At 42.4% G+C, this 134852-nt stretch overlaps 7 protein-coding genes and 1 long non-coding RNA gene across 11 annotated transcripts in view; 3 read left to right on the top strand and 5 right to left on the bottom strand.

Annotated features, from left to right (window-relative positions):
* The window catches only part of shisa7a (shisa family member 7a), a gene marked incomplete at both ends in the record, with an annotated part of 13323 nt that extends 11115 nt beyond the window's left edge, over positions 1-2208 (bottom strand). The window contains 2 exons of the mRNA XM_084052188.1: positions 1076-1482; positions 1831-2208. Coding sequence (XP_083908314.1) covers positions 1076-1482; positions 1831-2208 — 785 coding nt within the window. The remainder of the gene's footprint in view (positions 1-1075; positions 1483-1830) is intronic.
* A 7940-nt stretch (positions 2209-10148) lies between these two features.
* On the bottom strand, positions 10149-17409 carry ube2s (ubiquitin-conjugating enzyme E2S). Its single transcript, XM_084052653.1, has 4 exons — positions 17247-17409; positions 15031-15178; positions 14122-14312; positions 10149-12097 (listed from the first exon to the last, which is right to left on the bottom strand). Exons 1-4 carry the CDS (start codon positions 17247-17249, stop codon positions 11738-11740), a joined length of 702 nt encoding a protein of 233 aa, XP_083908779.1. The 5' UTR covers positions 17250-17409; the 3' UTR covers positions 10149-11737.
* Positions 17410-21493: 4084 nt separating this feature from the next.
* Positions 21494-30958, top strand: josd2 (Josephin domain containing 2). Its single transcript, XM_084049216.1, has 5 exons — positions 21494-21706; positions 22396-22524; positions 23838-23963; positions 26081-26275; positions 28215-30958. The coding sequence occupies exons 2-5, from the start codon at positions 22403-22405 to the stop codon at positions 28324-28326; spliced, it is 555 nt and encodes a 184-aa protein (XP_083905342.1). The 5' UTR covers positions 21494-21706; positions 22396-22402; the 3' UTR covers positions 28327-30958.
* A 439-nt stretch (positions 30959-31397) lies between these two features.
* Positions 31398-77914, bottom strand: ttyh1 (tweety family member 1). 3 transcript variants are annotated; one of them, XM_084049068.1, is made up of 15 exons: positions 77834-77914; positions 63981-64140; positions 59557-59786; positions 53968-54079; positions 51965-52305; positions 49688-49783; positions 48679-48751; positions 41722-41797; positions 41131-41186; positions 40490-40582; positions 39691-39783; positions 37887-38026; positions 36032-36092; positions 33718-33796; positions 31398-32552 (listed from the first exon to the last, which is right to left on the bottom strand). In XM_084049068.1, exons 2-14 carry the CDS (start codon positions 64113-64115, stop codon positions 33758-33760), a joined length of 1545 nt encoding a protein of 514 aa, XP_083905194.1. In that variant the 5' UTR covers positions 64116-64140; positions 77834-77914; the 3' UTR covers positions 31398-32552; positions 33718-33757. The 3 variants fall into 3 exon arrangements, with proteins under 3 accessions (XP_083905194.1, XP_083905192.1, XP_083905193.1); XM_084049066.1 differs by having other exon boundaries at positions 35925-36092; XM_084049067.1 differs by lacking the exon at positions 33718-33796 and having other exon boundaries at positions 35925-36092.
* A 929-nt stretch (positions 77915-78843) lies between these two features.
* Positions 78844-97675, bottom strand: leng9 (leukocyte receptor cluster (LRC) member 9). Of its 2 annotated transcripts, none has more exons than XM_084049100.1 (9): positions 97627-97675; positions 96619-96775; positions 89435-89528; positions 88513-88649; positions 87422-87754; positions 86134-86323; positions 84210-84336; positions 81969-82609; positions 78844-78991 (listed from the first exon to the last, which is right to left on the bottom strand). In XM_084049100.1, exons 2-9 carry the CDS (start codon positions 96755-96757, stop codon positions 78916-78918), a joined length of 1737 nt encoding a protein of 578 aa, XP_083905226.1. In that variant the 5' UTR covers positions 96758-96775; positions 97627-97675; the 3' UTR covers positions 78844-78915. The 2 variants fall into 2 exon arrangements, 1 of the variants encoding a protein (XP_083905226.1); XR_014600157.1 differs by lacking the exon at positions 78844-78991 and adding an exon at positions 79961-80733 and having other exon boundaries at positions 80768-82609.
* A 509-nt stretch (positions 97676-98184) lies between these two features.
* Positions 98185-121646, top strand: flcn (folliculin). Its single transcript, XM_084049123.1, has 12 exons — positions 98185-98448; positions 99472-99681; positions 100873-101019; positions 101255-101476; positions 105423-105589; positions 112176-112267; positions 115553-115716; positions 116553-116666; positions 118241-118364; positions 118983-119111; positions 119660-119762; positions 120065-121646. The coding sequence occupies exons 2-12, from the start codon at positions 99472-99474 to the stop codon at positions 120270-120272; spliced, it is 1680 nt and encodes a 559-aa protein (XP_083905249.1). The 5' UTR covers positions 98185-98448; the 3' UTR covers positions 120273-121646.
* Positions 121647-123502: 1856 nt separating this feature from the next.
* LOC311042011 (uncharacterized protein) lies at positions 123503-127035 on the top strand. The gene is made up of 5 exons (XM_084052511.1): positions 123503-124092; positions 124496-124596; positions 124849-124917; positions 125592-125738; positions 126557-127035. Exons 1-5 carry the CDS (start codon positions 124080-124082, stop codon positions 126866-126868), a joined length of 642 nt encoding a protein of 213 aa, XP_083908637.1. The 5' UTR covers positions 123503-124079; the 3' UTR covers positions 126869-127035.
* A 5854-nt stretch (positions 127036-132889) lies between these two features.
* LOC311041555 overlaps positions 132890-134852 on the bottom strand; it is a 4391-nt gene continuing 2428 nt past the window's right edge. The window contains exon 2 of the long non-coding RNA XR_014600427.1: positions 132890-134852. This exon is cut by the window's right edge and continues 46 nt beyond it. This is a non-coding gene — a long non-coding RNA (uncharacterized lncRNA).

Below are 134852 nucleotides of genomic sequence, written 5' to 3' on the forward strand. Positions count from 1 at the left end.
GTCTTCCCTGCCTGCTTTACACCCTCAAACGCGGCCAATCGTGTTCATCAGAGCACCCGGCCCAGCCGGATGCTCTGCTTCCGGGAAATCGAACCCAGGTCTCTGCAGTGGTGGGCGAGTGCTTTTACCTCTTCGCCACCCGGATGCCAACTTAAACAATATTTTATTGAAGCTCCTGTGGATTTTAATTTGATGTCTCTAATATTTTTATTGTAATTCTATTTTATTACATCCCTTCTCCATGGAGAACCTTTTGAAATGCATTATGTGTTTTGAATTAAGTTGACCTCTGTTGTGATCGGAAGAGCTATTCTCATAGTGAGGTGGTGGCTGGTCATCCAGTTGATTTAGCCCTCTGCAAGCGAATGCATGCTCAGAGAACAAGATGTCAGCATGGTAGTGTCATTGTCAAACAGCATGTTCTGACGTTTATTCAAGCACATACAGAGAATATATACTGTATACATTTGCGGAGGTGGCCGGAAGATATGAGTCATGACTATTAGAGCTAAACAGGATGGGATATGAATAAGCATTCAAGAAAACACCTTGTTCTAGAAAGCAGATGAGTTGTACTTCAACAGTATCTACTTGAGCTGACAGTATCCTGGTAAAACTGTGCACATGGCGTCACACGCATATGCATGAGCATACATGCTCATGCAGCTCCTAAAGGGTGAATCAGTATAGTTCCGTGGCCGTACATATAATGGGGTTGCAGGTCAAACCGCCAATATAATACTGTAATATCAATGAGAATTGTTACACTTTTCCAAATGTAAATTTAAAAACATACAGTATATAGGGTATAATACTATATACACACAGCTACATAACTGAGCCCCAAATAAGCCATAGCCTCTGTCCTGTGGCCCCTCTATTACGAAATGGCAAAAAAAGAAAAGAAAACAGCCAATCTACTAGCTCTACTATTTTCAAACATTTTAAAAAGAAGTTCCTCCTCTCCTTCCCAACTGGCTGCTGTGGCATCCCCTGGCGGCCCCCCCTGGTGGCCATGGCCCCCACTTTGAAAACAACAGACATATTAACTGTAAGTCATTAGATTGTCACCCACCTGGGCATGTTGAGGTCTCTGTGGTTAGCTTCTTCCTGTACCTTGTTGAACACCACCTTGATGGCAACGGCAACCGCCACCATGAACACAATCACGCCGCCGATGATGAAGCCGGTGTGGTGACTCTGCTGCTTGAAGGGGTCCACGTCCGGATCGGCCGCCTCCTCCGGCGTCACCGTGTCGGGCGGCGGCGGCTTGGCCCACTCGGGGGAGTCGTAGTTCTTGCAGATGCCCTGCTCCAGGCGCCGGCTGCGCTCGGGGCAGCAGAAGCGGTAGTGACAGGTGCCGCAGCAGTAGACGAAGGTGTCCTTGGAGCAGTTGAAGGCGCTGTCGTATTGGCCCATGACGTCGTAGTAGCCCTGACACACGTCCACCGACGGCGGCGGGGCCACTTGGGCCGCCAACGCCTGGCCCAGAGCGTCGTCTGCCGTCGTCACGTTCTTAGTTTTGACCTGGGCCAAGGGCCTGGGCGGCGTCTCCAGGGTCCCCGCCTCCTCCTCCTCCTCCGAGAAATGTTCGGGACGTTTCTCGGGGGAATTGGGCCTGGCCTTAAGCGCGGCCGGCCTCACGTCGGGCGGCGGCGTGTCCCCCTCGGGGGAGTCGTGGTTCTTGCAGCCGCCCTGCTCCAGGCGATGGCTGCGCTCGGGGCAGCAGAAGCGGAAGTGACAGATGCCGCAGCAGTAGACGAAGGAGTCCTTGGAGCAGTTGAAGGCGCTGCCGTATTGGCCCATGACGTCGTAGTAGCCCTGACATACGTCCACCGCCAACGCCTGGCCCAGAGCGTCATCTGCGGTCGTCACGTTCTTCGGGAACATGACCTGGGGCAGGGGCCTGGGCGGCGGCGTATCTGGGGTCCCCGTCTCCACCTCCTCCGCGAAATTTTCGGGACGTTTCTCGGGGGATTTGGGCCCACCCCTGAGCGCGGCCGGGCTCATGCCGGCCTGCAGGGCCCGGAGAAGCAGAGGGGGGCGAGGGGGGGCAGACTGGCCGATGATCGGCGGCCCTGGGAGGTGTGAGTCCTGGGGAGGGGGCAGGGCGAGCGGAGAGGTCTCTGTGGCGGCGGTAATCTGGGCAGCGAGCAGGGCGAGTATGGAGACAGCAGCAAGGATTTGGAGATTGGTGGTGGGCGTCATCTTTACATGACTAAAAGCTCTATTTTCTGTCGTTGAGTCAACGCAGCTGCAACGCTGTATCCGCTTTTGCAGCTTAAGCCACTAAAATAGCATGTGGCATATTCAGCTGGCACGTACAGTTTACAATTTAGGCATTTAGCAGACAATCTTATCCATGTTCGCAGTCGTTTAAAAATGTCCTTATTCACTCATGTAGAAGTAATTTAATTAGTACCCTAAATTCACTCACAATGTTGTGTTTCTGTTGTGCCCAAGTAAAAAGTTAATCAACAATAGAAGTTGTCGGTGTCAGTCATTGGTCAAAGAGGTATTTTATATTGTTCTTATTTCCTGTTTGAACTTCGTAACGCAGAACAATTTGATAGTTTGCCTCCAAAACCCTTTCTTTCCTACGATGCTAACTTAGAGATCTTCTTGCTTTTTAGCTGTTGACTTAATCTCTTTCCCGTTTTTTGTTGTTTTTTTGCACACCTTGTTAGAATAACGCAACTCCTGCTGTGCTTCTGTGTGGGCTTTCAACACTAAAGGCCTACAATTACTAGAGGTAAGTATCATCAAAGGAATAGGACAATCCTATATAGCTCCTCATAGGCTGTGGCACTTGAACAACAATACTCTGTCCCCGAGATCTCTGAATAAAGTAAACAATTTTGTTTCTTCTCAGCCTGGTGAAATATTTAACTCTAACACAGGTTATTGGAAATTAGGGGTAAATGCTTAGTTTAAGCTGTAGGCAATTTTTAATCTTTAAATCTATATAGTTCTATATTTTTGTGTTTTGATGCATGGTAAAACTTATTATGGCACTGTGTCAAAATGGCACAAACATACATATGTTGTCACCTGTAGAGGAATGGAGTTGGACCAAAAGGTGCCTTGTAAACATTGACAAGTTATTCCAAACTGAGACAATGACGCATCCAAATGTTTACACAGATACAAAAGGTACTTCCCAGGCACCTGGAGTTTTCATTGTGATAGAATTGAGAAATAACATGGGGTCTTTATGACATATACTGTGAATTAGGGATGACTAACACAGCAATGACATGAATCTTGGCCTTTAGGAGAGACTGTAAAACAAGCACAGCCTGTATCGCCGGAACAAGAAAAGTGCATCGCATATCTTATTAGAACAAGGACTCGAAGGGCACTTTGCCTCCACACGTGACGCATCTCTGCGCAGGTGAAAGTACACGATACCTGACGCGCGGCAGAGGTTCAAAGGATATCTGTCTTGCTGAGAAATATGCAAATGTGCAAAAAGGTATTGTGTTCGAGGTTATCTGCAATAATAGACAGAGGCAGGTCTGTCTCCCACACAAATTATAATTACATGTAATTACCAAAACGTCCCTATCTGTTGCAGGGAGGGCGAGGGGGGGGGGGGGGGGGGGACGAGGGGGGGACGAGACGGAGGAGCTGAAAGCGCTGATGGCGCTGCTTGTTTCAGTCATGCATCCCTCTAACCTTCTGAGAGGAGTTCAGAGGAGCGGAACAATGGAATGTACAAAAGCAACAGCTCTGGCTCCTGCCTAACGCTCCAATCTTCTGCTGCCTGTCGAACGCTCTCACTCAATTCCCTGGTTTGTCGTCTTCACATTTCCTACGGTGTGGTTCAGAAGTGGATTCCGTTGGCTGAGTGGCAGCACACCTACTGGAACACAAATGACAGATTTTATTACAAAAGAGGCCTTCAAGAAACACTCTCCACCTTCCCTTTGCTATTTTCATTAGTCCTGAAACTCCATTCGAATTTCTACCCACATCTAAGTGCATATGCACACCTTGCACAATGCAAGTGTTTGTGTGAGTCTCTGTTTGTGTGCATGTGTGCGTGCATGCGTGCGTGCATGTGTGCGTGTGCGTGTGCGTGTGCGTGTGTGTGTGTGTGTGCGCGTGTGCATGCTATGGGAATTGATTGTCAGTGTGCTCTTACACCTTTTACAAGAACAGAAGCTCCTGCAAAAAGCTGACCAGAGAAGGGGAGGGGGATAAATGCAGGGTAGGGATTTAAATGAGCTAAGAGATTGTGTTGAGCGAGAAGAGCCAGAGGTATAGATGCGGAGACGACCGTGAGTGGGAGGGCAATGTGTGGGTGGCAGAGAATCAAGTACATTTCTCCCAGCACTTACCCACAATGCAACACAGCAACATCACACATCACACACAACACAACACAACACAACGGCGGCAGTGCCAAAGCACACAGACCCACAAACACACGTTTGAACAACACATTTCAGAAAAAACACTGACAGCCAGCGAGAGAAAAAGGAACAGCATTGACCTAAGATTGTACTAACACATTTACAGGTGAAATAGTTGAAGAAGGGGTAAAAATGTACTCTCCTAAAAGGCAGTGTAGGTGTATATGTATGTCTGTCTGCATTAGCTGTTTCAAAGCTCTCTCTGTATAGTCTCTGCCTCACTCCCTTATATCACTCCTCTCTCTATCTCCCTCAAGCATGATTTAATATACCTCATCCTGAAAATAGACGATCTACAAGGCCACACAACCAACGCGTCGCATCTGCGATACTTTGGGAGCTTGTAGATCTGCAATTTTCCCGCATGAGACACCGTGGTACGACGGAGCATGAATCAGGCATCGCTCTGCCTTTCTCTGTCTCTTTCTCAGATTGCGTGTGTGGGTTGAGGCCGCTAACTCTCTTGGAAATAGCAGCACTGCAGCTCTGAGGCTGTGTGTGTGTGGAGCGAAAGACAGGGAGACGGCATCCAATCTGCACCAATTAGGTCGGAAAGGATGTCACCAGCGAGTATAGGGTTGCTTGAAATACGGTATCATCCCTTGTTTGGAAACTTAAAGACTTGTCCCTTATTGCAATGGTTTTCAACCTATTTCATGCCAAGGACCCCTACATTGATACACATTTGGCTGCGGACTCCCATCTGAAAATGTTTTGTGCCATGGACCCCCAAAAGCAAAGATTTTAGTTAAAAATGTTCACTTTAAAATATGCATATATATTCAAAGATATGCACACATTTTAAAAATTGCTATTTTTGAATAGCCAAAGCTAAGTGGTGAAAATGATTGTGACGCTATGTTAACTAATTTCGCTGGGGACCCCCTGGTACCGCCCCAAGGACCACTGGTGGTCCCCGGACCACTGGTTGAGAACCACTGCCTTATTGAACTGATATGAGACACAATTGGTTACTTATTTTTTGAAAATCAATCAATGACACACATCTTACAAGTTCAAACAGCTCATATATACATACAGTATACTATAATACAGGTTGTTAATGTATAATATACAAAAACTGTACATATATATACAGTGAGATTATTATTATTTTTCGGCCGGATATCCCATGTCTGAATTTCAGGTAGTCGACACTGCTATGTACCTTTTGTACCACCACAGCATCAGGGTTATTGGGACCTGCATTTGCAGTCCCAACAGTCCACACAAGTCTGCCCGGTGCCACTATACGTAACCACAGCTACAGACTTGCAATTATAATACATAATGATAACAACATAATAGGTTTAAACCTCAGGTTTTCGGTCAAAAGGTAGTAAGATCATGCCCCCCAAGGATCCCTGACTGAAGATATGGTGTAATATTTGTTCTTTGCAGGTCTGCGTCTAATGCATTCATAAAAAAAAGTGGAGGAATGTTATCAATATTGTGCTGTTCTGCTGAATCAATGCAGTTAAGTGGGGGCAGGGGGCAGTGCCTATTTCCCATGTAGGAGTACTATGCAAAGCTGTGTGTACGCGTGTGTACGTATGTGTGTATACGTACGTGTGTGTGTGTGTGTGTGTGTGTGTGTGTGTGTGTGTGTGTGTGTGTGTGTGTGTGTGTGTGTGTGTGTGTGTGTGTGTGTGTGTGTGTGTGTGTGTGTGTGTGTGTGTGTGTGTGCGTGCGCGTGCGCGTGCATGCATGCAAGAGAGAAAAACTGTATTCTAGTGAGAGAGAGAGTGAGAATGAAATGGAACCAAAGGTGAAGGGCAAGCCACTCTGCATTGTGTGATCATGATGTTGTTGCATCTACTGTATAGCCACTGAGGGAACAACATGTTACATGTTACCTTGATTTCTAAACACAAATGCCATTCCTGTTAAGCCACAATATAATGGCTCCATCATCACTTCTGTGGATGGGTGGGTATGTGTGCAGATGGTTATGAAATAGAACCATTTCAACAGGTGTTTGGTCGAAATAAGAAATTATGTCCTCATTCTCATCATGAACATACAGTGAGTGCATATTTACATTCAAGCTACAGAAAATGGATTTCAACATCAGCTACAGGCCACAGGTTGCTATACCCTATAGGGCTTTATTCTCCTCAGGCAGTTGCCAATATACTGCGCAATGCTAATCTGAATAAATGGAGATGTTTTGCCCATGCATCCAATATAATTTTTTACAAAGAACAAGCATGCGGGTTATGGTTATATGGACATGACTTGCATATCAGTAGCCTAAACTAAGAGTGCGTGGGTGTTCAGCGCCTCAGTGTGTGTGTGTGTGTGTGTGTGTGTGTGTGTGTGTGTGTGTGTGTGTGTGTGTGTGTGTGTGTGTGTGTGTGTGTGTGTGTGTGTGTGTGTGTGTGTGTAGTTCGGCTAGCTGTCCTTTTCCAGCAGTTTAATTATAAGTGTAGCCTACTATAGGATTAGGTATATTCCAATGTGAAAGCAGTTTCTGATCCATGAATGACGAACATGTCTTCCTTCGCATAATTATGTGGATTTTCTATGGCGCAGCTTTTCATACAAATGTTTCATTTGATCGCCGTGGCTTTATCTATAGCGATGCATTCAAACTGATGCGAAACTCGTTCATATATGACAATAAAGTATAAAACTATGTTGCGTGTTGTTTGCTTAAGAAATAAATACATGTATAATAATGTCATCATGCCTTACCTGTGCGTCGTTTGATGCTGGAGTGCGCACTGGATCTCTAACGGTTTTCAACTGTACCTCAATGGTTTTCAGATGATCGAAGACGTTATTGTCGCTCAGAGAAGAGATCAGATGATAAAGATGTATAGCTCATATTTCACGGATCTATGTTAAATGCCTGTGTTCACGCGGTTTTACCAGAATGCCGCAGACATGAATTGAACAATGTTTCTCCAATGTGCATTTTTGCGCTCCAGCGGATCCCATTAACAGGCTACCACATCACAGACGAGCAGTTATAGTCAATCACCACCAACGACACATTCTGCGGGTTTCCTACACTTTTGACATGGCAATTCAGACACGATCGGTGGGTTTTACATTCCATCCATGTGTTGCACATTCAACTCTTATAGCCTGATCTAGTGCATGGACTGAAAAATCACCAGTAATTCAGGAATCTACTGTCTACTAAACACGCGATTTCGCAAAGTCTAGGCTACTGCATGTCATTTTATCTCCCGATTTAACTTTTTTATCCGTCTGAAAGCGATCGTCACTGATCCCCCTTCATAATTTCCAGGAGATCAGGTTTCTCTACACCGCCTATAACTGCGACTGGTCTCGTGAAGGTCCGCTGGTACAGACAGCGCTCCTCCTCATTGGTCAGTGAGCCTGGTGCTGATGAGAGTTTTTCACCGCAGACATTTTGACGGGTAAACGCAGCTCTGGAGGTAATAACGTTAATTACGTGTGTTTTTTTCCCCCGTTAGGTGTTCTGTTATAGCCAACTGTTGTTTACCCATCAAAATGTCCTAACCCCTTCGCAGAACATAGCAGATCTACAAGCTCTCAACAAAATATTCATAGAGCTAAAACAGAAAATACACTAGCATGGTGCCCTGAGGGACCCCGCTCAACTATATGGGGTTTAAGTGGTTAATAGGGGTCAATCGATTTTGGCCGTGATAAACCTTGCTGCTGAACCAAAATAAAGACCTAAACTGTTGCTAAATCACCTTTTAATCGTCCAATGTACACCAGGTCTTATGTATCCCAGCACTAAAAAGGGAAATAGTAAGATACTAGATAGATATATTTTAACACAAACTTTACGGTATCGATCTGCAAAATCATATAGTCCAAGTTATTTCCCTGCCTCTTGGTAAATAGACTGTATAGAATTAGAATTGTACTAGTGTGAGCGAGAGATATACTGGGGAAGAGAGACGGAGATGGTTGCCACAGCAACTGTGTCATTATGTTGGTGGCAATTATGAAAGCGATGGGAACGGGTGGGGGAGAGGTTTGGTGCAGCAGCCAGGAATACTGGAGCATGAACCAAACTGTGAAATAGATCCACATTTGCTATTAACTTGGGTTTGTTGAAGTATAGTCTCTAGCATAATTCGACAAACCGCTATTTGAGGAATAGGCTATAGCCCTACTTAATAACCAGTGCAACAATGAAGAAAAGTTGTATGCACACAAGAGATGAACGACGCACTTCTTCTGACTGTGCAGCCTATATCTTTCCTATATTCATATGATGATTTTGTTACGTAATAATCGGATGCTCGTGTTAAATTGTGGCAAAGGGAGGGGGGTGAATTTTCTTTTACCTAATGACCCGAGGTTTCTCTTATGGGCCTGAAAGAATAGACAAGAACCGGATGGAGCAAGAGGTATAATAGCCTGGTTTTCATGCATCTGCAGGAAATGTATAGCTAAATTAATAGGATGCTTATACTTACAGACCACCCACCTGATTAACAACGTAATTCTGTTTATGCTTAATGGGGTTAGGTTCCCCCGAATTTCACGTTTGTTAGGGTTGTGCCTTAAATTGCATTTCATTTAGTATTCAACGTAAAAACTATTTGGTGATTTGGTGACGGATGATTTGAAATGGACTGCATTTATACACCTTTCTCCGAAGGACTTCACAATGTAATTCACTTTCACATGCGGTGGAAATGATGCATGCGAGCAAATATAGCATATATCAATTCATATATACATATATCACAAAGGTTTGGTTATAACCTGTATTACACCATGGCTCTAATTAAATTCAAACCAAAGACATGCACATATGACAAAACAAAAGTGGAACTGACTGCAAGGTTTCTGTATTTAGGCAGAACAGATTACTATTCAAGCATTCTCTAGAGAGGCCTGATAATTACCTGTGTGACAGGTTGCTATTTCTACACAGGTGGGTGGGTGGCAGGCATGTATGACTGCAGCAGGCCAGACGGGCCTTTCATTAAAGCAATGCAAGTGACATTCTACTGGGTTTGTTAGCTGTGAGAGAACTGCAAGGCGGGAGTACTATATGAACTGAGAATCAAACATCATCAGAGGTCAGATACACCAGGATTAAAATGTACATACCAGTACCATGCCTTCAATCTTTTGAGCTCTGGGAACCCAATCGACATTCAAATCTTCAACGTTTAATTACCTCTAAAATGCAGGTCCATTTGTACATTCTTTGGGTTACAGACACGTAAGGATCCCCATGCATTTGGTTTGTCATTTAGCTGGGGACAATTATCCAATTAAGACCTGGAACTGTGTCATTTTTAGATTTGAGCTAAACAGCATTATTTTACACTTTGGGCCATTCAAAAATAGCATAGATCTACAAGCTCATAGCTACGAGCTTGTAGATTTGCTATTTTTGAAAATTCGTGAAAATGTGCGCAAATCTTTGAATATATATATTTTTAAAGCGAACATTTTTAACTCAAATCTTTGCTTCTGGGGGGTCCCTGGAACAAAATATTTTGATGGGGGTCCGAGGCCAAATACATATCATTTTGGGGGTCCTTGAAATGAAAAAAATTGAGCACCACTGATATAGAAACATATGTTTTTCAGAATACTGTTGGGATTTAAGAGACATGTAGAATCGGCTTCAGGTCTCAATGGGTTATTTAGGACTCATCAGGACTCATTCGTCAAATCAATAAATTATATCATAAAAGACAATTTATTATGTATAATGGCTAGCCTGGGGTAAAAAAAAAAAAAATCAAAGGCAAATCATTTTGCATTTATCTTCCAATATTTCCTTTATTAATTTAAATAACTTAGAATGGACACAAAAATACCCATCCGCCCATCTGCACCATGACATGAGTTTCAGAGGCGCCTTTTCCATCCAAGTAAAAGACAGCGCTTGAGTGTGTTTCCTTGGGAAATGTAGGCCCCAATATGCATTTACAACGAAAACGGAAAACCCGCCTCAGAAACCATGCCAGAACAAGTGCCATTAGGTGTGGGGAGATAAACTTCTATCAAATATGCAGAGGTCTTCCTATGGAGATATTCTCTGTTCTGTGGCAGCCACAAAGCTGGTAGGAGAACTGGGCATTTTGGACCGGGACATACCACTTTGGAGGGAAGCAGAGAAACGTGTAAACTACTCAAGGTAGCTTCGACAGATAATTTGAGACATGTTTACTCCTTATAAAGGATGCACAATCTCGCAGGCTACCCTGTTCCCCTACAGCCACTCAATCTAGATCTTCAATTACACACACACCGAAAACAGCTGAATATAGACGTGTCAATTTAAAACCACTTTTGAAAATACTGGACAATGAGACAGACAATTTTATAAAAATGAAAAAGAAAAAAAAAAAGAAAAAGGGAAGAAAAGAAATCCAGGTAAGTACGTCGCACCCGAAGGGTGGACAAGAGACGTTTTACACTCCACTGCCATGGCTTTCCGTACCCTCTCCTTCAGTCAGTCGACAGTCATATGAAAACCTATTTAAAAAAAGGATCCCTTGTGTGCCGTGAAATGATTCTCATCTCTTGCACTCCCAACGAAACAGTTCAGTTGCATAATCCTACGATAAAAACTTTCCTCCGAGCATTATTCCCTTGCTGCTAAACTTGCAAAACCTGATTTTCAGTCGAGGCAACTTGAACCCAAAACAAGATATTATATTATGGCTAAGTGTGGATTTCCCACCGTGGTCAAAGCTGAGCAGTACACAGTACCATCCCAGAAACACGAGGCTGTGTTGTCGATTAAAGATTTGACATTAAAAAGGGTGACTTATATTTTGTTGCGCACCAGTGTTGTACACTGGAAAATAGCAGATATACAAGCTCTCAATGCCTCGTGACGTTTTGTGAGCTCGTAGATCTGCCATTTTCAGTGCGAGACACGGCACGCAGCGTAGTATAACTCAGGCTTAAGCCCACAGCTTAGCGGAGACGGTAATACAGTTATGTCTCTGATAAATGGAAGGAGACAACGGACACTTTGTTTAGGGTAGAGATGCCAAAAAACAGCTACAACTCATAATGAGGACATCAAATACATTTGGTGGTAGTGTGTCATTTGTATGTTGGGGAGAAACAAAGTCTTCATTAAAAAAAAAAAAAAAGGAACAAATATCTTTGATCGTGACTTGAGGTGTGGCAGCAATTGAGTGCCAAAGGGGATAGCTTAAACTGGTGATGAAAAGGGGGGGCGACGATGCAATGAGTACAAAAATGGAGCCTGGAGGGGATAGAAAGAGTCAGAAAAAGGGACCAAAAACATTGTGAACACACTTCAATATTTATATTTACACACGCTCATACACACTCGCGCACGCACTGAGAATTGAGTTGAGGTATTAGAGTCGCCTCAATGCCCTCTTTTTATCCGTTTTCTTTTTCCCCACTACATTACTATTACTGCTACTGCTGGAGGTTGTGGTGCTGGCTGCGTTCGCTCCGTTACCCAGAGCCGCCACGGGGCCCACGCCGGCTCCCGCCGCCCTCTTGGTGGGATCGCCCGCGTGCTTCTTGGGTTGTGGGCCGTCATTAGGGTCCTGGTGGGCCCCAGAGGTTCCGCCGGGCCCTCCCATGGCATGGATCTCAGTCAAGAGACGAGCGCGGGAGGCGTATTCAGCATAGTCCTCTAGTAGCAATCGCCCTGCCTCCTCGTTCAAAGCGGACTCGGGGTTCGGGTGAATGAGGAGACACTTGATTGTCTGTAGGGGGGGGGGGGGATGGTAAAGATAGAAGACAAGGTGAAGTTCAATGAAAAATATACAAAGCTCAGTCAGTACTCTTGGTTAAGTATATAGCTTGAGGAACCGAATAGAACATGGCACCACTTCTCCATTGAACTCAATGGATGCGGCCGGCCTGTTTTTTTTCTGTCGCCCATTACTTTTAATGGTGCCCTCAAGCTCGATAAGTTGCATCTTTCACTGAGTGTTCATAAAGGATATTGACTGAGAACTATCTATATATACACACACTCTGATAGGTGACAAATTAAAAGGGAAAACCAACATAGTGTCTTAGTAACGATACTGGCCACCACGTGCCGCCAGAACAACTTGAATGTGCCTTGGCATAGATCGGCAAAATCTCTGGTACTCTACTGGAAGGACGGAACAACACCATTCTAACAGAAGATATTTCCTCATTTGGCATTATGAGGATGGTGGTGGGGAGCTCTGCAAGTTGTCGGTTCAAAATCAAAGGTATTGAATTGAGATCGGTGAAGGCCATTATATATATGAATATGATTGACATAATTTTCATACATCAAACCATTCAGTGACACCTGGTGCCCTGTGGATGGGGCACTGTCATCCTGGATAGAAATGTTTCATCATATACAAGATGATTTTCAGTGACCCTGACCTCTAAAGTGGACTCAAACGATGACCCCCACCCACAGCACAACAGAGCCGAGCCAGACGCTCACTTAAGGGGTCAGGCTTTCAGACCTGTACCCTTCTCTCACCCACTTGCGGAAAATATAATGAAGGGTGACTCATCTGACTGTATCATTTTTCCCCCCCACATCTCCATAGACCAGTGGCTTTGGTTTTACAACACTGAACTCTCAAATGTATGTATGCGTCTTTGTAATGACGGGTTTATGCAATGCAACCCTACTAGAACATCCCTCTCTATGCACTGGATTTATCAACAGACTGTTCTTGCTGACAGGCAGGTCACGTTTTGCACCATCTACTCGTTTTTAGCGGCGCTAGCCGGATCCTGCTCTATACCTGACTTTATCCGTGTTCACCGTCAACGTTCTGATTGGTCAGACCCGTCAACGTTCTGATTGGTCAGACCCGTCAACAAAGTGATTGGTCAAGCTTCCCGTGACACATGGCTATAAACACATTATAAACACATATCGATGACATAATGTATCAAAGGCGCCGCTACCTTCACACAGGGTGTGATTTTTTCCTTAAACGTCGCTCTGTAATCCACAAGCATCACGGTCATCGAATGTGAACTTCCGACACCATTTGCTGATGTCTTTCTATCGGTCAAAATGCAGGTGTCACTTTGGTCATTGTACAATACCCAGTTGAGCAGTCTTTGTGACTGAAGCTCCTGCCATCGATGCACAAAAAAAAACTACAACTCAGCATTTTATACATTCCACAGTAAACCTGTATGGAATAATCTTCATGTGTTATGCAGTGTTGATTTCGTCGACTAAAACTATGACGAAAAATGTCGACTACCTTTTTTCACTGACTAAAACTAAGACTAAATATATTGACAATTTCATCAACAAATAAAACTAGCCTAAAATGTTAGTGAGGGACGAGTGGAGAATATATCCAGTAGAACTAAAAGACAAGTCATTTTATGTTTGGCTGCGCTCGGGTGTTGCGCTCTGAAAATAGCAGATCTACAAGCTCACAACGCGTCGCAGCGCGACGCGTTGTGAGCTTGTAGTTCTGCTATTTTCAGCATGCAACCAAGTGTAAAATCTGCCATTACGACGCCATCAAGGCACCACCAACATACATTTTGGTCGACTAAATCAACTGCAGATTTAGTCGACTATAATCTTATGATATTTAGTCGACTAAAACTAGACTAAAACTAAAACATTTCAGATGACTAAAATATGACTAAAACTAAATGGAATTTTATTCAAAAGACTGACTAAAACTAAATCAAAATTTGCTGTCAAAATCAACACTGGTGTTATGTTTCTCTCTTGGCCTCTGTGTAAAAAATATTTTACCAGTAAAACATGTCGGAGGCCGAGCTCTGCCTTCCAGTCCCTCTTCAGCACATTGACGCAGATCTCTCCCTTGTGTCCCACGTTGGGGTGAAAGATCTTGGTCAAGAAATACCCCTTGGGTGGTACAGCAGGAAAGTCCTTTCCCAGGACCAGACGCATTCGGAAAATGCCACCAGCGAAAGGAGTTCCCTCTGTCAAAGCATAAACAATTCATGGCATCAACAGTATGTCGCACTTTAGCCAATAGTGTTCTGTAGCGAACAAAGAGGCTTGCACAGGGAGTGAGACAAACCCACTCTCTAACCAGTTAAATACATTTCTATCACATTAAGACCTATTTTGAGCATGACAGTATAGGCAGACATTTTCAAAAGTAGATCTAGTTTGAGATCGGCTATCTTTGCGCAAGACTGTTGTACGACTGAGTATAATTCTAAAACGGGGCTTAAGTGGTTAAGGAGTATGTCGTACTGCGTTCGTCCCACAGCTATGCCAGGGGCATCAGATGGCAAATTCAGGTCAGGCAGTCTTTCACTGCATCTTTAACAGAGCTTGAAAATGCATCAAAATGGGTACATTTAAAAAGGAATATAGCTCACTCACTGGGCAAAGGATATTGGGAAATATGGGGGACCAATAATTAATTATTTTTACCAAGCATGTCCACGGACAGATAACGCATACGTAGCTCTGTGTACTACAAGTTGATGTCTGCAGACATGCACTTTTCACAGAAGCACACTCACTACACTAGTAGTGCGATACTTTCACTTATCCCTGCACACACACACACACACTATCTCTTCCGACAGTAACAGCAATTTCTTTGTAAGAATTTAAGCACATTGGGTTGTCTTATACTTATAGGCATCATTTTACGACGAGCAAAATAACATCTACAACGCTTACCTGGTCCCTCAATGGCTGTGTGTAGCTCAGTGATGTCTTCTTCACTGGGGTATATCTTGATGCCCTCAGGCGGGTCTGCTGCTAGGGCTGACACCTCTTTGTACACCAAGCGCAGGACCTGAGGGGGCAAGTTCTCCACATTGGAGTTCTGGAAGGAAATGAGGAGAAAGAGATGGATTTAGTCTCACATTGTCACATACTGCCCAACCTGATGCCTAATACAGTTTACAGGGGGAGGGATACATAAATAAATACTGTTGACAACAATGGGTTTAATACATGTCCAACAACACAAACCAATTTACTGATATATTGGTTTCGATATAGTCTTTTTTGGTTCCACTACACCTTATTGACTGACCAGAACATGGATATTCAAGTCTGTGAGTAGCAAAACTTTTGAATCAAGTTATCATGTTGAAACTATGGAACATAACCTTTCATTCATTTAAAAACACAAAAGCTCAAAGTAATAATCCATTCTTGACAACATGAGGAAGACTACAGACGTAGTTATTTGGAGTCTAACTAAAGTCAGCTTTAAGTTCACAATTTTAATAACTGTCAAAATACACATTTAACTTGCGTTTCCTTTTTGAGGTAGAAGCAATTTTAGCATAAGAAAGCATATAGACTTACGTTGTTGTAACACATTTTTAACAGATGTTTTAAGACCCAATTAATACTGGTTAGACCAATTTCACCAGTTTGTCTAATATAAACACCTTTCTGTGTGACCAAACTTGGCATCAGCCTGGTGCATGACAAAATGTTTTAGTTTGTTGACCCCTTAAAAAAGGTAGGGTAAGTGATTTATTTTTGTTAAAATAAGTGTTAAATAGCTCTATATTCTGATAGTACTCATTGCTATAGTTTTTGTTCAGTAAAAAGGAGTCTCCCATGTCTCTCCAGAAAGTGCATTTTCAGTGCTCTCTCCTGATTGGCTTAAAATGTGTCACTTACCTGAAAATGTACTATATTCTGTTTACTAAAGAGCTGGAGAGACCCGTGTGACCGAACAAACGCTCTGTAGCAATGATTACTATCAGAATATAGTACTTTACCCTTTGTGTTAACCAAAAAATATCACTTACCCTACCTTTAATGCAAAACTTGATCCCTAAATTCAAACGTATTTAAAGACTCTGTAATGCCAGGCAGTGGCAGTTACAGTTATTGCCAGACAGTAACAAATCAGAGTTAAATGTATCCATTTGTAACATTGAGCGTGATCGGTTAGAAATGTAACCAAATCTAACCGTAAAGGAGCATTTGGCCACATAGTTAGATTTTTGTTGTGCATAAGCCTTTTTTCAGGCCAGTTTGGACTAGCACTAGCTCTGTGGCTAGCGTCGTCAATTAACATCAGAGAGCCTATTGTAGGCTAACGTTAACGCCACCATCGATCGTACGCAACGAACAACAGACAGTCGTGATGAGTTTCTGACTATTAAACATCCCCATCTCCTTTCACACACACTTGTCATCCAACATCAGAACATGATCAGAGATTCATTCAACATCCCAGATAATAGACAGACCCCCCCCCCCACCCCGATCAACCACAGCTAACGGTCAACGTTAGGTCTATTTATACATTTATACAAGACTTCTGGACAATACATCAAAACACATCCCACGGGTAAAAGTGTCGACGCGAGCTACGTCGACACCCGTTCCATTGATACATGCGTTATTTGTGTCGATTCATTGTATTGATCAAACAATAATTAGCCCCACAAACATAATAAGAACAGGATAGCCAGCTATGCTAGCAACCAGTATTGCCAGGTTTTGCGAGAGAAATAAGCAAACGGGTCTAGGAAAACAAGCCCAAAAGCATTGACTATAATGGGCCACATCACGAGCACTTTGCATCAGCTATTTGAAAATAGCAGATATACAAGCTCACAATTGTGAGCTTGTAGATCTGCTATTTTCAAACTCTTGCAAATAAAATGTGGAATAGTTGTGAAAATATTTGAGAACCACTGGTTTAAATAATACTTAATACAATTTGAAACAAGCCTAAATAAGCAGCTGTACTTCAGAAACAAGCCAAAATAAAACGCAACCCGCATCTACCAGTATGTACAAGTGAATATTTACTGTGACTTACCGAAAAATAAGCCCAAAGTCACTTGTAATAAGCCGACATGGCAACATAGCTAGCAACGTTAGCCGTCACCTGAGAACACCCTAACGTACACACTTACCATGTCTTCTACCGGCGTGGAGCTGTCTGTTGTCTGTTAGCTTTGATCTTAATATCGCAGTGAATGTTGTGTTTAAAGAGGTTTATAATATACTTATAAACTATTTTCCGTTGTGAAGTGTTAGCGAAGCTGAGGCTAGCAGCTAACTGTTCCTTTCTTCTCTTCGTTGACTTGACACAGGAACAAAAATAACATCCTCGATTTAACCCAGGGGCCGGGGACCAATCGGCGTCTCGGCAATACGATACGTCACGACGGGCGGACCAACGGGAGGGGAGGATTCTCCGTCTTCTCGTAGTTGACAGGTTCGTCGGCCAATCGCGACGGGAGATGTGAGCGATGCTGCCCGGCCATTGGTGCGTTTGAATAACTCACGTCCACCCTGTATGTACGAATTATATATATAATTAAAAACTAAACAAAAGCATTTTTTTTCACATTATTTTGTTGAACGTTCGTGTATAATTTTATATTCAATTACTATTAAAAAAAAGTTAGTACAAGCATTATTTGGCTGTTGTATGTGATTGTATACACTCTTTACAGAGCAGTGATTTTTAAAGGACCCCAGTTAGATTATGCATCTATTATGGTGTAGATAACTCATAGGCCTTATCCTTAGATAGCCTCTCTGTTGAGTTACTAATTACTGGTATGGTTCACCGTTTGCCTCACCTGGCATGTATGCTATTGCTACAGTAGTACAGGTGAAGGGGAAGTTCTGTTTTGCTTAGGGGCAAGAAGGTAGTCTTGCAAACCAGATTGTTGACAACCACAATTTTCAAATGCTTTCGGAGATTGTAGAATAGTTGTCTGGCTAGTGGCTACACAAGACTAGCTACCAGGTGACAACAGAGCTGCCAGGGTCCTTAGACGGTAGACAGAAAGGGTAGTTTACTCGTCAAGCGTTTATTCCTTATTTCCTATTTCTGCTTGCAGCTTGCACTGTTAATCTTTTGTGAGGTAAATAAAATACCCGAAAACTGTATTTGTGGACCTGTCTACTTTTTGGTGCCTTGAGCCATTGGCCAACCTTTCACATGTGGTGTCAGAGGTAAAAAGGGACAGTCCACAGTGCATCCACAGAAAACATCAGCAGCAGCAAGCAGAGCCTCGGAGGAAGAGGGTGCCACAGGGGGACTGACCGGTAGAGAAAGGTGCCCAGCCCACAGTGAACACCACCTCTTCCCAGTAGACAACGTTTTCCAACCTGGCCAGGAGGTTCCAGATGGAGGGAGCAGCAGGAGCTGAAGCTTGGCTTCCTCAGCCACCAGATCACCCAGCTCCAGGGGTCATTGACACAACCAGGGCATGGCCTGTCGTGGGCGAGGACTGTCTGTGGCAGTGACAGATCGGCAGCAGGATCCTCAGCAGCACCGGTGCCAGGGGAGATCCAAAGATGGTGGGTGGGTGGGTGGAAGGATGCTATGGCCAGAATGATGTGGTTCCATGCCAGGTGACCTTTCCACTCTGTGACCCTCCACATAAAGGGGTCTGAGCTGTACAGCAGACTTCTGTCTTCAGAAGGGGGGCATGGGTCAGCCTGTGCCCTATTCACACACACACACACACACACACACACACGCGCGCGTGCGCGCCCAATCAAGGACCTTGCACACACACCACTCAGCTGAGTCAAATGACCAATTGACATCACCAGTTGGATTGGTAGTGACTGTTCAATTGCGTTGAGTTGCATGTTTCCTCTATGTGTACAAATGACATTTTTAAGTATCTGGCACTAGTAATCTAATTATATAGACGTATATAATTGACTGACTGACTGACTGCATACCTTATTGACAGTTTGTAATTTGTACAGATGTATGGTTTACAATGACTGTTAAAAGGATAACAAAAAAAATCCATTTCCAAATCCAAATCCAAATCCTTGTTTCCATTGTGGTCCTGTGTATTCAAGACATTGAAAGACATACAATAATAAACACTAATCAACACTAGGAGCAAATGTTTTTTTGTGTCATTTCAGGTGTTAAGCTTAGAGGGCTTTTCTAGGACCATTTACAAATTACAGACAGGTGCTCTTTTATGGCGCTTTAGAAGGAGGGTAAGGAGTTACAGGTTTGGTGGCCTGACTGACTGACTGACTGACATATTACTCACAAGGTGCAATCTGGCTTTGCTTTGTCTGAGACGGAATACGAAAAAATAATGATATTTTCACACTCATTTCCTTCATAGGAATTTTGCAGTAACAATCCATGAGGTGGCACTAGCGCTGTATTAGGCCACCTTCACCGGGCTCTGCAGTACAGCAGCCGTGTCTTCTATTGTACTTAAAACTCAGTGAGAAACAAGGGGGTCAAAGTATGTTCCCAGGGGCCCCCCTGGGCTCCCTAGCACTATATCGCACTACTAGCAGCACATAATAGTTATATTTGTAGACTCTGTTATGAGATAAATAGATAGATAGATAGATAGAGGATTTTACTTAATGATCATTTTTACCACTTTAACCCTATTTCATACTTCAGCTAGCTTGAAGATCTGCTATTTTAGAACATTTGAGGACATTTTTTTTATGATTGTGAAAATATTTAACACCACAAATCTTCTCTTATGGGTTCCCTGGCACCGGATATTTTCAGATGTGGGTCTGAGACTAAACATAAGTCACATCATTTTGACATGAAAATGCCCTGCCCTGCTGTACAACCCCCCTCCAACACTTCACTCACCTGCCCTGATACCCCTCCTCTCTGCCTGGGCTGTGCTCAGGGGGTCAGACCCACCCCTCCAGGATCCAGTGCACCAAAAACGTGTGTTAGTAAGAGAATCTACAGTAATTGCAACCAAATCATGCACTAACACAATTACAGATATTATTAACGTATATCAGAAAACCATAAAGGGAATGTATACAGCATGAGTTTTGCCATGGCCCTGGCTATGAGTCCCTGCAGGACAATATAACATATTTTGAAAGTTTTACCTAATGCTTTATGCTGCACTGTGTAAACTTTCCTGTTCTGCCTCGGATTTTAACCCGGGTGTGCTGTGCAAGTGCTGACATTTTACCACTGCCTGCTTGCTCTGGGGAGAAATTGTATTATGACCTTCAGGTCAAAATTTGTGTCCAACTATAGAAACAGGATGGCGTCTAAGGTTAATTATCTAACCTAGACACATGATCTTAATGTCTCAATAGAAGAGCAGGGAGACCAAATGCAACCACCCCAATTGTATAAGCTATTTTGTATTAACCTACTCTATCATACAGATAGATTGGACAAATAATTATTTCTGTTGCTATGTTATTTAGCTCACTTAGTTTATCAGAGATGCTCTCTTGCAACAATAATACCCAGGCTCAACAGTAGAGGGCGCTGCAAGACACTACATTTGTATAACAAGGGGCATATAACAGGGGCATTGTTGACCGCCCAAGCGTGGGACAGTGTTTATGATTCACTTTGCGTAACTCAGCAAGACAAACTACTTTTGTGATTTTTAAATCCAATCACATTAATTAATTAATATGTTAATTTACATTGTAGATAGATCATTGTTGTACCACTGAACTGAGGATAAAACATCTTGTGGCCAGAGGTGCTGGCATGAAAAATGACATGAGGGGACATTAATGTGGGCGTTGTGGCAAGTAGGTCATAGATCCCATCACCCGTAGATGGTCGTGCTGCAATTGGCTGATTGATTGATTGAGTACTTTATTAACAGTTTTACAAAAAAAAAAAGCACCGAAGGAACAGTTCTATACAAAGGATGCTATTAGGATTAAACCCAAAAAGCACTATGGTTTGTTTCCATTATGGTCCTGTATATTCAATTCATCTAAACATTTAGTGACAGATAAATATACAATACTTGTGCAGTGCCGCACTATGAGCGTGTAGATCTGCTATTTATGACATTTTTTGAAAATGTGTACATATCTATGAATATGTATATTTTTTAAAGCAAACATTTTTAGCTCAAATCTTTGCTTTTGGGGGTCCATGGCACAAAACATTTTCAAATGGGGGTCCGCAGCCAAATGTATATCAATTTAGGGGTCCGGGGCATGAAAAAGGTTGAAAAAACATTGTTTTACAGAATTTACACCAAAATATAATTGCCTGCCAACCAACTGGCCAATCACAACGTGACACGTCCGCCCGGGCTATGGGATGCGTACTCTGTGACCGTGGCATGGGCGTGGCCGGCAGCACACAACAACAACAACAGCTCTACTTCCGGGTTGTCAGGCTGCCTGTCAGAGAGAAAGAGTCAGAGTGCAGCTGTATCTTTTCTAAACACATCGCTCTGTCAGCAGCTTTAAATACACTAGATTCATCTGTTTAAATACACTAGATTCATCTGGCTGCTGCCAGCGGTTGATTTTTCCACGTTGTTTTGGATTTGGAAGCGTGAGATTAGCCGTTATTATAATAATAAACACAGTTATATATTCATTCACCCCCGGGATAGCTTCCATAACGGTAAGCAAACAGCTAGTTAACTTTTAGTGAAAGCAACGCAGCTGTGTGTGAATTCACCAGTGATGGAAGAAGTACTCACGTGTTTTACTTATGTAAAAGTATCAATACTGCATGCAGATGTACTCTGGTTCAAGTAAAAGTCCGGAATTCAACATTTACTTGAGTAAAAGTACAACAGTATTGGTATCTTAAAGTACCAAAAGTGTTGTTATGCAGAATGTCCCATTTCACAAGTGTTCAAAATGTATACAAATCTTGTATCAACGCGCAGCAAAGCAATGCATTGTGAGCTTGTAGATCTGATATTTTTAAATAGCTGAAGTATATAGGATAAAGTGGTTAATGCATGTTTTGTAATAATACAAGTCTACAAAGTAACTAACTAGTAATTCATGTTTTCAAATAATTGTAGTGGAGTAAAAAGTACAATATTTGCCTCTGAGATGTAATGGAGTAGAAGTAAAAGTACTGGAGATTTAAAATAAACCAGGAAAGTAAAACATCAGATCAAAACCTCAGATTTGTACTTAAGTACAGTACTTGAGTAAATGTACTTAGTTACTTTACACCACTGCAGCTAACAACCTTTAGTGAAAGCAATGCAGCTGTGAATTCACATCACGTTTTTGTGTTTTTTGTGCAACTGAGCGACACAATGTTTACTTGTGGTTGTTGTGGTGTCCATGTAGGTTTAGTATGAGCGAAGGGGAAGTGTTTCATGAGAAACAGAGACTGGAGCTGTGTGCCATCCATGCCTTGAACAACGTGCTGCAGGAGAGAGTGTTCACCAAAGAGACAGCCGATGACATCTGTAAACGGTGAGCTGACTGACTGACTGACTGAACATATGTATATACATGTCTGTCAAAAGGATAACACACGATAAAGCTTGAGAGCTTTATTGCATTGGTCCTTTGCGGGGACCAACAGTGGTCCTTGGGGCGGTACCAGGGGGTCCCCAGCGAAATTAGTTAACATAGCGTCACAGTCATTTTCACCACTTAGCTTTGGCTATTCAAAAATAGCAGATATACAAGCTCACAGCGCGGCACCGAGTGCCGCGCTGTGAGCTTGTAGATCTGCTATTTATGAAAAATCTTGAAAATGTGTGCATATCTTTTAATATATATATATTTTTAAAGCTAACATTTTTAACTCAAATCTTTGCTTTTGGGGGTCCATGGCATAAAATATTTTCAGATGGGGGTCCGCAGCCAAATGTATATCAATTTAGGGGTGCTTGGCATGAAAAAGGTTGAAAATCACTGCTTTACACATACACACACTCACACACATACACACACACACACACACACACACACACACACACACACACACACACACACACACGCACACGGTGGGATTTGTCTTGGTGACATTATCGTGGTGACCCATTCTGATAATGCACGATGACCAACATTTAGGACATACAGCAATTTCACATTTACTAGAATGGGTCAACGCAGGACCATACAATAGACAATACACTCTGACTATATCAGTCATCTAAATGCTTTCAACAGAGACCGAGTCATTTGCTTACATACACAGTTGAGAAGAAGAGAGAATCTGTGCATTTCTAGATGAGTAATAGTGCACAAGGTTTTTGTTGTTGTAGTTGTTGTCGATTTGTGATCCACATATTCCCTGCTGGTTTAGCCAATTAAGACCTGAGGACGATTCTACGTGTCTCCTAAATCTCAACAGTATTCTGAAAAACGTACGTTTCTATATCAGTGGTGCTCAATCTTTTTCAAGTCAAGGACCCCCGAAATTATATGTATTTGGCCACGGACTCCCATCTCAAAATATTTTGTTCCAGGGACCCCCCAGATGCAAAGATTTGAGTTAAAAATGTTCGCTTTAAAAAATATACATGTTCAAAGATTTTCAAAGATTTTCACACATTTTCACGATTTTTCAAAAAATAGCAGATCTACAAGCTCATAGCGCGGCACTCGGTGCCGCGCTATGAGCTTGTATATCTGCTATTTTTGAATAGCCAAAGTGTAAAATAATGCTTTTTAGCTCAAATCAAAAAATGACACAGATGCGTTCCAGGTGGGTTGATGATATTTAGGTTAAGATTGCTCCATCTTAGCATTGCTTTCCTGTGGTTCTGATCCTGCAGGCTAGCTCCACAGTGTGTGGTGAACCCACACCGCTCCGTACTAGGAACAGGGAACTATGACGTGAACGTCATCATGGCGGCGTTGCAGAGCAGAGACCTGGCAGCAGTATGGTGGGACAAGCGCAGGTGAGCCTAACTAACACATGACGGGCTGACGACGATAGTTTCACAACCTTGCGGTCAAGACCCAAAAAGTGGGCGGTGAGAAATCGCTGACAGGACTCGCCGCCAAAGACCACTTTCAACAACATTTCAACAGAATATTGAGTTCATATTTCTTGGTCAATATAACATTTGGGTCCCGACCTACTGTAATTGGCCAGCAGTGGTGGAAAAAGCACTCGCATTCTTTACTTAAGTAAAAGTATCAATACTGCAATGTAGAAGTCACAAGCTTTCAAATGTATAATAAAATGTATATAAATCTTTTGAAAATAGCAGATCTACAAGCTCACAATGCGTCGCGCCGCATTGTGAGCTTAAGTTGTAGATCGTCTATTTTCAAATGGCCGAAATGTATATAGGGCTGAAGTAGTTTTATAATAATAATCAAAATCTAAAAAGTAATTAGTAACGTAAAAGTTTTCAAATAATTGTAGTGGAGTAAAAGTACAGTATTTGCCTCTGAGATGTAGTGGAGTAGAAGTAAAAGTACTGAAAATTGGAAATACTCCAGTTAAGTAAAAATTAAAAATACCTCAAAATTGTACTTAAGTACGGTACTTGAGTACATGTACTTAGTTACTTTACACCACTGTTAGCCAGTTGAGACGCTTACAGGCCTACACATTAGATATCTGGGTTTGTGAGTCCTAACCAGAAAGTCCCGAGTTTGAGTCTCTGGACCGGTTGGGTGAAACTCTGCATGTGGAAAGCAAAGGAGAGACACTTGACTTTATCTTCAAATGAGCTGCATGTGACAGCTTTCGTTTCCAGTGGAGCTGTAAATAAACTATAGAAGACTGAGGTTGGACTGGGGGAAACTCATAGATGTGACCATGTTATACAACTCAATCTATACAATAGTTTGCCATACAATCATGCAGAGACCATCCTTTTTCTAGGCAGACTGATCATGTGAGATCTCAAACGCATCCCACGATATCAGTGTGGACTTTGGCCCATAGGAGACCAGTATAGTGTGGGGGGGGGAGTATTTACAGGGGTTGACACTAACGGTTGCCCGACTACCCGTGGCAAGTAAATAAAACGTTCGGGCAGGTGGACTTTTCTTTCAGGCTGCCCGACGGGCAAGTTCGTTTGAGCGGGGAGTTCTGTCTTTATTTCGCACAACACAAGATGTCTGTGGAATTTAAAATAAGTCATATTGTATAGCTATTGAGAAATTTGGCATAAATATTGTAAGTATAGTAAAAAAAAAAAAACTGTTAAAATGAACGGTAATTCAAATTTTACCTATCACAATTTACTTTTCGGGCAAGTGGGCATGACCTTTGGGCAAGTAGAACATGACCTGTACTTGCCCGACGGGCAAGTGCCTCTTAGACCTTAGTGTCAACCCCTGTATTTACCTTGACAGACAAACTCATTCAGCTAATCAGCAGCGAAAAATCTTATCTGCCAAGGAACTCCGCTAGTGCATGCTCTGGTTCTTGTTGAATTGTTGTGATTGTGTCTTATTTCTGCAATAACAAGCACTTCTAGCTGTATTTATCCTTCCGGTGTTAACGTTACTACTTGTTGCTTTGGGGGCCGCAAATTTGCTTTGTTGTTTTGCAAGCTCCGCAGTCTGTATTCACGTCACCAACCACATGGACCAATCCTGCAGCTTTCCACTGTGGTAACGGAACAGTACGTTATAACAATGTCCCTGATAGGCCAGTCATTTTGTGGTTTCTCACACTGTTCTCCTCTAAGCTGAAGTCCAGACTGATTTCGTGGCGTACGTTTGTGGTCCTACGTAATAAGTCTGGCAGTGCCAGGCTATTCCTTTTTAGATTTGCGAGGTTGGAAACCGAACATTCATGTTAATTTCACAATATGGCAATTGGCCTATAGAAGAACATAGGTAGAATTAAAGGCTAGAGTTTATAAGTGATGTGTTCGATCATGTTTCAAGAAATAAATAATTTAGCTTGGAAGAAAGTATAAATAAAAGAATCGGCTTACAAAGTCTTGGATGGATTATTTGACTGAGGAGACAGCGCCTCAGTAGTTGGATGTTGGTAGTAGTGTTTGATGTTAACCCCCAGACTGTCTCTCTGCCTTGTGTTGTCATCCAGGACTGTACAGAGTCTGTGCATGTCGAAGGTTCATGGCTTCATACTCAACGTTCCGTCACGCGTGTCGCTGGGGATCGTGTCCCTCCCGCTGAGACGACGCCACTGGCTGGCAGTGCGACAGGTCAATGGGCAGTACTACAACCTAGACTCCAAACTAAAGAATCCCGTCAATATCGGAGGAGAAGCAGAGCTACGGTAAGAACTCTCTACCAACATAATATTGAAAAAGATTCAACAAAGTTATTCACCTAAATCAGTGGTTTTCAACCTTTTTCATGCCAAGGACCCCTAAATTGATATATATTTGGCTGCGGACCTCCGTCTGAAAATGGACCATGGACCCCCAAAAGCAAAGATTTGAGTTAAAAATGTTCACTTTAAAAAATATATATATCAAAGATATGCACACAGCTTGTATATCTGCTATAGCCAATAGCAGCCGATAGCCAAAGCTTAGTGGTGAAAATGATTGTGACGCTATGTTAACTAATTTTCGCTGGGGACCCCCTGGTACCGCCCCAAGGACCACTGGTGGTCCCCGGACCACTGGTTGAGAATCACCGACCTAAATCAACTCTATCAACCTATTTAATCAACCTATTTAACTAGTGTTATTCAGAAGTAAGAGAAACAGCGACATGCAATGACATGTTTCATGTCATCGTATTGTGACGATTTATAGAATAGTCAGTTAAACTCTATTATACTTAGTTGACCGGGGTCCCCTCAGGGCTCTGTACTAGGTTCGCTTCTTTTTTGCCCCACACCAAAACGTTTCCAAAAAGAGCCGATCTACAAGCTCACAACGCATCGCATCGCATCGCAATGCGCTGTGACCTAGTAGATTGGACATTTTTGCAGAATGTTCACCCCTTAATAGGGATGCTAGGGCTGACTGAAGTGAGCAAATAAAATGCCCTAGAACCAGTGTGTTCAAACTGATGGTAGAGCTGGAGTAGGCTGTGGTGTGATGTATGGTCTGTGTCTCGTAGTGAGTCATCCCTTATGGGTCATCCATCACATGAGGCTTACCTCACACACTGTCGTTGTTTGCTGCTACTGCTGTAGTAGTACACTGTGTTAATGGAGGCCAGTGGTTCTCAACCTGTGGGCTACGAGGGTATTGCAAGTGGGCCCCCAGATAAGTGGAAAATAACTAAGATTTTAATGATGATGAAAAAAAAAATTTACATGTTTTTTTTTTTATATCTTTAAAACTTAAAACAATTTTAATTGTGATACTTTACCGATGAAAAGGAACTTAAAAGTATACTATTGTTGGTTCCATTGATCCAAGCCGGAACACAATCGATTGATTGACAATTAAAATAAACATGCTCGGAAAATGCACCCATCTCACCACTTAAGTTTCGGTAAGCGAACTCTTTCGAGATTTTCCAAGCGGGCCCTGATCCAGAGACGGTTGAGAACCACTGATGTAGGCCATCCTCGGACGAGCCCTCCAGTCATCTCCATCCTCCACACATCCTTCGTACACTGCAGTCTCATAATCCCCCCTCTCCCCATCTCCAGCTTGACACTCACTCTCTTCTCTCTCTCATCTTTCCCCTCTCTCTCTCTCTCTCTCTGTTTCTCTCGCATTCAAATTTCAATGAGCTTTATTGGTGTTCAATTCTTCAGTATCAGTTAACCCATTAAGACCGGGAACGCATCTGTGTAACTTGTAAAGACTGTGTAAAGATTTGAGATACAAATGTTCGCTTTAAAAAAAACATTTTTTTTAATCCAAAAAATAGCAGATCTACAAGCTCATAGCACGGCACTCGGTGCCGCGCTATGAGCTTGTATATCTGCTATTTTTGAATAGCTAAAAATGACGTGTGTTCCCGGTTTGAATGGGTTAATAATAAAACAATACAGAAACTATTCAAAGTAACAATTAGTACGTATAGCATCAACACATTTCAAGTATTCTATCTCACAAGAATGATTAGCTTGATTACAAATGCAAGGAGATCATGTGGCATATAGTATACCACAGCTAGCAGCTACAAACACACATTCACTTCCTTTCTCCCAGTTTACACAGCAGTTCGTCAAAATTACATATTTTGTGGAATTTGGATAAGTATGTGTTTCAGATTCTCTCTCTCTCTCTCTCTCTCTCTCTCAGTGCGTTCCTCAGTGAGCAGCTTTCTCAGGACGTAGCAGAGATGCTTCTAGTGGTTCCACGTGACGTAGAAGAGGACGGTTCATGGCTGAACTCGGATGACACCCAGAAGTGATTTTTCTTTTTTTTTTCCTCTTTTGGTTTGGAACAATGACACTACCGGTACATGACATGGGGACGTAACCTCCTGCTCTGAGAGACAAAACAAAACAAACAAAAAAAACACAAGACAAAACCATGCTTTTCTTGTTTCGTTTTTTTTTTAAACAAAATGCTTCTTGACAAATTCTTCAGGGAATGCACTACAACTACAATATTGATACGCTACACTCACCAGTGAACACGCACACACACACACACAAAAGTCCCAAAGAGAATTGAAGACAGGGTTTTTTTTTCCTGCCGAAATGAAGGATTGCTTTGATTGTACCATGGTAGCATTATTAACTTTTTTCTTGCTCTGAGATGACATTGGAGCCACATGTCTCTCTGTGCATTTTGTTTGACACTAGGAAGGTGCACAGGCACCGAACAGAGTTGTAAAAGTATGCGGTACAACTTGAGTTGTTGTGACATACGACTGACCTTCTTTGGAGAAATTGCAAACTTTGTTCATGCATGAAACCTGATCCATTTGGTGCCAGCCTGCTCTTAACGTTACTGAAACACAAAGTCCCAAACGTGAAGTGCAACCCGCCTCAGCCAAGTTTTGAGTAGAAGGGTTTAGATACTCAACAGTACAGTATATAAGCAAAAACACTTCACAAATCCGATAAATAATAAACAGGCCAGCCTACAGGGTCTTTGCGAGGGTGGAGCTTTGCCTGGACGATAAGTGTGTTTTGGGGGTGTTTTTCTTTAAAGCGGATTTACTTAAAATAGCCTACCCAAATTAAGTCAGTGGAGAACTCATTAAATCTGCACCTTCACTGCAGTTGTGGCAGACTTGACTTATTGACAGGCGTCTTACTCAGTGTCAAGCTGCTTGTCAAAGCCTCGACACTTGTCTAAAGGTCAGTCAGTGACAGACTTAAACCACTTATACACTTCAGTGACCAGTGTCCCCCAGGGGTCTATATACTTGGTCCCCTCCTTTTCCCCCCTCTTCATCAAATCTCTTTGCCGGATATGGGCAATTTTGTAGATATGCTATTTTTGGTAAATGTTTGCCTATCATGAGACGCTAGTGCTCCAGTGTCACATTTAGGTAGTCTATAGCAGTGGTTCTCAAACTTTTTCATGTCAAGGACCCCCAAATGGACACCCATCTGAAAAGATATGCCAGGGAGTGGGACCCCCATAAGAGAAGATTTGTATGGCTCTAGCAGTGATTCTCAACCATTTTAATGTCAAGGACATTAATTGGCATTTCTATATCTGGGACCCCAATTTATATTGTAAAATCAATGTTAATTTAACTCTGAGAGTGTACAATTGAGTTATGCGTTGAGTTAAGGGTCCATTTGGTTCCTAACTATCCATTTAGCTGGGGACCCCCTGGAACTCCCTCAAGGACCCCTGGGGTTCCCTAGACAGAACCAATGGTCTATATTATAGGAAGTGCCCTTGTAAAAGGTTTTTGCTTAGCTACTAAAACACAGTCGGCCCATCATGTGCTTCAAGAGAAAATGGTTGAATTATCTTATCAGGCTTTCCATTTAGGAATTCATTGGGTCTGACTTATGCGCCAAACGCCCTAATTCTATCACCATGTACAGTACATACGAGTTGATTAGGTTTTTAGTTTGAGTAGCACCTGAATACACACTCTTTACCCTTTTTTCTGTTTTACTCATCTATGCACTACAGAGGTTAGACTGTTTTAGGACTGGTTGTCTTCCTGGTGGTCTATGCACACACAGGTACTATAGAAGCACTGGCTGCTGGATATGTTCATTGTATGTTAATCCATTAAGACCGGGAACGCATCTGTGTCATTTTAAGATTTCTTTGGCTTTTTCAAAAATCGTGAAAATGTGTGAAAATCTTCGAATATATATATTTTTAAAGCGAACATTTAAAACATTTTGTCCCAGGGACCCCCAGAAGCAAAGATTTGAGTTACACATGTTTGCTTAAAAAATATCTAGATCTACAAGCTCATAGCTTATGAGCTTGTAGATCTGCTATTGAATAGCCAAAGAAATCTAAAATGACAGATGCGCTCCCGGATTGAATGGTTAATTCCTGTTGTAATTTGTCCTTTCCCCCCTCTCCTATTAATCTATGCATATCTAATTGAATGGGAGCATTGTCTTATCGTCACTGTCGGGTGGAAACCTTGTATGTCTAAAACCCTCGTTCCAATGGATCCAATGTACTTAGCATTTAGCAACAAGCTCTTGTTAATACTTTTCACCGGTTAAATACTTATAAAAAACAGACACACTGAACCACTTTCACTTTAAACAATTTTTTAAAAGTAGCAAAAACATCTATAAGCTCGCAACCCGTCGCGATACAGCACATTGTGAGCTTGTCGATCGTCAAATATTTGCACGACCTTGTCATACGATGATGGGGCATTCATTTATGAAAAAAAACTCAAGGTTTCTGCCCGACTGGGATGTTATGTTGCAGACTGTGCAGACTGACGGAAACACACCCAACCAAACTCACGAGGTTCATCATGATACTGAAAACATATTTATATTAAAAGGTTTGATCTGTTTTAAATGGGTTATTACATTGATTAAGGTTCTCTGTCATTTGGATTCCATAGAATATAGTCATCTATGGAAGCTTGTCGCGCACCGAAAATAACAGATCTATAAGCTCACAACACCTTGCGCTGCGACGTGTTGTGAGCTTGTAGATAGTCTGTTTTCGGTTAGTAGTTAGCTATTTTAAGATGAAAGGGTATTTGGAGTGGTTATAATCCATGTTCAGAAGCATCTTCCATAAACATGAATGGTTTCAGATATTTCTTAAAATCTGTGATTTCTTCAACTGTGTAAAACAGCAAGAACATGTGTTTTGAATGGTTAATACCTAAACATTTGACATACTGTTAATTGTTTAGGACACACAGTGATAGTGTGTGTGCTCCTTTTTTGAAAAATCACAGATTGGGCCTAACAAAATGGTTCAGTCATGAGATTTTATTTTGCTTTTTTCCCTGGGTTATTACATTGGAGTGTTGGTAGAGTGCAGGCATGAAGAGGACCAGTCGATCGTTGAGGTTATCGTAGTTATTTTTATTTATATTAGACTCTTGAAGTGTAAAAGGATGCCATTCAAAAGGAGCATTGATATAATACCTTACAAACTCAATTTCAGGGTTACCAAGGTCAGTAGGCAAGGAGGGGGATTCAATGAAATCTCCGACATATCATTACCATATATACACAAAAAACAGCCTATAGAGATCTCAGAAACCCACTGCTATACATAGTTATTATTGCTAGTTACGGCAGGGCTACTGCAGCACCAGTAGCAGGAAGTCGTATTGCTATGTACCTGCTGTCAGTCGCATGGGAATTGTAGTTCTCCACTCTCAAGACCCATCGGGAAATTGTAGTCCCTCTGTTTGGCCTTCATTAAAGGGGCTTGATGGCCCTCGAGTATTTTTATTTTAAGAGCACAGGTTTATTCAGGTATTATATAGACAGTGAAATGTACAGTAGAATAATATCAGAAGATATAATATCAGAAGGTAATACAAGGGAAATACAGAATTGCCACCTATAAAAAGTAAAAAAACAAAACATTTGAATACCAAGTGAGGGAGCTGCATATCCATTCACAGAGAAAAAAAAAGTGTCTTGTTGCTACGTGCCAGTGTTTTTTTCTACAACAATAGGTTTTTTTCTTTTTTTAATATAAAAACTCGAAAATAAATTGGTGATACCGATACATTTAAGAATATAAAACTACAACGCAGTAACGTCAATACCATTTTTGGCTCGCCTCACAGTTAACACAGACTTTGGACAGATAAAAGTGGAACAAAGGGGGTACTTTGACTGACTGATACTTGGTGCATACCTTTTTGCATAACCACACACGACCCTATGTGCCATGATAGTCGAACGTGAGTCCCCTTAAACGCTGCTTCTTAGCTTCTTTTTAAGTGCTTCTAATCACAATTGTCAATGGTACTGACGTTACACGTCTTGATTTCACACCTAGCATTCAGTTTTTTATTTATATTAGTTCTTTTTTTTCCTTTCCATCTCAGTAAAGTGTCCATTCATAAGAAAATTTAACTCTTTGTCTTTTTTTCCCACTACGTTTTTTTTTCCTAACAAAAAATATTCAACGTGAATACAGGTTCCTTGAATGGGAGGGGTTGGGGTGCGATTGACTTCCCCCGTAACCAGTCAGCATGCTGGGAGAGTACTGTACTTTCACAAAACCATGTGATTCAGCCAGATGGGACATTGATGAAGGTCCGAAGGTGTGGTGTAGACAGAAAAGAACGGGGAAAAAATAAGACAAGAAAATACAGTTATTCATCCAAGTCACGAAGATCAACATAAAAGTGGAATGTACATGCTGGTCACTATCTGGCCAGCATCCAAAATGTTATTATAAACTAGTCATTACTACTGTGACACTTCAGGGCAAAGAAGGTTTTGGATTTGAATCACTTAAAACCCTATATACAGTATGTTGTTGTTAACTGGGGTCCCCCAGGGGTCTACAATTGGTCCCCTCCATTATTGCCTCTACAACCAAATCTCTTCAGTGAAAATAGCCAATCTACAAGCTCACAACGCATCGCAAAGTGACACGTTGTGAGTTTGTAGATCCACAAGGCACTTAGAGATAACTGAGGATATACGCTTGTGTTAATGACAGAGTTAATGGTGCGTTCATGCCAAGTGGGAAATGCTTCCCACATCAGAGTGCTCAAGTATTTGAGGTTGGAAACAAACCAGACACCTGTAAGTCTGTTTTGAAAGTCTGTTATTTCTTGTTCAAACCTTTCACTACTAACATCGGCATGTTGCTACTGGAGTTTACATGATGCCAGAGAAGTCTCTGACATCATGAGAAAGCCCTGAGAGTTACCGACTAGGAATCCAGAGTTGGAGGAACATTCACGTACATTTTTCCTACCGGGAAGCCGGGGCATTTCCCAGTTCCTACTTGGCATGAAAATGTACCCTCAACCACTTAAACCCTTATATCCTTTGTCGACTGGGATCTGTACTTGGTCCCCACCTGTTTTCCCTCTACGCCGAATCTCTTAGCCGAAAATATATCTACAAGCTCACAATGCGTCGCGACGTGTTGCTTGTAGATATGCTTTAGATATTTTCACAGAATGTTTTTTGGGATGCTAGGGTTTAAGTGGTTAAACCGTGAGCAGATGAAGAAATAGTGATGCCACCAGAAAGAAAAAAAAACAAAACAGGCCAGCTTACAGGGTCTTTGCGAGGTTGGAGCTTTGCCTCCGCGTTAAGTTTTGTTTTGCGGTCATGTTTTTACGGAGTTAAAATGGGCATTGTACACTAACAGTAATGATAGATGGTTATGTGACAAGTACAGAGGAACTCACAGAAGGGGGTGGGGACTGTCTTTCAGTCAAGGGCAGGCTCTCATAGCCAGGGTTGCCATTGGAGGAAACGTTTGGAGTCCTGCATAGAGACAGAGAGAGATAAAGGACAGAGAGAGGGAAGAGGAGGAATGGAGGAATGAACGAGAAAAAAAGGGGGGGAAAACGGGTGAGACACGTCGAGAAAGACATAGGGTTGAGGGGGGGCCGGACAAGTGGACAGGAGGCCGAAGGAAAGGTAAGAAGAGAAAGAAAGGAAGAGTGATTAGAAAAATGATGCGGAGTGATATAAATGTATATACAGAGCTGAATGAATATACAGTCATCTGCAGATGCACTTTAAAGTCAGGACTGCAACTCACCAAATTCCATTTTGGAATCATACTTTTTTTCTCAATTAGTCTAACACCTGCATGCAAAAGCACAGCAAGCACACAACGCCAAGCCATTCCATTTAAGAGGAGCTGACTGTAATTGTAGTGTTGGTTTTGGTTGGTTTGATTTAAAAGACTTTGGCCGTTAGCTTTAGGTCAGTATCTCTGTAAAGGCGGTCTTAATGATGGATGTGGGAGCAGTCAGAGGGTGTTAAATGTTATGGAGTTAGGCTTCCCAGAGCAGGGGTTCTCAAACGTCTTTATTTCAAGGACCCCCCCGTAACTCTGAGGGCGTACAAATGGAACCAAATGGACCCGTAAGGGTCCATTTGGTTCCATTTGTACGCTCTCAGAGTTGCAGACCTGTAACGGCCCATTTGGAACCCCCTTAATGAACCCCCGAGGGTCCCTGGATCCCACTTTGAGAACCACTGTTCTAGAGTATGAGCTAACCTCGGAAAGTCCAAGGAGAGACAGGGGGAAAGAGTTGCAGAAGAGTGGACGGTGAGAGAATGGAGAAGCCAATGTGAGGACAATGAAATGGGGGGGGAGAAAAAGCCAAGCGAGCAGAGAAACAAGGCATGACTAAGGAAAGAGTAGAGACCGAACAAGACAGGAGAGGAGGACAAGTCCAGAGGAACAACTGTGGAGAGATCTTGATCACGTATGACGACAAGGACTTTGGACGCCACGGTGGTGCAGATGACGAGATGAGAGTGATGATGGAGGTGGCCGGGCGGGCGGAGAGAGAGGTCGGGGGGGCGACAACCTGAGCCCTCACATCACCGAGAGGGGGAGGAGGGGGTTTAACGAGCGCGACCTCGCTGTCACTGACACCTTCCCCACAACCCCATAGTAGAAGTAGCAGTAGGAGTGGTGGTCGCAGTGGTCTACTACTGGTTGAGGTCATTCGAAACATGAACCAGATCTGTTGGGCAAACGTTTCGAGCGGAAGGAAGGGATTGGGGGGAGGGGGGGGGGGCTACGTCGTCTGTCTTGGAAATCGCTCGACAGACGGACCCATAGACAGACACACAGACAGACAGACCTCGGGTAATTGTGTCTGTTCTCCCCCTGCCTATACGCTGTTGCAGTCCACATTGACCTGTCTGTGTGTCTGTCTGCGTTTGCATGTGCTTGACCCTGGCAGCTTGCTGGCTTTTGGTCTGTCCCTGCCATGTGTCTAAATAAAAGTAAGAGTACAGTATGTAATCCTATAGTTACCTCTTAGACCACCCTCGCCTCTTCTCTATATCCACAGTAATTCTCTAACCTTGCCTACACTGAGCTCTCTGTACTTAGGTAGGGGTGGATGTGTGAGGCTATGTTCAAAATCTTGTCGTTATTTGTCTTCAATGCTAATACGTGTGTTAAGTGCTGTCAAGCTAACATGTTTGCAACTATTATCTATTATGTCACTTATTTCTTTAATGGCTAAAGCTCAGCAGCCAAGCCAAAGTGTCTCTCCATTACTGTTATCCGTACTGTGTGTTGCCAAACTGCATCCTAACCATAATCTCTGCTCAGCTGGGGGGGGGTCTATATAGATATTTTACCTTAGCTAACTGATCTAGAATCAGCCGTTCATCTCCCAGCATTAACATGAGACACAGGGAGACCGAAACACAGAACTGATGTCAGTGTCTTAAAAAGCATCATTTATACGTCATCGTACGACCAGTATCGGCAATGGTGTTATTTCCGCCGTACGACAACGTATAAATTAGGCTTCAGGACCGTTCTTAGTCCTTCTATCTGAAACTTCTATGGGGGTGGGGTTCGGGGTGCACTCTGCCTGTCTGTCTGTCTGCGTGTCTGTGTGTCGGTGTTACTCACGGGAGCGGCGGCGCGCTAGAAAAGGGGGGTGTCCAGCCGGCCCCCGGGTAATTATAGAAGGGGGGCAAGGCCCCTCGCTGAGACCCCGTGGCCGTCTGTCTACGTGCCTGATGGGTGGTGAAGGGGTCCTCGCTCTCGCTGTCCGAGTCTTCGTACTCCTCCGAATCACTGTCGCCGCCGACAACAAGTAGAGAGAGAGAGAGACAGATGTGTGAGCAGAGGAATAATAGTCCCCATGTTTACATGTACTGCAGTGAAGCACTGCTGTTTACTCCCTGCTGCAAAGTAACTTTATATCATAGAACACGTTTGTTTTAATCCCTTGTTTGCAGTTTATGTTGTAGTCACACAGTGTAAAAAATGGACCCTCACACTGCTAGGAAAACGGCAGCCTACGTCCCTATTTTGGCCATGTCATTATAAGCAAAGCGTTTCCAAATCTTTCACAATTTGTTAAATTTTGTTAATTTTATAAGTGGAAAATAGCCTATGTACAAGCTCACAACGCAACATGTTGTGAGCTTGTACATATTTTCGAATAGCATAATAAAATAGGGCGTAAGTAGTTAATTAACTCTTCAGGGAAGCCTACTTCCCTGAAGAGTTTGCTACCGTTTGCTAACAAACAACAAACAAGCAAACAAACACACTCACACACACAATAGAGATTACAATACCCGCAGGCCATCCTGCTGACCCATCCACGGCACGCATACCACATAGATTAGACACACAAACGCACTTGTAATGTCATAGGTTTGTGTTCATACTATGGCCCAACTTAATTGTGACATATCTCTCCACCTGATTGCAGTCTTCTCCAATGGGCTGTATGCCTTTAACCACTTATATGTCATGTACTGTAAGTAACTGATATGTCTTTGTTAAAGTAAGAGTTAAAAATCTCTATAGTGTATACTGATAGTAATCATTGCTATGAGTGTTTGGTCTCCCCCTCTCTCCAGCTCTTTAGTAAACAGAAAATAGATTTTCAGGTCGGGATACCAATTTGATCCAATCAGGAGAGAGAACTAACACCAATCAGGAGAGAGAACTCAAATAAGATACTGTATAGTGAAATTGGAAGATTCCTGACCTGAATATTTTCTGTTTACTAAAGCACTGAAGAGATAGGGAGACCCTTATTAAAGAACTAACTTTTTAACAAAACCAAAACATCACTTACATATCATTTACACCAATATACTTTGTTGTATGACGAATAGCAAAAATAGCCGATCTAAATTTTGTATTATTATTATTTATGGACAATTAATCGCCTCGTAGGGACGCCAGGGTCTTCAAGTGATTGACACCTTGAAAAAATATATATGCAATAATAATAATTGTATGTATAACAGTGTATGGATCTTTTCCCCCCCCATGTTTGACCAACAGTTGACATGATGTGTGTCTTCATACTGTAGCTAGTTTCTGTTTTAGTGCTACTATGAATGCAGATTCACTGCAATGGGATGACGCTATTCACAGACAGATCAAAACAAATTAAATCCCCTTCTTGATCTCTCTTAAGCTTTTGCTGCCTTTAAGCAGCTGTCTGTGAGACAGTGGAAAAATATCAACTGCAGGGAAGAAAAAAAAACCTGTAATAAACCTGCGGGTTGAAGGCTGCACATTGGAAATAATAAGCCGAATATTTTTACTTCAAAGCGTCATTCCTGCAAAATATACAATAACTCAAAAATCACCCCATATTTACACTAGCAACACATGCATGGCTTTCTCATCAGTTTCACGTTTTCATTGAATGCTGACTGCAGCAGTACTGACACACACACCCACCCACCCACCCACCCACCCACCCACCCACCCACACACACACACACACACACACACACACACACACACACACACACACACACACACACACACACACACACACACACACACACACACACACAACCAACCCCCACCCCCACACACACACACGCACACACACACCTTGGGAAGCTCCTCCAGGCACCAGGTAGGGAGCAGAGGAGGGCAGTGAACGCCAGAGCAGACAGGAAGGAGTAGAGGGAGAGGTACAGCAGCCCCTCCATTCCATCGTAGCACAGGCCTTTCAACGAATCTATGTAGTCCTGAGAGCAAGAGGTGGGAAGCACTACTTAAACCAATGGTTCTCAAACAAACTTTATTTATTTATAAGGGTCCATTTGGTTCCATTTGTACATTCTCAGGGTTGCAAACTTGAAAGGGTCCATTTGGTTCCTAACTAGTTGCTAGGGACCCCCTGGAACCCCCTCAAGGACGCCTGGGGGTCCCCGGACCCCACTTTGAGAACCACTGACTGAAATAAAGGGACACCATCACACTTCTGATGTGCATTTCAGGCAAATGTTGGTGGTGATGACCATAGTCTGCCGGTGTCTGTCTGTCTGGCATGCAGATATGCCCAAATATGGGCGTATTTGCCGATTAGCGCTGATGTCAGGCTTGTCCGACGTCAGCGGAAATCGCCGTTGTTAAGCAACAGTGTTTTGTGTGATGTCAGACACATGAGAGAGAGGAGAGAGAGAGATGAAGATAGATAGACACAGAGTGAGGGATGGAGAGGGGGAGGGAGGGATGGAGAGGGGGAGGGAGGGAGGGAGGGAATGTGAGAGAGAGCCTGTTTCACACGCACAATGACCCAGCCAATGCAGGGTACCAAAACCTGTGATTTTTTTTGGTGTTGATTTGCAGGTACTTCTTCACACTGCATGTCTTGAAACACACTACTGTATATATATATAGTCATTATTGATCCACTGTTGACATAGTCTGTTCACTCATTCAGAGTCCTTGTGCAGATATATAGCCAGAATATAAACTCATTGTTTTTATTGTCTCCGCCAGGAGACTATGTTTTCACTTTCCGTCCCCCCCCCCTCGGCCAAGCTAACATTGGTCAAGCCTCGCGTGACACGTGACAATACGTTGAAAGAGTGTGCTCTGATTGGCTAGTGAGACGCATGACGTATAGCGGCCTATAAATAGATGTGTCACTTTGAAAGAGTCTGTGTCTCTTTCAAAGTGAGGTAAGACAGGAATAATCACGAAATGGCTGAGAAATAGCTTAGACAGGATTAATCAATATTTGCTGGCGGAGACTTGTGCTCCGAGGAGCACATTTTCTAGTTTATCTTTGGTTTGGTTCTTGATTCTTACTCTTCTCTTACCTGTGCCTCTCCTGTGTTTCATTCTTACTGCTGTTGCTGCTATGATGACACCTGAATTTGACTATGGGGATCAATAAAGTTTTATCTTGTTTATCTATGTAAAGCAGTATGTTTTCTTCTCCTGTATAATCTGTCATGTGTTGCTGGAAGTCATGGACAACATGAGGTTGGCAGTTAGTGACACGGTCATTGATACACATAAATGTGTTAATATATGAATTAGTTAAAGATGTATACGGTTGAGGAGGAGGAGGTGGTAACTGTAAGTAGGATCACTTATTAAAATACTGCATATTACTTACAGTAATTTATCCTAAAGAATAGCACAGTGCGATTATAGTTTACACAATTAAGAAATGCAGAATATTCACTTATGAGCCAAACCACAGTAGAACTGAAGTTGGAGAAAATACATTTATTTCCTAAATAATTGAGGCTAGTAATGATGAAGTAATCATTAACACAATATCTATATAAAATAATCAGAATGATTGCCTATGTCATCATAATTTATTCATAATCATACATTATAATATCAGTCCAGTACAGTGTAAGCCTGCCCTACAACAGTAGCCTAGAGTTACCTTGTTGAGACCTCGGCAGTTCAGTAGCGCCACCAGCTGGTGGAAGTTGCTCTCTGTGGAGTTGAGTATCTGCTGGACCTCCCTGAGAGATTTCTACATTGACAAACATCATGTCATTTGCACAGTGAAATGAGTGAATAAACTCAGAATGTAATAAATCAGTGTTGATTTCGTCGACTAAAACTATGACGAAAAATGTTCGTCGACTACCTTTTTTCACTGACCAAAACAAAAAAATAAAACTACGATGACTAAAACTAAGACTAAATATATTGACAATTTCGTCAACAAATAAAAACTAGACTAAAATGTTATGGAGGGACTAGTGGAGAAGGGATTCAGTATAACTAAAAGTCAAGTAATTTTATTTTTGATTGTGCTCGGGTGTTGTGCTCTGAAAATAGCAGATCTACAAGCTCACAACGCGTCGCGCTGCGACGCGTTGTGAGCTTGTAGATCTGGCTATTAACGGCTATTTTCAGCATGCAACCAAGTGTAAAATCAGCCATTACGGTGCCATCACGGCGTGCCAAAATACATTTTAGTCGACTAAATCAACTGTAGATTTAGTCGACTATAATCTTATGATATTTAGTCGACTAAAACTAGACAAAAACTAAAACATTTCATATGACTGAAATATGACTAAAACTAAATGGAATTTTATTCAAAAGACTATGACTACAACTAAATGGAATTTTATTCAAAAGACTATGACTAAAACTAAATAAAAATGTGCTGTCAAAATCAACACTGTAATAAATTGAGCAGAGTGACGCATGCTGACAGTGTACTGTACCTCAGCTTTGGGAAACTGTGGGAGAGCGTTTCTGTCCAGACTTGAGAGTTGTGTGTGCATGTTGGACAGAGCCCTCTGTGACTGGGTCAGCAGCTGGACACAACAGAGGGGTCGCTGGGATTAGAGTTTCTATTACACTTTGTAAAAGAAACCTTTCTTAAAAATAGATTTCTCTGACGCGTTTCAAAGAAATTGGGGCCTCGGTATTAGGTCTATCTTAACTCCCCTATACGAGAGTGTACGTTTTGGTATAAGTATATGTGCCATGCTAATGTTTTGCTATATTTCTGTGTATTTTGATATGTCCTTTTTTCAGTTAAAAACGTATTTTTTTTAATGCTGATGCAGATCTAAGAGCTTGTAGTGGGGCTATTTTTGAATAGCCGAAGTACAACATAGCAGTGGTTAAACTCAACTGATGCCAACAACCAGATACAGATATATTGTATATAGCAAACATAAATAAAGAAAAAGACAAAACTGCAAAACATTATGATAATACAGTTGTGTCTCCTTGTGTTTTTCTTGTTATGGTTGAGAGATCAATTTTAGATGATATTCTAATTTAAAAATAATAATGAATTAAGCTCATACATCTCAGATTAAAGCACAAATTGTCGTCCTACTGTAGGCTACTGTACCTGTTGGAAGGGACTGTTCATACGGCTGTTGCAGGTCAAGTAGTAGTCCAACACATCTGTATGTACACAAACAAAGAGACGACCAGAGATCTACTTGGATACATGTGGAATAAAAGAAAGGGTAACTAAAGGTACAATTTGGAAGTGAGGTTATCAAAGGAATAACACAGAAAATGTAAGGTGGTTTGTTCAGTAACAGGGTTCTCCTCATCTCTCCAGCTCAGGTTGGGATACCAATTTTCAGGAGAGAGAACTCAATTGGAACATTTCTTAACAACTTAATTCCCACAATAAATAAATAAATAAATAAATAAAATATGGAAGCCAGGGTTAAAGTGGGTAACAAATGTTTTATTAAATTGTTCAATTGTGATATTATCAAACCAATCTCAAACATATCAGACAGTCGTGTGTTTACTTCAGTGTGACCAGAAGCAGGGATAAAACATCCCCACCGGCCATAAAAATGTATGAAATGTCAAAAGCAGAGGCAAGGATCCCCCTCCCTAGCAAATCCAACCCTGACTTCATGGCTGGACTAAAACGACAGTTCACTCTCATAATTTTGTACAGATGAGTATGCTACTGTACCTGCACTGGTCCCAGAGTTGAAGTGGGTGGAATTGAGAACGAACGAGTTAGGATCCGAGCAGAAGTCACTTAGAGCCTGATGATGAAGAGAGTGCGGGGGGGGGGGGGGGGGGAGACAGAGACAGAGAGACACACAGAGAGAGACAAAGACAGAGACAGAGAGAGAGAGAGGGGCGGGGCAGAGGAAATCAGAAGAAAAATAGTTAGACCAGGTGGTACGGAGAAAGACGCATCAAAATCACAACATGGAACATTTAGTTTTACATTGGGGACTGCTCTCTTTTTCAATAATAAAGAAATTAAAGAAATTCAGAAAGAAAATTCTTACATTTTCCAGAAAAATACCAAATTTCTATTTTGTCTCTCGAGCTGAAAATGTTTAGGAACCCCTACTGGAGATCGCCGATTCGAGATGGAGATTTATTACAAAATGATGAATAAAAAACACAGATTAAAGGTCAGCTTTGTCGATTGTTTCTTAACGGAATCCTAACGTTCTATTGTGAGGATGTAAAATCTGTTCACAAGAGCTCGCTCTCTCTGCACTGGAAAATCACCGCCGGCCTACCGACGTAAAACAATAAATTCCACTCAATGAATAGAGATCAATTTAAATGCACTCATTCGGGTCAGGAGCGTGGAAAAGGAAAGCGATCGCATTGGGAGAAGTTACTGGTGGCACACTGACCAGCTGACACACTTCCACTGTACTACATGTGTACTGCCGGTGGCTGAGCTGCTATTGATCATCTACTGACTGACGCATGGAGCTCTAGCCCAGATTAATAGACACCTCTCTGAGCTCAGAACATCACCGCTCCTGAACCTTCTCCATGTTTACAGTGTTGTCGTTTAGGATGTATATAGGGCGGACATAGCTTAGTGGGTAGAGAGGCTGTCTGGTAATCACAAGGTCACCGGTTTGCCCCCCTGCAGGCCTCCCCCAGTATACGTGTCAAAGGTTTCCTGAGCCACCAGCTGGGTTAAGCTGAAACTTTATTAATGCCCTGCTGGATTAATAAAGGTCTACCTTCATCAGCCGCAGTGGTGGTAAAAGTACTAACATTCTTTACTTAAGTAAAAGTATTAATACTATGAAGTAAATGTACTCTGTTACAAGTAACAGTCCGGAATTCAAAATGTACTTAAAAGGTAGGGTAAGTGATATTTTTGGGTATTTTTTTTTTGTTTTGTTAAAAAGGTTAAAGTACTATGTTCTGATAGTAATCATTGCTACAGAGCGTTTGTTCGGTCACAGTGGTCTCTCCAGCTCTTAAGTAAAGAGAATATAGTACATTTTCAGGTAGGTGACAAAATGTAAGCTTTAACATTTTCCTCTGAGATGTAGTGGAGTAGACGTAAAAGTATTGGAAATTGGAAATACTCAAGTCAAGTACAAATACCTCAAAATTGCACTTAAGTACAGTGCTTGAGTACATGTACTTAGTTACTTTCCACCACTGATCAGCCACATAACCTCTGCTCTCTGCATCGTCCCCATGAATAATTTTTCTCAGCTTTGCTGATGTGCATTTTCCTAAACCACCGAAGTTCCCGACACGGATGGTTCCTGAAGTGTTTTGTGCAGTGGAAATGGGGCCCTAAACATACAGCACACAATCACGGTCAGCATGAGGTCGCCCCCTGCCAGAAGAGGGAGTGAGAGCCACACATACAGACCAGTCAGTCAGTCAGTCAGTCAGGCAGGGAACAGAGGACCAGAAGAAGAGGAGGAGGGGTGGAGAGGATAGAAAGCCCAGCCAGGACAGCAGAAATCGGGCAGAGCGAGGCCCTACAGCTGGCCCATTGTTCCACTGTCAGTAAACATGGACAGAGCCGCTCTGTTTTGGGGCGCGCACACACATAAAGGCCTTTGGGACATCTCCCAGCAGCTCCACATGACACAGGACACTTTAACCCATTAAGACCGGGACAACATAATTTTTAGATTTCTTTCGGCTGTTCAAAAATAGCAGATCTACAAGCTCATAGCACGGCACCGAGTGCCGTGCTATGAGCTTGTAGATCTGCTATTTTAGAAAACCCCAAAAATGTGTGCAAATCTTTGAATATATATATATTCAAATATGATTCAAATCTTTGCTTCTGGGGGTACCTGGAACAAAACAGTTTGAGATGGGGGTCCGCGGTCAAATACATATCATTTTGAGGGTCCTTGACATGAAAAAGTTTGAGCACCACTGATATAGAAACATAGGTTTTTTTCAGAATACTGTTGGGATTTAGAAGACATTTGTAGAATCGGCTTCAGGTCTTAAAGTGTTAATCCAAGCCAATCGCAGAAGCCCACACACCCCTAAACCCCTATGGAGACACTTGGCACTGTTGGCAAATGGGTTAAAGTTTCTGCCCTGTGTGTTTTTTTGCACCTTATGTCTTATGTCTACCTGCTGCTATGTGGACAAATGTGTTACCACTTTCGTACCTTATGCTTGACCTCATGTACATACTGTATCTGCTGGTCTTATGCTATGCGTATTTACGTGTATGTATGTAGATATCTTGATCTTTTTTTATGTTCTCTATTGTTTATTATTACCTAATATCATTGTTTTGACCAGAACATTCTAATGCTTCATATTGTTAATACCATTATATCGCAAACGATAAGGCACAACAGGTGTCTCGGTATAGGAAAATAACTTATATGATAATCTATGACAGGGTGTGCCGGTGTAGGAAACTACTAGCGTACAATAATGCACGATGGGGTGTCCCAGGATAGGAAAACAACTTGCGATAATGTATGACAGGGTGTCCCCCCGGAGAGGAATTCCACAATACCAAGCAGAGTGGAGTGCCCCCGCCCCCCCCTATCCTGCTCCATCTCCAAAAAAACAGCCACCCTTTGCTTCTGAGCCCAGCCAAAACAATACCGCCCTTCAAATACAGTGAGCCTTACCAGAGCTATCTGTCCCTTCACTGCCAGGGAAGGGAACGTCGCCTTGGGGCATGAGCTTTGATTGAAGAGGCACATCATAAAACGTTCCCTATCTTCATTGTGTGTCCGACAAAAATGTCAGCGCACAGAGAGAGAGATATATATGGCGGGGTGGGGGCTATTGCCAATGAGAGAAGGCGACACACTACTCGCGTTATTTTTGGTGTTGAAAGCGTCTTTCAGCTTGGCCTCTCGGGCTGAACACGCTACAACGTCCCTGCTACTAGCAGTGGTGGAAGTAACTAAGTACATGTACTCTGTACTTAAGTACAATTTTGAGGTATTTGAGTATTTCCAATTTCCAATACTTTTACTTCTACTCCACTACAACTCCACTACATCTCAGAGGCAAATATTGTACTTTTACTCCACTACAATTATTTGAAAACTTTAGTTACTAGTTACTTTGTAGATTTTGATTATTATTACAAAACCACTTCAGACCTATATATACTTTGGCAATTTGAGCTTGTAGATTGGCTATTTTCAAAGGACTTTTATACATTTGAAAACATGTGAAATGGGACTTTTTGCATAATGAGTACTTTCTACTTTTGGTACTTTAAGTACATTTTGATACCAATACTTTTGTGCTTTTACTCAAGTACATTTTGAATTCTGGACTTTTACTAGTAACAGAGTATTTCTACATTGCAGTATTGATACTTTTACTTAAGAAAAAATTGTGAGTACTTTTTCCACCACTGCTAGTCACGTTACGGAGAATTTGCTTTTACTACCTTTCACTCTGTCACACACCACTTAGCTATGCCCCCCCCCCCCTCCCCCCTCCATCCCCATCTCCATCCATCCAGCCTTATTCTCTCTAAACCTCTCTCTGTCTCTCTGATGGTCCCCCCAGGGCCCCGGAGGCTCTCTGACGACCTCAACATTAAAGCATCTCCCTGGATGAGTTGTTCATTTACCCTCACTCACTTGCTTTTGCTGCCTTCCCTCTCTCTCTCTCTCTCTCTCTCTCTCTCTGCCACTCTCTATCCCCGTCAGCTCCCTGTTCTTTGTTTCTTTTCTTTCACTCCCCTTCTCTTCCACGTCCTTCTTTCTCCCATTCAATTCCTTCATTTTCTTCCCTCTCCTCCTGTCACTTGCTGTCTTTTTCTTTCTCTCTCTCTCCCCAATTTGGTCTGCAATGTTCGCTCTCTATATCAACAGACTCTCTCTCTCTCTATTTTCGCCTTTCCTTTTTTATCTTTATTTCTATTCCATTTAATCCTGTCTCTGTCCCATTCTCAACACCTCCCTCTTCCTCCCGTTCCCATGCACTTGTGTTTTTCTCTCCGTTTTAGCGTCCTCTCTCCATCTCTGTCTCTTTCCCTCTCTGTCTCTCTCCCTCTCTGTCTCTCTCCCTCTCTGTCTGTCTCTCTGTCTCTCTGTCTCTCTCTCTCTCTCTGATGTTGAAGCGAGTTCTCATTTAAAGCGCTCGAGTCGTGTTCCATCTTCCATCTTTGCTTCCCGGCGCTGAACACCCACACATACACGCAACGCACTTAGATACACAAACACCGGCTCTGACGCACCAGCGCACTTTTCACCCGCAAACACACAAAACCACACACATGCAAACACACACACACATTGCATCTTTAATCTCTGCCCCATTTTCCTGCCTGTTTGGTGATTTGCCACTACTGCAGAGTTCCCTAGGAGGCAGCTCTTTTCACAGTTTAGCACAATGAGCACATCAACACACACACACACACACACACACACACACACACAGAGTGCGCTGTGTTTTGGATTCCCGGCATCCCCTTGGCCTGCCATGGCGGGTCAGACCCCTGAAGGTCTCTCTTCCTGCAACCAGTGAGCCAAAATCCCCCTGTTTGGTCCCCCCATTCACTTTCTTTTTGTTGCACCCCCGTCCCCCTCATCTCTGTTACCCTGCACCCCATCCCCTCATTTCTCTAACCCCCCCATGCTTCCCTTGTCTCTGGAGCATTTGTATGGGGGTTAGAATAGTTTAGCGGTTTAGAGAACTGTCCACCCCTGACAACCAGGACAACATACTGGTGATGGCCTACAAGGTAATCAAGGGCATTGCCATGGCACCCAGGTACCTTCAAGACATGATCCACCCCATACACCCTTTACCACTCACTTAGATCACCTAACACAAGAGGCTCTGTTCATCCCTTCCCTAAAACACCCTGGTCAACACCCCTCCTCCTGGCCCCCAAGCTGTGGAATAAACTCCCTCTTGCAGTCAGGACTGCAGACTGGCTCCCCATTTTCCACCGCAGTTTGAAACCCCACCTCTTCAGACTCTATTGAGAGAATATTGGGTTTCATAACTCTCCTCCACATTTCTAATACTTTTTGTAATTTTCAATCTGTATACTTCTATGACCTATCATAGAAGTATACAGATTGAGTGGGCAAGGGCCGAGCGCATGCCTCCTTCAATGCATGAGAGCCAACTGACCTACTTGTCACCTGACAGGGGGGAGTTTCCCTGGTTGGACATAGCGCGTGGAAGGAACACGTTATTCCAACCAGTTCCCTTCCCCTCCATCAGGCGCCCCGGCTGTCATGGGGGAGGCGGTATAGCGACCAGGATTACTACATGTTTTTGTGAGGGTATTAACTACCCTGAGAGACACTGGGAGAACATGCAAACTCCACACAGAGTAGGCCCTTTCGCCAACCCCACCTAGGGTATGGGCTGAACAAGGACAAAAAAAAAATCTCACAATTGCACTAATGCACTTATATGTGTATTTATGTATATATGTTTATACCTTGCTGCACATCAGTAATTGTATGAGTAATAAATCAATCCCTTTTGAACCTCTTGAGTCTTGAAGTGATGTCAATCCAACAAATTAATCATGTGCAGAATGCAGGACGTAAATACATTGTATTGCATCTATTATGAGATTATAACTGATTGTAAATGCTACTGGAAGCTGTAATAGTTTAAATATCTGTTGTATCGGGTGTGTTGTAGTCCTGTGTGTGGCATGACATGTAAATAAGATAATTGATTCAATAAATGTATTTGACTGTAGCAACAGGAAGACAATAAGCACAGGCATAAGATTCGGGGGAGTAGAACTATGACAGGGAGTGACTATTTGGCACCATTGACAGTGGAAATCAAGACCGCCGACTCCTCATCAATCTGTGTGGTCCACAGAGACTGACACCCGAGAGAGTATGGTGCTTTAGGCAGATCATCTGTGCTGCTGCACAGTCAAATCTAGAGTGTTAATTTAACTTTGAGATTTGATTGATTCGCCCCGAGAGTCCAGTCTGGTCCCATGCAGCCCTGAATGCTTATAGATGCGTCTGGGAAATTGGAAGGTCGCCAGTTCAACCCTGGGCTAGCCCACTCTACGTGTTTAAGAGGTCCCTGGGCAAGACACTTAACCTCTTAACAGCTGGCCCCATGCGCTCCTCTGATCTACTGCAGCGAGTCCCAACCTGTGGGGCCGGGGCCCACTGGTGGGCGGTGAGGATATTGCAAGTGGGCCCCCAAATAATTGGCAAAACACTGAGATTTTTATGATAATATAACATAAATATATATATATATATATATTTTAAATGCTAAGAAAATGTCATAGTATTGTTTCTTTAAAACAACAAAAATGTGTTTTCATTGTGATACTGATAAATAGAAACTTAAAAAATGGTACGTTGGTTCCATTGATCTAAACCGGAACACAATCGATAGATTGATCGTTAAAATAAACATGCTCTGAAAATGCACGTTGTGTAACCACCCATCTGACCACTTAACAGTGGTCAGATGGGTGGGCGCATTGGGGGAGCATGGGGGTAGCATAGGGGTAGCATAGAGCTGTTAAGGGGTTAAGTGTCTTGCTCAGGGACACTTAAAACACATAGACTGGGCCACGAACACTTTCAAGATTCTCAAGTGGGCCCTGAACCAGAAAGAAGGTTGGGAACCGGACCCACTGATCTAGATCTGGATGAATGCATAAAAAGTCATTTCCCTTTCCCTTATTACTCACCACCACCGTGGCTGTCTCCAGACCCAGTGAGCCCCAGCTCAGGAACAGAGCCAGCCATGCCAACACTGTCATCCTGGGGAAAACAGCACGCACACGCACACACACACACACACACACACACACACACACACACACACACACACACACACACACACACACTTGAGTCAAGAAGCCGCTTTGATGTTCCGTCCAATACTGTGTCTGGTCTGTCTTTTTGTTATTCTAATGTCTGATTTATTTTGCGCTGAAAGGGAAGTGGATAATGCGTGCAGTGTGTCACAGGGAATTCACACCTGTAGGTCGTGAATCTTGGCCTTTTTCTGGCACGCGGCCAATTTCCTTTAGCACTTTCTATTTTTATTGAGGCAGTTTTATGGGTAAAGATGTGAGTAAAACCAAACGGCGAAGGAGAGCAGCTCCAGATAACGCACCGCTGGGCTTCCCTGCATCACCAAACTACATACACTTGCCCCAAGTGTGTGTGTGTGTGGTGTGTGTGTGTGTGTGTGTGTGTGTGTGTGTGTGTGTGTGTGTGTGTGTGTGTGTGTGTGTGTGTGTGTGTGTGTGTGTGTGTGTGTGTGGTGTGGTGTGGTGTGGTGTGGTGTGGTGTGGTGTGGTGTGGTGTGGTGTGGTGTGGTGTGTATGTACTTGTATTACTATACTAGTGAGGGCCAAATGTCCCTACAAGTATAGTAAAAGTCGAGAAATGGTTGTTTTATGGTTAAAAAAAGATGTTATGGTTAAGTGCAAGTCTAAACTTGCAATTAGGAAAAGATTCCGGTTGGGGTTAGGATTAGGCATAGAGTTTTCCATATTTCTGTCGCACACCAAAAAACTGCTGATCTACAAGTTGTGAGCTTGTAGGGTTAGGGTTAAAAATGGTGGAACATTTTAGAATTGGCATTCATTAAACAACCGTCCTATAATGTTGAAGTCCTCACAAGTATAGTAATATAAGTGTGTGTGTGTGTGTGTGTGTGTGTGTGTGTGTGTGTGTGTTTAAACTTACAGTATGAGCAGCCAGCGTGCTTGCTTGGCTAGTCCCAACAGGATGAACAGCATTATTATCAGGTCCAGCAGCAGCAAAAGTACGTAGGACAGCCACCTACCACACACACACACACACACACACACACACACACACACACACACACACACACACACACACACACACACACACACACACACACACACACACACACACACACACACACACACACACACACACACACACACAGTGAGTTACATATAAAAAAAAACTATATTTATCCATTAGAAAAGCTAGTTGGAATCCCTCAGGGAGCCAGATGGTTATAACTTTAACAACTTAAGCCCTGTACACTTTGCCGCACAACAAATAGCAAAAATAGCCGTTCTACATGCTCACAACTTGTCGCATCATGACGTGTTGTGAACTTATAGATCAGCTATGCTGTGTTTTTGTATTTTTTTAAAGAATAATAACATGCTGACACAATTGAATGATGACACAAGTTAAACATTCAGCAAGTAAAGTTTAGCTTTTTGTTTTACTTTCATGCCAACAACATTAATAGACACTGGTGACATTTTGGAACAAATGTCATCCAATGTCAATAATTTAAACATCATAGTGGTGAGGAATATCTAAATGGAAATGAATGAGAATATGATCAGTGATGAAGGGAACACGGTCCATGCTCTCTCGGCTGTCTAAAAATGTAATAATATAGTAATACACCAATACATTATTATACTTCAACTTCAAGTGTTAGTGTTAGTACGTGTATGAGGCTGTATATACATTACACCTGCTTGTTAGAATAATTTTTACAATTAATGCAGTCATGTTGAGATTGACACAGAGCTCACTCAGCAGCATGGGCTGTGGCTACTGGGCCTCTGGTGTCGGAAAGGATGCGACCTACATTTGTCATTTCCTTGCAACCAAATGTCTGACATGATAAATCAAATGTCCCTGCATGCCTTTTGTAATTATACGAAGCCATTCTAAGAACGAAACCAAGGCTTTTGCGGCCAACGCTATTCTTGCAGATGAGTGAAGTAACCAAAGATGCGTAATTGTCTGTACTAGGTCTTTACCCTGTATTATTGTGGTTTGGATTTCGATGAAACCCGCCGTGGGCCTTACACAGACGCGTGAGGTTGAAACCACACAGAGGCAAATTGAAGGCTGAAAAATATGCGACCATTGTCTTCATTTCCTTCGAGAGTCTGTCATTTACACGAATGCCTTGTGCACGTACTTCCTTGATCACATACCAACATGCTATAGTTTTTGTACTTGCCTACAGTATACGGCCTGCAGTTTGGAGTAAGCTATTTGTCCTGCAGTATTTTAACTACAGCACTGCACTTGACAAACAGACTTGATAGTTGAAAAATTGGATGTGTAGTGGTGCTGCAAACAGGGCATCGCATTACCTTAACGTACCATATCTCCATATATTTTAGTGTTCCAGCAGCTCACAAGCAGTGTACAAGTACTGTAGCTTTCCCTGCATTGCTGGGGTTACTGAACTGTCACTTTGCAACACGTCGATCATCAGGATTCGATACCCAGCATTGGCTGAATTAATCCCCATCTCACTCTCCCTCCCTCCCTCCCTCCCTCCCTCCCTCTCTCTCTCATTGATCAAGCTCATGTCAGACTTAACTCCCCCTGAGATCCCCAACATGACCATCTGAGCAGGCACGTGCACACATACATGAAAGTGAGCTTGAGCATTGAGCACCTGCCCTTTTACCCGTCGGTAAAAAAGTGCCCCATCCAGAAAAAAATATATGTTATTACCCCCAAAATAGAGACTTTAACTGCCCCTAGCGGCCTAACGGTAAGGCCGGCGGAAATGGTACTCAGGTATCTAATTCGTCGCCGTCCGACCTTCCTAGCCCGTGTTATTAAAGAAAAACGGGCGGCAATGGCCAAAACTTAATCGAAAATCTGCGATCGAAAAAGTGGCAAAAGTGGCCGTTTTCAAGACGTTTGGCCATTATCTCTGGAACGGAAGGTCCAATCTGCTCAGTTCAAATCTTGTTGGATGCGTGACTTTGAGGACATTAAGTACGCAATAACACCTTTTCGTTTTTTCCAGGTTTTGGGGCCTAAAAGTATGGTAGTCGGGCCGGCCGGCAATAGGTGCCCTTTTGAAATTCCAGCCCCTGCCTCTCCAAATCCCTCTGCATGTCCCTGCATCTGAGCAGCCATCAGCTGGGCAAAGCCAAAGTATAAAGGTCTACCTTTAGTGTATTACAGTACCCGTATGTCCAGCTCACTGCCTCTCACCTGTAGTCTTCGTTGACCATCAGGGTGTTGGCCGCCCAGCCAGGAGAGAAGGGGCTGGGCATCAGCCCGCCGGTAGGCGCCGCCGCCGTGGGAGCCATGGAGGGGGGGACCGGGGTGAGGGCGTTGATGGGAGACGCGCTGTCGTTCCCGAAGCCTCCGTCCGCGCCCCCCGCGCTGGCACGGGCCAGGGAGATGGAGGAGAGCAGGTTGATGATGTTGTCAGAGAACCTGCGGCAGTTCCTGGTGGACACCAGGAAGGGTTTACTGCCCATGAAGAGCTCGTCCATGGTGGCCAGAGGGCCCGAGATGGACAGCTGCAGCCCAGAGACGGTGTCTGAAATCTGGGGGAGGAGAGGGGAGACTTAGTTCACTGTACTGTACATCGACTGTGCTCATACTTCATTAAATATTCTCTTTCATTTGTGTTTTACTTTATGTTATCTCAGTAAAGAATCTTGAGCTAATATTCTATGCATGCAAGGTGCAATAAAAACGTTTATTATCATTATCATATTGTCTCTTGTCCGACACAGATACAAATGTATTGTTTACCACGGGATTAAGCATAGGTTTGGTCTAGCACGGTTTTGTTTAGATTAGCTTAATTTAGTTTAATTCAGTCTGGTCTAGGTTTTGGTTACGCTAATCTAGTCAAATTTGGTTGAGTTTAGTCAAATTATTTGCAAAAGTATATATATAAAAAAAAGTGAATTTCCAAAGGATAAAATGGAAAGAAGCAAAACGGAAAGATCAATTACATCAGTAATTTGTGCAGCGGAAATGAAAAACAAGCACTTGTAACAACATCTCCCTCAAGGCAGAAATAAACAAGTAGCAACAACAATCTCAATTAGGTGTCTCATAAATCCATAATATTGCAATGATATCTATTAAACCACGAGGTCTTAGACTGGTTTGTACGATGAGATCGTTCGTATGGTATATTTGTAAGTCGACTAATGCACAACAAAGGCGTTAATCGCAATTATTTGAGTGACAATTAACCGTCAAGTAAAATGTCATAATAATGCCATGACAACTGAATGTACCCCAAGGGATCAATGAATGTCTATCTATCTTTCTTATCCATGTATTGATGAATAGATAAATAAATAAATACATGAGCTGTACTCTACTGTGTCTTTACAGGACCTCTGTCAACGTGACACAGATCAGTGTCTGACCACAGCAATTCACAGTGGATCAATACACCATGCAATACACCAGTTTATACAACACACTCCTCTCTGTGTGCGTGTGTGTCTCTCTTAATGACACACATGTACAAGAGCAAGCACACACATGTGTGCACGCACGCACACATTTACACACACACACACACACACACACACACACACACACACACACACACACACACACACACACACACACACCAATGTACATGATGTGCACATTGACTGCAAACAATGCATGCGGGGGGAACACGCGCATGCACACACACACGCACACACACACACACACACACAGACACACACATAACGTATGCATATACATGCATACATTGTCACATTTATGTACAGTATACACACACACCAATGTACACTGAACACAATGCTTGCACGGACACACACACACACACAGTCACACAAATCCACACGCACAGACAAATTGCTCACATACACAATGGCACACACAAGCACACTCACAAACAAATCCACATGCGCACACACACAGTCACACAAATCCACACGCACAAGCAAATTGCTCACATACACAATGGCACACACAAGCACACACAAAAACACAAATCCACATGCGCGCGCGCACACACACACACACACACACACACACACACACACACACACACACACACACACACACACACACACACACACACACACACACACACACACACACACACACACACACACACACACACACACACACACACACACACACACACACACACACACACACACACAGGGCCAGATATTGTGCATGTGTGTTTGTGAGACATGTGGTATCCAGAGAGCAGGGCTCACCAGCAGATCGATGGAAGCCAGCGTATAATTGGCAGTGAGGAGAGACGAGGTCAGCTGATACATCCCATCATTAGCCTCGCTGTTGCCATAGAAACCAACACCTATGGCAACACTGCAAAAGACATGGGGGAAAAGAGAGAGAGAGAGAGGGTGGGAGAGCGAGAGAGAATGCAAGATGAGATAGGAGAAGCATAAAGGCAATGTTTTATTCAGTGTGTATGTACATGTAAAATGAATTCTATATGTACATAGATAGAGCAGAGCTTCTCAAAGTAGGGTCCCCCCCAGGGGTCCTTTAGGACAGTGGTTCAGGCCGTGACCTCCCAAAATAATCATTATTTGAACTGGGGACCCCCTAATCATATTTGAACTGGGGACCCCCCAAAATAATCATATTTGAACTGGGGACCCCCCACCCTGAAAAGCATTTGGAATGTAGGAGTTGAGGCATTCAATTTAGTTTGACTCGGTTCCACAGCGAGGTTGTGAGCTTGTAGATTATCACAATGTTTGCCTCCTTCTTATATTAATTGACAATTTTGCCAATGTTTGACCAGTTTTCATAGCATAGTTTGTTGATTACTTGAGAACCACTGCTTTAGGACACTGTTTCCCAAACAGTGGGTCGGGACCTATTTGTGAGTAAATGTCCCACAAATTTTTCATTTCCTACATTTCATAGGAAATGTATTGTTGTTGAAATGTATTACTTTTTCAAATATTTTCTCCAAAAATTCAAAGATTTTCATACATTAAAAACAAATTCAAACATTTTTCAAAATAATTTCATAAATAAGTGAAACATCCATCTACAAGCAGACAATGCGTCGCATCGTGACACATTGTGAACTTAGATCTGCTATTTTCACTAGTTTGGGTCGCGGGAAGACACACATTTCTCTTTTGTAACCACTGCTTTAGGATGCTCAAGAGGGTCCCCAACAAAACGGGGGTCCCCAGCAAAATGAGCTTGTAGATCTGCTATTTTCGGGGGGAAAAAAATAACATTTTGAAAATATGGGAGTAGGTTATGGGAGTCCCTTATCTGAGTCCCAGGCACAAAATCCTTTCAGAAGGGGGTCCGGGACCAAATCTGTCCTTGAAATGAGAATGTTTGAGAACTACTGAGATAGAGCTGGTGAGGATGAGAGAGGATGTGCAGCGGGCGAGCGAACCAACCAACAGTCAAGCTCAGTGAGGGTAGGACTGAGGATGAGGCTCGGCGAGACTGAGCCTCATCCGTCCAAACCTCCATGGGCTTCAACCGGGTGAAGGTAGAACGTCAGAGGAACGTCACATACATAACATCATATTTACACATCTTTCTCTTATTCACAATATTCAGATTAAGGCCTCGGCCAGATGTTCGCCAAATCCCCTCAGTCCCCCCTAAATGGAATGGTACGACCCAATCTCCAGCAAAGTATGTGACCCAGATTAGAGCGCAGAGGGAAAAGCGAGGTGTGTGTGTGTGTGTGTGTGTGTGTGTGTGTGTGTGTGTGTGTGTGTGTGTGTGTGTGTATGTACAATACATCCATGCCTCTGCACGGTCCCTGGCTTTCTGTTGCAGAGCTGCCTAATGTATACAATCCATAATGACTGTGCTGTGACACACACACACACACACACACACACACACACACACACACACACACACACACACACACACACACACACACACACACACACACACACACACACACACACACACACACACACACACACACACACACACACACACACACACACACACACACACACACGGGGGGGAGATGAGTCACATAAAATGTATTTCAAGAGGTAAAGTAGATCATTCTTCTGTTCCATCTCATCCAACAAGGAACATAGATGTATTGTGTTGTCCTACGCAGAACAAGCCTCTGTGTTGTTAACCACTTAAAACCCTCTAGTCCAGTGGTTTTCAACATTTTTTTGCATCGAGGACCCCCAAATTGACACATATTAGCCCAGGGACCCCCGTTTTAAAAGATATGCCAGGGACTAAACCATTTTGATTTCTTGGGGGTCCCAATCTACACAGTAGTATCATCATCAGTTTTCATTTAACTCTGAGAGGGTACAAATGGAACCAAATGGACCCTAACGGGTCCATTTGGTTCCATTTGTACACTCGCCACTGGACACCATGCTAGTAGGTCGCAGGGATTACATTTAAATGTTTAGCTTTTTACCCCTTTTTCTCCCCAATTCGGTCGTTATGCCAATTAATGCACACATGTGTGTTGTCACTGAAGCACTTTGGGCTGCATTTGATGTCATGAAAGGTGCTATACAAATAAAGTTTATTATCATTATTACACAGGGTTTGAGTTGTAAAAAAAAGAAAAGAAAAAGAGGGGGGACATTTTCTTAATGACGAATGGAAATGGTAGGTATTAGAATTTGAAAACTCCGTTTACACTTGATGAGTGAAGCACAATGGAATCAGATCAGACCTCTTATCTCTTGTCATTGCAATATGAAGAGGTGTGAATGGATTTGAAAACAACACACAGACACATGTATAATGGCAGTGTTGAAGCTACAGTAGCACGCTGTTAAACTGAACTCGCTATTTGACATGTTATTGTGGCTTGCAGTTATGATAAAGCAAGATGGTATCGCCTGCAAGTCAAAATCACATCTGGTCCTGATTATTGAGAACATCAAAGCTAGCGCTGAGAATGTTCCTGGAAATAGACATAGAAAGCCAGCAGTCTTAATGCTGGCCAACTTAAATGCCTATAATATTCTTTGAAATATTGGTTTACAAAGCAATATGGCATTAACTGGGTATCAAAACGCCAGACTGTGGGCGCAGCGATATGAAAAACTAATCGGGGGGGAATTGAGCGGCATTGGAGAATGAATGGGCTGGAAATGGAAATATAATAACTGACAGGGCTGACGTCTTAATGCCACTAGCCTGCGGTTACACATCGCAATTTGACACATCGATTTACAGTTCTGGAAGTTCCTGATGCGTCGGCCAGCCGCGGCATCCGCTCAGTCACTCTGCTCGCACCGACTGCGTCACACTGGTTCTCAACAGACCGTAAATTAACGCTGAGAGTGTACAAATGGAACCAAATGGACCCGTACGGGTCCATTTGGTTCCATTTGTACACTCTCAGAGTTATGGGGGGGTCAGTGGTCCAATGCCTACCAAACTGGGGGTCCCTGGTCGGGCCCCCGGACCAGACATTGAGAAACAGTGGCCTTGATAACCACATGCTGTTGGACAGACGTCAAGTGTCGTTCCTTTACAGTAGTCGCACTGAAGGCTCAGTGACCTGACTGCATGACTGCATGACTGCACAGTCACCCGATCTGCCATGACCCCTCAGAGAGTGAATGACGGACTGTAGGTGGGTCATCATAAACACCGCTGTGAGGGAACCCCCCTCCCCCACACGCACACACACACACACACACACTCTCTCTCTCTCCCCATCTCCCTGTCCACTCATGTCATGGACCTGTGGTCGGTGACACACTGTGACCATTAGCAGTCATCTGGTCTTGTGACAGTGTCACTCCCTTGTTGGTACACAACCACACACACACACACACTTGCTCTGAAACACTCATGCACAGGACATCTCTCTCTCTCTCTCTCTCTCTCTCTCTCGCTCTCACACACACACACACACACACTTCTCTCTGGAGACTCCTTCCCAAACACCCACCTACCCACATAAGGCTGGGCAATTCACAGAAAATAAAACAAAACCAATATTTAGAACCAATAACCGACTTAATCTTGCTCATGTAAGTTAATTAAAAAAAATCGAGAGGCAGTTCTTTTCATATATATATATATATATATATATATATATATATATAATGGTTCATTAATCATAATCAAGGCAAAAGTTTGAAATCATTTTGATATTGATTTGTAGTCATGTCTCCCAGCCCTAACCTGCACCTCCTTCTACAGCTCTCCTCAGCTCCTGTCTCGTATATTTCCTGTCCTTCCAGGATCATTGTGTGATCATGACATTGACCTCTGCTCTCTGCGCTTTACAAGCGATCGTTTGTCATCTTGTGGGATGTTAAGCTTACGGTGTCATTGCACCCGTGGTGTGGTGGGTTGCTGAGGAAAACAGCATCAGATAAATGGCTGAAATAATAATGTGTAAATGATTTTGGATCTGGATTTTGATCCTGGAAGAATTACTAAAAATGCGAAATGTAAAAGACTGCGTTGACATATAATGCTACATATTCCTAGTGGTGTAAAGTAATTAAGTACTTTTACTCAATACTTTTACTTCCACTCCACTACATCTCAGAGGCAAATGTTATACTTTTACTCCACTACAATTATTATTATTTGAAAACTTTAGTTAGTTTACTTTGAAGATATAAGTTATTACATTATAAAACATACATTAACCACTTCAGCCCTATTTCATACATAGGCTATTTAGCAGATCTACAAGCTCACAACTCGTCGCATCGCGACGCGTTGTGAGCTTGTAGAGCTGCTATTTTCAAACATTTTAGTACTTTTAATTTTGGTACTTTAAGTACATTGTGATACCAATACTTTTGTACTTTAACTCAAGTAAATAAGACGGATGGAGGAGGCTTCATCGCTCTGATCATTTTCAGAGCTTCCATTGCTCCAGACTGGATGAAGGAAGCATTTGAAAATGGTGGGAGGCAACAGTCTGGCTCGTGAGACTACTCCTACACTCTCTCTCTCTCTCTCTCTCTCTCAGCTTTCCTCATGTCTGTCTCTCCTACACCGTCTCCCTTTCGGCTTTCCTACTGTCAGACAGATTTTGTACTGTCCATCTCTCCTACACTGTCTTTCCTTCTGTCTTCCTCTTAGTTCTCCTACTGTCAGTCTCCTACCTAAACCGTCCTCTTAGTTCTCCTACTGTCAGTCTCCTACCTAAACCGTCTCCCTCTCAGCCATACTGGCCAACATTAGACTGTGAAAGAAAGGATATTTGTGTGTGTGTGTGTGGGGGGGGGGGGGGGGGGGGGGGGGGGGGGAGGGGGTTAAGGTATTCACTTAGTATTCACTGACTTAGTATTCACTTAGTATTCATTCACTGACTTAGTATTCACTTAGTATTCACCGACTTCGTATTCACTGACTCATTTTATACATATTAACATTATGGCCCTGGCTGCATATCAGTGGGGTGTGTAACACCCATGGGCATACTCACTTTTACCATAGAGTCTGAGTTAAGGATATTTCCAGGAGCACAGCAGGAGAAAGGCTAAAAGTTCAGGAGTGTTGGGTGGTACAGTATGCTCTTAACCCTCCTACGATTTGTCTCAGTAAAGATGTTGTCTCTCCTTAACCCATTAAGACCTGAGGTTGGTTCTACAAATGCCTTCTAAACCAGTAGTTCTCAAACTTTTTCGTGCCAAGGACCCCCAAACGGATATATATTTGACCACAGACCCCCATCTGAAAATGTTTTGTGCCAGGGACCCCCAGAAGAAAAGAGTTGTGTTAAAAAATGTAAACAAAAATAGCAGATGTACAAGCTCGCAGCGTGGCACAAAGTGCACATTTTAACATGGGCACATTTTCAACGGGTTAAAACAATGAACCCTCACCAGCACAGCGTGACGGAGGCCACGGCCACCCATGTGACGCAGCAGATGCCCCGCCCCTTCCTGCCCCCATAGCCGTGACCCGTGCTCGCGTCTTCGTCCTCCTCCTCCTCCTCCGAGCTCTCGTTCCTGTCGCCACGGTGACAGCAGCAGTAGTGGATGAGGAAGGAGAGGACCACCAGGAGAGAGAGAACCAAGGCGATGGCCGACAAACTGGACAACACCAGCAAGGTCTGGAGAGAGAGGGAGAGAGACAGAGAGACAGAGAGACAGAGAGACAGAGAGAGACAGAGAGCCAGAGAGCCAGAGAGACAGAGAGAGAGAGAGAGAGAGAGAGAGAGAGAGAGAGAGAGAGATAGAGAGACAGAGAGACAGAGAGACAGAGAGACAGAGAGACAGAGAGAGAGATAGAGAGACAGAGAGAGACAGAGAGACAGAGAGAGGGGGGAGAGCGAGAGAGAGACAGAGAGAGGGGGAGGGAGGGGGGAGAGAGCGAGAGAGAGAGAGAATGAGTCAGTGTGTGACAGTACATGGTTGAGGGGTTCTTCTGACCTCCACTTCTGCACACTGTACTGTAAAATCCTGAGTGTTTATTTAACTCTGAGAGTGTACAAGTGGCGTGGAATGCCACTGTAAACACCCGCTAGGCTAGACATTCACCCGTAGATAATAAAATACTAGACTAAGACTACGAGACTAAGAGTCTAAACGCCCCACTAGCAGTCGTGGGCCGGCAAGCTAATGGCCATTTGATTTTGAGATGTTTTATACAAGAGGACATTTTGGCCAAAGGCTAGCGCAAGAGGACAGGCCATGGGGATACACATCAGTAGGATTCATCCTCGTGAGCGTGCATAAAAAGGTGCACAGAAAATTCCATGGCAAGGCAACAGTGGTTCCCAAAGGTTTTAGCTCGAGACTCAAAAGAGAAATTTGATGTCTCACCGGGGCCCAAACTAGTGACAATAGTCGATCTACAAGGTCACAACACATCGCGATGCGACACGTTGTGGGCTTGTAGATCTGCCATTTTCACACAAAAAATTATCTTTATTATTATTATGGAATTTCTTCGATTTTATGAGTTTCTTTTGAAAACATGTTCTTCTTTTTTAAATGTTGTATTTTTTTTTTTTGTAGGCAACGATTTACTCATATTGACCCATAAAAACCACCGCAATACAAACAGTGTCAGATGGAACGGACACCCAAGAGCCCATCCACTAGCGGGGCTAAATATTGCGAGGATGCTGCGTTCGCTACCTCGAAGAGGCGGATATTTGGACTGCTATAATCCATCCCCACCCATCCATACAATAATAACAGAGAGAGACGGCATTAAAACATGATTAATGAGATCTTTCTCATACTGCAATCCATCCTATATACTTATACAAAGTATAAGTATATCATCTCGAAGGGTTTAACCCGTGAGTGTACAGTATCTACTGTATACCCTCTGCATCATCGAGTATTGAATATTAATGCGCTTTGATCAGGGTTGACGTAAAGTCAACATTACTGAAATGCACTTTACCCCCATAATAACACACGCACGCACGTGCCACGCACACATCTACAGCTTTATCCCCGCATCCATCTGCCCGCTCTGTCACACACTCCTCCACCTTAAAGCCTGGGTTTATACTCAGCGGCACGCAGTGTCGTGCACCAAAAATAGCAGATCTGCAAGCTCACAACGCGTCGCCCTGCGACGCGTTGTGAGCTTGCGGATCGGCTATTTTCGGTACACGAGACACTGCGTGCAACCAACCAGGGGTTATCCTCCTCTCTCTCACTATACCTCTCTCTCTCTCTCTCTCTCCCTCTCTCACTGCACACCAACCCCCCCCCCCCCTCGCTATTTCCCCACATTCTCTCTGCCCCACTCTCTCTCTCTTTCTCTCCCTCCCTCCCTCCCTCCCCCCTCTCTCTTTCTTTCCATCCGAGCCACTGAATCTCTATTAATAATCTGTGACCTACTTAAATACATTCACTGCAACTCTCCCTTTCTCTCGCTGCCGTTCGCTTCCCCCCTTCCCTCGCTCGCGCTCCCCTTCACATTCCCTCCACTTCCTCTTTTCCCATTCCATCCACCTTCTCCCTTTCTCTTCCATTCCACCCCCCTCCTCCCTTTCCTCTCTCTCTCTCTCTCATTCTCTCTGCCTAGCCCTGCGTTCACCCACCTCTGTGCATTACTCACACTCTCTCTCTCTCTCTCCATCTCTCGCTCTTTCGGCCCCTTTTGTCTTTCTCTGTTGGAGGATAATTTGCTTCCCTCTCCTCTCTCTCTCTCTCCTTGTTTCAATTCTCTCTCCCTCTCTCTTTCCCTCTCTCTCTCTCGCTTTCGTTGTGTGTGACATGGCTTGCTCGAGCATTCCTATACCCAAAGCCTGTTGGGGGAAACGATTAACCACTTTTGCGCAGCGGAAATAGCCGATCTACAAGCTCGCAAGGCGTCGCAATGCGACACGTTGGGAGCTTGCAGATCTGATATTTCCAATAATATTATACAGCTATAATGACATGCCTAAAATAAGGATGCCAATTTGAAAGCAGTTAAACTTATTATATTATACCACGCAGACAATAGCAAGGTTGCCATCTGCACATTTTGGGATGAACCAAATGTCACGTGCGTGGAGAAAGCGGACGGGTTCTGAATAAATAACATATATCAATAACAATACCAGCGCTCATGGAACTGTCACTTTTATTGAGTCTCATGTTTTTTATTGAGTCTTATGTCACTAGCATGTTCACTGCACTACTCAACTTTTATTGAGTTGTACTTTGGCACTTTTATTTATAAGTTGGTGTGGTACACTGCAGACCAAACAATGTACACGCTTCGGCATCAAGCCTTCATCAGCGTTGTACGAAACACGTACGTTGTTTGGTCTGCAGTGTACCATGCAAACTTATAAATAAAAGTACTGTGAATAACTATGTGCACCTGGCGAGAGAACGCAGTGATATTGACATTATGTCTGCTCGCATACCTTGTGTAAAAATCGGCATAACGTATCCTCAATGCAGTTCGCATGACTAAACGAGGCAGTCTGATGTCACTAATGGTTATCACCACAGCTAAGATCAATGTTAAAAGATAATTAGGCAACAACAGATGTGGGGTAGACATAAGACAGGTGGTGGATCTATTGCAGATGTGTTCAGAAGCCTGTCAGAGGCATTCTAGGAGCTATCTGGGCTCATCAGACTACAAATAATTAGGCCAATAAAATGTTGGGTAGCTCAGGCAGCATCATTATGATAATTCAGCAGGTCATCAGAGTAATGGTATGGGACCTGTCAGGAAATCCAATGTAGGGCAATTATGGGTGGCTGCCCATTAGTCCAACGGCCAATTACTCACACGTCCCAATAATCGGACAAATGTTACATCAGTGTGAGGTTAGGGTTAGGCATTGTTTTTTGTGAGTTTATGGTTTATGGTTTGTTTTAATGCACGCCATCAGACCAATGGTACTTCGGGAACCATCGGACTAAGGGCATGATGGCACCCAATTATAATTCAGCTCACATATGTCGAGACAGACATATTGGCTCCCACAATTTTCAAATGCTTCCGGCTAACAGCCTGCTGTTTGAAAGTTCTGAAAATGGGTAGAAAAAGTAAAGCGAATTCCGGCTATAGGGCTTAAGCACTTTGCAATGTATATATGCCTCACATTCATAAACTGAAGGCTGAGACGGCGATTCAAGGCGTGTACAGTGTCTCGCTCAAGGTCAACACTTCAATACGACGTTGGGCCGGCATCAAACCAGGTACCTTCCTGAGCCAGCTGCTGCTGACGACAGGTGTAGAATATGAATTGCTCCTAATGTTGCTGATCTACTAAGTCAGTGGTTCTCAACCTTTTCAGGCCGTGACACCCCAAAATAATCATATTTGAACTGGGGACCCCCCACCCCGACAAGCACTTGGAATTGTAGAAGTTGAGGCATTACATTTTATTTAACTCTGTTCCATTGTGCAAATAGCAGATCTACATGCTCACAACGCCTCGCGTCGCAAGGCGCTGTGAACATGTAGATCGGCTATTTTCACAATTTCTGCCTCTAATATTTGACAATTTGGCCCATATTTGTCATTTTAGAGGTATTAAAAAGGTCTTAAAAGTCCTTAATTCTAAGTTTAGAACTATGCAGATACCCTGTAGACACTTATACTGTATGTTTGGTTTGTTTACTATCAAGTGATAAAACAATGTTGCAAATTAAGCTGGGGGACCTCCCAAAATCATTTGGGGACCCCCCTAGGGGTCCAGAAACACAGGTTGAGAAACACTGTACTAAGTGAAGGTTATAATATTTTGCCAATTCAATTCAGCGCAACACTTGCGGGACCTGTGATTTGACGGGAGGTGACCTGCGTGTGCGCGGTGATTGGCTGTCCCTTTTACCTGCTGGTATTCCCAGCTGTCCGGGACGAAGAAGTTATCCCTCATTTGCATGGTGAGGTCGAGCCGGGGCAGAGCGTGGCACACCTTCACCCACACCGAAGGGGCATAGCTGGGCACTGCTGCCATGGCCGCCATGTCCTACCAGCCCTCCTCTACCACCCTGTGTGAAGGAGAGAGAGAGAGAGAGAGAGAGAGAGAGAGAGAGAGAGAGAGAAAGTCAAAGCAATGAAACAGCTGGTAGGACGTCAAGGTAATGAATGAATGCATGGATTTGCATCTGGAAACATTACTTCCACATCTCAACATGTACTGTAGCTGTTGCCAGCTTTATTCTGGCCCCAGCACGTCTCTGTTACAGAGTGCTTATAGGACTATGTTCAGACTGGCAGCCCAAAGGAGATTGTTGGGTCCGATAGGTCAGATTGTAAAAAAACAACAAAAAAAACACAGAAATGGATTTTTGCAAATCACATTTTAACATTTAAGATTTGAAATGCGATTGAAATCTGATTTCTAAAGATGTGCCTCAGTCTGGACACTCAAACCTCAAGCCTGATTTACACTATCTTGTATACAAGCTCACGACGCGTACCACTGTCGTACGATAGAGTATAAGTCAAGCATTACTCCATTACATCGATAGAATAGAATAAATACTTTAATGATCGCCGAGGGGGAATTGAAAACCACAGCAACCAAAGCAGATATTTATGTCTGAATACACAAATCCAATTTGATCACTTAATGATCAAATAACTAGGTGGACAGTCAGTCCTAGAGATCATATTTGCCTGCAGTCTGACTCTGGACAAAGCCTATAGGATAAAAGCCTATAGGACTCACATTTCTTACTTAAGTAAAAATATCAATACTGCAATGTAGAAATACTCTGTTACAAGTAAAAGTCCGGTATTCAAATTTACTTAGTAAAAGTACAAAAGTATTGGTATCAAACGTACTTAAAGTACCAAAAGTAGAAAGTACTCATTATGCAGAATGTCCCATTTCACAAGTTTTCAAATGTATTAAAATCTTTTGAGAATAGCAGATCTACAAGCTCACAATGCGATCATGCGACGTATTGTGAGCTTGTAGATCGGCTTTTTTCAAATGGCCGAAATGTATACAGAGATGAAGTGGTTAATGTATGTTTTGTAATAATAATCCAAATCTATAAAAAGAACTAGTAACTAAGTTGTCAAAAGAATTTAATGGAGCGTACTTAGTTACTTTACACCACTGAAGCTTATAATACAGTTCCACTTCCACTTCACACTTACACGTGTAAGCAGCTCTGGATGAGTCATGAGTGTCAACCACCTGAGAATGTGAAGCCGAATTTATACTAGTATTTTGAGAGGGTTTATTTTGTCTCCTCCAAGGACCGATTTTACGTTTTTTTTTTAGTACCAAAGTTACATGACAAATATGCTATTTACAGCCAGCGAGCGCTGCAGCAGTACAGCGATGTGTAAATGTGTACGGGCGGGAGAGGAGAGGAGAGGTACAATGAAAAGGTCTTCCTCAGCCCCTGGCACAGACTACAGAGGTCAGAGAAGTCTCTGCTGCTGCAGTACAGTACCTGCAGGGCTAAAGGCACCGGGGCCTGCAGCCACCCTGGATGGGTGCTGCTATACAACCTCCACCTCCACCTCCACCCCCACCAGGCCTGCAGCCGCCGCCGCCGCTACACCCCCACAGGGGACAATTTACAACCAGCAGCCACACAGGGGCAAAGGAAAGGTTAGCATGTCACCCACGCTTAAGCCTGATTTATACTTAGTTACGCCAGTGTTGTGCACCGAGAATAGCACATCTACAAGCTCACAACAACACCGCCGTGTGTGAGCTGTGAGATTTGTGAGATTGCAGATCCTGCTATTTTCGGTGCATGACATTACATTACAGTCATTTAGCAGACGCTTTTATCCAAAGCGACTTACAATTTGCCTTCAACATAGGTAGGCAAGAAAACTACTAATCACCAGAAGTCATAAGTGCATTCTCTTCTAAAACAAGCAACTAAGAGTATACCTAGCGCTAAGGTAAGAGTGCAATATATCAGCTACCTAACTTTCTTAAACAGATGAGAAAAGTAGGAAAATCAAATGAGCAAGAGCTAAAACAAATAAGTATCGAATAAACAAGAACCAATAAGACAAGAGCTCGTACACATAATTGACAACAAGTAGGAAAGGCGAAGAGGAAGGGTCAGGGTAGTGTTTCCTGAAGAGGTGGGTTTTCAGCCTGCGGCGAAAGATGGGCAGTGACTCTGCTGTCCTGACATCAGTGGGGAGTTCATTCCACCACTGTGGGGCCAGAACAGAACCGTGTAGATCGGCCAGAAGGACCACGGAGCGACGAGGCAACCAGTCGCCCCCGAGGCGGCGACATCGACGCACCATCAAGCATAAATCAGGCATTTCTGGAGCTGGACTTCAAGGAGTGTTGTTAACTTAAGGTTATCAACTACTACATTTATGTTTTGTCATCGTTTCATTCATTATAAATCATATCCGCCTGTATAAATGCATTCAACCTCATTTATGTTTAACTTTAGGGATTTCTTTCTTTGTTGTGGGTCGTCTTTGGTGGAAAAAGTGCATCTGCACTTTTTTATGCCTTTTGTTTTTTGTATTGTTCTAGGATCCATTGTATTCCTTCTATTCTTTATTTCCCTTTAAATGTCTTTTTACGTCTCATGAAGCCCTTATATGTATATGAAGTCCTAATGGGCGGCCATAGCTGAATGGTTAGAAATGTTGTCTTCTTGGAACCAGAAGGTCTATGTGTCAAAGTGAGCAAGACACTATAACACCCAACTTTTCCCTGGGCACCGTATTAACCCATTAAGACCTGAGGCTGATTCTACAAAGGTCTTCAGGAAAAACACTGTTTTCTGAAAAACTTATGTTGCTATATCAGTGGTTCTCAAACCTTTTCATGTCAAGAGCCCCATGTATATATTACATGTATTTGGCCACCGACCCACATCTAAAAATAGTTTGTTCCAGGGACCCCTAGAAGTAAAGATTTGCGTTAAAAATCTTCGCTTTAAAAATATACATATTCAAAGATTTGCACAAATTTTCACGATGTTTCCAAAATAGCAGATCTACAAGCTCATAGTGCGGCATGAAGTGACACGCTATGAGCTTGTATATCTGTTATTTTTGAACAGCCAAAGTATAAAATATGGCTAAAATCTAAAATTAAATAACAATAAAATCTGCACACCAGAATGCTCATCACACACAAAATATATGCGGTCTGTGTCTGCACTATTCTCAGTAAGGTCTGAGGAAGAGCCTCCCGACTCGAAACGTTACCGCCAATAAAGAAAAAACCCATGGCGGGAGCAGCATTCTGGTGTGCGGATTTTATTGTTATTTCATGTTGAGTTTTTGATGGAGCACCCAGCCCAGCAGGACAGGATGCCACCGTGTCTTTTGTCACTTTCTGACACCTTTTCCGTTCAAATCTAAAATGACACAGATGCGTTCCCGGTTTTAATGGGTTAATAACACCCACTGCTACTTATAGTTAACACAAACAGTGACAAAAAACACACCCCAAAGGTGTGGGAACTAAATTAATTAATGACGCACATTTGCACACCTGCTCTGTAGATGTGATGATATTTATGTGTGCTCTGTATTTAACTGCTGCTGCTGCAATGAACCGCTTTCCCCCTGGAGGAGGGTTGACTTAACTCTTATTTTATGAAGTTAATTTAAAAAAGCGTCAGTACTCAGTAGACACACCTCGGGCACAGAAGGAGGCGGACTGAGGGATCACTGGGTTCTGGTGTTTTGCGCAGAACAGCTCAGGTACAACAGGGATTTGCTGAATCTAGGTCTATGAACCTACAGTAGATCTGTGCCTGTGGGAAACATCTACCCCAGAGAGTAAATGGAAATCAAAGAAATCAAGAAAATGGATTTTAAAAAAAGGAAGATAAAATGTTTTCATCATTGTTACAAAAGGTCACCTTTGGGGGCGCAGAGATACGTTTTGTGTGCATCTCCATGGTGGGCTGGCCTATAATCAAATCCCTACAGGGCCTCCTCTCCTGTGTCTCACGTATAAATCCTGAGTGTTAGTTAGAAATGGATGCTTAACCACTTAAACCCTATACTTTATTGTCCCCCAGGGCTCTATACTTGGTCCGTCCCTTGTTTACCCTCTATTGTTGATTTTGACAGCAAATTTTGATTTAGTTTTAGTCATAGTCTTTTGAATAAAATTCCATTTCGTTTTAGTCATATTTCAGTCATCTGAAATGTTTTAGTTTTTGTCTAGTTTCAGTCGACTAAATATCATGAGATTTTAGTCGACTAAATCTACAGTGGATTTAGTCGACTATATTGTATTTTGGCGGTGCCTTGATGGCGTCGTAATGGCTGATTTTACACTCGTTTGCATGCTGAAAATAGCCGAGCTTGTAGATCTACTATTTTCAGCATGCACACCCTAGCGCAACCAACCATAAAATGACTTGTCTTTAAGTTCTACTGGAAGTTCTACTGGAACTTAAAGACAATATATTGACACAATTGTCAATATATTTAGTCATAGTCTTAGTCACCATAGCTTAGTTTTTATTTAGTTTTAGTCTAAAAACTAGGTAGTCGACAAACATTTTTCGTCATAGTTTTAGTCGACAAAATCAACACGGCCCTCTATACTAAACCTGTTCGCCCCAGAAAGGATGCTAGGGTTCATATGGTTAAAGGCCTGATTATACTTGCCAAGTCTGCATGGGTGCAAGGGTCAGCGGACAGCAGATGCGACGTGGTTGTGATTATACTACAATTTGTGTCTGCAGACGTGCATAGTGTTCAAGGTCAAGAGCAACACGGGCTGCACTCAATACAAAAGCATAATCTAAAAGACCTTCCAGACAACTGAAGGATTAATGCCATGGCAAGAGGCCATTGTGAGAAGATCTTATGGTCATATTACTGTAACTCTATCTTGAGGCATTCATTTCTCTGCATTCCTGTTATTCTCTGAAGACTTCAGATTAGGATACGTTTCTTCAGGGGTTTTCATTCTGTTCTCCTTGTATCACATGTAACAAACGTGCTCCAACGCATATCTCTACTTTAACCCATTAAGACCGGGAACGCATCTGTGTGTCATTTTTAGATTTCTTTAGGCTATTAAAAAATAGCAGATGTACAAGCTCGTAGCGTGGCACCGAGTGCCACGCTACGAGCTTGTACATCTGCTATTTTTTGAGAAATTGTGAAAATGTGTGCAAATCTTTGAATATATATATATGTTTCAAACATTTTAACTCCGATTTGTGCTTCTGAGGGGTCCCTAGAACAACATATTTTGAGATGGGGGTCCACCGCTAAATACATGTCATTTTGGGGGTCCTTCATATGAAAAAGGTTTGAGAACCACTGATATTATAGCAACATAGGATTTAGAAGACATTTGTAGAATCCCCAGAAGTAAAGATTTGAGTTAAAAATACATTTTCAAATATTTGCACAAACGTTCACGATTAAAAAAATTGAATAGCCCAAAGAAATCTAAAAATGGCACACAGATGCGTTCCCGGTCTTAATGGGTTAAAGTCCTTTATTGTCACATGATATAATACAGCACATAACAATGTATCTCCTCTCTCAACCTTCCCTCAAACCGGAGCATGTGCTTTTCTGTTCCAGCACATGTGCAGCCAGTGTTCTATGCGTATATACGCATAAAGAACATGCAGCCACAAAATCTGGGTTGCAGGCGGATGTCCCTGCGGACATGATGCGCTGGGAACAAATATGACGAGGGCACGCGGACGACACAAGTGTAATTTTATGCTGTGCCCCTGCACTTTCAGTACAGCAGTGGTGGAAATAGTACTCACATTTTCTTTCTACTTACGTAAAAGTATCAATACTGCAATGTAGAAATGCTCTGTTACAAGTAAAAAGGTCTGTGTTCAAAATGTTACTTGAGTAAAAGTACAAAAGTATTGGCCTCAAAATATTCTTAATGTACCAAAAGAAAAAGTACTTTAATGTTTGAAAATAGCAGATCTACAAGCTCACAAGGCGTCGCGACGCGTTGTGAGCTTGTAGATCGGCTATTTTCAAATAGCCTAGGTATAAAATAGGGCTGAAGTGGTCAATATATGTTTTATAATATCATAATGTATTATCTGAACAGTAACTAGTAACTTAAGTTTCCAAATAATTGTAGTGGAGTAAAAGTACAATATTTGCCTCTGAGATGTAGTGGAGTAGAAGTAAAAGTACTGAAAATTAGAATGTTCCAATAAAGTAAAGAAAAAAAAAGTGTACTTAAATACAGTACTTAAGTAAATGTACTTAGTTACTTTACACCACTGCAGTACAGCCTGTGTTAGTAAAGAAAGACAATCATTTCCAGAAGACAAATGAAGTCACCTTTACCTGTAGCCCCTCCTCCCCCGGTGAATTATGAGAAACAGGACTTGTCTTGACAACCCTTGTACAGTATGTATTGTATATCACCATACAAAGACCCAGAACACTGCTGCTGTACAAAAAAAACATCATTAATCTCCTATTGAACTTATCCTATAGGAGGAAACTGGATTATATAATGGGACTTCAGAAGGAAGCTTCACAGCGGGACAGACAGACTCAGGGGAGATTGTGTATTCAGTCTCCAAAAATAGGATAAAACAGCCGATCTACAAGCACACAACAACGTTTCATATCGTGACGTGCAATGAGCTTGTAGATCGATTTTTTCAGGCAAGTGACACGAGTCACACGACCATGCGAATGCGATGGAACCTACATTGAGCATTATAGCCCTGGAGCTTTCTCAAAAGCTCCCAAAGCCAAAAGACGGGGGGAAGGAGGGTGTGTATGTGTTTGTTTATAATTAAAAAAACAAGGGGCAAATCCGTTTAAGCCAAACACACACACACACAGGAATCCAAATGAATGACAGAGTGTCCAGGGTGGGGGGTTGTTATGTAGATTAAGAGAATATCAGCGCTTTTCTGCTATACAGAAGGGGTTTGATGACAGCTTAAAGAAAAGATGAACGGGAAGAGGAACGCCGCTGGAGCTCAATGGTGCCGATGACGAGGGGGACACAATGGCACGTTTGACTCTCTGACGGGGGCGGGGCTCAATGCGTTCACATGGATGCTGCGTCTGTCTGACCATCTATGGGATTTATGGCTGTTGAGTGCAGCTGTTATTTTGCTCAATAACGGCATTATGTATTCTACAGGCTTATTGGATGGCAGAACTACATCAGTCATGAATTGCAGTGATACACAGAGAATTATTCATGCTTTTGTATATCATCTGGACTGGACTACTGTACTGTACCTCGAACAGCTGTACAACGCCTCAAAGTGCTACATTCTGCAGCATAGATTTTTTAACTCTTTAACTGCCAGAGTGTATACATTAAAACATTCACCCACTGCCAGAGATTTTGAGATTTTCTTAATTTTTCAAGTAGTCACAGAATATTTATCTCCAGTATGATCGATCCCCTGATGGTTGCTAAATGCTAATCACTGAGGGTTTCACTGTGTGGTTTCACAAATTTCAACGAGGTCATCGCAACCTCGTTGACATTTGTTGTCCACCTTTGAAAATAGCATGTCTCGACCAAAAATACATAGTAAAAAAGTACAGAGATACAGCATTTTTAAGTAATAAGTTAACCAGGAAGTGAATGGAGCAGAAAATCTTCGGATCGCATTATCTCTGGTTCTGTGTGAAAAAATATATATATATATATATATTTATTTATTTATTTATTTATTTATTTTTTAAACAGAATTTGCCGAATTAATTCGGCTATGGCAGGCAATGACTTAAAGAAGCTAGAATCATCCATTCACTGTCCCTTCCTGTCCCGTTTAGAAATGACTTTTCATATTTTACTGCCAACATTTACTGGGGGACTTTGAGGTCTAGTTGGCTACATTTCTGACTTCTTGCCATCCTGGGAGCCAGTGTTCAGCATGCAGACCGGGTCCTCTTGACTGTTCCACAGTCCAGGCTATATGGACTAAAGGTGACAGGGCTTTTTGCCATAGTGACCCCTCACTTCTGCAATGACCTGCCTGAGTGACATGAGCCATCATCTTTTAACCCATTAACCCATTAAGACCTATTCTACAAATGCCTTCTAAATCAGTAGTTCTCACCCTCTCAAGATTCTTCAAAGATGTTCAAAAATAGCAGATGTACAAGCTCGCAGCGCGGCACGAAGTGACGCGCTGAGAGCTTGTACATCTGCTATTTTTGAATAGCCAACGTTTAAAATCTAAAATGACACGGATGCTTTCACGGTTTCAATGGTTTAAGTCACTTCTGAAAACATACCTTATATTGAAAAGCATTTTTATAATATCTCCTTTATTTGTTATTTTCAGAACGTCTTCTGTCCGTTTCTTTCTTTTTGGGCATTTTTACAGCGTAGCTCTGCAGGAGGCTAGCCGTATATATATATATATATATAGGGTCGGTCTGTGTGTCTATTGGTCTGTGTATTCGTAGCTTATCTAAATGAGGACAGAGAGAGGGGAGACAAGACATGTGAGACAACGGCGGGAGTAGGATTCAAACCCGGCTCCCTGCAACTCACAAGGAGCATGTGGATAGTTCACCAATTGGTTGAACCGCCCGCCAGGCTCGGACCCTCCTGTTTCTCATTGACTTTTTATCTTTTTGTTGTTAAGCACTTTGTGACAGGTGCTGTATAGATATAGTATCACTCCTACAATCTCTATCCTTTTGATTCACTACACGGCCACCGGGCCAACTGTTACAATCATATAAACGTGTACAACTCAAGCAATTACATTTGTTTCGATTCAGCAATCTGTCCCGAACCCGGGCCAGACTGCGTTCCTCATTCACAGTTGGGGCAGTCCTGGCACCAGAACGAGTTAACGACTCGCTCACGTGCCAGACGGTCCGTCTCTCTATAAGCCCATTACAGTAGCTGTTCACCTTAATGGTTCCAGCGCAGCCCCGACTCTCACAAATCAAATCAACAGCAGCACTCCATTTCCCCAATTAAAATGCATGCTATGAATACATTGGTTCACACACTGCAAGCTTAATGTTAGCCAAGTGGGAATAATCAATCAATCAATCAAACTAGACTGGTCTACATACGAGCACTGCCACAGCTAAATACAACAAAATTATAGTATACTGTACTGTTATAAAACCCTATGTAAGAGCCATTTGAGCCATATACATGATTGTCATGATTGTCCAAGTTGCCTAGGTATTTAACAGGGCTGTAATCAGCCGCAGGTGTTGCCAGTGGCAGAGGCAAACAGTTTTCGACTGTGTTCAGAGGAGCTGGTGCTCTGTAATCCAGTGTGTTTGTTTATTAATGTATTATTTATTGTATGCTAAGTGAATGGCACTGCAAGCTACAGAGAATAAATCATTTGTTGATGAATTACACGGACGTTTTGGACATCAATTTACTTGAGCACACGTCAGAACTCCCTCGGCAACCAGTAGCACCTAAGTATAGGACTTGGGCGCTACACCCTAAAGGTCCTTACACACCGGCGAATATGCGAATATACGCAAAATTCGGACTCGTTCCGAATAATTAAAAGACGCTTTTTTCGCTCCGCTTAACTGGTGTGGAAGCTTGCATTGACTTTATAAGGTTTTAAAAAAAAACATATTATTCGCATGAAAAAAATCGCCCCGGTGTGTAAGGACCTTTACACCCTATAGACTTTACCCCAGAATAGAGACGACCTAGCATCCCTGTTCTGGGTTCATGTGGTTAAATGACCATTTCATAATAAAGGAGTTTATAGCCGCACACTCGTATAGCTGCAAGTTTATTGTGGACACAGACAGATTTATTTTTCTGTCTCTGTGTCCACAATAAACTTGCATCTGCAGCTACAAGTGTGCGAATAACACTATACTCTTTTATTATTTAGTGTTTAATCCGTTGGCTGGCACCTCGCAAGGACCGGTGTGCTGTGCACCTTTGATAACCGTAAATGACCATTTCAGCCATTATACCATCCTACTATCCTACTATAATTCTAGTAACCTCTGTAGTGGTGGTGAGTACGTGAGTGAAGATACCCGGTTCTCCTCACTGGCTGGACCAATTGCTCTGATTTTGCACACAGCCATTGACCATTACCATCTGAACGCAACTGTGAAGCCCGTTTTTCAATTTCATCAAATCTCAGCTTCTTATTAGCGTTTTTGTGTCAAACACTGTCGCCATGGTTACGGGGCTGCCCAGCTATGGGACGAACTGCCTCCCGGGTTGCCAGATCATGTGCGCATATCCCCCCACGGATGCGCTGCGCCGACCGGGTATGGTCTAGTTTCAGCTAATCCTTACAAGGCCATCATTTGAAAGTTTGAAAGTCATGTGGTCCCAGCGGTATCCCTCAACTGTAAGTCATGCTATTTCTTCATATCTGGGCTGTATTTAACACTTAAGGAATATGTTTCCTTGCCTTTTTTTCACAGCAGCCATGTCATTATTGACAAATAGTGATGTAATGTTACTCCCTTCACAGGTGTTACCAAGTCAAACAGAGTCAGGGTGCGTTCACACGGTCAGATTAAAAGATACAAAGATACAAAAATACACCGCATCTTTGTCGCTGTGTCACACGGATGGAACGGAGCACGGCAGGAATTTCACAGAGGCCATGAAGGTCACTGCCGTGGCCCCTCAGCCCTTAAAGAAAATGACATGCCCTAAGGCCACAGTGGCCTTGATGCCTCGCCCACACCACCCCAGTTGATTTCACCGTTTTTTCCTCTGCTTCTTTGCTGTTAATACTGTTTTTAGACACCACATTCTTTTTTTTTATTTAAGAATTTAAGAATTCTTAAATTCTCTTTATCCCCATCCTCATCCCCAACTTCAAATGTGTCCAGTGACCCTCCAGGGCTGAGGGTGTATGGAGTTTGTACACATATTGGTACTTTGTAAATACAAATAAAATATATTGTAAAATAAACAGCTTTTTCATTTATTCCATTGACTGATAGTTATACTAAGTATTGAACATAAAATCCTCCCTAACTCCTATAAGTTAAAATTATTATTTAATGGCGGCAGCCCTGGCATCTGGCATTCGGCCTTTGTGCCCCTAAAATGAGGAAATTCCAGGCCTGGACTAGTATCATTAACCAAAACTGTTTATGTCAATATGGCTGCTGTGAAAAAGGCCCATCTATATAGTGACAAATGGAGACAGTTCAAAGTTTATAGTAGAGTCTACTCTAAATCATTATGTTTAGAATAAATCAACTGGTTTGTTTTTTCTTTTTTGATACAATTCCTGTCAAATAGATTTCTTTCCTTGTGACGTCTAATGGAGGACAGTAGGCGTGCGCTATAGCTATAGTCTATAGCTTATTATGTACGCTACAGTACATCAGGCAGTATTTACTATATGGACGCCAGTGGCTCAGGGGCAGAGCGGCCGGATGGGAATCGCAAGGTCCCCAGTTCGATCCCGAGCTCCCCCAGAGTTAGTGTCGAAGTGTCCTTCAGCAAGACACTGAACCCCTACCACGCCTTGCATGGTTTCCTCTGCCCTCGGTGTATGAATGTGTGTGTGAATGGGTGAATGTCATGCACAATCTATGTAAAGCGCTTTGGATAAAATCGCTATATAAATGCGCCATTTACCATTTATATGAAACATAATGATGATCTATGAACTTCTTAGTGAAAAAATCCTACACAACTGAAAGGGAAACGCCAAGGGAATGCCAATCTATCCTCATGTATTGTCATGTATTATGTAAGATTGCTCGCGACATTGTCTTTGCTGTATGAATATTATTATAGTGGTCATATTTACAACAAAGTCAGCAATGAACAAAAACAGGCAGCTCATAGCATATATTTGATAGAGGTGGCATTACACATACAGTCACTAGTCAATCATTAATGGGGCAACGTAAATGTGGGTGTGTATTTTGGGGGGAGGGGGGCGGGGGTATGCAGTGGCTCAGCACTTGTCACAGAGGGGAGGGGGGTAGGGGTGGGGGGCATTGGTTGACGTTGATGTCTCATGCCAGCTTGCTATCATGCCGCTTTATGGCATTGCATAACTGAAGGCAAACAAATGTGATTCCGAGCTCACGTGACATGGGGGGGGGGGGGGGGGGGGGTTAGAAAGAAACAGGAGAGATACAAGAAGAGGAGGAGGAGGAGGAAGATGCTGGGAGAGGAGAAACCACAGGAGTGTCTAAAAACCCAACCCAACCACAGCCACTGAGGAGAAACAAAGAGAAAAGATAGAATAATTCTACATTGAAGGCTCTCTTGTCTCTCATTGTTGCCTCTCATTGCACTGGGACTCAGACAGCCTTGGGAATGGGAATCAATGGATACAGTATGAGACTCCATAATGTCCGAAACCGAATGCACAGACACAACGAGGCCATTTTGTAGAGAGGCAGCTAATCAGAAGAACAGAAGAAGAAGAAGACGGGAGGGGATGCATCTCTTCCGGCTGGGCCGACTGTAAAATCCTCTTTAGCACGGGGTGGGGTGGGGTGGGGTTGGATGGGATGGGAGGGGGGGGGGGCGCTCTCTTTTATCTGCCTTCATTGACATTGCACTGTGTGCAGCGTTAACTGCAACAATAATCACTATATGAATCAGAGCATGTGAAGGATGTAGTCCTTTCATGATGCATGAATGTTACTGCAGACTGACTCGTAAAAATCTGCTGTGTTTGAAATGGAGGCCCAAATAATCATTTAACGGCCACTTAACGAGGGTCTTAATGACTGCAATTTATGAGACAGCTTTGCAGCCCAGAGATGCACCACCACGGTACGTATCACACATTAACACCCATTAAACCAGAGTGAAGTGCCTTCAGTGTATCATAGAATATCCATTATATAGGTTCAGTTACAGTCTAATAAACCACCTGCTTCCTCTAAAGCCGTATGAAATGCATTGGAAGCGAGATGTAAAAATAATAAAATCCCACAAAATCCCACAACAACTTCAAGAGTACAAGTATCAGTTTGGATTCCACATCTGCATGAATCAAATTCAATTGCAACCAATCCAGCCCTTAAAGTGAGAGCAGCCTAGTGCAGGTGAAGTGTGTGTGCTGTCCCAGTCAGTCCAGATCTCTGCTCTCATTCTGTGCAATGAGTCCAGTGTGACAAGTTGGTGCTGACAAAATGCTTCCACACTACTGACCTATTTGGCAATGCTATACACAGAACAAACAATTCAATTACCTGGCAGACTAATCACTTAAACCCTCTATTCTTAGTCTTAACGGACGCGAGTTGTATCTGTACTAGGACTGCTTTTTTCCCCCCCATCTACACCAAATGTCTGTGCCCAAAATAGCCGATCTACGCGACACCCGCCTTGTGAGAGTGTAGATCTGCTATTTTTGGAAAACGTTCCCCCCCATAATATGGATGCTGGGGTTGAGGTGGTTAAGGCAACAAATAGTCCAGGGACATCTTGACACAAATGCATTTAGCTGGAGAAAATTAATCATCTCTTACATGAACTAAGTTTGCTATAATGTCTTTCTCATTATGGATGCGAGGGTGTATAGACAGTCTTCACATCATATAGTATGTCCAATGTAACACGTTTGCTCATCCTAACAGGTCCAGCAGAAAGAAATACATCATCCAAAATGCATTAAACACAGCATTTGCATTTGCAAAGCGCGGCGGGTCCATGTCGGCACTAAACACTAACAGCTTTAATGTGCCTGATGGGTCTATTGCACTTGACTCGATCGTTAATCTTTGTGACCGCACGGACAATTAAGACGTAATGGAACACTGTCTGGAACCCGATCCGTCTCTTACCTTGAACTGTAGAGTTGGGAGGCGTTCTCTCCCTCTCTCTTCTCCTCTCCGTCTGTTCTCCCGCTCGTCTCTCTGGTGCTGTGTGAAATATTTACACACTCAGAGAGAGGTACGCTGCCGACCGTCAACGTTTGATGGTCTTGACAAAAAGATCATCCTGAAAAATAGGCTTGGATACATGCCACAAAAAAAATGATAATGTCAAAATGTTGAAAAATGGACCAGGGAGGAGACAAAACAAAACCAGGGCGATGATTTCTTACCGGGCTCTGAAATATTAAATAGCCAGTAATTGTATGGTTGTCTGACCAGAGTGGAGAGGTGCTTGTGTTGATGGATGAGAGAGGAGCACTCAGTGAGAGCGAGTAAGCAGGGGAGAGAGAGAGAGAGAGAGAGAGAGAGAGAGAGAGGGGGGGGGGGGGGTAAAGAGAGAGAGAGAGATAGAGAGAGAGAGAGACAGAGAGAGATAGAGACAGAGAGAGAGAGACAGAGAGAGAGAGTGAAAGAGCTTGAGAGAGAGAGAGAAGAGGGAGATAGAGAGCAGGAGAGAGGGAGGGAGTGAGAGAGAAAAAGATTGAGAGAGAGAGAGAGAGAGTGTGTGAGGGACAGAGCAGGAGATGGGGGGGGGGTGGATTATGATTGAGGAGACACCCCTAAGGGACCCTTATCTCTCTTGCTGGAGCCCCTCGTAGCTCAACGCCAAAGCGACTTCACAACAAGGCAATGACACGATATTGCCCAAAGATAATTACTCCGTTAACGGGATTAAAGGGAGGGGGGGGATACTGTCCCTTCACACAGTCTGTGTAGTGAGAGATAGAAGGGAAGCTGTCCTGATACCAACCCACCAGCCCCCTCGCCTCCCCATCCATCCCTCACATCAGCATACAGAACACTCCCATTCAACCAGCCAACCCAACCACACTGTGATCTCTCTCTCTCTCTCTCTCACACACACCCCTAACCAGATTATCAAGACAAAAGATTAAACATAAATTAAAAAGGGAATAATCACCGGCCAGTTAATTGTGCCCCGAAAAAAAAAACAGTCAAATGGCAATAGAAAAAAAAGAAAAACCTCACTAATTAATAAATCCACTCACATTATTGGAGGCAAAAAGAGTGAGCTCCTGTTTGCAAAGCGGCAGAGAGGCTGGGCTGCGCTTGTGTGGAGAGCCGGGGTGAGGTGTAGATGCACATGATATTAGACACACAGAGAGAGGGAGAGAGAGAGAGAGAGAGAGAGAGAGAGAGAGAGAGATGTGAGCCGGCACACTTAGAAGATGGATATTAAGGAGGAAGGAAGGGGGTGGTGGTGGTGGTGGTGGGGGCAGTAGAGAGAGAAAGCAACAGAGATATTGTGAGTCGGAGAAAAAAAAAGCCTTCTCCTCCGATGAGCGCACGAGAGAGAGAGAGAGAGCGTGAGAGAAAAAGGGAGAGGGGGGCGAGAGGGAAGGGGTGGGGGGTGATGGAGTGAGTGATGAATAGAGAGAGGAGGAGGGGGGGGGGGTGGCATGCACTGGTTTTGTTGGATGGCGAAACCAGTTGGCCAGCGATGGGTCCGTGAAATGGCATCACGCGGCCGATTGGGGCATAACGACACGCAACATGAGAGGCTGAGGGATGATGTGAGGATGAGGAAGGTGTTATTAACTGACAGAGAGACTCCCACCGGGGTGCCTCCTGTAGTAGCAGCAGCAGCAGGCTCCAGGGTGTTTCCACTTAATGACACGGCATTGGAAAAAATACAAACGTCTCTGTAAATCAAAGCCGAGGGAGAGCAAAAGAGAGCACAGCGTTTGTCTGCCATTGGAGAGAATGGGGGGGGGGGGGGAGATGGAGTGAGGAGGGGGCGGCGTTAGTTTTTCTGTGTCACTGAAAAAAAAAAGGGGGAATGGGGGAGGGGAGGCAGAGGGAGATAATGCGAGCAGGGCGGGGGGGGGGGGTGGGGGGTGGGGGGCAAATAGAAGGGAGAGAGAGAGCGCACAGAGAGAGCAAGCACTCTGCCTGACTCACAGTGTAGTGCGCCCATATCTAGGAGGAGAGAGAGAGAGAGACGGGAAACTATATTATGTATGCAAGAGTTAACGCAGAGAGAGAGTGCATTCGCCCAACCTCCATGTCTGTGTGTGTGTGTGTGTGTGTGTGTGTGTGTGTGTGTGTGTGTGTGTGTGTGTGTGTGTGTGTGTGTGTGTGTTAGAGCGTGGCATAGCAACAGCAACCACATTCCAGTCGCTCCTCCTGTCACATCACTGATAGAGAAATATCACCACTCGCAGGATTTTGAAATAACCAGTTCAATATTTAATGTCCTCCGATAATCTCTCGGTTATAATTCATTGTAAAAAGCATAACTGGTGTCGTTGATATGCAATCCATACAAAATGTATATAAATCGCAGCCGATGAATCATAAAATAACAACCGTCGTTGTCGCGCCAAATGGTGGCCGTATATAGATAGGAAAACCTCTTATTAAATCATTCAAAACTATTAGACAAGCGTTTATTCAACGCAGGTCTACGTACCCTTTCTATTAGTACCAATACAATCAAATTATTGTAGTGCATTTTAGACGTATAAACAGATAGCTGATCAAATACAAGGTCAAGATGTGGGATTTTTGGCAAATTAAGGGCAATATATGCTTTGCGTGACAAGTGTCGGAACGACGTGTCTCACAACCGTTTTGAGCATTCATACATAGACTAGTTGTTTCTGCACCGTCTCTATAACTAGCCTGAGTTAACTTTACATCAGGGGTGGGCAACTTTGATGATTTTGAACCTTTGATGACATTGCACATCGGTCAGAAACCTCTTCTCTCCGTATTTTAACTTCTTTTTCTAAATGAATGCCGTACTTCGCCATTCTTTGTCACACAAAAGTAGCAAAAATAGCCTATCGACAAGCTCAAAACGCGTCACAGCGCAACGCGTTTTGAGCTTGTAGATATGCTATTTTTGCTATTTTTGAATTGGAATCCTGATTTTTTTTTGTGCTATTTTTGAATTGGAATCCTGAAAAGTAGCATTTTTTGTATTTCAAATGCATTTAGTTATACTCATGTTAACTTGTTTTAACTTAAATACAAATACATTGGACATAAAACAAATGACAATATCATTTTTATATTAGTCATTAAGCTACTAATATATAGCGGGTCATGTTTGCATGTTTGGAATTGTAACAGCTGAAATCAATAATAATATGTCAGTATTCCAATATTAACCTAAGGGCCGCATTAAGTGAGGGTGGGGGCCACATGTGGCCCCCGGGCCACCAGTTGCCCACGTATGATTTACATGGATGACAAAATGGCTCACAGTGTTACAATGTATCTGGAGGATGAATTGAGTGTTACAATGTATGCGGAGGATGAATTGAGTGTTACAATGTATCCGGAGGATGATTTGGATATGGCAGAGGAGGGCTTTTCTGACCCCTCACTCGATAGGTACGGTACAGTAGAGAGGAGAGAGACAGCAGGGGAGTGACATGCAGCAAATGGTCCTGCCCGGCCGGGAATCAAACCGGGAACTTGATGTCAGGCATTAGAGCTCATAGCCACTCGGCTATCGGGTTGCCCTGAATCTACTTTTTCTGGGGGGAGTCATGGGGGAGATGGTCGAAATAGTGACTCAACAACTGAATCCCCATTTTATACTTCATTGTACGATGGTGTACGATGTTCCTTTTATCTATGGAAATAACGATACGATGGGAACTATTCACGAAAAACGAATTTCAACCACCTTTTTTACTTCTGAAAATCTGTGATGTGACAATAAAGCTGATTCTGATTCTGTCACTCTGGGAAAATAGCCAATCTACAAGCTTACAACGTGTTGCACTGTGATGCATTGCGAGCTTTTAGATCTGCCATTCTCACAATTCTTCACTAGTAAACTTACTTACTAAGTAAACACCCTCTGCAACGATCCTTTGGCTTTGAGACACATTTCTGTCATTTTGACATTACTTTCACCATGCAACGTGTTGTCCGACACCTGTTGCGCAAAGCATAAATTGCATTTTAGGCATTGTAGAGTAGATCAACGCATGCTTGTTTACATGTGCATATGAACGTGCGTATACGGACACAGCCTGCCAGCCTGCTTGTCTGTCTTATCTACCTGAGGCTTACGGTGCACAGCGTGTGATAGAACCCATCCGCCACAGTTAAGCCCATGGCACACAGGTGCAACGTGTTCACGGGCAGACGCCCGAAGTTCAGACTCTTCCCGACTTTCAGATCCCCGACCCCCTCAAACGGCCGCTCTCTGCCCTGGGCCTCCACCTTGGCCAGCGTCAGGTGGTACCGGGGGTTGAAGGAGTCGCGGTGAAGCCAGCCCTCCTTCCTGAACGCCTCCTGGAGGCCGGAGTTCAGCTGCTGCAGCTGGTTCTGGGGCTGAGGGCTCAGGTACAGCACCTTCCCGTAGAAGTGCTTGGGTTTCACGGGGAAAGTGACGGCCACGGGCGGGTTGCGGTCCCACTCGGCGAAGCGACGGAGGACGTCGCCGGCCGCGGCCACCTCGGCCGGCCCCGGCAGCACCAGGAGGCACAGGGTGATGTGGAGTTTGGAGACGGGCCTCCACAGCGGGGTGGAGGAAGGGAGCAGGGCGGTGAGCTCCTCGCGGAGCTTCTGGAAGGCGCACAGGATGGACGGCGTGTCGGCCCGGAAGCCGATGAAATGCGTGGGTCGGCGTTTGGTCGGACGGCTGCCGCCGCGGTCTGCCTGCCCCCTCTGGTCAACGTGGCATTTACCATTAGGACTCTGCGTAATAATAATAATGTTTATTGTCCCCAAGGGGAAAATTGTCTTCACAGGTCTGTTCGTTACAACAAAAACAACAAAACAACATAACATTAACAACAAAAATAACATATCACAAAGACAAAGACATGAGGTCCCCACTGTACAAAGAAACCCCTCCTATGGACGGGGCAGTTGGTTTAATGCCGCGATGGCTGAGGGGACAAAACTCCTGCTAAAAAGAACCTTTTTCCACCTTAAGGTTCTGTATCTCCGACCAGATGGCATGAGGTCAAAGTAGCGATACAGGGGATGATCAGTGTCATTTGTTATTGAAAGTGCTAAGCATTGTGATGGCCTTATTGTACAGGAAGACAATCACCATAACACATAATGTAAACATTAACTGGAAATTAGTTGTTTTTATAAAGGCTTTTTTTTTTAACTCATTTGCACATTTTATTGTCTCCGCCAGGAGACATTGTTTTCACTTTCCGTCTCCCCCCCTCGGCCAAGCTAACATTGGTCAAGCCTCACGTGACACGTGACAATACGGTGAAATAGTGTGATCTGATTGGCTAGTGACGTATAGCGGCCTATAAATACATGTGTCACTTTGAAAGAGTCTTAGCCTCTTTCAAAGTGAGGTAAGACAGGAATAATCACGAAATAGCTGAGAAATGGCGGATACTGTAACAATTGGATAGGACACTTACACAGACAGGACAGATAGGACACTTACACAGACAGGACGGATAGGACACTTACATAGACAGGACGGATAGGACACTTATACAGACAGGACGGATAGGACACTTATACAGACAGGACGGATAGGAGACTTATACAGACAGGACGGATAGGACACTTATACAGACAGGACGGATAGGACACTTATACAGACGGATAGGACACTTGTGTCATGTTACTATGACACAGTAACATGTTCTATTTTTTGTAAGAATTAGAACATTCCCAACACAAGTCTGCTGGCGGAGAAAAAGTGCTCCGAGGAGCACTTTTTCTAGTTAATTTTGTTCTCACTTTTCTGTACCTTTGTTTTATCACTGTGATAAAAAAAAAAAGATTCTACACCAGGGGTCTTCAATGTTTCAGGCCAAGGACCCCCTAGCTGAGGGAGAGATGAAGCAGGGACCCCCTCTATGTTATATAAATTGTGTTTCAGATTAAAAAAATGTTTTACTTGGTCTGCTCTTTTTTCCCTCTACTCCTATACCTCTTTGTCAAAAATAGCAGATCTACAAGTTCACAACACCTCGCGTTGTGAACTTGTAAAAAAAAGTTCTCCTCAGAAAAGGGATGCTAGGGTTCAAGTGGTTAATGTAAAAAAATAAATGATATCACAAAGATTTGGCGGCCCCCCTGTAGTAACTCTGAGGACCCCCTAGGGGTTCCGGACCCCCTGTTGAATACCGCTGTTCTACACCAAATCCAATTGTTCTGATGTGAGGAGATCAATAAACATAGTTGGCAAAAAATACCTATGTCTTCTGTGCAAAATGTTGATGTCATAAAAGTCTGCCATAGGGTATTTAAAAACAAATCTCCTCACATCAGAGCAATGGGATTTAGAATCGGATAGGTTTCCCTTTACACCCACCTGTTCTTCTTCAGTCTTGTCCTCACAGCTTTCATTACATTCTTCCAGACTCACTTCCACACCATTGCTCTCTCCCATCTCTCGCTCTCTTTGGGAGAGAGACATTCGGTCTGTTAGAGTCTCAAGTCTGAAATCAAAGCAGGAGTATTTGTTAGAGGGGCAGGTGGCTGTTTCACACTAAGAAACATTGGCCACCATTACGGACTTCAGTTGTAGATCATTAAAAAAAACTCTGAAACGCAGTTAACATACATAAACAAGACATAGACATGGTCACAAGATCCAGATAATAATAATTGTATAAGTATATAGCCAAATATGAGTCTCTGACCATATGTAGCACAGTGGCACAGAGACTCTGCCTGAAGATCAAAAGCCTAATATCAATCAATCATTTGATTTAAGCGTCCTTTCCCACAAGGGAGACCCGGGTTCAAATCCCGGCTGTTACACATACAGTACATAACAGAAAACCTACGAAGATTACCTTCATACAATAATCATACTTTTTTTTGTTATGGTTGGTTAAAGCATATGTCCATGTCATCAACGAGAATAATCAACTACAGTATCAACCTTTTGGTCATGTCCATATATTTTTCTAAGGATATCTAAAAACTTAAAAAATGGCAGATCTACGAGCACACACCACGCCACGATGCAGCTTGGCTATTTTTACCATGCAACACCGTCATAAAACAACTATATGGGCTTAGTGGTTAATGGTGGAGAAGCCAAGACGTCACCTTTGGATTCCGTTAGCTGCCTGGTATTGAATCTGGCCAGAGTGCCTGCATTATGTACATGCCTGGTGGCTGGCGCAATCTTTCTCTGTATGTATTGTTAAGGCCCTTTTGCTTTCCCCAACTAACCCCCCACCCCCTTGTTTTTACATTTAGACACAATTTATTTGAGCAAATAATGTTTATATCTCTTTTTTCCCCCTTGTCAGGCGACTCAGCTCTATATAAAATCGGTGGTATTGTGCTTTTGTTTTACACTAAAACTGCACACTGGACAGAGATCGGAGAAGAAGGGGGAAACCCATGCAACACCGGCCCTGAGCCAAATCTGACACCAGGTTGTAATTATGTGGTTGAGCACCTGTAAAACTACCTCCTCAAATAAAGCGATTCCTTCCCTACTCTGGAGGCGAGGAGAGAGGAGGCCACTCAAAGAGAATTCAATCGACTACTGAGAGAAGGGACCAGTCTAATGATCCAGAGCCTGTCTACAAACACAAATCGCTACAATCTAAAAGGTAGCTCTCCACAACCCCGCCGACGGCGGCAGTAAGAGTTGGAAAGCGTCTGTTGCCCGAAAATCTGCTGTTGAATGGCCGGTGGGTACACTCGCGTCGGGTCGGAAGTTGTAGGGAAGCGTCGAAAGCCACCCGTATAAGCTCAGGGTGTATAAGGTCAGCTTTCGACCATCGGGTAGCAGTGGGCTGGCGGAGATAGAGCTCTCTGGTTGGCTGCTAGGGACCCTTTCTAAAATGGGGTACATTTGTTTTGTCTGAATACAGTGCATATCCATGGTATATACATGTTACTACAGCTGCATGTGTGCTCAAAATGCAGACACAAAGCGTGGGACTGTGCCCGTACACGCAACGCGTGTGTGTGGCTCGTCTCATTCAAACACCAGCTGTCAGCTGTCATATTTTCTCTAATATAAATATAATCTGTAGTAGTTTGGTTGAGAGCTACCTTATGAAATGGGAGGACTCACACGGCGTGCGAGTTGCACAAAAAGGCAACAGATGTCCTTCCTCCCAAGAGCATGCAAGCATTACCAGAAGTAATAGAAATGTTTTACTGTTTGATGTGTTCAGATTTTTTAGGTGATTTGTGTTTTGTTAGTGGTCTTGAAGAGTGGAAAACTGTTCAAGTCAGGATTTAAAAACGCTTAACAGGATTCAGACCTTTTGGCAGTCTCCTCAGGTAACGATTCTCTTCCTGCTTCCTGGTGACCTTGAGGAGCGCTTCCCGCGTCATTAGGAGCTGGTCGTGTGGAGTCAGGAGGGTGAATGTTTGCATCGCTCTCCTGCTGTCCTTCCTCTGGCTGTATGGTCCCAGAACAGGTAGACTGCTCTCCGTCTCTCTGCTCAGCTGCTGAATGGAGATGGTCTTGATTTATTTTGTGTTTTTTGTTGCTCTGTATCACGGCAATCAAACCAGGAACATTCTGGTTCCCAGCCGGGCCACTCTATCGACTAAGCCGTTGGTTTGCAACATTTTCAGGCCACGACTCCCCAAAATAATCATATTTGAAATGGGGACCCCCCCAAAAGAATCATATTTGAACTGGGGACCCCGCAAAACAATCCTATTTTAACTGGGGACCCCCCAAAATAATCATATTTGAACTGGTATTTGAACTGGGGACCCCCCCAAAATAATCATGTTTGAACTGGGGACCCCCCACGCTGACAAGCACTTGGAATTGTATAGAGGCATTACATTTTGTGGTTCCACAGAAAGATAGAGAAAATAGCAGATCTACAAGCTCGGCTATTTAAAAAAAATGTTGTCTCTTTCTTATATATTATTTGACAATTTGGCCAATGTTTGACCAGTATTTATAGTATAGTTTGTTGACTATTTATTTACTTTTATGCAATAATGGTCTTTTTCTTGTGAGGTATTAGAAAGGTCTTAAAAGTCCTTAAATTGTCACTTCACTGTGATCTGGGGACCCCCCAAAACCCCTGGGGGTCCAGACCCACAGGTTGAGAACCAGCGGGCTAAGCCACTGCCATGTTTGTGTGTGGTGTTTCATTAACTTGTTCATTGTTCTGGGACCCATAAGAACAATTGTCATTTTCATGGTTACACTTTCTTATTTTTAGGGTTGGGTTACAATTAGGAAAATATTCAGGAAGCGGTTATGGTTACGTTTAAGCAAGTAGAGGTTAGGTTTGGGCTCAGGGTTATATTTTGAGGTTAGGGTTAGGACGCGGTTTTGCCTTTGTGAGGAAATCGAAACCAATATTTCATATTTTTTCACATAAACTGCTATTCTTTTGTGTGTCTCTATGTGTGTGTGTGTGTGTGTGTGTGTGTGTGCGTGCGTGCGTGCGTGCGTGCGTGCGTGCGTGCGTGCGTGCGTGCGTGCGTGCGTATAGAGGGTGGGGTTCTGTGAAAAGGTGCTGATAAAAACCACTCGACTTTACCTCCAGTGTATTTTATACCTCCTTTATCCGCCCTTACCCTCTACTTCCTCCTCCCCTCCAAAGGGGGGCGCCAGAGGCTGACCGGTGGAGCCAAAGACCCTGTCGGTGCGGCTGTTGCGGTCCCAGACGCGGCGGCCCCTGTATATGAAGTACTGGATCCTGTGCTGCGGCAGGGCCAGCTCGGCCGTGTGGTCCCAGTCACAGGGGTTGGCGTCCCAGTTGAACTCGGAGAAGGGGCGCTCCAGCACGCCCAGGAAGCGGTCCACGTAGCCCACCACGAACTCGGAGCCCTGCACCGACTCGTCCCACAGGATCCGGTGGATGACTTCCTCTGCCGTGCGCATACGAGGCTTCTTGTTTGACCCTGAACCTGGAGAGAAAGAGAGGTGCAGAGAATACAGAGAGAGATGGAAACAGAACTACAGTATATAGGGCATCTGCAGAGATGGAGCAGGCAAGATATACAGTATATGGTATACCATATTAACCCATTAAGACCTGAAGCCGATTCTACATGTCTACTAAATCATTCTCAACAGTATTCTTAAAAACGTATGTTTTTATATCAGTGGTGCTCAATCTTTTTCATGTCAAGGACCCCCAAAATTATATGTACAGTATTTGGCCACGAGCACCCATCAAAATATTTTGTTCCAGGGACCCACAGAAGCAATGATTTGAGTCAAAAATGTTCGCTTATATATATATATATTCAAAGATTTGCACACATTTTCATGATTTTCCAAAAATATCAGATCTACAAGCTCATATGAGCTTGTATATCTGCTATTTTTGAATAGCCCAAAGTGTAAAATAATGCTTTTTAGCTCAAATGAATGGGTTAACAGACCAATGGTTAAATAACCATTGAATTGAATAACTCCATCTATAAATGTTACACTGCTGTTCCTGTTGTGTTTGCTATAATTGTGTTAACTGTTTATATTTTAGTTTTGTCTTTTGTTTGCTCTGTTGTTATGTCTGTTGGTTGGGTGTTAATTGTTTTAATGGACCACAATGGAAACAAGCTTCGGCTTTTTTGTGGGTTTGTTGTGGGCGTTTGTTGAGTGCACTCTTCAGACAACAAAGGGGCCGTAATACTAGAACGTAATACTAAGCGTGCATTACCGTTTTCCTCACTCTCTTTTGGCTTTGGTGCACTGTAATCTTTGCTTTTCCTCTTCTTGTGCTTTCCCTCATTGTCTCCATTCTTCACGCCTTCTTGGTTGAGCGAAACAACGCCGGCATCATCTACTGTAGGGTTGCTAAGAAATGAAGAGATAAAAGTAAAGATAGCAGACATAGGGTGAAAGGTTGAAGACAAGAAAGACAGTATCAAAGTTTGACAAAAAGAATGTAGACAAGGGTGAAAGAGGGGGAACACTCCTTTGATCTGTTAAAATCAAAAGGAGTGTGCTATTCTGATTGATTCCAGATCTTGTGTCATCAACTGAAAGGTACTGGCTTATTCAACACACATTTGCACATTTAAGTCACTCTGGATAAGAGTTTTAACTAAATGCCTAAAAAACTATGTAATGTAAATATTTGTTATATTTTACATAACATTGAAAATAATGCATTTGATTATATGTTCTGTTCTGTTTTGTCAGAGCTTGATCAGCACTAGATTGCTGAAGCGCTGTTCTACTAAATGAGTGTTGATGATTTGACATTAGCAGTTACAGCTACAGTTACAGCCAATGTAAACATCCCACGTTTTACTCCATTATATTTGCCATTACATTTTAGTTATGCACCTGACACTCACATCTTCAGTTCTTAGTACACTAACAGCATTGCATGCAGCCAACATTAACCATTTAAACCCTATATACTCCTTTTGTCCCTCAAGAAGACCAAATCTCTTTGGTGAAAATAGCCAAATGTTCACCTCAGAAATAGGGATGCAAGGTTCATGTGGATAGAAGCCACATTTATATGATGGTGTTGCTTACTGACAATAACTTATTTAAATTGGCTTTTGTGTGCTGGGGGAAAAAAGAAAAGTAATGAATTCTTCAGTGAGGAAGAAGAGGGATTTATGAACCTGTGAGACAGGCGACATCTGTGGCCAAAACGGCACTTTCCCTTCAGGAAGAACTGGCACACCCCGACTCCGCCTTCGACTGGTTCTGCCGACTCTGCGGGTGACAAATGGAAAGGGATGGCGTTTTAGTAATGCATCACAACATTATAAAAACACATGGTAGACAAAGATTGTAGCCAATGATTAATATGTACCAGGTGAGGTAGAGACAGAAGCATTGTGAGCACATCTCGAGGCAAGCAAAAAAGGAAAAAAGGATGGAGAAGACATGGAGAGTGACCGTAGATTAGGGAACAGTACTATAAAGTAAACGGCATAGATATTGAAGGTAGAAGGTAGGAATTTGACATACCGTGGGGATTTTGCTCATACCATGCTGACCAGCAGAGCTTTTTTTATAAGTCTTGAGTTTTTATTTTCACTTTCTGCAGCTTGATTTTATGGCATTTCAGAGTGTTTTTCAGAATTGGAAGTTACTTGACTTGAGTGCTACAAATTATATAATGCGATATAAATTTTATTCTACACCGCCCAGCCCTGCCACAGAGTTCAGAGGGGTATGTTTCATAATCTCAGCAAGTAGCCTATCAATATGGATTCTGCTTCTAGGAGCATGACAGGACAAAGTAGTCCACTGCCACACTGAAAGTTAAAGCCTGGTCCCTTCAGTGTGGTCCAATTAATCAACATCCTTGAGCTTACATTCTCTCTCCTGTGTGATAATAACAGTATTACAATTCAGTCGCTCCGTCTGTAAATAATATATTCCAATATTAGCCAAGCTGTTGCTTTTTAAACAAACGTATCGTAAATCACATCCCACCATAGCTTGTCAACTGTTTGCATAGCTTGCTGGGAAATTCCCCAAGAGAACCAAACCCATTTTTATTACCAACTATAAAAGCATCCAATGGCTGCCAGAGTCCAGCGTTTCTCTTACCCGTCGCCTGCCCCTCTGCCCCCAAATGTAATCTGCAAGGTAAGATATGTCCCCCCCCCATCATGCAGCCCATCCTCATCCATCCAGAGCCATGAAGTCCATACAGTGGTGGAAAAAGTACTCACATTTTTTACTTGAGTATAATACCGCAATGTAGAAATACTCTGTTACAAGTAAAAGGCCTGTGTTCAAAATGTTACTTTAGTAAAAGTACAAAAGTATTGGCATCAACATGTACTTAAAGTACCAAAAGTAAAAGCACTAAAATGTTTGAAAATAGCAGATCTACACGCTCACAACGCGGGATGCGACGTGAGCTTGTAGATCGGCTATTTTCAAATAACCTATGTATAAAATAGGGCTAAAGTGGTTAAGGTATGTTTTACAATATAATAATTTATATCTGCAAAGTAACTAAAGTCTTTAAATAAATGTAGTAGAGTAAAAGTACAATATTTGCCTCTGAGATGTAGTGGAGTAGAAGTAAAAGTATTGAAAATTGGCAATACTCCACTAAAGTAAAAATACCTCAAAATTGTACTTAAGTACAGTATTTGAGTAAATGTACTTAGTTACTTTACAACACTGAGTGCATACCGTAGAAAATTACTTCTTTGGCCAGTATTTGCATTGTGATTTGTACAACGCATGTGTGGAGGGGGCATGAAACCCTGATTGTGTACTTTGTTTTCCTGTACAAGTTAGGGAAACTGCAGAAGGGAAAAACATTACAGGCTATTAATCAATGCAGCTGCAGATAATAAAATGAATAATGGGTGTGTTAGAACCCTTACCCTAGATTTTAGTCATGGGGTGTCACTGAGAATGTGCAAGCATAGAAACAAAAGAAAGGTAAACTAACGGGTAGGGGGTATTTCCAGGTGGAAATTCCCAGCTTACGTACAACTTCAAAAACATTTGAATTTAGGCCCAAATAGTTTGTGCTTTTAACCCACCGCCCTGTTTACATCATCGTCTTGTTAGAAAATGACACACTCTGCACTCTGTAACTTTCATGTCCTACATCATCGTTTCGTTAGAAAATGACACACTCTGCACAAAACTTTGTAATAGACAGGAGGGATTTCAGAAAAAAGGCCTTCTATAAGGAGGTTAGAGGCATTTGGGGGTAAAAGTTGGGAACAAGGCCATTTTACATAATTCAAGGGTGCTGAATCAGAAAAACACTGTTCCCAAGCAAAATTCTTAGTGCTTAACCTCCTAATTTGCATATCAAAATGGCTGCCGATTTTGAAGTATTTCTTAAATAACTCTATAACAAAGCAATCAAATCTGACAAATAAAGTTTATATATTTATATTCTGAGGGTCAGACAATGTGTGGAAGGTATTTATAATGTAATAGATGTAAATAAATGTAAATAATGTAAATAAATATGCAAATTAGAGGCCACTATTACAGAAAACGGTTTTGTACTTAAAGTGATCCATCCGCATCCCCCTTATTTTATTTTATCTCTACTTATCTGTATTTTTACCATCCTTAGGACATCTAAAATAAATATTTAGATGATGTAAAAATCCTGGTACATTTGGCCCCTGATGACCAAAAAATAAATGTGACGTTCCATAAATACGCTATCATGGGGATTTCTATCTTGTATAACTCACCCCCAGGAGGAGTTAGAGCCACAGAACTATAACTGAACACAAACTACTTTCAACACAACTATATAGAGTGGGATGGGGATGGCTAAAGGTACACTTAGATGGCCAACAGGGAAAAAAACTATTGGTCGTGCACACACAAACTATTGCCCGTGTACACAGTGGTTAATCCCAATGGTCTGAGTATCTACAGGGCTGACAAGGGACTAGTACAGCCTAGTACAACCTAATAGAGCCTAGTACAACCTAGTCTTAACTAGTCCAGTCTGTTCCATGCTAGTATAGCCTAAATCGCCGTCCCCTAGTCTGTTCCATCAAAAGGCTGGACTAGGCTATGGGTGTACTAGGCTTTACTGTTGTAGACTCTACTGGTCTCTAATAGACTGTTTTAAATTCCAGTAGGCTGTGCTGGTCTGTACAACGCTATATTAGGCTGTACAAGGCAGATCTGTACTATGGTCTACAAAGGTTCATGCAAAACTATTGCTCGTGCACACACAAGCTATTGCCCGTGTACACAGTGGTTAGTCCCAATGGTCTGAGTATCTACAGGGCTGACAAGAGCCTAGCACAGCCTAATAGGGCCTATTAGAGTCTAGTACAGCCTAGTACAGCCTAATCTATCCTAGTCCAGCCTTATCAGTCCTAGCATAGCCTTGTACCCCCTCCCCTATTCTGTTCTCCCAGAAGGCTGGACTAGGCATGGGTGTACTAGGCTGTACTATACTAGACTCTACTGGTCTATAATAGGCTGTTTTAAGCTCTAGTAGGCTGTGCTAGGCTGTACTAGGCTCTATTAGGCTGTGCAAGGCAGATCTGTACTATGGTCTACAAAGGTTCATGCAAAACTATTGCTTGTGCACACAAAAGCTATTGCCCGTGTACACGGTGGTTAGTCCCTATGGGTTGAGGATCTACAGGGCTGACAAGAGCCTAGCACAGACTAATAGAGCCTATTAGAGTCTGGTACCACCTAGTACAGCCTAACATATCCTAGTCCAGCCTTATCAGTCCTACCATAGCCTTGTACCCCCTCCCCTATTCTGTTCTCTCAAAAGGCTGGACTAGTCATGGGTGTACTAGGCTGTACTATACTAGACTCTACTGGTCTATAATAGGCTGTTTTAAGCTCTAGTAGGCTGTGCTAGGCTGTACTAGGCTCTATTAGGCTGTGCAAGGCAGATCTGTACTATGGTCTACAAAGGTTCATGCAAAACTATTGCTCGTGCACACACAAGCTATTGCCCGTATACACAGTGGTTAGTCCCTATGGGTTGAGGATCTACAGGGCTGACAAGAGCATAGTACAGCCTAATATAGCCTATTAGAGTCTAGTACAGCCTAGTACAGCCTCATCTATCCTAGTCCAGCCTTATCAGTCCTAGCATAGCCTGGTACCCCCTCCCCTATTATGTTCTCCCACCAGGCTGGACTAGGCTAGACCTGGGTGTACTAGGTTTTACTGTACTAGTCTCTGCTGGGCTCTAATAGTCTGCTTTCAGCTCTAGCAGCCTTTGCTAGGCTTTACTGGGCTCTATTAGGCTATAGAAGGCAGTACTTTACTTTGGCCTACAAATGTTCATGCAAAACTATTTCTCACACAAGCTATTGCCCGTGTACACAATGGTTAGTCCCTATGGGTTGAGGATCTACAGGGCGGACAAGAGCCTAGTACAGCCTAATAGAGCCTATTAGAGTCTAGTACAGCCTAGTAAAACCTAGTCTAGCCTAGTCCAGCCTGTTCCATGCTAGTATAGCCTATACCACCCTCCCCTAGTCTGTTCTCCCAAAAGGCTGGACTAGTCTTGGATGTACTAGGCTGTACTGTACTAGACTCTACTGGTCTCTAATAGGCTTTTTAGTGGCGCTAGCCGCTCCATACCTGACTTTGTCCGTGTGCGTCAACGTTCTGATTGGTCAGGTGCGTCAACAAAGTGATTGGTCAAGCTTCACGTGACACATGGCTATAAACACATTATAAACACATATCGATGACAAAATGTATCAAAGGCGCCGCTACCTTCACACAGGGTGTGATTTTTTAATCTCTAGTAGGCTTTGCTAGGCTGTACTAGGCTATATTAGGCTGTACAAGGCAGATCTGTACTATGGTCTACAAAGGTTCATGCAAAACTATTGCTCGTGCACACACAAGCTATGGCCTGTGTACACAGTGGTTAGTCCCTATGGTCTGAGTATCTACAGGGCTGACAAGGGACTAGTAAAGCCTAAAAGAGAGTATTAGAGTCTGGTACAACCTAGTACAACCTACTCTAGCCTAGTCCAACCTGTTCCATGCTAGTATAGCCTATAGAAATGATTTCATGTGCATGCCATAAGCAATGCACAACACGTCGTTGCAAATGCCGGAAATCTGGGTTACGATGCACAGCCAAGTGTGCATGTCAGCAACGGAGTGATGATCAACCTCCTTGTATGAATGTGGTCTAGTGTCTAGACTTTCGTTCAACAATGGCCAATACAGTATCTTTAGAGTAATAAACCGTTATCTGTTATGGGGGCCGCTATTTTGCATATTTCGGAGTAGGCTGATTATTATATTCTATTATATTATCATATTATATTACTTACAAATTCTTAACTCACATTGTAGAAACTGTATATAGACACTTCATTTGTCAATTTTGCTTGCCTGGCCACAGACTTATTGAAGATAAAGGTGCGAATTTGCCAATTTGGCAGCCATTCAGATATGCAGATTAGAAGGTCAAAAACTAAACATTTAGCATGGGGAAAAAGTATGTATTTTAGATGTCCTAAGGATGGCAAAAATACAGATAATTAGAAACAAAATAAGGGGGATGCACCTTTTGCACCGTTTGAGTACTACGGTACATCATTTTATGTAATGGTGGCCTCTAATTTGCATATTTATTTACATTTATTTACATTTATTACATTACAAATATCTTCCACACATTGTATGACCCTCAGAACATAAATATATACACTTTATTTGTCAGATTTGCTTGCTTTGTTATAGAGTTGTTTAAGAAATACTTCAAAATCGGCAGCCATTTTGATATGCAAATTAGGAGGTTAAGCACTAAGAATTTTGCTTGGGAACAGTGTTTTTCTGATTCAGCACCCTTGAATTATGTAAAATGGCCTTGTTCCCAACTTTTACCCCCAAATGCCTCTAACAATCACATATTTCAGAAATCCCACCGGTCTATAATTTCAAGGATCCCCTTAACGCTTAGAGTTACAGACCTGTAGGGTCCATTTGGAACCCCTTCAAGGAACGCTGAGGGTCCCTGGGGCCTGGACCCCACTTTGAGAACCACTGTTATAGAGCATGCCTACTTGCTCAGGGGATATATTGAATTTAGACCTTCAGGCAGTACTACTTGACAACCAGTGGTCCTACCAGACTACAGGACCTAAATGTCTCAATAGAGGAGCAGGGAGACCAAATACAACCACAGCAGTTGCGTTAGCCGGCTGCTTGTATTAACAAACATTCTCTAACTCTACCATCTAACATTTTATTCACAAAGAAAAAGAGTTACTCAGTTACTTTAAAGAGTCAAAGTGAATGTGACGTGCTTCTTTCTCTCTTTATAAACCCTTCTCATAATAACTAGGTAGGAATTAGAACTCGACTGATATATAATCTTGGCCGATGTATCGGCCATTATTTGACTTTTTTGATGACATCAATATCAGCAATTATGCAGCCTGTATATTCGGTCAAAACATAATTAATCGGTGGTCTACTGTAGGCCTAGGACTCTCCAAAATCGGTATCGGCATCAGACTCTAACATCTGGCATCGGTCAGTAGTTATACAGGTGGTCAGTGCAACCTCAGGCCTCCAGATAAAGGTCACTTCCCAGAACAAATATCCAGCACTACCACTCAACCACAGCTCATCAGACCAACCTCAAAAGCACTGATGAGTAAAGACCAGATGACCGAAAACAAACATTCTTTGCATCCACCAGGGAGAAGCTGGGACAACAGCTGCAAGTTGCACGATGTATCAATCTCTTACACCAGCGTTTCTCAAACTTTTTCATTTCAAGGACCCCCGTTTGATATACATTAGCTGACAGACACCCCCCCCATTTTCACACAGTTTTTTTTCATCTCTGGAACCTCAATCTACACTGCAAAATACGCTGTATTAATCTATCTCTGAGAGTTTACAGGTCCACATTTGGTTCCAATTCTTCACTCTCAAAATTATAAACCTGCAGTGTAAAGAGTGGACCCATTTGGTTCCTATTAAATCATTTAGCTGGGGACCCCCTGGTACTCAGTCAAGGACCCCTGGGGGTCCCCGGACTCCACATTGAGAACCAGCGCTCTACACTGGCTGTACTTAATCTGTACTGTAATCAATGAAGGACATTATATTAAAAGGAGTATTTCACCCAAAAAATGTCTTATTATTTTTGTCGCATTCCTAAGCCAATAATTTGGTCATCAAATTATTGGCTCAGGAATGCGACAAATACAAAAAAGTCTCCATGAATTCAATGCTTCATGGGGTGTGTAAATGATAGAAAATAAGTCATTTTTCGGGTGAACTATCTTTTTAAGGGGAGTGTGCTGCCCACTATTATAGTAACCCTGATCTAAGCATTCACCTGCTGGTGTGTCCAAGGAGGCGTTTTCATGGTTGCTTCCACCTAAAGCATCTGCCTGTGGGCTGGTCTGACTGTCTTCCTCTCCCTTCTGCTCTGGTGCTGAATCCAAAGCCACAGTGGTGGACACATCTGAAGACATAGTGGGTCCACGTGGAACCTAAAGACACAAAAGGTACTGATCAGATCAGCATAATGCAACAACACTTACAGGTCACTGTCAGTGTAACACCTACCATATTATTTCGACACTGGCTCATAAGTGTGTGGGGGAAAAGCCAGACAACATACAGTAAATAGATAGTAGCCATGGATACAAGACGGTCGTCTGTCACGACAGTCATGGATGAACTTCAACCTGGTGTTTGCACTTTCTCCATTTACGGCCCGTACATCTACATAAACGTTCAGATTTCAAATATAAAGCACTTACCCCATGGCCACGGATGTAACAATTATGTACGGGCCCTCAGAAGTACCCGTATCTTCCGTATTGTTCAATAAAAAGCATTTTAATCCAACCGGTGGCCATTTTCTCATAGAGTTATAACGTATCAGAGTGCAATACACCTCCCAACCGATAGGGTCGCGTAGTTAAAAAGCTTGCAGAGAAAATTACCACCGGTCGGATTAAAATGCTTTTTATTGAACCATACGGAAGACACGGGTACTTATGAGGACCCGTATAGAATTGTAACATCAATGGCCATGGGGTAAGCACTTTAAATTTAAATAAGTACGTTTATGTTAGATGTACGGGCCAAGAAGGGAAAAAGTGCAAACACTATTTTGAAGATTATCCATGACTGACAGTCATGTATCAGGGCTAATAAGGAAGTGATTGGCTCGCTTATAAATAAACCAACGAATTGGGGTATAAAAACAAAGTTGTTAGCTCTAAACCAAGCCAACTCCCTTAGTGTGCATTTGTTTACAATTATCCAGTTTCATATGTAAACGGAAGAAAAATAACAGCGAACGAGTTTAAGAGTAAAGACGGGTGTACATTACCTGAAGAAGCACTGCACTATGTCGTTATCTCAACCTCTGGGCGGCGCAGGGCATCATGGGAAATGTAGTGTGTATTTGGTTGAGTTGCGTCATGAATGCGTAGAAGACAGTGTTGCCATGTCCGCTTATTATAAGCGACTTTGGGCTTGTTTTTCTGTAAAGTTGCTTTGCTTGTAAATATTGGTAGTTGCAGGTTGTGTTTTTTTGGGGCTCGTTTCTAAAGTGTACTTGCTCATTTTGGCTTACCTCCAAAAAAATATGTATATATATATTTAAACCAGTTGTTCTCAAATATTTTCATGACAATGTTTTGTGCCCAGGGGAGCATTTGTGTTCAAGGATTCCAAACATTCCACATTTTATTGCAAGAGAAAAAATACCAGATCTACAAGCCCACAGCGTGTTGCATCGTGAGCTTGCGAGGATGGTTAAAGGTCTCATAATGAGACATTTAAACCAAAAGCTTTTTTTGGGCTTGTTTTTACAGACCTGGTTCCTTATTTCTCTCACAAAATCTGGCAACGCTGGTTAAAGAGCGCATGACTCCGCATCACGTGATCCCGGGTGTTGTTGAGCCAGCAGCCCCTGTACAGAATAATAATAATATACAGAAAACGTGTGTAAATAAATGGTTAAACCGCAAATCGATTGGCAATAATGGGATTTTGATAAGGAAAAACGAAGAAAATTAACTTTTTTTTAGAGTGTCTCTGTTATTATAGTTCCGACAAACGGACACGTTTGTCTTATATCATTTGGACCAGATGAAGGGTCACTGATCGCCAGTCATTTGGTCAGTCTAGTCCGGTTCTGGTCCTGAAGGTAAGATAGTTCTTTTAACCCAGTGCTTCTCAAACTTTTTCATGCCAGGGACCCCCAAATTGATAGATATTTGGCCGGGGACCCCATCTGAAAATATGTTGTGCCAGGGACCCCCCAGAAGCAAAGATTTGTGTTAAAATGTTCAAGATTTTTCAAAAATAGCAGATCTACAAGCTCATAGGGCGGCACTCGGTGCCGCGCTATGAGCTTGTATATCTGCTATTTTTGAATAGCCAGAGTATAAAAGGTTAAAACTATTGTGATGCTATTTTCACACATTTTGCTGGGGACCCCCTGGAACCCCCTCTAGGACCCCTGGGGGTCCCCGGACCCCACTTTGAGAACCAATGCTTTAACCACTACTAACCACATGTAACCTAATATCCCTATTCTGAGCATTTGATGTGATTAGTCTTGGATCAAGACTATCATAGATGTATTTTATCAAGTCTGACTTTTACTTTCGCATCATGCAATGTCAAAATTGATAAAAAGAAATATATCTATGATAGTCTTGATCCAAGGCTAGGCATGTGATAATAGTTGAACATTCAGTTTTGACATAGCAGATCTACAAGCACACACACAACATTGCAACTTGATGCATTTAGATCTATTTTCGGCGAAGAGATTTGGTGTGGGGGAAAAGGAGGGGCCATTCTCAAACCTTTTAATTTCAAGCACCCCCATAACTCTTGAGAGTGTACAAATGGAACTAAATGCACCATAAGGGTCCATTTGGTTCCATTTGTACACTATCAGAGTTACAGACCCTGTAAAGGTCCATTTGGAACCCCCTCTAGGAACCCTGAGGGCCCCTGGCCTGCCCTGAACCCCACTTTGAGAACCATTGACCCATGGGGGTCAACAAAGTACACAATGAAGGTTTTTAGTGGTTACATTTGTATAATACACTGTAATGACAGTTCCAGCTGTACTTGATTAGTTATGCATCACACAGAGTACCACACAATAACACAACAATCAATCACAACGACCCTTAATCATCTTTTACCCCCACAGATGAATGCCCTGGTGGCTCTCTGTCACTTCTGTGAACTCCATGGCCCTCGCACTCTGTTCTGCACCGAGGCCTTGCACCCTCCGTCCCCTTCTCCGTCCCAGTCGGGGGCCCCGGTGCCAGGGGACAGGGACAGAGACGGGGACCGTGAGGGAGAAGGACTGACCATGAGGGCCAACAGCTCTGCATCACAGAGGGGGGACATGTGTGAGGTGAGGAGCTGCTGCCGAGGACAAGACTGTGACAAATGTCAGCTGGCCTCCACAAGTTCATGACTTCATTTGACACTTGCTCTTCTGCGTACAACATGCTCACAATAGAGAAAGCACATGGACAGCTTGTAAGAGACAACAAATAAACATAACGATTGGCACATCATGTAAAATGTTAATTACTCAAAGAAGTGGGGCGTGGAGAGGGCCATCTGTTCCAGTTTACAACATGTATGAGGATAAATAACTTTTTAAAACATGTTTTTCTCCCTCTTCTTAAAACTATCATACCATTAGTCAAGTCAAGGAGAACAAAATACTCATATTGAACATCGCAAAACAAACAAATAAAAAAAAACGCTTGTGCGTTTTGTTTAAGAGCCTTCAATTCAAAAGAAAAAAAAAGTGCCAAATCACAACAAGTTGTCTAAAGACACTTATAGTGCATACCAAAAAATCCTGAAGGGGGCGTCAACAAGTGTCATTTGGTAGCGCGGACATCTTGGTGGGGTATAAACAGGTTGACTTAACATTGACCCCCACCGGTATGTCTGCAGCTACTATGCCACGCCCCCCGTGGTGACGACACGTTGGCAAGCACTATAGAGTACAGAAGTCCTGACGTCACTCGTTCATCCCCTGGTTCGTAAAGTAATTTCTCTACGGAGAATAACATTGGGTCATCATAGAATCGTCTCATATAAGAATTGTGGTCCAAAAATAAACAAACTGTCTCGGCGATATTGTCAGGGAGGAGGTTCTGTATCCTTTATGATAGTCAGTCACTTATATTTGATACAGTCTGCATACAGAGAGATCCAGAATCCAGAATACAAGCATTGCTCAGAGCGATGTGCTACCTTTTTCATATCTTTTGGAATATGATTTTTGGATTTTAACACTCCAATGAAAGCACCATTGTTGAAGCACAACCTCTTTTTCTAACACTATCATAGACCGTCTTTGTCTACAATAGAGCATGGGAGCTTTTAGATGTCTAATAGCTCCCACGCTCCCAATAGGGCATATTGACACTGACTGTTGTGAGAAAAGAGAGCAGTTTTCGTTCACATTGTCCTAGAAGATCTTTCCTCACCACTCTGTGGATTTGAAGTGAACCAACAGCGTTTCAGCCACAAGGCTTATCCTTTAACATGTTGTTTGCGGCTATGTCTTTTTGTTATACCACAGGGTTGCCGGTCGCTACCTGCATCTCACCCTGGTTTTGTGAGCGTCGACGACGAGACAGGCATTCGCTTCCTGAGTCACCAGCACCCCAGGCAGCCCCAGCTGTTCAGCGTGGTGCGTCAGGCCTGTGTGCGCAGCCTCAGCTGTGAGGTAAACGACGACAACGACGTACGTTTGTGTGTGTTCAAGTCCCATGTCTTTAATTTTGTTTACAGAGGAAATGTAATGAAAGAAAGTACCAGCTAAAAAAAACAAACAAGACAAGACATGCATGTGCTACCTCCCTCCCTCCCGCCTCCTCCTCCCCTTCTTCCTCACACTCTCACCTTCCTCCTCTCTCTCTCTCTCTCTCTCTCTCCCTCTCTTGAACTTGTGTTTGCCTCAGGTTTGCCCGGGCCGCGAGGGTCCCATCTTCTTTGGAGACGAGCAGCACGGCTTCGTTTTCTCCCACACGTTCTTCATCAAAGACAGCCTGGCCAGGGGCTTCCAGCGCTGGTACAGCATCGTCATGGTGGCGATGGACAGGATCTACCTCATCAACTCCTGGCCGTTCCTCCTACGACATCTCAGACTCACCATACACAGTCTGCAAAGCACGGCTCTTAAGGTAGCAGCCACGTGTGCACACACACACACACACACACACACACTAGGGCTGGTGAATGAATGTTTATTTGACAGTACAGGGACAATACAAAAAATGTATCAAGTTATAAAAACAAACAAAGGATATGTTTTATTGGATCCGAGCACTCGATACATAGTTTTTTGTATTGTTTCTGTAAAAAAAAACAATTACAAATATTTTAAAAAGAAATTATTAATTGACATCTGGCTGTCAACTTTCAAGGAAAGTTTCAAGGAAAGGCTGTCAACTTTCAAGGAAAGTTGACAGCCCTAGCGCGCACACACACACACTCACACACACTCAAGTGCCCATTCATTCCGATGACTCATAAAGCGTATACTTTAGTTGGCAGGCGTCTAGATGCTAAACTAGTTTGTCAATGGTGTGAGTCAGCATCGAGGTATGCATCATTCATTATGATTTATCTACAGAATGCGCTCCTGTTGACTATGATCTGTTCACAGATGGCTTTGGCTTGGCCGCATGGGGATGATTTAAGCTCTGTTCGCTCTGTACCTCTGACGTTTTCAGGACAACATCCTACCATTTAATTGTTATTACAGGACATCAGTAATGTTAGGGACCAATTGAGCACAGGATGAGAGATCTCTATAAATCGTACAGAGATGGGAGTGTCTATTTATGTGCTGTCATCAAGTGTGAGAAGTAACTTTAGATAAATAACAGGCTCTAGGCTCTAGGCTGCTGACAACATACCTCAAGCTGCCACCAGAATTGCCCCTCTGGGTTAGACTTGAGAGCATCTTCTTCTTTTGATGTTCCGTCTTGTTATGTTCACTTGATGATGGACTTGACCTCGAGTGCCTCCATGTTTGATGAGAAGAGAAAAAAACTGTTGTGAAAGCTCCTTTCCAACGAATAAATACATTCACACATGACTGCTATTATCAGCCAGGGCTTATTTTATAGGGCATTTTATAATAGGTAAAATACACCAGAATCTTTACTGGTATCACATGGGAGCACGGCGTCCATTAAAATGTCTGACACGACCAATTACTGCGGGATTAAAACCACAGAGATGCTCTGGTAATAATTACGTTACCCCACCACCTACCCATATAAAACTTGTCTCTTCCGAATAGGGCTTCAGTCAGTTTTGCCTTGATGTGGTAAATTATTTGAATGTCGCTTGAAGTTCTAATCTGTAGACAAATATTTAGCACAGACTTTGTGAGTGTATCTATCTTCCCCTGATGAAACTATCAGGTGAAAAGAAGCGTCTGGTGAGTGACTGTGTAACAGAGGAGACATGTGGTTGTCTACACCCTCCACAGGACAACAGTGGGGGTTGGCAGCAGCACCAGGAACCACATTACACATGGGCGGCATCAGCAATGACCAACTTGGGAGAAAATGAATGTAGAACAAATGGTAAAAAAAAAAATAGAATTCCAGATTAGCCTGACACTCAGCCTAAATCTTCGTTTTGTTCCGAATTATTTGAATGGGCGTGGCTAGCGATTCAGAGGCTGGAGCCAGGCCAATTCCAGGTTCAAAAGGGTTTATTTGTCAGTCACTCTAGCAAGTACAAGCGGCAAAATGTTGGTGTGGTATGCTCCACAACCAGGGGTCATCAACATGTCCGTACATGGACAAACATGTCCGTGGCAAGACTCGTCTATGCCTGTGGTACTTTTTTCCTTTTTTTACGAAAAATATTGTCTATAATTGCATCTCTTTTTTTAATATTAACAATCTAATCTTCAAAAATGTGTTTGAATAATTTTGGTGACTCATAAAGTGTCGGGATGACATGCTCATTAATATGTTGCAGGATATTTGTGGTATTATACTTATGACCACGTACATAGTACAGTATGTGAGTCAAGTCAGCGGTATGACCACAGTGGAAAAGAGAAAAAACATGGCATGTCATCTGTTCAGAAGGAGCTATTTGTTACCAAAGGCGGCAGTGGCTCAGGGGTAGAGTGGCCGGGTAGAGTGAACTGGAAACCGCAAGGTTCGGTCCCGGGCTGCGGGGCTCCCCCAGAGTTAGTGTCGAAGTGTCCTTGAGCAAGACGCTGAACCCCTAATTGCTCCCGATGAGCAGGTTGGTGCCTTGCATGGTTTCCTCCTCCATCGGTGTACAAATGTGTGTGTGAATGGGTGAATGTAATGCACAATCTATGTAAAGCGCTTTGTATAAAAGTGCTATATAAATGCACCATTTATCATTTACCAAAGCAAAGAAGGGCAGACAAGTAAAGCTAATTTTCGTCAGTTGAGAGAAAGTGTTTCAAAGTGTCCAATAATAACTAGTGTTTCAAAGTGTCTCAATTATAGTAACACTCAACAAGCATAATCCATGGAAACCCTTGATCCACAGCCTCACCATCACCTCCTCCTCACCTCTGATCAAAGTTAGGCACCTTTGCATCAAACTATTGTGACACTGACTGCATTCCTTTAAATCCTGCCATGCCCTTCATTAATCACGTACATACCGTTTTTACCGTCTATTGTTCCATCTGCATACTTTCTCAACATTTTTGAGGATGTTCACCATATGGAAACCACAACTTTTGAAGCTACGTTGACAAACTATAAAGCTAGTTTAGCTGGTAGAACTTCCTGTCACCTCCTGTCCTCAAGTAACACTGTCCTCTGAAAAGTCTGTCTATATACTGTAATAACCATATGAAGTATAATACGCACCCATTCACCATTGCAGCTAAGAGGCCCTTTTGCTCCTGCAATGTAAGATGGAAGCACTGTATGTACTGATAAGACCCAATTATTGAAATCCCAAACATGGAATATACTTGGACCATGCCACATTTAATGCCTGTCTCAGGACTGCCCTGCCAGTATACAGTGAATAACTTCCCAGTCTCCAGGTTTTCTAAAGTATAGCTAATAATCACTTTAAGTCTGACATCCCAATTTTGGGCATGCCATTTTAGGCTAAAAAAGAAAATAGAATTGCTGATCTACAAGCTCACAACATGCCGTGATGTGTTGTGAGCTTGTAGCTTTGTTTCCCCAAAAATAATTTAGATTACCGGTATATATATATATATATATATATTTTTTTGTAAGTGGCTTGTTTTAAAATGTGTAGCCCAGTGGAATAGAGTAGACACTAGGGCACATCAACAGTCCATATTACTGTATACATTTGGGGATAGGCCTATCTATGTGTTTCTGGTAATATTATTGATCACTTATTTTGCAAGAAGAAAGGGAAGAAGAAGACGTGGGGGGGCAAGGGGGAAGAAAGATCAATCAATAATAAACAAACAAATTATCGACATATTTATACATAGTACCTGAGGTAAGACATAAGGTGCGGTAAGTACCTGATGTAAGACATAAAGGTGCGTGAGTAGAGCACAGCAGCAGATATATACTGTACATCAGTGGTTCTCAAACCTTTTCATGTCAAGGACCCCCAAATTGACACTTATTACTAGCCCACGGACCCCCATTTGAAAAGATATACCAGGGACCCCCATAAGAGAAGATATATTAGGGCTCTAGACTAGCAGTGATTCTAAACCATTTTAATTTCAAGGACCCCCAGTTTGACATGCATTAGGCTACAGGACCCCCGTGTAATGGCATTTCTATCTCTGGGACCCCAATTTATGTAGTAAAATCAATGTTAATGTATCGGGTCCATTTGGTTCCATTTGTACACTCTCAAAGTTAGAGACCCATAAGGGTCCATTTGGTTCCTAACTATCCACCATTTAGCTGGGGACCCCCTGGAACTCCCTCAAGGACCCCTGGGGGTCCCCGAACCCCATTTTGAGAGCCAATGCTGTACATGATGCCCTTGCTCAGGGCTCTGGACAAAAAAAAACTCTTTCTGAGGTCTAAGGCTTTGAGCTTTGAACCATCATAGTCTAACCTGGCAACCCTAGCATCATCTTGTCTGTCCTGTGACTGTCTCCCACAGGTGTTTGACAGTGAGCAGGGTGTGTGTCCCCAGCGAGCAGTGAGGATGAACAGTGTGTTCTCCCCCGCCGTCTTCCCCCACCAGAGGAGTGGCAACGCGGCGCGGTCCCTCACCTCCCTCACCCAGCACCCAAACCTCTGGGCCAGCCTGCACTCCTCCTTCAGCTGGTGAGTCCACCTGGCTACTTAGTACACATTCCTTAACCCATTAAAGGTTCTATACATTCATTTTCAATTTTTTATTTTTTATGTTTTTTGGGGGGTTTTATGACCTCAATTACAACCAAAAAACCTGAACTTTGAACATTCAGTGGATTTTCTGTGGTCTGGGGTTTTCTGAATAATTAGGCCAAAATGATATGTATTTGGCCACCGACCCCCATCTCAAAATATTTAGTTCCAGTGACCCCCCAGAAGCAAATATTTTAGTTTGAAATGTTCGCTTTAAAAGAATATATATTCAAAGATTTGCACACATTTTCACGTTTTTTCAAAAATAGCAGATCTACAAGCTCATAGCGCGGCACCAAGTGCCACGCTATGAGCTTGTATATCTGCTATTTTTGAATAGCCAAAGTGTAAAATAATGCTTTTTAGCTCAAATAAAAAAATGACGGCTGCGTTCCAATGCGTTCCAAATGCGTTCCAGGTCTTAATGGGTTAAAAGATGGGAGCGTGTACACGGTTAGCCCTGTGCACAACTAGGCCTGGCGCAATTATTATTACATAATCTCAATTATTTGATCATCGTATTAATTTCCATGTTTTTCCATATTTTTTTCAAAAGATAGCTAAATAGAGGATCTACAACCCTAGACTGTAAGCTTACTGTAAGCTTGTAGATCGGTTTACGCTATTTTTTTACATTTGGTTTGAAAGTGTAAAGTTATTAAATATGTCAGTCATTTCTTTGTATATTAAAGTTATTTGCATATCTACCGTGTGCAATCTTTGTTGTTCCGATGTTCACCTACAGTATGGTGTGTGTGTAGACACGTGCACGTGAAGTGAGAAAAAGAAATCAGCCGAACGTAGTGAATCAGCCGAACGTAGTGAATCAGCCGAACGTAGTGAATCAGCCTGGATCCCTTTCCCAGGCTAACTCATCCCTACTACTCCTATATTATTATTTTTTGTCCAAAACTCACTCAAATTGGTACACATCATCTCTGGGGTCATGTGATCAAGATGTATGAGTCAGATTTTTCGGAACCCATTCCAATTGGCAATGACTGCCTTCCAAAAGTTGCTGGCCCCGGTAGGCCATGGCGCCTGGCGGAGACCTGTGCTCCGAGGAGTACACTTTGTACTTAAAAGAAAAGTCAAAACAATATTCAATCAATCGACATTGAATGCCAAAAACACAATTAAATCGCAATTATTTGTGTGACAATTAATCGTCAAGTAAGATTTCATGATTGTGACTGCCCCATGCACAACAGAAAATCACTATCCATTTAGAACTGATTAACCTAAAATAATCAATAACAAAAATATAAACTAATGAAATATTATGTATAATTGTAACTCATGCAATGCTACAGTATGCAGCTCTAGCAGTGCTACACACTTCTGTTCTTTTTAAAGCAACCGTCTACACTCTACAGTTGTCAGACTGGATTTAACACATTAATTCATTCTAATGCTTGGTGCTAATCCGGGACGCACCCTGCTTTTTCTACCACAGCGCGGTGCTGACGTTCACCACGTCTAGTAGTGACAGTGGAGCCACCTCACTCGGCCCAGACGTATGATATTAATGTTAACTTTATCCAGAATGTCATCAAATATCCAGTAAATATTAACCCATTTAGACCTGTGGACGATTCTAAAAACGCCTTCTAAAACCTAACCTAAGTTTTCTGAAAACGTTCAAATTCGTACTAAAAAAATAAAATAAGGCCTAGACCGTGGCGTCGCGGTCTAGGCACCCTGGTTGAAAATCCTTAATAGCAGTGTGCCGCGGGTTCGCGTCCCGTTCCCGTCGGCCTTTCCTGCATGTCTTCCCCCCATCTCTCTCCCCATTCTTCCTGTCAGACTACTTTCCCTGTCCCTCTTCAATGAAAAATAATAAAAAACTACCAAAAACAAATCTTTAAAAAATAAATAAATAAATAAATAAAAATGATGTTGCCATATGTATATTAACAACTACTGAGACACAGAGGTGGCTCCCGGATTGAAAGGTATAACAACGTATAGGTTATGGTAACAGGTCTAAATGGGTTAACTTAAAAACAAGCAGCACATTAACGTGGAAAGGGGACATTCTATTCTACATTAACCTCCAGTTTCATTTTCGTTTTTTAATGTGTAACCGATCAAAGATGTCCTAAACCTAAACAGAAGCACAAGCAGAGTGCAAAAATACTTAACATGTCAAGTGCAAAGAATTCAGTCACTAAGCCGAAAGGATTAGTCGGTTCCAGATGCACAGCAATAGTCAACATTGCTGTCATTGAGTTCAACTGTCTCATGCATACTGGTTCTCAAGTAACCACAGTTCCCATGTCCTTTTACATGCAGAACCTGTCTGATCATGACTTTTAAAATACACTAAAGAACCCACAAGGAAAACATTTCCAGAAAGACAGATGAAGACTGTTTAACTTAAGTTTTTTTATTTGGAAGCTGATCTGTCCATAATGATACAGTTGGCTTTGTTTGCTGCGTTCAAGTACCGAGGTCAGTTGCTCTACATACGACTTGATGATAAAGTTGCTGTGTCCAAGGCTCGGGATGAGCACGGCAGTCAGTGTATAAATATGACATCACGCCATGGTTAACCATGAATAACTGTGAACACTTATTGTCAAAGTTTACTGTAAATGTTTACAAAGAAATGCTCAAATGCTAATCCCTATTATTCATACAAGACAAGTGCAGCACTGTGGAATGTGGAGTATTTTCTAGCTACCCATATATTTTGAGTAAATAGATTGAAAGTCGTTTCTTTATGTTTCTGTTGCTTTCAGTATAATGCACCAACCTCAGCGAGGACATAATGGCTGTCAAAACTCAAAAGATTTGTGATTCAGATTAAAGCAGTGAATACACATGAAGATTTAAAGCCTCATTATAATAACCCTGATTTGGCCCTATATATATTCAAGATCTGCACTGATCTGTGGCTCTACGCAAATTAGGGCAGGTCACCATGCAAATTAGGCACACGCTATCTTGTAGAGGATATCAAATATGTTGCCTACCAGTAGTACCAGTCAAGCTTCAGACCAGCTGGAGCCGTCATGATCATATCAAACAGTTTTGATGTTTTTTCTCCACATTTTTTATCCCACGATTGTTGTAACCCATTCTTTCACCCAGTGCCTACGCTTGTAATCCTGGGTGTTACTGTCTCTCTGCCAGCCTTGTGCCAACATGTTTGATGGATGTTTGATGGAATCTGGACAGCTCTGAGTGCCATCCTGTAGGTTGTTGTTGCCAAACCCTAGCTTGTCGGCAAGGGTGCACCTCTGCTGTATGTGTGCTCGCAAAAGTTGTCCATTACAATGTATGTCTTTATCAAAGTTGTAAAAGTCTTCTGGTATGTTAAAGGCGTAGGATAGTGACTGTCCCCCCGCCCTCTCGCCCGCCCAAATCTGAAAAACATGCACAACTATAGTATAATAACTCCGCTCCAAGTCCTCAGCCCATGACCTCGGCCATTTTCTGCACTTTACACTGTTAATTGAACGGGTCCTTGAATGTGATTTCTATCATTTATGTTTTGTCTGTTGACATTAATCCGTGGATGTGTTGCCGCTCGTATAGTGATATAAATACATACAGTATTATCCATACTGACACACATGACTAGGACTATGTTTACATGGACCCTCATATTCCACTAATAATAGAATACATTTGATCATGTTTACCATTTCCACTATAGGAATGAGAGTGGGAGAGCACTGTTAAGACCTCATTCATTTCATATTAGGGCTGGGCAATATATGGATATTATCTTGATATCGTAATATGAGACTAGATATCATCGTTGTTCAAATTACATAACAGAGGAATATGTTGTGCTGCTGACTTTGCTAAGGCCTATTAGCTATTTTAACTTGAGGGTTCAAATTAGTTTTATTTGACTAAGATTCTGTCCATAAAAGCTGTGTGATATAAACTGGTGCAAAACAATCTTTTGCTTTTAGATGCATTCAATAAAATCAATTATTGAATACAATCGAGTGGAAGTTAAACATTTAATATTTTTTGGAACATATTTGTGGTAATGTATTAATGTTCTTTGGACCATCCAGATTCCTCATAGAGCCTGTGTACGGACAATTTGTCCCTATAAATAGGCTACTGGATGTATTCCAGAGCCTGTGTGAGGGAGGACTATTTGTCCTTATAAATAGGCTACTGGATGTATTCCATCAAATGTGTTAGTTCACATAATCAAGTTAAAGTATGATAGAAATGTTAATAAACAACATTCCAGTAAACAGTTCCTGTTAAACCTGTTGAAACCATTTGAACCCAAGCATCCCTATTCTGGAGCAAACATTATTCGAAAATAAATATCTTCGTTGAAAAAAAGCTGATCTACAAGCTCACATCGCCTCGCAAAACACGACACGCTTTGAGCTTATAGATCAGCTATTTTCGGCGAAGATATTTGGTGTAGAGCCGAGCAAAAACAGGAAAGGGCCTAGTATAGAGCTCTGGGCGACTTTGAGGGCTTAAATGGTTAAACAGTTAACAGGTGTGTAAATGTTTGATCATTTGTGCTCAATAATTTTTTTTCTAAAATTGTCTCTCATTAAAATAATGCATGTGTATTAAAATCCTGATTTATTACTATTCCATTGCCATTCTAGTTTATCTTTTTTGCTTAGTTATTTAAAGTGTAATTCAACCCCAGGCCAAATATGTGAGTTTACTGCCCTAAAAATAGGCTTGGCTGACCTACGTACACTGTGACGTAAGCTACACAGCTGCAGCAAAATTTTGCTTCCATTCATGGTTTGTAAACTTGCTTCAGACTTTGAGGGACAGCGAGTGCATTTTCTGGCAGCGGAAGCTGCCGCGGAGCTGCCGGCGGGGGAGCGGCGGACTGCCGGCGGGGTAGCGGGAGTTTCCTATGCCTAAACCTAACCCTAACCCCTAACCCTAACCTCAGTAAAACTATACCTAAACCTAACCCTAACCTCAGTAAAACTATACCTAACCCTAACCCCTAACCTCAGTACTAATGTATTACAAGGATTAGTAGGCTACAGACCTACTGATTCCACGCTGCCGCTCCTCCGCCGCCAGCCCGCCGCTCTGCCGCCGGCAGTCACTGCCAGCAGCTGCCGCTCCTCCACTGGCCGTTCCACGGCAGCTTCCACTGCCGGAAAATGCACTCGCTCCTTCTGCAGACTTTAATCCAGTGGCTCCTGGTCCTTGTTGGAGGAAGGGGCCCCGAAGTTTACCGTTATTGTATTGTACTGTAAAGGTGGTGTTTCACTCCACTTCTTTTAAAGATCACAGGAGAAATATGAGCTGCTGAGATTGAGGCGCAAATATTGTTCAAAGTTGGTGGAAAAACAGAAAAAAATCTTCTTCTTTTGTTATATCTCTGGCAGATTAGACGGCAACGGATTTTGCGCATATCAAAAGTTATATTCCGATTAAATGCTTTGGGGCAGGTAAGAGAGGATTACTTTTATTTGATGCTTTGGGGCATGTAAACAAGGCTTCAGATCCACACTTTATAGACTCAGGATTTAAGTCTACCTCTACATCTGAGGATAGGTACGTCAACATCCCTTGCTTTTTTATACGGAGGGAGTTCGTTGTCAGTTGGAAAGTTGTAAGAGGGGCAAAACATGCGGCTCAAAGGGAATTGAAGCTTTGATCTGGAAGGGTTGCGTGTGACTGGTTGCGTGCGACAACTTGCCCTCCCTAGCAGCTACTGCTATTTCATTAATATTCTGTTAAAACATTTTCCCTTTTATATTTGTACCCTTTTTACATCTTTTATTATCCCTATTTTGTTTGTTGTGTGTCTGCTATGTGTCCCTATGGTTTGTTAGTTATATTCATACTTTTCAATTTCATCTGTGCACTGTGTGTGAACGCAATGTATTGCATTTTAAACTATGCTGAAGTGTCTACAAACAATGTTTCTTTGTTTACTGTAGCTGGGGCTAATGTGATTTTGATTGTAAAGTCTGTTTGTTTTTTAACCACTTTCTACCTGGCGTCCAGTGTTGCCAGATTCTGTGAGAGAAACAAGCAACCAGGTCTAGGAAAACCAGCCCAAAAGAAGCCACTATGGGCCACATGAGCACTTTAATGTATACATCAGCTATTTTAAAATAGAAGATCTACAAGCTCACAACGCTGTGAGCTCGTAGATCGGCTATTTTCAAATAAAATCTTGCGTGGAAATTATAATAAGCAGATCTGGCAACCCTGCTGGCGTCCCTTTTTTAGAGCTGGGCTTATAGATTGGCTTTTTTTACGCTATTTGTTGTACCATGAAGTATATAGGCCTTAAGTGGCTATTAAAGACCTCACTGCACACCACATTTTGGATTCACATCATATCTTTTCGTTTCAAATCTTTTTTTATTGTGAAGCACAGCTTATGTTTATACATTTCTGTTCAGACATGGATAGCTTCCTTTTTTTAAACAAAAAACAAACAGACATAAACACAACACATCATATCCTTTCACGCCACTAGAAGGCTAAAGTAATAATATAGTCCACTTTGTCCGACTGACTGTATGTCTGCTCTTTGTATGCTCAGGTTGCTGAAGGCCTGTGGGAGTCGCCTGACTGAGAAGCTATTGGAGGGAGCCCCTACCGAGGACACTCTGGTCCTCATAGAGAGACACACAGGTAGGCAAGACTGCTCCTCCTAGAGATGGGGTTATTAGTGAACTAAAACTAAAACGAAATAACAAAAAACTTTACAGAAAAACTATAACTAACTCGAACAGTATTGTGTGTCCTTAGTTTTAGTCTTTGTCAAATATCTTCAAATGCGACGTGTTGAGAGCTTGTAGATCTGCTATTTTTGCTTTTGTTTGGAACTTGTTGAATCTCGCCCCGCCCCTGACTATCCCATAACCATAATACAATTAAAAAAACGAAATCTAACACTAAAACGTATAAAAAAAAACGAAACTATGAAACCAAGTCTTTTCACAAAATAAAAATAAACAAAACTAGCAAAACCACTTTAAAAACGATAGAAAACAAACTCAAATTTAAACGAATGAAACATTCGTTTTAAAGTAAAACTATAATCACCTTGCTCAGAGAGACTTGTTCCTCATAGAAAGACAGACCGGTAGACAGACTGGTCCTGACAGTATAGTGGTCATAGATGGACAGACATATAGACAGTATAGTGGTCATAGAAGGACAGACAGGTAGGCAGTATAGTGGTCATAAAATGGACAGACATGTAGACAGTATAGTGGTCATAGATGGACAGACATGTAGACAGTATAGTGGTCATAGATGGACAGACATGTAGACAGTATAGTGGTCATAGATGGACAGACAGGTAAGCAGTATAGTGGTCATAGTAGACAGTATAGTGGTCATAGTAGACAGTATAGTGGTCATAGTAGACAGTATAGTGGTCATAGTAGACAGTATAGTGGTCATAGACAGACAGACATGTAGTGATGCTCATAGAGTGTGAGTGCCAACACATGTTATTCTGCACTTGATCTCACGCAAATCCTTCAAGTTAATAATTAAATAGTCCTGAGACAAAATGATTGTGCATATTTTTAATTTGTTCTCTACAGAGGCTCAGCATGCCCGCATGAGTAAACAGTTGACGACAGTGGCAAGGAATTCCCCAGATTTAATGCATTCTTGCAAGCACTTTCTATTCCTACAGAGGTTGAGTCAACTGCACTACCAGAGTATTGAACAACTGCCTTATTCCTCCCTAATACATCATCATAATCATTGCTAGACTGATACATTCTTTCCAAATGAGTTGAGATATATATCAGCATACAGTATATCTGGTGAAACTATGTTAACTCCTGCTTTATGTTGCAACACAGATTGCAATATATCATGATGTTCCAGTTCTTTCCAAAATTGTTCAGCCCTAATCGCATTAAGCCTTTCTGTGTAATACTGCAGAGGAATGTTTCAAAGGAAGTAATAGTGTATTTTTTCCTCTTAGGAATACGAATCAAAGCAAAGAGTTACAAATATATATCTATTGAACTACAGAATAGTGAACGTATATGTTTCTAATGTACTTTTTTGAAATTTCCCATTGTATTGTGGTGACATTCCTGCCTAAGTGTTATGGGGTTGCATTCTTTTGTCTTGACCACAATTGGGAGTTGTAGCTTTACTCATCGGACTGCCTTGTTTCACTCTGTAAATGAGGTAAAAGGCTGAGCAGCTGGAGATGCTCCTTTTAGTGCTGAGGACGGAGAGAGAGTAGGATTTTGAGGGATCTGTTGTCTTCCGGACAGAGCTTGGCGTGACTCCCTGAGGTTCATGATGTCATCCCATGTCATATGGTGGGGCAGTGGATCAGAGTTGAGACATCAGTCTGGAGCGTGTGTGCACTGCCACTGAAGGCTTATTATTCACAGCGTCACACCATGAGAAAAGACTGTGATTCACACAATTTAACGCATATGACCAGTCAGTGACCGCTGCTTGTTTTCCTGAAAGTGGAAATGATATATTCAATCCATGACTTTCTTGGGAATTCCAACCCAGCCGAAGCAGCACAGGAGGGATGATATACGAACAGAAGCATTTTAGATTGAAAAAATTGAAAAGAATACTGTATATTTGTGTGAAAATAAAATAAATAAATATGCTACCCTCTGACCAATATATCTTAATGGTATAGAGTCTCTAGACATGATTACAGTCGTTCTGTCGCATCATGTTCAAAGCGAGATGTAATTATTTATACAAATGAAGATCCCTGGTTTCGCTTCATAACATTCCTGAGCCTTTTTGTTGATATTAATAATTTTGCAATGCAGGGGTGCCAAAAACAACAGGAAATAGGAGGCTTTAACCCATTAAGGCCTGAGGTTGAGGTTCCAATTCTACAAAATGTCTTCTAAATCCTGACAGTTTTTTGAAAAAACGTATGTATGTCAGTGGTTTTCAAACTTTTTAATGTCAAGGACCCCAAAATGATATGTATTTGGCAGCGGGCTCTCATCTCAAAATATTTTGCTCCATGGACCCCCAGAAGCAAAGATTTGAGTTACAAATCGCTTTAAAAATATATATATTCAAAGATTTGCACAAATTTTCTCGATTTTTCAAAAATAGCCAAAGTGTAAAATAATGCTTTTTAGCTCAAATCAAGAAGTGACACAGATGTGTCCCAGGTCTTAATGGGTTAAAGCATTCTGTATTTTTGGCAAGGTGCAAAGCAGTGTCATGGAATTTCACAGCCGCTGTCTGCACTGTGTGTGCTGCCAGTGCCTAGTAAACCGAAACCAATATGAGTCTATACTAGAGTTGCAATTTTGGAACTATTCATTAGTTTTAGTTTGTATAAAAAAAATCAGTTTGGTGTTTGATTTCAGTGTAGTTTAAATTATTTGCAGAATAAGAATTGTCTAGTTTAGGTTTAGCTTTTATTTCCTTTTAGTCTTATTTCAGTTATGATGACGAAAGCCTTGATTAATAGAAACTGAAAAAGGTAGGAGAAAAGAAAGAATGCATGACATCTGATATGATGGTGGAAAGGCTATAACAAAGATGATTTTACATGCAATTCTATTTCGTTTTTGTTAATTGTAGTTCGTTTTCTGAACCTGGAATTTTCAGTTCATGGAAAGTTGTAAGAGGGGCAAAACCTGCGTCTCAAAGGGAATTGAAGCTTTGATCTGGAAGTGGTTGCGTGTGACTCCAGAAACAGGAAGGCAGGGGGACCCAGTGTTTATCTTCCTTTACATCTTCAACAACCTGCCGTCCCTCGTTTGGGCATGCCATTATAGGCAAACATAATTATTATTAAATGTAAAAGAAATATTTTGGAAAATAGCCGATCTACAAGCACACAACGCATCGCATCGCGATGCGTTGTGTGCTTGTAGATCGGCTATTTTCGCCGCTTTACAAAATAGAGCCCAAGCAGTTAACACAGTTCCACGTTTGTCCCTGAAGAACAAGAGGAGGAAATGAGCTGCTGGGAGGGAGCCGAAGGAGGCGGCGCCAGACCACAGCGCCACCAATCAGAGACTGAGCTTGGCATGGATTTGCTCTCCGATGACGGGAAATTAGAGGACTTTCCCGGTCCAAAGTTCAAGTCCCTCAGACATCTGAGGCAGGTAAGATTATTGTTCTAGGTGTTTGTTCTGGTAATTACCCTTGGTGTTTAAGCGCTCTCACGCTGGCGTCCAGCATGTTGAGTCATATCATGTCAAACAGTGTCCATTGTCTATTCAGTGCTCAGCTTTGAACCACCTGGTGATTTTAACTAACTACAGATATATATTTTACTGTGTGTGTGCACTGTGGAAGAATGTTATCAATATTGTGCTGTTCTGCTGAAGCAATGCAGTTAAGTGGGGGCAGGGGGCAGTGCCTATTGACCATGTAGGTCAATAGGCGTGCGTGTGCGTGTGTGTGTGTGTGTGTGTGTGTGTGTGTGTGTGTGTGTGTGTGTGTGTGTGTGTGTGTGTGTGTGTGTGTGTGTGTGTGTGTGTGTGTGTGTGTGTGTGTGTGTGTGTGTGTGTGTGTGTGTGTGTGTGTGTGTGTGCATACTCAAACGCGCGCGCATGCGTGCATGTTGATCTTAGTGAGGCATAAAGTTAAGTGGAGAAGGAGACTTCATGTGAACTGTTTACTGTACATATTTGTATTTTAGTTTTCTAATTGTTTTATATGATGTTTTGCATAGTAGTGTATATTTGTCTGTCATTAAATGTTTCGATTAATTGATCACAAAGGACCCCAATGAAAACAAACCATAGGCTTTCTTGGGTTTAAAATCCCAGACCTTGTATTTAACTGTACTTTCATGTGCTTTTTTTTGCAAACTGCTAATAAAGTATTCAATCAATCAATCAACGACACTGGAGAAGAGGTTTTGGTTTTGTTGTGGTATGAGGGTCCTTACGTGGTCTTTACCGGCCTCACACTGCTGTCTGTTTGATCTATACAGATCCTTGGGGCGGCTGAGTTTCGTCAGCTAGCGTGGCACGTGCTCATGGGGAACCAAGTCATTTGGAGAGGCGCTGACCCAGGCCTCATCCAGTCAGCCTTCACCACGTTGAAGGTACTGCCCCATGCCTAGGACTGTAAGCTCTAAAGGAGAATGTTTGTGGCCAAATATTACATTTATAGATTAGGTTTACTCTACTCAGAATTGAAATACCTTCTCAACCTTCACATCAGCTAGTCACTTGTGCACATCATAACATTTTCCATTCTTATGAGCAAATTACAAATGCTTTTTAGCACATTCATGCAAATGTTTATGTACAATTGCCTGGTGTTTTCTTACATTATCAATAGCTTATGTCATATATAATATAATGTATTATAATGGTTCTCTGTTGAATACACTTATTAGTTAATTGCAGTGCTTGTAAAACAGGCATGTCTTTTTCTTTCCTATATTGCAATGACATAGTCTGTCAAAAAATTACAGTACTGTTTGTGAGTCTTGCCCAATCTCTTGTACCCAGTCTCCCAAACCTTAGCCATTGTTTACATCAGAAAATACTTAGAGAGTACACTGTTATATTGACAACATAGCTAAGCATTTTGACTATCTTCAATGATGCATTGACTTGCCATTCTGATTGCCCTGACATGTTCATTGACATACATTTTTGCTTTTGAGAGATAAACTAACGATTTTGAGTAATCCATAAAAATAGGAAAACCACTCACTCATAAAAGCATGTAAGGTAATAGGTAAAGCGATGGTAATATCCAATCCATGCTATCATTTTGAAAGCATAATACAAATGGGTAAAATATGGAACACCATGGGCCCTATTTTCGCCAGTGTCTTACCCATTATCTAATCTACAAGCTCACAACGTGTCGATGTAGATCGGCTAGTTGAACTATTTGAAAATGTTTTTAAAAATAGCAAAATATGGCAAAGAAGTTTAGGGATGATGGGTAAGGCACTGGTGAAAATAGGGCCCCATGGCTAAAACACTTGAGCACCTGTAGGGAAATTAGCTGCAATATCAAATTACCCACTAGATAAAGTGCTCCTAGTGTCTCAAAAATGTTATGCCCTATTACACAAATATTTTACCTGTGAAGTGGCCTGCAGTGCTATGTTTGAGTGTTAGGAGACAGACAGCTTCAGGGTATGTGTGCTACTGGAATCTGGATGTTCTGGTTCTAAACAACTTTCGACCGACAAACAGAGAGAGAGACACACACACAGCTAGTGAGAAGTTTAACTTTTACCGGCTTTGCAATGCACAAGGCAGCTAGTGAGTGCCAGCGGCATGCACAAGGCATGTCGCTGGCTTTAATTGGCCATAGGTGTAAGGTTAATCGTGGACTTAGCCAGTTTGTCTCCTTATTAAGAAATCAAGTCTTTCAGCATGTGTGTTTGGAGATGGTTTTCAAATTCACGCATTCATTACATGTTGCAAAGAAAAGAGTTTGCACGGCTCGTAGCCACGATGCAATAACTTTTTTTTAAATTTACTTTACCAACGTTTCGACACAGTAAAGGTCTTGACAGGCTTGGATAGCCTGCTCACATTTATAGAGACTGGCACAAAGGTGAACTCATCAGGGCGTGTCCTCAATCTGGAAATCTGTAACCTGCAATTTAATTAACTAACATGCGTCTGTGGTCTTCCTGTGTCCAATCAGGCCTTGCTCCCGGTTGGCTGTGTGCGCTCGGTGCCATACAGTGCCCAGTATGAGGAAGCTTACAAATGCAACTTCCTGGGTCTCAGTCCTGACGTGTCCATCCCTGCCCACGTCAGTTCATCAGGTAGGGGAACAACAAGGTCTTTCACGTTATAACCTGGTCATTTACGGTGGTAACTGCTTTCCTGAATGACCACAGCATAATTCAGGAGAGTAACTGTTTTGCACTCGGGTGTCGCAGGGCTAAAGTACCGGTCCACCATCACAGAGTCTAGGCGTTTGAATGTGATGTGTTTCCGGTTGGCCCGAGTGTTTACGCGAACACAATTGGCCGTGTTCGGTGGAGGAAAGCCGGGCGGGGACCGTGATCTTTGTCGTTGCTCTAGCGACCGCTACGGGCTGGGGTGGCGCCTGTCAGCGGGGGGGTGTTGAACAGGAGGAGTAGGATGGCAAGTGAGCCAGTAGGGTACAACAGCAGTGACGTACCACAGAAATGTGTGGGGGAGATTAATTGGCATGTTGACTAAATTGGGAGAATAAAGGGCTAAAAAGGCTTTTAAGACTTAAGATTATTTGGTGCACTTCATTCCAAAAGACTATATCCTCTAGCTGTGGAAGAAAAACAAAGAAACAAAAAAAAACAAGCTCAATATACAAAAAGATTACGGTATATTTTTATAAGCATTTTGTCACATTTTCAAGTGGAGTGGTAAAGCTCTTGGTTTTGTGTTCCTTCCTCCAGAGTTCTCAGTGCTGGTGGATGTGATGAATGCAGAGAAAGGATGTCACTACATGGCTGTTTGTGAAGACGACGTCGCCTCTGTCTACCAGTTCACCATCAGCAGTGCCAACACACAGCCCACAGACAGGGGTGAGGAGACATAAATACCTAATCTTATACCTGCATGTATTAAATAGTTCATCAATCTTTGTAACATTGCAAATTCCATTGATATAACCTCGAGACAGAAGCTGTCATGGCTAAAAGAGTAACAAGTCCGTTGCTTTCAGAAGAGGATTATAAACCTAACCCTAATAACATCTAAAGATGACCAATGTCCACTGCTGGTCCTTTGGGATGGTGTAGAATTTATGGCCACCCATTTTTAGAGTTGCACCTAGAGTTCCTACCTGGCCTAGGATTTAATCATGCCATTCTGAACTCTTTTCATTACCTTAAATGTCTAGATTAGAAGAATAGACTGCCCCACTCTCCTTTAGATTAAATATTCTTTGATATTGCTCACTATATAAATTATAAATGTCCGGCTCAGACTAGCTGTATGAAAATGTACGTATGCAATGTAAATGTGAGAGAAAAAACGGCTTGTCGTTGCTCTGAGAAGAGATTACATCAACCATATCTAAACGTGGTCAGTGTCACCTTATGAACTGACTCTCTCTTTCTCCCCCTCTCAGGTCCTACGTTGTTGAATAAACTGGAGGTGGCGTTGTCTAATGAGAACCTGTCTATAGACGTAGTGTCTCACTGTCTCCTCTGTCTGAAGGAGGAATGGATGAAGTGAGTCCAAACCTCCTCCGCCTCCTCTTCTTTCACAGAAGACGCCTTTGTGAAGAATTTAGCCGCACCTGTTCAAGATGTTTGTTACACGCAATCACGACTAATGCAGCAGACCGTACAATGATATGAACCCATTTAGATAAATATCTTGTTGTTTTGTTTTGTTTAGTCTTTTGCAGCACAGAGACAGGTAGGATTACAGTAAAGATTTTACATTTGATTCTGCATTACTCACCATTTATCTCTTGATTGTCCTCTCTCTATCCCTTTGCCTTTATCTCTGTCCCTCCCTACTAATGCAGCAAAGTCAAAGTGCTGTTCAAGTTCTCCAAGGTGGACGGCCGAGGCAGGGAGGACACGCAGAAGGTGCTGGCCCTCTTGGGGGCCACGGGCCCCGGGGAGGAGGACAACGTCAGACTGCTGAAGTTCTGGATGACGGGACTCAGCAAAACCTACAAGAGCCACCTGATGACGGCCGTCCGTGGAGGGGAGCGGAGCCCCAGCCAGTGACGGGGTGAGACGGACGAAGAAGAGGCTGAGGAAGGAGGTAGAGAGACTGAGAGGCTCTGTCTCATTTGGAAGGATATATCCTAACCCCCTTGGTAATGAGTTAGGAATGTTTCTACTTAGTATGTTCCAAAAGACTGCATGAATTGTCACAACCTAGAAAGGTAGCGTCATGTGTCTTAAGTAAGATTCAATGCAGTGCGGCGCGCACTGCATTGCAACAGGTAAACTGACACCAACGAACAACGGTGACGGACATACGAATACAAATGTAACTATGGATGATGTTTTGAAGCTTTTGACCTTATCTGTAATTTAACTTTATTGGGGAGAAGCTGAGGCTAAGGAAGGGAAAATTAAATAAACCATGAACCTGATGTAAGCAGGGATGCCTGCCTTGCAGCACGGCCACATGGGACATTCTACACAGCCAAGGAACCAATTGATGTTTCCTCAAAATGTTGCCACATCAAGAAACCTAACTGGGATGTATCCTATGCTTCCTACTGTAATGAGACAGATTTAAGTAGCCATATTTCCTAAAAAATGCCGTCTACCTGGCAAGCTTCCTCACAAATAAGATGGAAGACTTGCAAAGACTTGCCTGTCAACCGAAGAGGTCAAGGGGTCAATCCCCCACAGCAGTTACAGGAAGTTCAGGAACACACTAGGTCACACCAGGTGTTGTTATGACGGTTCACTGGTTATTAAGTTTAATTAGGTCACTGGCTGCCTCCGTCCCCACACACGGGCAGCGCCAGGAAGACGGTAGGAGACATAGGGGGAAGGGAAAGAGAAATGGGTCCAGGCCTGCACGGCCAAGTGGTAACAAAAACATTCCCGTGTCAGAAGGCCCCATAGTGACTGACAGGGTCAGTCACTATGGGGTGGCTGTAGCGGTAGTGCTACTAGAGAGGTGTTTTGGTAGTCTGAAGGTCACTGTTTTCAGCCCAGTATACGTGTCGCAAGTGTCCCATCATGACCATCTGAGCAGCCATCAGCTGGGTGAAGATTAACCAGAATTTCCCCCGCAGCATTAATAAATGTCAGAATTTTAAAGAACATGCAATACCAGCAACGAGGATAAGAGGGAATGATCATTTTATCATCACTTGATGAGTTTTTCCATAGAAAGAGAGAGCTGTATCAGCTTATCAATGATTCTCATACCACGTATTGAGAAATGCATTGAAAATGTGTTGATATATCCCATCGCTATGTTGTTTGTTTCACATAACATATGAGGGTTTTTTATTTCTTATGCGATTCTTATAAAATGTGTGCTCGTACTAAAAATGTAAGTTATTACAAAATAATGAATGGTTTGTTAACTCACTGTACATATGTTTTTAAAATTAAAGTAAAAGTGCTTGGTCACGCTCCTCTTGCGTCCTCTTGCTCTGTATGGCGGCACCTTGTGGAGAACTGAGGGAATGAGAATGGGGAGGTGGAGGAGACAGCAACCGCTTCAGCCAGCGGTCACTCATCAAGCCAGATTTATACTCGTACGGTGGTGTCCCCGGCCAAAATTAGCAGATCTAGAAGGTCACAATGCGTCGCGTAGGCCACGCATTATGAGCTTGTAGACCAGCTATTTTCTTTCAGGCATTATATTTCTCTTAATTTCTTAAAGAAACAAGTGGCCGTCGGCCAAGATTTCTCAAGCAATGAAAGACAAACACTCTCAGGTCTTCTGGGGTCCTGAAACGGTTGAAAGGGGGTTGTGTAATGAGCTCCGTCTCCCTGCAACGTTCTTCAACTGCATCAGCAGGGACTCTGTGCTTAACAAGCCAGCAACACTCGGCCCCTCTAAATAGCTGCATAGTTTTAGGATTGTTTTTGCTAGATATCTGAGCCTGTTGCTTTGCTGAGTGTGCACAGGTCGGACAATAAAATTCACCGGTATGCAGCTCTTGTTTAAATTGATGCCATGCTAGCCCCCAGTCCCCTCACCCACAACTTGATTTTTGCAGCACTTGTGTAAAACGTTACACTTTGCATTGGGTATTGTCTTATTGCACAGTAAGGGTTAATTAAGACTGACTTTTACCGGTTAAAACAAATATACTATTGAGCATTTGCAGGACAGCACTGTCGGGCCACTTAACAAAGGGTTAACTGTTACTGGTATCTTTCCGCCTTCCCACTCAAATCTGACAGCTGTATTATGCAAGCCTCTGTAATACAAACAGAGAACAAGAAGAATTTATTTCAGTGCCAGTAATCAGTTGCACATTTACTTAAAACTGTCTTGGCTTGCATGTTTGGTCAATAAGCAACTGCAAACTTTCTTAAGGGATATAGTGGACAGGAAGGCAGCTTTGTGACAAGATATTTGTGTTTGATAAACACAGTATAGGTGAAGAGGTTTCGGTTTTGATGATACCTCGGGGAGAATGAGGGAAGAGGGAAAGTGTTCTAGTTTCCCTTTCCCCTGTCACTAGGGACTTACCCCTCTGGAAAGTTGTGGAAACGACTGCACTGCTTGTCTTGGCCTGCATCCACTTAAGGATATACTCTCTCTGAAACTGTATTCAAAGATTGACATACAGTAGGGGAAATACCTTTCCACCTCCCCTTTTCTGTTAATGAACTTGTATCTCCCTGAAGTACATCTGTACATCAGCAGAACACAATGGGGCAGCTTCAGAGGGTATAAATAACCAGACAGGCCCAGGCCAGGACAAGACGGGACGAGAGGGGAGGGCATGGCCACGGCTGCGCACCAAGTCCGGTCTGTTAATTATAATTATGTCATCAGCACATGACTTGGAACATCACCCGCACTGGAGCTCCATTTGAACAAGTCGACTCCTCTCTCACTATAGCTCCAGAGTGACTTATTAGGATTTATTAACAGTGGTGTTAGTTACAATCCTGTCCCATGTCCATCTGTCCATTAAGACCCATTTCTCTTGTCATGGAATGACTAAACAGGATGGGTAATTACTCACGGGCACTGGAGAGGAAACGCATGGAGAATGGAGTCCCTCATGTCATAGTGGTATGGGACGGGGGGTGTTAAGAAGAGTCCGGAGGCCAATGTGTGGCGGGGGGGGGGGGGCAAATTAAAAACATACGCTCCAAATCCATGACTAAGCCCTTGGTTGTGGGGGTGAGTAGGGGGGTATCTGGCAAAGAGAGCAGGGGGGAGGGGGCCGAGACAGTCAATGGTGAGGTAAAACGTGTGGTGATGGGAGGGGCCCACACTTAAAGGGGGCTAGACAAGCAAGCAGCACTTTCACTTTAGACCAGCCTCTGTCTGAGTGAGCACACAGACACGCTCGCACTCTCCTGCTGCCTAGAGGGGAAGAAAGAGGGAGAGAGAGAGAGAAGAGGAGGTCTGTGTGTCTCTCTCGCTCTATCCATTAACAACTGTCTATAGAGAGAGAGAGACAGAGAGGAGTGACTCGAATTAGGCCGGTCTGAAAAATACTGGGTCAACAGGGGAAAGAAACAGGGACACAGATAAGGGGGGAAAGGAGATAGAAAGGGATTGGGAGTCTGTCAAGCTTGAGTTGGGTAAATCCAAAGTCTGGAAGCCTGAGAGCAACAAGAAGATAAAGATTTGGGAAGTTCTGAAGGAACAAAAGGAGGAATGTATGATAAAGAGATGTCAACAACAGAGCTGGGGGACTGAGGAGCAGCAAAGAGAAGAGACGCAGCAACGATCTTTGTGTCAAAGACCTCAACACTGAGGAGGGGGAAACGGTGCCTTTCACACAGACTGACACTGAAAGAAGCTTTCTGCAAAGCGACGACACGCAACAAGAGACATGGACAACTGTCCATTCTTATTCAGATAAAAGGATGTTACTGCCAGGTGAGAAATGATTCACGTTGTGCATGTTCACAGCAGGTTTTGACATTTTTGTTCTGCAGATGTATGGAAATGTTTTAATAATGAAAGTTCAATTAATGAATTAAAAAAATACACAGAATATACAGTATGTCCATTCTATTTGCAATTTTAACTTGATTCAATTTAACCTGAAGTAATTCCAACAATTCACTATAATAGTAATAAAGTATAATTCAAATACAAATTCACACAGGAGTAGATGAAGCAGGGGGTAATTGTTTGTGTGCTTTTACCATGTTGCAAACCACAGAAAGTTTCCATCGACCTATCTGAAACGCTCACTCCCCATCTCTCTTTCTCTCTCTCTCTCTCTCTCTCTCTCTCTCTCTCTCTCTCTCTCTCTCTCTCTGTCTCCATCATGCAGTTTTATTGTTACTATCATTCTCGACGGTCCAATGTGAGGAATGTGAACGGGACATTTTCAAAAGCATGAAACATACCATCGACTCCAGCCTAAATGGATTTGTAAGTAAAATCTTTATCAAATGAACAAGCAGGGCAGGTCTTATATGTTATCTGCTCATCGTTATCTGATGAAAGTGATAAATGCACTGCTAATGTCCACTCCCACTAGCCTAATACCAGAAGGTCATGCTGGGCCGGGTTGGAGTTAGACAGATGTGATGCACGTAATTGTGGCTGAATTGTGGTTCAATTGCTTCCTTCCTAGTTTACCCAAATGTGACCTGACTCTTCGGTTATCTGTTTCCCCTCTAGCGGACCGTATTTCCTAAAGATTACCGTGTTGTCCACCACTACAAACCCAGCATGCTGTGTGCTGACCGGGTAAGTTGGTAATGAATTGCATGTCAGCTGTTAAGAAGCAGTAAAGAAATGTGTACTGTCATGCTTGTGCCTTTGTAACTGCGTGTGTGTGTGTGTGTGTGTGTGTGTGTGTGTGTGTGTGTGTGTGTGTGTGTGTGTGTGTGTGTGTGTGTGTGTGTGTGTGGAGGGGGGTCACTTATCTTGACGAATGGCAGGGCATTTTTTTAATTTATTAGTAGAACATTAGCTGATGCAAGACATTAATGTGAACGCAACACTTAATGTAAAGTATGTTCTATCCTTGACCTCATCTGCAGGGAAGTGTGTGTTATCTCATGCTAAATGGATCCACAGTATCAACTGATGGGAATCATTCTCTTCCTGTCGTTCTAAACTAAGCTATGTCCACTTTACCACTTTATTTGTTGGTGATCAACTGACAAAAGTGTTCTTTTGAGTTTGTTCTTTTTGGAAGTGTTCAAGCTCCAGACTTTGTTATCCTAAACAAGAATGTTGGTTTTCTCCGGGGGGGAAATAAATACTATAGATCTCACAGGAAAACAAGTTGCACATAGACATACTGTTCTATGTGCAAGACGCATGAAATTAACAATATACGTAAAGTGCGGGAAACGATAGAGAGTCTAAATTGTGTTTGCTAATGTGTCTTTTGTGCTGTTGTGTGTCTTCTGCAGTGCTGCGTGTTCCCAGCTGCTGTTATCCTCGTGGAGTCTTGGAAAACGCTCCGGGGAAACCTCTGGGTTGAGCATCTAAACTACAAGTTAATCAGCGACATTGTTAAATCGCTGGAAAAAATCATTGAAAAATATGAACACACAGGGGTAGGTCTTAAAAACCTCCAGGTGACAGTTAACCCTGTTTTTCCCTCAATTGAAACTACTACAACCACAGCTTAACTTGACGTGATTGTTTACTCTGCAACACAATTTGACACTGCAAGTTGTTTTATATGATCCTCTCTGTTGTGATCAGTGTATGGATTCATGACAGCTTCTTTGTTTTCCTGTAGATCAGTGTCAAATATTATAACTTGAAAGGTACTAATCTTACTTTATGGTGAAACTGTCTGCAGATTATCATAAATACTATAAGATAAGATCAGATACGATAAAACTTTATAGATCCCGGAGGGAAATTCTTGTGTCATAGCAGCAACAGCGGTGAGGATGAGACACAGGGAGGGGTACTGTAAGAGTAACAGACAAGTATCTAACCAAGATAAATAGGAATAAAAATAAAGATAAAATGCTGAGATGCTGGCCCTAGATATAGAGTGAATTAGTGACCACCTGAACAGTCTATCAATAAATATAAATGTACGGTGAATATATGAATGAATATACATTATGTCTATTGCTATGCATCTATCTAACACCATTTAATATTTGAATGAATGTGCTTTATTTACAGTATCAACAATGAGTATACAGGTGGTCTATCAACACTGAAAAAACAAACATTAAATAAGCATGTCAAAGAGAACAAAAGAAAGCAGACTGTCAACAATGAAATAGTGAACAGTGAATATGAGAATTAATGATGATGGATATTCAAGAGTTAGTATCTGGATGAATATGAAGTACAATCACACACCGAGCGCATTCCTCAACTTTTCTGCCTCTCTCCCCCTGTCTCACAGAGTTTCCGGGAGCACACGGAAATCTTCAATCAGGACCCAGAAAGTTCCTCCCCAGAGGAGCTGCTCAATCAAACATCCCAACTACTCTTTAAATGGATAAATGTGAGTTGTGAGTCCTCGATTCCAACGTGCCCCAGCTTGGCCCCCGCTGCTCAGATGATGTACACACCAAGAACAAAGTTTCTGACCACCCGGATTATCCGCAGCTCGGAGGCGAGAGAGAGACTGTCCAATGGTGGTCCACCATCCCTGACACTTCCAGATGTTTCTGCCTGGATTCTCTTGCTCTGTGGACGGCACCTGTTGCTATAGACCTAGTAAAAAAAAAGGCAGAAAATAAGGGGTCTCTTCTGTGACGCACATTAAATGAAGACAGCATGTGAGTGCGGTGAGCCTGAGCAGACTGCTGAACATATAATTACCACCTGCCTCTTATACAGACTACTTTCAGTAGCCGACCTCTTCGGCGGAGGACCAGAGATGAGCATACATGAGGCTAAACGACACTGAGCTGGCCATCTGATGATGCACGAGAGAAGAAGACGACTAAATGCAAAAGAGATTTTACTGAGTGGCACTGAGTGAATTGTCTGTTATACTGTGCATCTGTGTACTTGTAATGCATCACCTAAGCTTTAATATGAAGTGACATGCACAGGTTACATTAAATATTCACAAAAAGTAGCTAAAATTTAGGACACGACAGTGCTCTGTCAGGGTTGATGTCATAGTTTTAAACTCATATCCACACCGTCCAGAGTAAGCCATGAACTCCCACTAGCTAAGCTTTCTGTGCTAACAAGCTGAGCAAGCCACTGCACATAAGGCATTGTCTCCTTTGTGTGTGAAATGCATTGTTTACAATGAATGTCATGTAAATGTACGTGTAAGACTTTTTGGACTATGAATGTATCATTTTGTACATACTAGTGTACATACAAATTAGAGCAATTTACATACAAATATTGTCCGTTGCTTCTTTGTAGGTTTAAGAAACCCTAATCATTTTTTTCCCTGCTACACTAAATATCTTTGCAGATAATAGACGATTTGCAATCTCACACATGTGCTGTGTGTGACTCATTGTGAGCTTGTAGATCTATTTTTGCCCCGGAATAGGTTTCACGTGGTTACGCTTTCATTGCATTTGATATTTGGTATTTTCTTTGGTTAAAAGGTGAAAGCTCTATATTCTGATAGTAATCATTGCAAGTTTGTTTAGTAAACAGCTCTTTTCCAGCTCTTTGATAAAAATACATAATCAGGTGGGTTGCTACTGCCAGTTTCATCCAATTAGGAGACAGTGCCCATTTGTCAGCTTCAGTTGTGTTCTAGTTCCAATGTTGTCTGCTCGTTTCTGTGTCATCACTTCCAATTTCACTTGTTTATCCTGCATCTTGTACGAGGTCTCTCTCCTGATTGGATGAAGAAAATGAATTTTCTGTTTACTAAAGAGCGGGCTAGGGAGACCCCTGTTACTGAACAAACACTCAGCAATGATTACTATCAGAATATGGAGCCATAGTTGACTTATTTCAACAAAACATTATCACCTATGGCACCTTTAGCCTTTATTTAACCACATAATCTAATTGATAGCTCGGGTCCCATTCTCAAGAGAGACCTGGTCAGACAGTAGCAGTCAGTTAGACAGATCTAAACATAGTATGTATATGCCTTTTAGATGTCAGGAAATCAGTTTTAACAGTGTTATAATCTTTTACATCTTTTAGGATATGCCTCGTTAATCTTTGATCTGTAAAAATAGGTTGTTGTTGATCGAGCAGCTCTGCAACATTCTTCAAAAGGCTCAGTTTCAGGAGTCTGATTGTGTGTGTAGTTATTATGTGGATCTAGTTTCTATTGAGGTTAGCTTACAAGGCCCACACATGCCTTGTAAACAAAACTCGATAGACATCATTCCTAGTTCATATATGTGTTGACAGTTTAACTGTCAACAAATGAATAATTCACAATGTGTGTGTTACTTCAGTGTATCTGATATAGACACCACTGTCTGAAAGACAAACCGCATGAGGGAGGAATACACTTCCGATTAAATGTGGCTGTGGACCTGCAACGTGAATGCTACCACAGTCTACACAAATACAATGTGGCGCTTACACAATACACATGCATGTACATGTGATGATACGGTATGTCACGGATGTCATGCATATCTGCATGATCTCATTGGGCCCTCCTGTACTGACATAAAAACTTCCCCTCAAGCATTTTATGTTGAATTGTCTCCTAGCATAGACTGGCCCATCAGAGATGTACCTTGGCTTTTTTTACACCAAAGACTGGACTGTTCATGTGAAACTGATATGATTCAGAGCAAGTTTTGAGGACACTGGATCAGCTACAGTATGGTGTGCTGTGGCAGGTACTTTTGCACTATTAAGTTGGGATATTTTGTCCTTATCACAACCTATCACACTGGATTCCAAATGTTTATTGAACAACTATATTGTTTGCCTCTGGCATCTTAGGGCCCTTCACCCCACTTTGGCAATTATTTATCAACTTTTTCCCCAATATTTATTTACATATTGTGAATGAACTTAAAGGACCCTACCAGTGTGTCATTGTCCATTGTCAATATTGGCCACATAGTTAACATAAACCTCTGCAGTTTTCCCCAAATTGTTTATTTTTTGTGAAATTATGTTTGTTTATGTTTTGTTACATTCAATAAACATTACACAATGTACATTTAAATATAATAATTGTTAGCTAAAACTAACTATATCAATAAAGGTCCTCTAAAATAACATAATAATAAGTGTTATTTGTGTCGCACTTTTCAAAAACAAGTTTACAAAGTGCTTCACACAGACAAGCAAAGTGTGTAAGAACAAAATGATAGGCGATTCAAGCTAACAATAAGTACATTGAAGGGGTAATAAAATAGAATTTAAGAATGAACACAGTCTAGTTGTCCATTCCTTTTAGTTAAAAGCCATTTTATAGAAATGTAGTCTTTAAAAGATAGGTTATGATGTGTTGACCTATAAAAAGCCTTGAAGAGTGTTTAGCCACTTTGTTTAAAAATGTAGGAGATCTGCACAACTATATGCCTTTAGTGGTCCGTTAAGCTGCATTCTATATATACAATATGGTATAGAAATAAGCAATTTTCTTTTTTGGGGTTTATTATTTACTATTATTATTATTATTATTAGCCTATACACCACATGAAAATGTTCAACATATAGCAGTAGGCTACTACCAGCTGGGTTAACCGGAATAGTGGGCACCTCCATGTGAAATTGGCTATTTTGTCCAAAAATGTTGATAAATTAAATATTTGGATAAGTAATGTGAAGTATACATGATTAGAACATTCGACAATTAAGGCCTAATATTTCTACAACTGCTACAAATTGCTATAAAACCAGTAGGCATACATCCAATCACCACACCACAGCCACGACTCTGGCATCTTGCACAGTTAACCCTCCATCACCTTTGTATTATGCCAGGGATATTCAAGAATTATTTTTAATCTCTCACTAGATTGAATTTCACTTCAAAAGCCCCTTTCACTGAAAACGAAAGTGGTCACTCTCTCTCACGCGCGCGCGCGCGCACACACACACACACACACACACACACACACACACACACACACACACACACACACACAGGCTACATGCCATGTCATGCATGCACGCACACGCGGGCACTGACACTGGCACTTTCACTGCAAGTGGGGGAAAGCAAGGGGCTTTTATTTTCAAGGGGGGGCTTTTACGTTTCAAAACGCATCTCCATTTCTCCTGGCAGCGGGGCTGTATGCGCCCAGCACCATTGTCAAGCAGTCAGCTGAATTCCCGTAAATGAAAGCGAGGGAGAGGCGGGGAGAGAGGGAGGGAGAGAGAGAGAGCAGGGAATGACATGGGAAGGAACAGGGAGGACAGGGGAGGAGAAGAAGGGAGCTGGTCCGGGTACTAAAGTATAATTGGTGTCCAGCGTCAGAACAGAAACGGAAAACGAAAAAACCACTTCAATTTCCGTTTATTGCATGGGCGCACGGATTGAAAAACGGAATAACCACTTGAATTCTCCTATTCTCGTTCTAGGGAGAAAACCAACATAGAGTGTGTCAGAATGGACCAAAACGGACCGTTTACTGCATAGATATTCAACTGGCGGCCCGCGGGCCACGTGCGGCCCGCGAGGAGCTTCCTTGTGGCCCCTGGCCATATTCCAAAAAAAAAAAAAAAAAAAAAAAAAACCTTTTTTTTTTTTTTTTTTTTTTTAATTTTCATAATTATTATTTATTTTAACTTTGATTTATGTTATCAAAGTTAAAACAGTACAAATTATTTATCCTTCATTAGTTCTTGAAAGGCCATCTTTCATTGGAACTTAACTTAGAACCTTAAATAGAACCGAATTAGACCGAATTAGACCCGAAAAAAGGTTGATTTATATTGGTCAAATAGAACCGAATTAGACCCGAATTAGACCGAATTAGACCCGAATTAGACCCGAAAAATTTCGCGCGCGTGCGCTTTGCGCACGCGCGCAAATTGTGTGCGCACATGCGCTGTGTGGCCCCCGACTCCAAATTATTTTACAGTTGTGGCCCCCTGCCTAATCTAGTTGAATACCCCTGGTTTACTGCATGAGGCACAGGATCAACAAAACGGGAAAACCAAATGTAATTCTCCTATTCTCGTTCTAGGGAGGAAACGAACATAGAGTGTGTCAGAATCAATAAAAATCAATAAAACGGCATATTCTCCATTCTCTGGCGAAACAAACAAACTGGAAACGAAAAAACGAAGAAACGGACTCCATTGGTTAGTTCAACTGTGGGCGGGCTTGCTCCTGATTGGTTACTGCCCTGTCAATCTCCCCCCGCCGTGTGTCTTTCAAAATTACAGTTCCCCACTTCCCGTATGAAATACGTTTTAGTTTCCAAAAAAAATAGTTGTAAAAATGTAAAAAATATATGTATAAAAACGGTATTTGCACAGACACAAGCGTTTCAGGGATATCATTTAATAGCCTAAGACCCTAAGTAGTCTTAAACAGTGGGTCCGCGGACAATTAATAAATGTATTTATTTATATAAGTATATATTTATTTATTTTCCCAAAAAATCCATTTGTCTTTAAATATTTTCCATATTTATGTTGAAAATATATCATGATTCTGGCCATTAATAGCTTGTATACATGATTGTTGTGCAATTGACAGATTGTTGATAGTATTACATTCTTCTCAGTTAGTAAAGTATGTTTACTAATGGCAGTGGATATGAATGAATATATTAATCTATTATTTGAATAGCTTGAATGCACAACATGGTACGTATGTCTATACATATGAAACACAATGTTATACATTATACTAGGGATCTTCAACAGGGGGTCCTCAGAGTTACTACAGGGGGTATGCCAAATCTTTGTGTGATATGATTTTTCTTTTTTTATATTAACCACTTGAACCCTAGCATTCATTTTCTGAGGAGAACTTTAGCAAAAAATAGCAGATCTACAAGCTCACAACGCCTCGCAGTGCGAGGCGTTGTGAGCTTGTAGATTGGCTATTTTTGGCAAAGAGTTATAGATGTAGAGGGAGAAAAGAGCAGCAAAAGTATATCTGAAACACCATTCTATACAATATAGAGAGGGTCCCTGCTTCATCTCTCTCTCAGCTAGGGGGTCCTTGGCCTGAAAACGTTGAAGACCCCTGCATTATACAATATATGCTGTACCACCCCCCAACGGGGGTCCCTGGCCTGAAAACGTTTAAGACCCCTATGACTGCCACATTTCTGCGCCCTTGTATTAGGTGTTACAGTGAATAATAAATCTACAGAATGAATATATGCTTCCAAAAAAGATGCACACCTTAAAGGATTTCTCTCTCAATGATCAAGTTATTTGAAACTTGTCCGCCATCTAATCATATCATGTAATCATCCAACTATATTACATCTATGGTCTTGTATAAGATCATCCTGAACATTCCTCAAAGCCCCTTTGTTCAACTCATCACCCTATATCGGTTACATTCATCAAACAGGTGGTATACCTAGTTTGTGTAATCTGAATCAGAACAGAAAGTCAAGACTAGTGTATAAATTATGTTAACACACATTGTTAGCAAACACAAACCTGAAAATAAGTATATTTAAAACCAAATCTTATCAGATGGGGGTCTGTGGACAAATACATGTTAATCTGCGGATCCTTTTGTCGAAGCAGAAGCAGTACTCCCTGTCATCGTCGAGAAGGTGAAGATGGAAAACGAAGAAGACTACGTCCTCACACTCTATGGGAAATGTAATCACTGAGTCTGAAGGGACAGCAGTTACATAAAGAATCTTTATTTACATTTCTAATTAAAGTTACAATTGCGTCCTTTCACCAGACTCCCATGAACTACCAAAACACAAAAGTAACCAATAACGAAAATCATACCAAACATTAAAAACACTTACAATCAGCCCATCGTAACTGAAATAAAGAAAGTACAAATAGTCAAGGGAACCAATAAACTCTTGTGCTCTGCTGGGGTGCTGGGGGGAATAGCAGAGAGCTGGCTACAGCTCCTCTTTTTAGTGTCAGGCTCTAATCACACATGAGCTGAGAAGGGGAGCGACAGGTGTCTAGCCAAGACCAGGTCAGCATAGACACTAGGACAAATGAGCATTAGTGAACACATAAGCATAGAAAGACTGTAGACTGAGGTGTTAATATGTGCACGCACATAACAGTCAGGTATTGGATAACAAAAGCTCTGAAATTTTGGAATTAACAGATGCTTTATCGAGAGTGAGAGCTACTGTGATACTTCTTAGCTGTTGAATTTGAATCACTCTGCTGGGACGTGCATGACAGATTTCAGTGAAGGCCTCACCGAAGTAATGCCATTTTTTAAACTTTAGTAACTTTAACCTGGTTACTGTACTTAGGAACTATAATGTATAACAGAGAACAGGAATGGGAAAACAGTTACTAATGCATTAGTTTAATCCCATGTTTCTCACAGCAGCATAAAGTCTGTCAAGTGCATAAGTCTCGCTTTGGTCTGTCGCTAGACAACATGATTCACTGCAGTGTAGACTACATGTTGTCTTACCTTGGTTTACTTAACTATTGTTTGTTTTACAGGTCAATCCTCGTGTAATTTGTGCTCATATATGCATTGCTTAATGTTGTAATTAAAATGATCTGAAATTAATGTCATTAGTAAATGAGCACCTTCTTAAATGTGGTATCTTGACTCTGCATTACTCTCAATGTAGGGTCCAGCTCCTGGAAGCAAAAATGCCAGGAAGGTGCTGGCTGTGGATGAAACGGCCTTCAGGTAGTGTGGTGTGAAAGAGTCGGGTATTGTAAAACAAAATATCTTAAACTTTGGAATTAACAGTTGCTTTATCGAGAGTGAGAGCTACTGTTGAGTGAGTTTTTAGCTGTTGAATTGGAATCACTCCAAATCATTCCTCCATGTCTAATATCAGGGATATTTCTTGCTAACAAACTGATGGCTGTGCAATTAGGGTAACAATGCAACTTAAACCATAAGGCATGCAGTAGGCCAAAGATTGTATTTTCAGTTTTTCACAGCAACATAAAGTCTGTCAAGTGCTTATAAGTATGCACTATAATCCTGCTTCACTGCTTCACCTGTTTTTCACTCCCAAATGCTTGTTCTTAAAGCTTAAACTTGATCTGCTAATGATTTGTGAAATGTTTCAGTTCCAGAACTGTGCTGGGACAGATTTGACAAATGTAAGTGAAGGACTCACCCAAGTAATGCCATCTTTTTAACTTTAACCTGGTTACTAAAAGTTTCATGAAATTACAATTTCATTTGTGATAAACAAATGCCATGTTGTAATGCAAATGAGCTGAAAGTAGTGGCAGTATAACTATGATCACCTATTTTTAAATAATGTGTCTCTTCACTTGACTCTCCAATTCTCTCATGAAGGGTCCCCTGTTCTGGAAGCCGAATAATGCCAAAATCCATGCTGTGGACAGCTCTGCATTCAGGCAGTGCCACCAGAGAAGAGCAAGAATCAGGTATTGGATGACAAAACGGATCTTAAAATGTAGGCATTTAGCAACTGCTCTCTCTTATCAAATACATGAACGCTTCTTCTATATAACCATTTGCGAAATGTGTCAGTTCCAGAACTGAGCAGTATGAAGTACAGACACTGAGGGACTGTATTGAGGACCTGCTGGAGGCATCTCATGCCTTGGCAGAGGCCACTCAAAAGGTCACGAGGTGATCACATGTTCTTCCTCCCCTCAATGCAGACCAG

This window comes from Gymnoscopelus microlampas (assembly GCF_963454915.1).
Source record: "Gymnoscopelus microlampas genome assembly, chromosome: 3".
NCBI classification, from domain to species: domain Eukaryota; kingdom Metazoa; phylum Chordata; class Actinopteri; order Myctophiformes; family Myctophidae; genus Gymnoscopelus; species Gymnoscopelus microlampas.

Excerpts from the sequence above, each read along its gene's own strand:
- josd2 (XM_084049216.1), top strand. The coding sequence starts at position 22,403 with ATGAGCGAAGGGGAAGTGTTTCATGAGAAACAGAGACTGGAGCTGTGT. Across the intron at positions 22,525-23,837 it reads GCCGATGACATCTGTAAACG|GCTAGCTCCACAGTGTGTGG; the intron begins GTGAGCTGACTG and ends CTGATCCTGCAG. Across the intron at positions 26,276-28,214 it reads GGAGGAGAAGCAGAGCTACG|TGCGTTCCTCAGTGAGCAGC; the intron begins GTAAGAACTCTC and ends TCTCTCTCTCAG.
- leng9 (XM_084049100.1), bottom strand. The coding sequence starts at position 96,757 with ATGTCTTCAGATGTGTCCACCACTGTGGCTTTGGATTCAGCACCAGAG. Across the intron at positions 86,324-87,421 it reads AGGGGAGGAGGAAGTAGAGG|CAGCTGAGCAGAGAGACGGA; the intron begins GTAAGGGCGGAT and ends ATCTCCATTCAG. Across the intron at positions 82,610-84,209 it reads ACAAGACTGAAGAAGAACAG|AGTCCTAATGGTAAATGCCA; the intron begins GTGGGTGTAAAG and ends ATTATTACGCAG.
- ube2s (XM_084052653.1), bottom strand. Across the intron at positions 14,313-15,030 it reads CACAGCCATTGAGGGACCAG|AGGGAACTCCTTTCGCTGGT; the intron begins GTAAGCGTTGTA and ends ATGCTTTGACAG. Across the intron at positions 12,098-14,121 it reads GCCTCCGACATGTTTTACTG|ACAATCAAGTGTCTCCTCAT; the intron begins GTAAAATATTTT and ends CCCCCCCTACAG.
- flcn (XM_084049123.1), top strand. The coding sequence starts at position 99,472 with ATGAATGCCCTGGTGGCTCTCTGTCACTTCTGTGAACTCCATGGCCCT. Across the intron at positions 101,477-105,422 it reads TGCAAAGCACGGCTCTTAAG|GTGTTTGACAGTGAGCAGGG; the intron begins GTAGCAGCCACG and ends TGTCTCCCACAG. Across the intron at positions 115,717-116,552 it reads CCCTCAGACATCTGAGGCAG|ATCCTTGGGGCGGCTGAGTT; the intron begins GTAAGATTATTG and ends TGATCTATACAG.
- LOC311042011 (XM_084052511.1), top strand. Across the intron at positions 124,597-124,848 it reads ACTCCAGCCTAAATGGATTT|CGGACCGTATTTCCTAAAGA; the intron begins GTAAGTAAAATC and ends TTTCCCCTCTAG. Across the intron at positions 125,739-126,556 it reads AAAAATATGAACACACAGGG|AGTTTCCGGGAGCACACGGA; the intron begins GTAGGTCTTAAA and ends CCTGTCTCACAG.
- ttyh1 (XM_084049066.1), bottom strand. The coding sequence starts at position 64,115 with ATGGCGGCCATGGCAGCAGTGCCCAGCTATGCCCCTTCGGTGTGGGTG. Across the intron at positions 48,752-49,687 it reads GCACGCTGGCTGCTCATACT|GATGACAGTGTTGGCATGGC; the intron begins GTAAGTTTAAAC and ends TGTTTTCCCCAG. Across the intron at positions 41,187-41,721 it reads CAACTCTGGGACCAGTGCAG|ATGTGTTGGACTACTACTTG; the intron begins GTACAGTAGCAT and ends GTGTACATACAG.